Below are 116,915 nucleotides of genomic sequence, written 5' to 3' on the forward strand. Positions count from 1 at the left end.
AAAAGAAACCAATTTAAAAAATTTAAACTACTCAACAGTAAGTCCTTAAGAAATGTTACATATTCTTACACATCTTATATACGAGAGTGAGTTGGGCTTAAAGTGTAGATACAATACAAATCATCCTCATACTAGCATAAAATATTTCACTTTAAATTAACGGTGGGTGAGATTAAACTCGTAATCTTTTGTTAAGTTGACTCTGATACCATATCAAGAAACTAATTTAACCAAAAATTTAATTTTCAGGTTGAAGTCTATGGCGTCATAATATGGCGTCATAATATGTTATATTCTTTTAACATATATAACCCATACAATTTTATCCTAGTCTAACATAAGTCAAGCCTCAGCACGCGTAAATTAAAGTATAATACAAGTCCAATAACCGGTCTATTCTAAAATTTTATTTAACAAATATATTTATCATCATCATTCCAATAAGTACCATCTAAAGCAGAATATGAAAAGGATGGAAAAGAAAGTTCATAAATTCCCTCATCAAGAAAATTTGTGATTGAAAAGAGCCCCAACTCGAATACTTTAATAATTATATTAACTTAAAAAAAAGTAAAATAATGGGAAAACAAAAAGATGGGTATGAAGATGAAAAGAAAAAGAATGACAACAAAATAAAAATTAAAAAAAAAGAAGCAAAATTTTTTTTAAAAAAATAATAATATTAAATGAGTATAAACAAACTTAAAGCAAGGGAATGTGTTACTTAACAATTTAGTTTAGGGGGTTGTTGGACTTACTCTATAAAGTTTAAGTCACTCTCTTTTTTCACAATTATTTTCCCCCCACTTCATACCTTCTAACATTTCCTATATATATTTCTATATATTTCTCCCTTTTTTTCATCGTAAACAATAAGAATTAAGAAAAAGAAAAATAATATGGGTGGATCAAATAATTATATTTATTCCTATTTATTTGTATTTTCTATAATTTTTCTTTTTAGTTTAAAATCATTTGCAATACCAAATAATGAAGAAAATGAGTTTAAACTTTCCTCAACTACAACTTTTCCTAGATTACAAGCAGAAAGATTGATTAAGCAACTTAATTTATTCCCTAAACAATCATTTAATAAATATCATCATGACCCAGTTATGAATGTGGGTGGGTTAGAAAATGAGTCGGGTTTGGTTGAAAGGAAGTTTAAGATATCCGAACTTGGTGATTCGGGTAGTAGTGTTGAAGATTTGGGTCATCATGCTGGCTATTATCGTCTTCCTCATAGCAAAGATGCTAGGTATGTAATCTAATTAATTAATGTAGTTTTTTATTATTAAAAAGTCGGTTTTTTGATGTAGAAAGTAAATTTTCATGGGAAGTTATGATTAGGATGGATATGATTATTAAATTTTCGTATTAATTTAACAGTATTTTGAATTTAGTTATGAAATTTATGTACAAACAAACGAATTGTGAGATAACATGTTGTTGATTTGTGTTTCTAATCACAGATGATATGATAAGTGTGAATTTTCGTAGAGTGTAAAGAATTTATCATTTTTGATAATTTTAAATTTTAAATTTAAAATTCATATGAAATTTATGTAATTTTGTTCATATTTTTGTCTTTTTTGTAGGAAGTTACAATTATATGATTTTTAATTATTTTAGTAAATAAATAAAATTTTTAAAAACTTTAAAAAATTATAAAAAGTTTTTATAAAGATAGTGATTTCAAGTTTTTAACTTTTTTACGGAATGGTTGAATTTTTTTAAGTGCATAGTGACGGTTTGATTTTCTTTCAAGTTATAACTTTTTGTGACTACACTTACGTTTTGTTTGAGATATGAGTAGTGTTTTCCACGGTTGTTTTGATAATTCACCAATTTTTTGACTTTTTTTTATAGTTCTACTTTTGAGGCTAAAATCTCATTATTTTCATACTTTGACTTGATTGCAATTTGCAAGTTTGCAATCATCTAGATATAAAGCACAAGTTCATATTTTTTTTCGAAACATAAAAAACCATTCCATGATGAAAAAATCATTTTATGGCGAAATGACCTCTAAACAAGAATTTCATAAGCTAAAAGTTTCTATTATTAAATTATTTAACTCAAATATGAAGCTTCACGGTGAGATCATCCCGTACAAAAATTTGTGAAAGAAAATAATAGGTTCGTGTAATATGTGAATATGTGATATAACAAGTCTTAATGTTCTTATTTTATACTCCCTCCTATTCAGCCTAAATGTACCATTTGACTTTTCACACATGTCGAGGCAACATTTTAACCTTTAATATCTTAAATTATTCTTAATTAAAAATTATAAAAAGTTGATATTAATAATCCTTGTATTGAGACAAATCAAACAAGATCCCACATAACTATGTTTTAACTTATAGATTAAGAGTAAAATACAAATTAAGAGTGATAAGTGAATAGTGCTAAAAATTAAATGGGACATTTAAGCTGAATAGGAGGTAGTATTACTTTCTCTGTTATGTGACTTTTGTCACAAGTACAATTTCGATGAAAATAAAAAAAAAAGGGAGATAAGTGGAGGAAAAAGTATAAAAGATAACATAAAATAATAAGTCAAATACATAAATGAAAATTAAAAAAAAAATATGAGTCATAACTAAAATAAAAAATACAACAAACTCAATAAAATTGATCAAATGAAAAAAAAATAGCAAAAGCAATGAAACAAACAGATTATAAATTATTAATTGCCTAGTGATCATAATAAATGTGAAAGGGTTACTACATGATTTGTATCCTCTCATTTCTACATTTTTTTCTACACTTTTTAAGGTACAAAATAATACTCTTTTTGTCTTTATGAGATTGCTATAATTTTTTTTTTGGTCCATCATTTTTACTTTGCTAAATTTTTTTATGAAAATGTCCATATTTTTTCTTTTATTCACACATTTTAATGCTCCGTTAATATCATCCATATAATTTAAATAATTTCACTATTTCTTAATCTATGTACAATAGATAATTATTGTAATTTTCTGAATTCATTGTATTAGTTTTACTCTCAAGATTAATCTATATACACTATTTCTTAATCAATGTACAATATATAATCTATGTACAATATTGTGATGCCAATTGTATTGAAGTTTTATTTAGAAAGTAGGATTATTAGCTATAAATAGAATGTTATTTATCTTTTCTCTATTTTTTAATTAAAATTTACTAAATTGAAAGCAAAAACAGTTATAACTCTTAATCTGTAGCAAATTCAAATGAATATAAAAATATATTTGTTTTATCGGCTTAAGGCTTAAACAAAGGAGTAAATTAATGAAACACTTTAACCTTTAAGTATGGAAAAGATAATAAAGTAAAGAAAAACACTTTCTTTTTCAAGAATAGAAGTGGAGTAGAAGGTGTACACTCAATAAATTTATCATTGTAGGGTATTAAGGGAAGAAATGGTGATATCTAGACTTAAAGAGTGTAGTATACTCATCCTTAGTTGTGTTTATTCTTGTATCGTTGTAGGGCATAAAAAGAAGGAATGAGCTAGATTAGCATCATTACCATCAATAATGATGTCAATCTCCTTTTCTTTTTCTAACATTGCCAAAGCAAAAAGAAAAAAAAATCAATTTATGTATTTTTACTACATTGATTTAAGTTAAATCGAAAGTTATTTACCTAGAAAATCAATTCTAACCCAAAAATATTGACATGAAACTTAATAGTTTACTAACTGAAGTATTAGAAAGTAAAAGAGTCGGGTCAAGTATAATCTACATCGTAGTTACTAAAGTGTATTTGTAATTTACATTTGAATTGATTAGTGGATAGGAAATTGATGCGGTCAGGTAAACTTAATGAATAGGTCGAGCTGGGTTGGGCAAAATCTTATCGGGGTGTTCCTAATTGAGTTGTAACACTCCTAAAACACGATCTATTGGTTATGTGTGACCACTGGAACTGATCAATTGGTTCATATAATCAAGTCTAAATCTTTTCAGATTAAGGCTCTAACATTATTGTTGTTTCTGACACATGAGAATTTTGCAGGATGTTCTACTTTTTCTTTGAATCTCGGAGCAGCAAGAGCGACCCAGTGGTCATATGGTTGACAGGAGGACCAGGATGCAGTAGTGAGCTTGCTCTCTTTTATGAGAATGGCCCATTCCAAATTGCCAACAATATGTCTCTTCTTTGGAATGATTTCGGTTGGGATAAGGTCTAACTTCAACCATTCCTTCTCATAGGAATACATCTGTGTTGCTGAAAACTTTTCGGGTTTTCTAACTTTTGTCGGTTTTTTGCAGGCATCGAATCTCATCTATGTCGACCAGCCAGTAGGAACAGGTTTCAGTTACACTTCGGATAACAGTGATATCCGACACGATGAAAATGGTGTTAGCAATGACTTGTATGACTTCCTGCAGGTATGTATAATGCCTGTCTTCTGTTACTAAATTAACGGATTTCATGCCAGAACGAGAACTGTTGTAACTTCCCGATGTTTCTGAAAAATGGCAGGCTTTCTTCAAAGCACATCCTGATTATGCGAAAAATGACTTCTATGTCACCGGAGAATCCTACGCTGGGCACTACATCCCTGCCTTCGCTGCTCGAGTTCACAGCGGAAATAAAGCTCAAGAAGGATTGCACATAAACCTCAAGGTATCTCTCTCCACAATTCGCTCAAAATGACCTAAATATATCCCAAATCCGACCATATTTTGCTTTTTCCGATTCAGATTAGCGAATCATGTGACAGTAGAACTGATTCGTTGATTCAATCTTTATCCTTGCAATAGGGTTTCGCTATTGGTAATGGTCTCACTCACCCCGAAATTCAATACAAAGCATATCCAGACTATGCTTTGGATAACGGGATCATCAACAAGAAAGATCACAAACGCATCAGCAATATGATTCCTGCTTGCGAACAGGCAATCAAGCAATGTGGTAAACAACATCGATTCTTAGTTCCTGAATGCAATTACAACTTTTCAGTAATTCTTATATAATGTTTGCTTATCCTTGGGAATTCAGGTACTGGTGGTAAAGATGCCTGTTTGAGTGCATACTTTGCTTGTACCAACATCTTCAACAAGATTATGGATCTAGCAGGAGACATAAATGTAAGCAACACAACACTATCTTGCATTCTAGAAAAAGAAGTGAAATGAACAAAACAGATCAAAATCATGACATGAGAAAAGGGCTATTAATCCTTACCTTATTTTTAAAAGGCACGAGGTCCCAAAGACACTAAGGATCGACTCTCTATAGCCTAGGTTCTAGGCGTCAGGTGAAAGCACTAGCCTTTGGGTGCGAGACGTTTCAAAATAGAGGGAAAAACGTAAATTAAAACTCCAAAAAACCCTGAAGAGAAATAAAGAAAAAATGCATTTATATAATGTGCCAGTGAAATGGGCTCCGCCTGAGATTAAGAACAAAAGCGCTCGAGTTGCATTTTGAGGCGCCCTCCTTAAGGATTTACCTCGCCCAGCCCTATCGAGGCGCTAGGCCCGTTGCCTGCTGAAGGCACTAGCCTTAGGTGCGCCTAGGCGAGCTTTTTAGAACTAAGATCCTTACCCCAAAACGAAAAAAGAGGACACCAATTACTCTACGTACATCTGACTCTTTCATGTGCACTGTGCAGTACTATGACATCAGGAAGAAGTGCGAAACAAACTTGTGTTATGACTTCTCAGACATGGAAACATTGTTGAATCAAAAATCAGTAAGACAAGCCTTGGGTGTTGGGGACATAGACTTTGTATCTTGTAGCACAGAGGTGTACGATGCTATGCAAATGGACTGGATGAGGAACCTCGAAGTGGGTATCCCTGCACTTTTGGAGGATGGGGTCAAGTTGCTGGTTTATGCTGGGGAGAACGATTTGATATGCAACTGGCTCGGTAAGCACTGCCCACGCCCCACAACCAGAGCATTCAATCTATTCCAGATTTCTCCGTCCATTTTATCATGTAAAGTGAGTCTTTTTTATTGTCGACTGCAGGGAACTCTAGATGGGTGCACGCCATGGAATGGTCTGGACAGAAAGATTTTACAACAGCTCGTACTGTATCCTTCTCTGTTGACGGTAAAGAAGCAGGACAGCTGAAAAGTCACGGTCCCCTTGCTTTCCTCAAGGTCTAACACTCAAACTAGTACATCGTCTTATGAATTTTTTTTAAAGAAGCTTTGAACTAACTTAGGTGCTTCTATGAGACAGGTGCACGATGCTGGACACATGGTACCAATGGACCAGCCTAAGGCTGCTTTAGAGATGCTCAAGAGGTGGACACAAGGTACATTGACCTTGACAGATAAAACAGATGAAATTTCTCTTCTATGATATGTTGTCGGTCACAGACGGGTCAGAATTGCTTAGAGTAAAATCAAGACTGCAGCCTGTTCTCATGGCTGGGATCATTGAGAAAATTAGTTTGACCCAATTAGAAATCAGCGTACCGTACTAGTGATCTTTGTAACCATGAAGTTTCAATTATTTTGAAGAATACTAATAAAATATACAACCCTTTGTTTATTATTCAGTCTGTGCTGATGAATAGAAGTTTAAAAGGAATGGAATATGCAGGACTTTCACTTACTTTTATTATGACAAGAAAGCTGACGAGAATCACATGCATAGAGAGATTGTTCTACAAGCAGAAGACGAAATTATCATTATATTCCTAATCAACAAAACAAATGAAAGCAAACACATAACACATTATGCCCATATGTTAATGTTTAGGATCCACTCAATCATCTCTTTTTATGCAATATTACACTAACATTTGACTAAAATCTATTTAAGAAAAACAGTGCAAAACCAGCCAAGTTCAAACATCACCTTGTTCAGATATCTGACAGAAAAATTATATATTCACCAAATGTAATGCCAGTCTTAGCTTAACCAAAAAGAGCATTCATAATCAATTCAATGAAACCTATCATGGAAGTACAAGTTCATATTCAAAGGGGTCAAATAAAATCATTCATTCACTTAAGATTTTCAAAATCTCTTTGTTGTCGATTTGTAAGAACCAGAAGTTTTTATTAACAATTAAGCAGCATAGATACAGAGTTCAAATATAATTAAAAAAAAAACAACCATTTCAAAGCATGTTAATTCCTGACATTGAGGACTACTGAAACCTAGCTCCTTAATCTAGAAATAGATAATACTATGTACTAGGGCACGCACTATAGAGTTCCTTCAACGACTGAATAACCGGCTGAAACCCAGAGCTCAAAGGAACAACTGATGCTACTCGAAGATGTTGAGCATTACCATTCTTCGGCTTAGCCAATGTCATCCGACACATTTCACCTTCAAGAATTTTATTAGCATTTGCAGCTGCAAGAATCCAGCCACAGATTACTCGACGTTATTTGGAATAATACTTCTATTTAGTATCCATATCTTATCCATTAAGGTTTCTAACAAAATACAGTTAGGGCTCGACAATCCACATGTATGGAACTACTGCTATCATGGAGTTTTACAAAATCAAACAAGGACAAAATACAAAAAATTGTGCAATGAAATCAGATAATAACAGCAATGGTTTTTCATACGAAAGGCGGCAATAAAAGCTACTGTATTGAACCGAAAATTCAGATACTCAGAACATTTGCCATTAAAGAATACAGAAGAAATGTACCTGAAAAAGGGTGAAACTTAGCAAAATGGAAGAACTCATCAGCAGAACAACCAAAGAGAACTTTAGCAGCCCTATCAAAACATATCACCTTAAAAACCCTAGTGTCTGATGCAATTGACATCTGCAAAAAATTCACCAATAACCCCCAATCTAATCAATTAGCAATAAACTAACAACTCAAAAAAGCTATAGTAATGTACACATTAAACATTCGTAATCACTAACAAGGTAAACGGATATGAAATAAACAAAAAAAAGGAAAAGGACAAGTATGGAACTAACAAGAATGCGGAAGAGACGTTTAGAGCCAAAAGAAGAGGTGTTGAAGGCTTTGGCATTGCAGAAATTGCAGAGAAAAGTAGGGTTATGGAGAGGCTTTTCACAAACCGAACAAACCAAGTATGAGAAGTCATTGCTTGTGTCTATGGCTACAATGGCGTACGTCTCTGGCTTCTCGTCTGCCATGGTTGTCTGCTGCTTATGAACTGACGTGCAATGCGTATATTCGTGTTCCGACGGATTTATATAATTTGTCCAGTCATCTTCGATTTTAATTATATATTGACCGATTTTTGGGTTAAGGTTATGGTTTTGTTGTTGTTTATGTAAGTTCGGACATCTCCAACTAGAACGAAGTAAATTGGTCAAATATTCCGTTGAAATTAAAAATTAAACGGATTTAGTTTCAGAAAAATTGAACGAATTTAAAAAGGCGTAAAACTAAAAATAAAAATAAATCTCATATACAACTAGAAACATAAACTGAAATTCAACCTTTTACTTGATGATCAGTGAACACCCTCACTCTATCATTTTGATTTTGCTACACATTCTTGTATAACGTTTCATTTAATCTTTGTTATTTGAAATTTTTAATCATGGGTTCGCATTCTCTTTTCTTAATATCGCTTTGGACGATAGCGAAAGTGTTCGGGGAAATAAAATGCTCGATTTCTCTATATTAATACCTTGCTCTCTGATTGCTCATAGAACATACCGAAGTCTATAGTAATATTATTCATTAAACATGTACACTTTTAATTTACAAAAAGTTGCAAAAAAAGTTTGAATTAGGAACAAAGTTTGTTATTAGAACAATGCTTCTATGTATGACCACAAACTCGTGAAAATAATATTTTTACAAAATAAAAAAATATACTTGGTTACATTGTTTTTGAACTCGGGGCGAGTTTTAAGTTAAGTCGAACTTGAAATCATAAGCTCAAAAAAGGTCGAGTTGGTTCAAGCTTGAAGGCCAGTGTTGTGAACCGCATAAAACAAACCCCGAGTTAAATATAGCTTACCATTATATCTTGATACTTGAAATGAGCTCCTATACAAAAATTCTTCAGCACTCACGGCTCCAAGGAAATCCCAACTATAATGATGTTAAATCGAATCACCAGAAATGACGTCTCAGGCAAACGCACCCGAGAAACAATGGTTTAACTAAAAAAAAGCACAGCATACTTTTCCGATTTCAACTGACAGCAGCTAGTTTCGGAATGGGCTGAGCACCGACAACTTCATTGCAGCGAGGACAAAGAGTTGGATGCTCTGTGAAGGAACCAACTTGGGTCGAGTAATTCCAGCATCTCTCACATTTTGAGCCTTCTGCTCTTGATACACCGATCCAAACCTTAATATCACTTCCTTGAATAACATACTCTCCGGTGTGAGGTGTGCTAGGAAGATTCTCTAAATACGAAACTACCTCGGCCTGTATAACCCGAGCAATCAAAGTATAAATTACATTTAGCAAATTTTATACAAAAAGATGTTGTAACTACTTGAAAGTCGACAAAACGAGCTAAATTACCTGAGAAGTAATGAAGATGCGATGAAGTGAATCAGCATTGTTCTCGGCTTCACTCATCTGATGCAATCTGTTGGCGAGGCTTGCATCCGGGGTGTGAATATAAACCTTAGCTTCTAAACTGGACCCGATTAACTTTTCAGTTCGAGCGAATTCAAGTACCTTATTTACCTCGGTTCTCAACTGCAAAGTATTGGTGTTTAAGCTATGATATTAGATCTTCGAAGGATGGGATGAATAGTGAACATACACGCTGACAGACGCACAATTTATAAAGGAAGGGAAAAGCTGCTACATGCCATATGCATATATCCAATGTTACTTGGACTCGGATAGTGATGTCAGATACCGGTACGTGTCCAAGTGTCGGATACGTCTAGATATTCAATTTTACGCCTAAAATGAAGTGTTTTAGTGTCATACCAATGTCCAAGCATCAAGGATCGAACACAGGTACGTAAAGCAAAATAAAGAGTCCGAGTAGCATCATATATCAAAATAAAAAATAAAAAAAATTGATCATTAGATTTGAAAACAGAACTCGATCATCATAATATGTAAGCTTTAGGCTATGTTTGGTACAGAGGAAAATTTGTAAGACAGAAATGATTTCTAACAAAAAGCATATTAAAAAGGGAACGGGTTTGAAACCTCAAATTCCTTTCTATGGGTCAATAGAAAAGTTTGGTGATAAGCAACAAGGGAAATGGAGGAGGGGTGAAAGAAAACAATAGCTTATTTGAACTTACTAGAACTTATCTAGACTTAATAGCCCTTATCTGAACTTATTAGACCTTATGTTAGCCTATTGAGATTCCTTGGTTCTTGTAAACCAGTATACTTGCATTTGGTTCAATGAGGTATAATTATACATAATAGTATCATACAGTCATGTACAACACAGGGCATGTCCAAAGTTTACTGTGTACACCTAGGCATAAAAATACAGTATATATTAAAATGTTAACTAATGTGCTGTTAGGAAGCTTACCTCAAGAATTTTAGACCAGAAATGTACTTCATCATCGGGAAAAGCAAGCCATTGCTCATTTAGTACTGGCCAACCCGACCCAAAAACAAATTTAGCAGAGTCGTCTTCATTGCCAATCTGGAACGGAAGATTCTGCCATACGTCCTCAGCTAAATGTGGCAATATAGGAGCAATAACCTTTACAATTGAAAGAAGATGTGCAGCCAAAACGGTCTGGCAACTTTTTCTTGTAAAGCTTGTCGTTCCCCTGAGAAGTAGTTCAGATGGAGAAAAGAGAAAAAGTTACTACGGAACACAAATTAGCCTAGGCCAATGTAACATGATTTCCCAGTTAATTCGCTTTTTGAATTTGCGATTCGCTCAAAATGACCCTAAAATACCCTAAAACTAACCATAATTCGCTTTTTTTATTTGCGGTTCGCAAGGAGATTAGTGAATCATGTGACAGTGGCCTAGGCCAATTTCACAAAATAGATGAAAGTGAACAAGTAAGATATTCATATTTACGACAACGTCCAAAAACGCTGAAGCAAAAGAAGCAACCAAATGAAATCCCTTATTCAAACTAGATATCTGCATATAAGCTTTGTAGAGAAGTAATTACATTATGTTTCTTCAACTTCCATGCCAGGAAAATGAAACTAAGAAACTTAACCGCACAGTGAACTAAAATAGACAAACATTACAGGGGAAAAGCGAATATTTAGATAATTGTAAATTGCTTACCCAACATATAGACGATCTTTCGCGACGTCAAAATAGAAATTTGACAGATCGACAATCACAAACCGTTGGATAATCTGTAATTAAAGGAATAATAATATCATAAAGAAGCTTAACCACAAGATTTTTCCAAGAAAAGTAGCTGCTAGCACATTAAACACTCAGGAGCCAATGAGCCAAATGCCGCACGGAGGTCATAGACAAGAACAAAAAATTAAATGTGAAAGTTCAGGAGCCGAAGCCTCCTGGCAGTACGGTCAAAAAGAAGCAAGTGTGTAACGAAACAAAGTGAAATCTCGTAACCTCCAACTCAAACTTCCCGTTTGAAACAAGGTTACATAAGCATTTTGACGAGGTAGGGTCTGGAAAGGCTGCCAACTCATTGTTGGTGCTCAATTGGAATTGTAAAATCTCAAGTTCTAACAAGAAAGTAAAAAATGCAAGTTGTGGTGATTTGACTGGTCATTCACGAGACCGCACACTTAATTTCTCTTTTAAATTTCAATTTGAATTCACTAGTAACAACTTTTTGCTTTCTCAACAGAAATAAAAGATTATAATTTCAAGTTTTTCCATTTGATCACCTCCCTCTACGTCCACATGGGGAATGCAATTCCGTCATTATTTGGTTGTAAGGTTTAGTTTATCTATTCTAGTCCTGGAAAACCCACCTTATATACTTAAGTTTCATATATTTAATATGTTCATGTGTATACGCACACGCACACGCACACGCACACACACATGAACACGCGCTCACTTACGCACACACATGTTGACATACATAGTATGAGGGAGAGATAATTCATGTATACACAAAATTTATAGGAGAATTTTAGCCTTTGGAAGACAAAAAATGTGCCCATGTAATCATAGGAAAATTCAATCCTTTTTACATTTAGTTCATGTCTTGTTCAAATCATTGCTAGAAGCCTAGACTGTCAATAATTTTAACATTTTCATTGTCGTCTATATTTCAAAATACTCTTGTTCTCCAAGTCCATAATGAAATGTAGTGCTAGTGCAAAAACAAGGCGTATCACCATATCACGACAATATTCTAAAGGTTTTTGAGTTTTACCGCGACCGCAATGACCGAAAAATTTGTTTTGCAACTGTAACCGAAACCGAATTTTCGCACTATGGTGCTAACAAGTCCTGTCACACAAAGTAGCGGTCTATCCCTTTTCCCTATGAATAATTATCCCTGACAACAGATTATACTATCAAATGCTCCAATTTTCTAAGATGTACCAATCTACAAAAAAAGGTTTAAAAGGCCACAAACTAAGTGCTGGTGACAGTAAGAATTAAGGTACAATATATACCTGAAATATTTTGAAGAATTGGTAATTCTCATAACCATCGGTAATGTTCTTGACAACAGTTTCCAGCTGAAAGAGTGCATGTCGATCAATCATGGGTAGATCATTGTAAGAAATAGTGTCCTCTGCCTGAAAAGAGGATTTTATAAAAACATCAAAAGTATGTTAGGAAGATACAATAATTTAAGTTCAAAAAAAAGCTAATGTTAGCAAGAATCTGAAAGTAGGAAAACGAAACCAAAGATATTTCGACTTTTAAGTTGATTAATTAAAACAATGAATAGAATACAAGAGCGTAAAGATTGAGAGAGAGATAAAATGCCAAGTTTGGAACAGAAAAGGCCATATATCGAAATGTACATCCCTGGCATCAGTCTCTAATACACTATAAATCACACACAGTCACACAAAGATATCCCGCAAAAACCACACAAGGCCACCTCACCAATTCATATTTGAATTAGATAAGTATATTTTGAATTTTAAGTTGATTATTAGAAACAATGAATAGAATAAATATTACAACGATAACAACACAAAATCCTTAATCCCAACATATGGGGCTAAAAGATGGGGTGAGAGAGGCAATATATCTTAATTAGTATTAGTAAGGTCATTTCCGGTCAGGTCAAGCTCTAGTCTCATGTTATCCGGGTCGAATCTGTTTTGCCCCCTGAACCTATCTAGAATAACGCACATGAAGTGTACAATCAAAAGGACACTCCTTGGATGCTAAAATTATCTTCCTATATCCCTAGGGACCTATGAGTTACATTTCAATCCTTGAATGGATAATTAACCTCACCCGAGACCCAACCCCATGTGGCATGGACACAATGAAAATACAACATACACCCTCCCAAATACAACTGAACATATCAAAATGACACGTGTATGCAACATATTATGTGCACACGCACAGAGACCACGAGAGTAGATACTGAACTTGAAAGTTTGGAACCCCGGTATGTCATAGCCCAGATATACATACCACATCACCATCTGTCATCTGTCCAGCTGTATCACACAGACAGACATCTCATTCTGAAACCAACTCATAAGGCCCCTACACATGTTGACATGAATACATTGTCCCACATAAAATCCCACCTAATAGATTCAAATGAGTATATTTCTCATTGCTATCCACTGCCCTAATAAGAAGCTTTCCCTCCTCCACTATTCAATTTTATATGCAAGCCCAACCCTAACCAGGTGATACAATGAGGGTAGAGGCCTAGAAGGGGTTTAACTGAAAACAAACAACATATACAATGGCTCAAAGAGTACCAAGATTCAAGAGCCTACAATATACAAAGATATAGTTCAGAACAACCAAACTCCTAAGCCAAACAGATTGCTAAAGATACCTTCCAATCATACAGATTTCCCAAAAGATACCGTAGAGTTCCTCGAAGCTTTCGATAAATATCAGACATCTGACGAAGAATTTGTGATCCAATCATCACATCACCTGTATAGTCTACACTAGACACCCAAAGTCTGAGGACATCTGCTCCATAGCCTGGTAATTCCCCCTGGTTTTTACCACCTTCAATTACAGTACGAGGATCTACAACATTACCCATTGACTTGCTCATCTTTAAACCCTTCTCATCTAGTACAAATCCATGTGTTATAACACCAGAATATGGAGCAGTTCCCCTAGTAGCAACACTGGTCAACAAAGAACTCTGAAACCAACCTCGATGCTGATCTGATCCTTCAAGATACAAGTCTGCGGGAAGGCTGTGGCCTTCTCTTTTCTGCAAAACAGCAGCCCATGATGAGCCAGAATCAAACCAAACGTCCATGGTGTCAGTTCCCTTCTCATAATCCAAAGCTTTATCACGATATTTTTCAGGAAGTAAATCTTCAACAGTCATGTACCACCAAGCATCACTTCCTTTCTCCGATATAATAGACTTGATATGACTAATAGTCTCTTGATTCATTAAAGGTTCCTTTGATATTTTATGATAGAAAACAGGAATTGGGACACCCCACGTCCGCTGCCTAGATATACACCAATCAGAACGGCTTGCAGTCATTGTACATATCCTATTTTCTGCCTGAGATGGGATCCATGTCACCTTATTAATTGCATCCATGGCTGCTTGCCGGAACCCTTCAACTGATGCAAACCACTGCTCAGTTGCTCTAAAAATAGTAGGCTTTTTGGTTCTCCAATCATACGGATACTTATGCTTGTAAGGTTCTTCCATAATAAGTGATGAGCATTCATCCAAGTAATTAACAACTGCCACATTGCCATCCCCAAGTACATCTAACCCAGAGAATTGTCCAGCTTCTGCAGTGAATTTTCCATCATCATCCACAGGTGAAAAAATAGGAAATTTATATTTAAGACCAGTGATATAATCCTCCTGACCATGACCAGGTGCAGTGTGTACTAGTCCGGTTCCTGAGTCCGTTGTGATATAGTCACCTCCTATCACCACTGGGCATTCTCGCTTACCAATTGGATGAGTATATTTGCAATTTTCGAGATCCGAACCCAAAAAAGTTTTTTTCACCTGAAGCTTCAATCCCCATTTTGCTTGCAGAGTTTCTACCAGATCTGACGCTACTATAAGATAAGGTTTCTTCGATTCACTCAAAATACTTCCGAACTTCCGTTTTCCATTAGTAGTAGATGTTGGAGCAGGTTCTTCCGGTGAAAGTAATTCGACCACAGCATAATTTAGTTTTGCATTTACGGCAACAGCTGTGCATCAAAAAAATCAAGAGAAAACAGCCACAGATCAATGCATAAACTATACATTTCTATGATATAGCAAACATGACTTTACAAAACCAGCGTAACATGATTCGCCAGTTAATTCGCTTTTTGAACTCGCAATTTGCGTAAAATGACCCTAAAATAGCCCAAAACCGACCAAAATTTGCTTTTTTTGATTCACGATTCGGGAGCAGATTAGTGAATCATGTGACAATGTACAGAACACTAGAACGCGCAGTCATTTGAGCTTTAAAAAATTCACCTGCATTGGCTGGAATAGTCCATGGAGTAGTGGTCCATATAGCTAAGCGCAAATCTGGAAGGAACTCCTCCAATATGCCAAAGGAAGTTGAAGACAATTCAACCACTTTAAAACTGGCATACATGCTTTTTGAAACATGACCCTCGGGGTATTCCAATTCAGCTTCAGCCAGAGCTGTTCGTGACGAGGGACTCCAGTGAACTGGCTTTCTGCCTCTATAGATATGCTCCTTCAGGGCCATCTGACCAAAAACTTCAATCTGAGCAGCTTCATAAGCAGGATCCAGAGTCAAATACGGTTTATCCCAGGATGCCCAGACTCCATAGCGTTTGAAAGAAGCCATCTGAGTTTTAACAGTCTCTTTAGCGAATTTAGCTGCCTTAGCTCTCAGTTTTAATGGAGTGAGCCCTTTCCTGGATTCTTGATCCATAGACTGCAGCACTTTCAACTCAATCGGAAGACCATGACAATCCCAACCAGGGATATAATGAACCTTACAATTTTGAAGGAGCTGCAAAAAAGATTCAGATTATGAAATTTATCACTATGGATAAACATATAAGTTCAAAAAAAGAAGTGAGTTAAGAAATACTTTAGCAAGGCGACTTTTAGCTAACTATAAGCATCAACACTTACAAAAATTGGTACGAATCTCGCACATTCAACATATCTATACCGATGCTTCAGGTTAAGGTGTACAAATTATCATATCATTTTATTGAGAAGTACACTCTATAAAGCTGTAGAATTTCTTATACTAGTACAGAAACCCGTGCAATGCACGGATTTTTATATATGTTAATATTTTAATGAAATGTTAGACTAATAAAAATATTAGATGAAGTGGGTAATAAAGTATTTACATATGTATATTGTAATTGAAAAAGAATTAAATATAAAGAAACCCAAAATAGGTTGTTAATAAAGAGTTTATAGGTTTTCAAACACCTCTTTATAGACTATATTCTCAGTACGATGACATATTTCACCATCCTTGTCGCATATGAGAATTCTTAGTCCTTTCCTGCTAGTCAGTCTAAAAATGGTGACGTAAAATTATCCATGACTAAAAGCAGGCTTAGGTAGGAACAGATTAACACGGGATACTGTTTGTCCTTGACTTTTATTAATAGCTGTTAATTTTCCATGTTCCCTGTCACTCTGAATTTCTTGAATGTAATTAAAACTCATGATTATTCTAGAAATATTATCAAACAACACTAAAGGTTCAGAGAATAGAAATGGGGCTATTTATATTGTAAATTCTCCATGAAAGTGTCTATACATTTGTACTTTAATAAAGGAATAATTACATTACAGAAAATTAGATAATATTTTTAGTTGATTGATTTTTATTGCACTATATTTGGTAGCTAAGCGCCTAAGATAGTCTGATTGCCTACACACTAATTGAGGTTGAGTGATTTTTTTTTGCATTAATTTATTTGTTTCCATAATTGTCATCTGGTTCTGTAATAACAGTTTTTTTTAAAATAATAATAATAATATCAAATAAATTTCAGAAAAAAAAAAAAAAAAAAAAGAAAACATAACTCCCCATTAACAATAACTTCCCACTCCTCCCTCTAAACCTCATAACTAACCTCACTTACCTCTTATAAATCAAACCAATTACCCTTAATTTCATTCACATTATTACTCACACTTCCTTCTTCTCTTACAAATTACTTCCTCCATCTCCCATTTGCTTAAAATTCAGTCAAGTAAACGCAAGATTTTGATATTTAAGGTATGAAATTTCATCTCTTTATAATATTGTTCTACCAATTTCAATCCAAATTACACATTTTGCATTTGAAAAAAAAAATACTAATTCTGACCTTAGCTTTTCCGGCGATACGACAGTCACCGGGATACCACCGGCGTGCGACGACGGCCACCGGAGCCACCGCCGGCCGACACCTTCTCCTTCTTCCTTCTCCCTTTCTCCTTCTCTCTCCTCCTTCCCTTTCTTCTTTCTTTTCGTGGGTTCCTGGAAACTCACCCACTTCTTTTTTTTATATAATAATAATAATTATTATTATTATTATTATTATTATTATTATTATTATTATTAATTTTTTTTTTAACCCTTACAATTTTAAATCTTATAATAAATGAGTTAACTATGTTATTTTAACCTTGCTCTTTTATACTACTCTTACAATTTTAAATTACATGTTTAAATTTATTCTTTTTTTAAAATAAATTATATAAAATAAAAAGGAGTCTTTTAAATTATTTTTTTTTTGAATGGGTTGATTGGGGTATTAAATTGAGATATATTATTTTCTCGTGTAAACAGCGGATTCGTAGATAGAGATTATTAGGAGCGTACGTTGTCTAGGATCGCGTGACAAGGTAATTCTCAATGTCCATCTAATTAGGACTATCCCGTTAGTATTATGTGCTAAGTGATAATTAATGTTTTAATAGGATGCATGATTTTATATGACATTATTTTATATGATGTTATGTTTTATATATTCTCAAACTATATTTACTATTATTTTTTTTGTCAAAGTTGAATTTATAATTATTATTTCGATAAAATTTATATTACTATTTTGATAATGAAATTAGATACGATTTAAATTGGAAGAGAAATATTTATGATATTTATGATATTGGAAGAGAAATATTTATTGCCACCAATTGATGTTAGAATGGTGATTTGAAAATTGAGATTTCAGTTGGATATTCCTGATATATATATTTATTGGGAAAAATTTATGATCATAAAATAAAATGTATAATGTATGTTTGATTATAAGTTTGTATGCTCGCAACTAATTATTAAAATATATTAAATCACGTAAAGTGTAACACGAGGGAAATGAAGCTCTTATATTTGTTGTGATCCAAGTATAAGGGTGATGAACAGGTTGCCCTGTTTGGTTAGTACAGCTGCCGACAGGTATTATTATTTCTGATACTTGATACGATGTTTGGTCTTCCTTTTATTTGTTGTGATCCAAGTAGAAGGGGTGTGCACACTAGGGTTCCCTGAGACTACTCTGCTGGCCTTGAATTATTTGGGGTGACGACCTCTTGTTGAAGTAGGTATAGGGGTAAAGCCTCGGCCTATTGGCGTTCTCGTTCCCTCAAATTTAAAATTGATTATGTGTTTGTCATTATTAATTATCAAATTAATAAATTGGTTTATGTATATTATATATATTATTTTCTCAAATTGTTTTCTATTAAACTCAGCTATATGTTATTTTCTAAAATTATTTCCAATTTGATTATATTGTATTTTCTTAAATCATTTTCAAACTTAATCGTCTTACAGGATGGAGCTGGAATTACTCAATTTCCTGATTTTGGGAGTTTTTCCCTTGTTTTTCTTGCATTATTATGTTGCAGGTTATTAATTGCGTGGGAATCGTGGAGTGAGGATCACCTAGAAACATAGCTTTAGTTAGAGTCGTATTTCAGTTTAAATTTTACATTAAGTTGTTTAAATTTTATATGGACATAGATTACGTTTCAGTCTTTTCTTATGTTGTAAGACCCTTTGTTGGATTTAAAATTATTAAGTTATTTCTTAGTTGTTAAGCCTTACATTTATTTTATTAGAAATAGATGTGGCAGTAACACTCCCATGAGTAGGTTTTGGCTCATGTTTTTCATTAAAGGTGTTTTCAAAAGTTCGACCTATTCTGAGGGTGTTACAAGTTCAATATTTTTAAAATTTTTCCTAATAATTAAATTTTTAATTATGGTAGTCTGACAATGTAAATGACTAATTTTAATGGTCAATTAAATGAATTTTATGTCATTTTAGTTTTTAACAACTATTGTTAGAAAAAAAAAAGGAAGCAATTATGTACTTCTAGTAATTTAATAAATTGCAGTATAATTAGAATGAATGTAATTTATTTTGCAGTATAATTTTCTATCAGTGTAATTCCAGTATTTTATCTATTCCCCAGTATAATTTTCTAAGCTATACATTTATATATAACGTAATTGGAATACTTGTGATTATTGCATCCATTAATATATAAATTATTCCAAAAAGCAAATGTATAAATATGGTAAGTCAAATGCAAATCAATCAAATTCCATTAATATTGTCCAATGAAAAAAAGACAAATGGCATGCTCACAATCAATTTGTCTTTTGCTATTATACAATAAAATTAATAGAATGTATGATTGTTTCCTCTAAATTCTTCTTTACTGTCTTCCAAGTTTGTTTAGGTTTGACAACTATTACTTCAACATATACCACCAAGTAGTGATTGTCTTCTAAATTTTTAACCACAATCTAAAATTTCATTTCCTCGTATGTTCTAAAAATTAACCTCTTTCACCTATCCCTTTTCTCTTAATTTCTTCCTAAACTTCTTGCTTCCTTATTTTTCAAGCACGAAGATAACATGTCCCAACTCTATAATTTGCCTCTAAAATCTTTGCTCACCCCAAGCCTTTAATCCCTAACTATGCAAAGCTTAAAGAATTACCAAGTAAAAGCATTAATTTAAGAGCTTAAAGGGATGAAAGAAACATGAATGTTATTCCAAACCATTAATGACTATAAGTTACACTAAACATGAGCATACTACATCGGCATAATAAACGTTTAGAAAAATTCTTAAAACTTTCCAATAGAAAATAATGGTCATCATTTCTAAAAATACTAATCCCAAGTTATGTGTACATCTCATTACAAGATTGAGGGGCAGCTCAGCTGAGAGCTACATCCTCTTTGTGGAAAAATATGGAAACTAACCTTGTTAAAAGAGGGTCCTATGTTTGATTTCGGCTATACTAGAGCCATTTTGAGGGCATTAATGCTAGTTAACTAACAGATTTTTTAAAAAATAATGTGCGTATCTCATGTATGACAAAGTCAAAAAACGACAATACCTTGTATCTGTTGATGATATCCTTCAAGATTTTATTCAAAGCATGCCCAATGTGTAAATCACCATTTGCATATGGAGGACCATCATGAAGAATGAATGTATTCTGTCAATACTCACGCAAATTAGTCATATAGAGTCGGACAACAACATTAAAGCACAAGTATATAGCTTACCCCGTCATTTCTTTCAGAAACTTTCTTAAATACTTGATTATCTTCCCATAATTTCTGAAGCTCAGGCTCCCTAACTAAAGAATTGGCCCTCATTCCAAACTTTGTTTTAGGCAAATTTACAGTATCTTTGTACTTCCCATCTTGTTCTGTCCCTGAAAAAACACAAAAATGTTGCAAGTAGTTATGAGAAATTGATCGAGCAATTGAATTGACATAGAGAAATGTAGTTTTGGGTACAAAAATATATTCCATCACATCCTTCTAGGTTAAAACGCTTCTCCAAACATCCCTAGAAGTGAGCTACTATTTACTACGACAACTGGGCTCCAAATGGGGTAGGAGTTGTGCATAGAGAAGTAAAGTCAACCTTTTAAGTGTTTAGATGTCACAAAGTGAAGCATAAACAAGTCACTACTATCAAACATTCAAAATTAATAGAAGGATATCTACATTTTCTCTGAAGCTCCAAAAGTATGTAAGCAACTCATTAAAATTGCAAAAGAATTTTCACATAATTCATCTATTAAGGATATTAATATTTAACCCTGTCAAAGTAAGCACAAAAATATACTTCCCAACCACAATAGCAATCATAATTTATTACAACGGAAGAAAATTAATTTCACAGCTATGGGGTAATAAACTAAAGAAAAGTCTTCTACTTAGAAATGCCAATAACAATTCCAAAGCTTCACAAAACATACCACCAACACCTTTCTTTGCTGCCATGACGGGTCCACGAGACCTTCGCTTTGAAGATGGCAGATCCTGCACGCCACTTGTACGTGTACAATAGTGTAATCTATTTGCAACTTTAATAGAGGAACTACCACTGAAATTGAACAAACCCACACTAGCTGCCCCTCTAATATGCAAGCAGTTTCTCTGGGATAAGACCTGCACAACTATATCAAAATCAATAACCAAAGAAACCAAACACAAAATAAAAATTTTGCTTGTCCACCATCATAGGAATACACCCCTCCGTCCATCTTTGTTTGCTGCCAATTCTATTTTGGTCCCGTCCCATCCATTTTGCTACATTTACCCAACCCCTTTCCTCAATCCTCTTCACACATTTTTCTCTCTATAAATATGTTTTATACAATTCAATTTTTTTCGTATTTTCCCAACAACCAAACCACAAATAATTTTGTAGCCAAACCCTTTGGTAGCAAACTGGAGTATATAATAGAACATCCATCAAAGAGCATGAAAACAAATACCCAACTAAACAAAAGCACATGAACATCATCACCTTAATATCCCACTAAAACATATAAGCACAAGGGTACTAACTCACCAATCCATATGACATGAAAAATCATCAAAAAAATCAGTAATTAAAGGTAAATAAATTGTAAATCCAGAAATACAAATTACCCACAAATTTTCCTGTAATATAGTTCTAAATTCTAATACAATGGTGTATAAACTTGAAAGTTCTTGAAACTAATAATTTCAATCCAAAAAACGAAAATACAAATTAAAGAAAACTATAAGGAATAGAGAATACCTTACAAGAAGAGGCGGTGGCAGCCATTTGTGCAATAAACTTAAGACTTATAAAGGGGTTATTAAACTAAAATGAGGTTTGAAAATGGAAGAAATTCAAAGCACAAAAATTAATTTCCAAAGATAAAAAGAAAATCAATCACATCATCGACCCTTTCCTTCTCCATTCTGATTCATTTCTGCATTCGGACATTTCAGATTACAGAAGAGGAAGCTGAAAACAGGCAACAATGGTGGCAAATGTACAGTCCAAGACTACACTGAATGGAACAATGGATGGATAACTGAGGAAAATGAAAATGGTGGGATTGTATGGATGACCTTCAGTCTTCTATGCTTTCTCATACATTCGGGTTTCATGTTTGGACCCGATACAAAGCCCATTTTTGGCCCTATAATTACAAATTTATATCCCTAAATAACCCAATTAAATTAATAAAATATTTATCTTCTTACTTTAAATACTTTTTTTTATTTTTTAATATTTAATACATTTTTTGGATGTAAAATTGACACTTTTAATATTAAAATACTTTTTTTTGTTAATTAGACTCTATATATATATTTATTTCATCTTGAGACGGTCTGATTTATTGTTAAGTAAATTATGTGAATGAGGTTCTAGAAAACTATGTCAAAAATTTAGGAAAAAAATTATGTAATCCCTTCAATCCGGCTTGAATAATTCAAGCGAGGCCATACAGGCCTGCGAACCAAATAAATTTTAATAATTGTCAAGCTTATATCGTAAGATGCGAACTTACGAATTCAACTGCAGTAAATTCTTTTTGTTGTGGAAACCTCTCTTTCTAAGTACCTTTTATACAGTTGAGGTATTATTTGACCGCATCCTTCTTTATGTTGCCACCTTCATTCCCTTCTCAGTGATCATATTTTTCTAGATGGGACACTAGGTACAATAATAATGACAACGACTTGGAAATTTTATTTTCTTAATTGGTCATAAAATATTTCAAGTCTTTATTAAAATGTCGTCACCCTTAATAAATTGAATTTTTAATATTGCCCTTAAGTAAAACCTAATTGTGCACAACATGCGATTGAATCTAGGTTAAGTTGCACAAAACGTGCGGCTGGGCCTAGGCACAATCGCAGAAAACGTGCGACTTGATCTAGGTGCAATCACACGTTTTGTGTTTATTTTTCGAATATTTGTTTTGTTTTTATTTAATTAATATTTATTTTTTAATTTTATTATTATCAATAGTTTTCGTGTTTATATATGAGAGAAGGAAAGAGAGAAAAGGAACAATCATGTTTTCCTTGTCAATCTTTTTACTTTTGAACAATTTGCTGTTCTTTTTGGTTTTGTTTGATGTGTAATATGCCTCTCTATATATATATATATTTGGTCTTCTTGATTTTAGTGAAATAATATTTTCAATTTTCAAAAAAAAAAATACATTAACAATATTTAAGATTTAAATTCATTTAAATTCTTTCCTTTTAAATCTTTCTCCTCTAAAATTGTTATTCAAACAAACAAAAATACATCATTTCAAATCCCTCCTTTTTTTTCCCTCTAATTCTCTTAATTCAAAATATAATTAAGTTGCATTTGAAATTTTTAGTTAATTAACTTTAAGAATAATAATAATAAACAAACTTTGGATTTTTCAGGTACCTAAATTCACCCCAAATAATTGTTACAAGTATCATCTAACATCAAGTCTAAAATCCTCAAGGTATCAATTAATTTCAGAGCCAAAATTATCAAATCGGTTATCCTGATCAACTAATTTCAAACAATTATTTGATTAAAAACCCTCTTAACATTGAATTATAAAACACACAAAGGTGAGCGTTCGGCTCATCCTATACTAGTATCCAAAATTCACCAAAATGAGCGTAAGTAACGATATTAACTGCAAAAGACAGCAAGCAACGGAACACTTAGTTAATCCTAACATCACGAAGGAGTCGAGCAGCCATGGCACCACACCTTCGCACTTCCCAGTCAGTAAGCTCTCGACTCGACAGTCCTGTAGCAGTCGAGCAACCTTTTACGTCCTTCTCGCTCTTGATGTCGTCATCCATCGAGCAGCTTTTTCCTTCCTTCTTATTATAATCTCCATCCACGGGTTCAGATGCTTCGTTTTTGTCTAGATCAGCAGCCAACGTGCTACCAGCAGACGACTTTGATTCCATTATGAATAGCTGAATACTTGGATGCTGATATTTTCTGTCCATCTGCAACCACAAAAGAATTCGTGAATTGATCGATTATGAGCAGGAAAACTAAGTAAGCGTGAATATTAACAGATAGACGGAGTGGCACCTTGGTTCGTGGAACAGTTTTTACGTCGAAGTTGCTCTTCCACATTTGAAGCATTTGTTCATGGACACTCGTAGAGCGTATCTCATAACCCAACTGTTGCAAAATTACTGTTAACGGACACTGAACAGACGTCCATCATCATCTTACCCAGTATATCCCGCTCATAAAAAACTATGATCAGGGTTTGGGGAGGAAGGAAGGCGGCAACCCATACCCATAAGGAGGATGCGGCCAAAGAGTCCCTCGGCTCGAGAAAGATCAAAAAAACAACTTTACCACAATGGTTGTGCGTGGTCCTGATAAAGCACAAATCGTTTCCAGCAATGGATCAAGAAGATGTTCAGAATAAACCTAAATCGATAAGACGTATCAGGAACATTGCTTGCATAAAATCTAATCGACAAAATTGATCACCGACACTGATGCTGATAGTGCCTCTGGTATACGAGTTAGAACTAAGGGCCATGGCCTAGTAGTCCATAATTGAAGGCCAGTTTTTGCCAATTTAAGCCATTGACAGTGGAACTATGAAAACAAGAAGCCAACAAGATTTGTATCATGCCTAGAAGCATATAATCAGATTTGCATATGCTACAAGTCTATAACAGAGTACATGGTGCGAAAACAAGGCCGTACAGCATCACATCGGCTGCATTGTAAAGATTTTCTGAAAAGTTGTACCGACATTTCCCGCGTTATGCGTTTTAGGCCGTTTCGAGGGATATCTCATGATTTCGGAAATATTTGACATTATGATAACCTCATCACTCTCATTACCGCCCCACGACTCACTATTCTCTTACCACAATCACGACTGTTACCGCATTTTCGCACTATGCCCGAGTACCAACAAATTTTACCACATTTTCAATAAAGTTGATCCTGGTTATAACTATAAGATTACTGTCTGTCATTCCCAGTTAAGATAAATATGATACAATACGTACCACATCTGTGCCAATCACATAATCATATGGGGGATCAACCGCTTGTATATGATCCTTGTTGCCCCAATCTAGTTCCGCAACCTTGATAGAGCCAAATAAATCTACAGAAGAAAAAAAAAAAACTCATAAAATTAGGGATAATACTACATTTGATAAGTAAGAAAGTTAAACATTTAGATCATCATCATCATCAACCCAATATCCTGCTAGACCGCTAGAAAATAGGGTTTGAGTGAGAGAAGGTAACGGACAATCCATGCCCGTACCCCTCTGAAGAAAGGGCCAGATGAATGTGGTAAACGTTCAGATACATAACAAAATAGAAAAGCTGATTCGGAGTATATCCCGTACTATAAATTACCTGAATTAGCATTTGCTTGCATGATTCGTGAGGTATTACGTTCAATATTTCTCTGTAGCAAGGGCAGCACTTCTTTCTGGTCAGTTGTGACCACTTCACATCCCAGCATTGCCATCCCTGATTTCCGGACAAAACGAATACAACAGGGAAAAATATATGTGATAAGAAGACATTGCTTCTAATGTTAGTTGAGGACGGACATAAGTGAAGCAGATGAAACGTACCAAAGCTAGCCACTCCACAACCAGCTCCTAGTTCAAGGACTCGCTTCCCCTTGAGTTTAGATGGGCAGAATCTCCCTTTTCTGCTGTTTCTTTCCTGATGACGACAGATACAAATTATGAAAGGAACACATCCAAAATCATTTCGCTGTTCTTCATATAAATATAGAAGGAAACACAACAGAAATCATTAGAGCGAGAATCTACCAGATACTTGGCGAAAACCATTGATGCATCCCATACTGTTGTTCCCAGATGCTTGGAATTTGGATCCTGTCGCAGAAAAGGAAAAATAAAACAAGGTATTAAAAAGATAGGCACAGAAAAACAGAAATATATAATCTCGATTAATGGGGGATAACAATAGAAGTACAGAAAGAGCTAAATACTCCAAAGAGCTTTCCTTGGATGTAACTGAAAATCCATTTCTCCATTCTTCTTGCATTGGCATACTTTTAAACTAAGATCAAATCTCAAACTCAAACTCAATCCGCAGAAGCTAGACTTCAGTTGATAAGCGATGCAAAATACTTTTATCGCATCACCCAAATGATAGTTGACAATGGAACTTGAGGAATGCACTCACTAGTACGAAGTACAAACAACACGATATACACAACTCTAAACACGACGAACTTGAATGTGACTGTTTTACTCCCACCATTTTTAGTGATTTTCCTACTTCCATTTGGGTATATTTTGAATGGACTGACTGACAATGTCCTATCTTTCGCACTCATATGTTACTTGGACTCGGGTACTGATGTGGGATATTGGTACGTGTTCAAGTGTCAGATACGTCTAAATATTCAATTTTACGCCTAAAATGAAGTGTCTAAGTGCCATACCAATGTCCGAGCATCAAGGATCGGCCATGGATACGTGAAACAAAATAAAGAGTTCGAGTAACATAGTCGCACTCTATGCACTAGTCCACTACCAAGCTTGTTGTTTCCTTTCCGCCTTTCTTAATCTTTGTAAGCTTATGTAGAACAAGGAAATAAATAAAATTAAGGAATAAAGTGAGTATTAAAAAGAGACGAGACATAAAAGCACATGGAATATTGTAAGTGTTGAAATGAGCCAGATCCATATCATAAGAATTATCACTTCCAAACCTAAGTGATACTAAAATCATAAACCACTACTCATAATGAATGGAGAAAGTTGAAGCTTAGAAGACTTAAAAAAGAGGACGAGAAAGACCGAAGATGAATTAGAGGATAGAAGTGGAAAAGGATATGAAGAATGTAGCCTTACACATTGAGATGGTAGAAAATCTAAATGAATGAAAAAGAAGAATCCATAAGGACGACCATTCGAACTGATATATTGGTTTGTGTAGCCAAAGCCAATCTTTTGCAATTAAGGCTCTGACCTTGTTGTTGAAACCAACACTCAGCGCGAGTTCTAATGTACCCAAAGAAGGCTTTTTATTAAATAGTTATTCGCATGCACACTTGGATATCAATTTTTACACAAGAAGAAACTAGTCTAGGTACCATAAACTAAAGGGTGGAGGAAGAGTGCTTATGAAACTAGGCAATGAAGTAAAAGTTGTACCTGAGAAAATTGCAACTGATGGCCTAGTAAGTCTATTGTAACAACTGAAGTGTCCGGAAGATTTAACCTACAATAAAGCATGAAGGCCATGTAAGAAGAGAATCTATATGTTGGAAAACTCTATCACAGTAGCAATACCTAACTAGTTGGCCAACAATGTTTTTACATTTCAAGCTCTATGTATGTAGTTAGGGCAATGGTCAAAAGAATTTGGGCACAGCTCTATCAATAAGTTTAAAAAAACACCCTTTTGATGTTCATGTAGTTTTACTTCATCCATCTATGTTAGTATTAATGGAATGTATGGATTTTTCAATGGATATTTAAACACTCTCCTTCAACAAGATAAAGAAGTAGAAAAAACAACCAGCTTATTGATTAGTGATGACCTAAAGGACATTTTCAATGTACTATATCTCTAACACTCACTTTAGGATTCCTTCACAATGAATTCAAATGTGTACTCAGTAGGACAATGCATTCAAGTACCTGTCTGACTCCATGCTTGCATCAAAACCAAATCAAAAAACTTGTTATGAGTTTTGCTGCCATATGAAAACGGTATAATCAATAAGCAAAAAGATAAAGAGAATCCATTAAGATTAGACATGAGACAGATGAAGAAAGCCAATGAGATTAGGTTACCGAACTTTAAAGCATCTTGATATTTAAAACAAACATCAAACATAAGAATTACTTGCACTCTTACGGCCCATTCGGTTAGTGGTACTAAATGGTGGTAATGAAAATGATTTATTGTGTAAAATTTCATCAAAAGTTCCATGTCATTCTCATGGTGATGAAACTTTGATCACAAAAAAGTTTTTTGTTTACAAATTTCTATTACCACCTAATACCACCTCTCCCGATGGTGATGCATTGGAAAGAAATTTATGAAGAAAATGAGATGATTGAAGTTGGATAAGCTTGATCATCAATGTAGCTAGAGAATTTTTAACCAAAATTACATTAGTTTTCATTCCCATTACCACTATTTAATACCACCTACCAAACAGCGCGTTAGAGTACGCTTGATAGCTAATTAGAGAGCATTAGATGGTCAAAAAAATTGGTGTTTCCATCTAATATATCCATATGGATCATAGTACAAAACCAAGGTCACATCCCGATATCACAACCATTACACAAGTTACTATTTTTTTTCTAAAAAGAAAGCCACTCCTACAGCCTATGATGCATCAAGGATGCTTCTTCACTAGAGTTATGCAAGGAAACCTCGTAATAAGCATTAATATCCCCAACATACACTACCTCCATTCCATTATACTTGCTTATAGCAACATTTTTCCACAGTAACATATTACAATCGGGTGCAAGTATTTCGGAACCGAGGAAGTATATTATTTCAAAATGAATTCAAGAATCAAATATTACCCACCTTATATACCAATAATTTACATATTTGAAAGAAAATCCAAAGTTGGTCCCACCATAGCAATCAGCCACAACTATCTACAACAAAAGAAGCTTAACGAAGAAGATCCCCAATTCTTTTGGACAATTACCAAACCAGTAAACCACTGAGCAGACATAAGATGTGCAACAATTGTAAGAGTAAACTGTCTCCAAACAATCACATCAACAGAATCAGAAATACCCATTACAAATATACACAAAAGAAGGAAAGGGAGGATGATTTAATGATTAAACAACAGATAAAACCATGTAAAAAGGTCAATTCTTTCATCAAAACATGAGTAAATTGTACCATTGAATTGATAATGTTCAAGAGAAAATCAGATATTTATTGAAAATTAGAAGTATGAACTTGTAAAATTTTGTGTCAATTTCAAAGGGTATTACTTACTTGTTAGCAGAATCTTTACCTAGTTCCGACTATCTACGATTTGGCATGAACCCCAGAAAAATTGGTATATTCACTTTTTCATTTAATTCAATTATCCATTTTTTTCATAAAAACTTAAGCCTTTTCTTTTATTCAATTATAATGGGATCAAGGAGTAGCGTATTTCCGGTGCATCTCGATATGAGTAGTGTATGGGTATAATTTTGGTGACTAATATATGGATTTAATATGAAAAGTCTAACTCGATATGAGTAGTAGATAGGTCATGGACATATCGTCTTACCCGCTTGATATCTATCTGCCCCACCTCGCCTTATATCCACTCACCTTGTCTTATACCTATATTATATTAAAAAAAATTATATTTTTAATTAATGATAAATAATTTTTATAATAAAATTACATTTTCAAAATTAGTCATTTATTGCCCTTATACTTCCTCTGTTTATTATACCATTAATTCAATGCGTAACTTTGATTATTTATATCGTAATTTATACTTAACTAAAAAAATAGAAATTGATATTATGAAAGTATTTGATTGGGCAATTCAAACAAGATCTCATTTGACTATATTTATACTAATACATTAACAGTACGTAATATATAAAATACGCTTAAAAAATTAAAATAATTCTTTTGTACCGACTCTATCAAAAACATTATCTTACGTGGCTTCTGGATTTTACTTCACTGCCCCTAGCTTCGATTGGCGTTATTGCGTCATTGCATGTATCTCAAATCCCATTTCCCAACCCTAATTATATTTTCATTTCCCCTGATTATCTCTCTCTAGCGCCTTACCCTCAATTCTTCATCTTCAACAGGTATTTCCTTAATTACTTTGTTTGATTTGTTATTCTTCTTCTTCTCCCATTACTTGATGTTTAGATCTGTTACATACTTAATTTCTAGATATATTTTGTTCATTTTGCTGTTGTAAATTCTGTTTTTGTTGTTGTTGCACATTATAGGATGATTTTTGTTGATGGTATTGGTAGCGTTTCGTTTCTGTTGTAAATTACTGTTTTTTGTTGCACTACTGAATGGAATTTCACTTTACTTTGACTTTATGTCTTCTCTTGATTCCCGTGAGATTTGTGATGATCTGATTATTACCATATTAGTCATAAGTTCAGTAAAAGAAGTCGATTAGCAAACTGGAAGTCGATTAGCAAAGATCTAGTCATGTTGAACCCTTGAATCACATTTCCATGGACTTTTTACAAAATATACTTCCTACTATTTTATTTACTTGCAATTGCAAAACGTTGATCGAAGATTTTCAAGTAGTATCGAACGAAATGCAAATGTGATAGGACGAGATAGAAAAAAATACAAGGAAGGGGTCGTCCACTTAATCTTAACAGTGGAAGCTCGTTCTAAATTTAAGGATGAAGAATGACTCTTTTCAACTACCATTGAGCTACGGGAGACTCATTTGCATGTAGTTTGATTCGTTCAACTTGTTTTGACCTGATTTGGTGAATTATCTTCAACAAAAATTATAGTCATTTTGAATCATGTCAGATTCGTCTCAAGATATATTTTAAATAAATTAATTTGTTATAATCTTCTAATTATTTAATTCTGAAGTCAGTAGCAATTAAAATTGTGAATTGGTATGTGTGTTTCGTAAAGTATAGTGTGCGCATACAATACCGTCTTACAAATTTTATGGTGGATTTTGTCAAGTGCTAAAAGTTATGGATTATTATTTTTATTCCCCGTTACATAGGATTTTATTACATTTATTAAATTATATATCATATTTAGTATATTTTTGATTTATGTGGTGACGTATACACTTAGACTAAAAATAAAATTGGACAATATAAGAAATTTGGAGCCAACCAAAAGTAAACGTAATTCGCAAGTTACTTGATGTTCAGTGTTCTACAACTTTCATGTTTAGTGCCAAAGCTAAATTAGGTGGTTTTGAGTCTACAGAAATGTACTCGAAAAGTTCTACAACTTTCATGTTCAGTGCCAAAGGTAAATCTGCTTGTATCAATGAGAAAATGTGAGTCGAAGTCGGCAGAATACATTTATATCTACAGCTAGATTAGTTTGCAATAAATGTGAATAAGCAAATTTCAACTAATTCACGAAGTTTAGTTAAAATTTGCTTTTTTACATTTATTACAAATTAATCTTGATGAGCTGTAGAGATAAATGTAATCTGCCCACTTCGACTCGCATTTTCACATTTTGCACTGAACATGAAAGTTGTAAAACTTTTCGTCCATAGACTCAAAAACCGTCTAATTCGGAGTCTGTATGGGTGATATATGGCCATTTTTTAAGTAAGACGTCAAGTAACTCGCGAGTTACGTTTTTTTCTGTTTGCCTCCAAATTTCTTATATCGTCTAACATCATTTTTAGTCAACAGAATATTCTAAAAACCTTTTAAGTCTGTATATTAACTCATAAATTAAATATATATTATTTAATAAACATAATATACTTCTATGTAAAGGGAAATAAAAATAATATAACTTTTAACCCTTAACATATTGCAAAGTAAAAAGAAACAAAGGAAGTCTAAAGGAGTCTTGATTCATGAACTTGGTGTTCATTATGTGCAAATGAAGCAGATCTTTGAAAACCTTCAGAAAGAATGTCTGTTCCATTTTATTGCTCATTATGTGCAAATGAAGCTGAACTTTGACAAAGAATATGTGTTTTATTTGATTGCCATTATGTGCAAATGAAGTGGATCTTTGAAAAACCTTGAGAAAGAATGCCTGTTTTATTTGATTGCTCATCTATTTGTGTCAAACTATTCCATCTTGAATCCAACTCTTTAGCGTATCCCCCAAACGATCTATAAATTGCATGGTTTCAATTGTTAATGTGCTGAAGATTTACAATCATTTCAAGTATAATATATCCTTGGATGTCGGCTTCTGGTGGACTTGCGTTCTAAAGATGTTACTCTTTGCAGATATGGCAACTGGAACAGCTCCCCCAAGAGGTAGTGCGGCTGCTGCTGCTAGCCTTCGCCGAAGGAGGACAAGTGGTGGAGCAGCTGGAGGTGCTTCCGGAACTATGTTGCAGTTTTACACCGATGATGCTCCGGGTTTGAAGATCTCCCCCAATGTTGTACTAATGATGAGCATCGGTTTCATTGCTTTTGTTGCTATGCTTCACGTTGTGGGTAAGCTCTGGTTGGTGAGGAAAGACTAAAGCACTTCTTCGATTTCTTGACCGACGTGAGATGGCTTGATACTGAAATTTAGACTGAGCTTTATGTTTTTTTTTTTTGGTTTTTAAATCCTGCTATACTAGAACTCTATGGCTGAATTTTATGGATGATGTTTCGTTCCAAAGTGATTCCTGCTCTAATAACTGACGCTCCTTTTATACTTTCCCTTTTTCTTTATGAATGTTTCTGTTGCTGTTCTTGTTTGTGAATATTGCTCAAGATTGGCCCGACTAGTTTTCATTCGTCTGACACATATGGAGGATAAAAACTGTACAAGATCACAAAAAAAATACTTCCTCAGGCATCCGATTATGATATTTATGTGGGAAAATATTACTATTAATAGTAAGTATATAAATGGAAAAAGTCTTATCCTATCATCTCAAGTTGTGAAAACAAGATGAAGTATTTTTCTAATTTAGTTCATGCCTCTTTCCTCATCATCAAACTCGTAAATATGGCATAATAGATAAATTGACAAAACTCTAAAAATAGGTTGAAAAATGCTAAATTGGTTTAGCCCAAATTCATGTTATGTTTGACTAGTCTATTGTATAATCAAATAATCATATATCTTTAACTTCTCTAGAATAGTCATGTCTCAGATATTGCTTTTAGTTTTTAGTTCGATTCTCGTCTATCTTTCCCTTCCCATTCCCATCAGCCTACCCTGTAATTGTAAAAAACTTCCTTGAGAATGAACATCAACTCTATATGATGATATCATATCAAACACCATTTGCAATTTTAATACGGTTCATTATAACCCGAAACCTATAACAAGGAACACACTTGAGAGTTTCTCATGATACAAATATTATAGTACAAGTACAACCAATCCATACAAATATTATAGTACAAGATCATACCGAGGTCGAATGCATCCACCAAATTCCTAGAGCTCCCTCGTTCAAGACGTATCTATACTTGAGATCTGAGAGACATCAACCGAAAATAGTCTTCAATTTGCTCAAGTACTTGGCTCCCTTTGATGGCGTCTTTTCGGTTGTATGAGGTAGGCTTGTTAAAGTTATATAAGGATCCATATGAACCCCAACAAATGAAATAAGAGGATCGCCACGAGCTTTCTCGATGACCAACCTCATGTACTGAGATTCCACTCTCGGAAACTGTAACAGTCTCTTGTATCCGATAGTCGTCCCATTACAAATATTCTGCCATTCTAACGTGTCTTTCATAATGTCTAAATGAAAAACTATAACCCGTTGGCCCAGTTGTATCGGTTCTCGAAGCAGCACTACATTGAACGCCATTTTTTGCGTCAAGTGTATGTACAATACCCAACAAGCTTGATCTTTTTCCGGAGCCCAATATGTATAAATACTTTCTTCGGTAACTTGGGAGGCGTCAAACGGAGAGTTACGTCCTCCTCGTGTACTGCTGGCAGTCACGATGGCATGCTTAGCTAGGTTATTGGAAAATATGGAGTTCCGAAGCTCAGAAAATTCTTGAAGCACTTTTATATCTTCATCAGATATAAGACCGGAGGAATTAGGGGGAACATTCAGCAGCAAAAGACAGTTCCTGCCGACTGATTTGTAGTAGATGTCGAGAAGAGTAATGGCAGATTTCGGTGATTCTGATGCATGCCAAAACCAACCAGGTCTGACGGAGACGTCACATTCGGCAGGCACCCAATCATGCCCATGTTGGTCACCTCCACGCGAGTACCTTTTCGATTCAACAATTTTATTCAGTAGATTAGACCGAGCGCTAATGACTTTCACTCGTAAATTACTCGATTTCGGGTAAAGGAGTAAATGTATGCATCGAAAATTTTTGTGACAATAAATCGATAAGATTTAGGCAGGCTTTGAATTCTTATTTCACAAACGAGATTCTTGTGAAGATACAAATCCAGGCCAACCATTGGGAAAAAAACCCTTTGCCTAAGTATACAATGGCAAGGATAGTATAAGTTTTATGACCTAGCACCCGCATAAATGGTGAACAACCGACTTTCTCTCACTCTCATTGATCAGAATGGAGAAGAAGAATTCATGTAGCCGACCCAGTCTTTTGGAATCAAAGCTTTGGCATCATTTTTGTTAAGTGAATAATTTCTTGGAGGCGTAAAAGAACTATACATCGTTCAAAAACAAAGGGCATGTTCCTTTCACTTACGTAACGTGAACTTGAAACCGAACTTAGACTAAGGGCAAGGAGAACCGAACTTACCTAACTTGACACAGTTTAAACATATTGAAGTTTAGAGCTGATTTAGGGTTTATCTAAACTTGCAGTGTAACATAATTCGCTAACTAATTCACGATTCGCTCAAATTTGCCCAAAAATAGCCAAAAACTAGATATAATTCGTTTTTTTCGATTCGCGATTTACGAGGATATTAGCAAATTGTATGACACTGGGCGATCTTAAAAGCCCTAATATGATCTATTAGCTTTGGATGAACAAATAATAATGTACAAAACATTATTGAAGTAATATGAACTTATGAGACTTACTGAGCATCAGTGCCGCCAATCTTTGCAGCACTCCGATTAAAAGACGACCAGCAAGTGGATCCAGCAACACCAGCTTCATCTCCGACCCACCGGACATCCGGTCCAGCATCAGAAAAGATAACTGCTTTTGATTGTAATTGATGAATTAGATCAAACCAGATGTCAAAGAAATATTCCATATCCTTCTCCCCCTCCCCTTTGGCACCATCCAACCATACCTCATTGATCTCTCCATATCTGCTTCATCAAGCAATGGCTTCAATCAATTTCACTGAACCTAATTTTGTTAGAATTTAGGAAGGTCTCTTAATAATAATTCTCTAGGTTCGGATTAAAATGGACTATATATAAAGGCTCATTAAATCATGTGCGCTTTTTATTCAAGTGAAGTTGCACATGATGCTTGTTACCAAGGGCCAAACGGAAACAATCTCTTTGTTATCACAAATAAGGGTAAGGTTGTGTGCATGATACATCCAACCCCAGGTGGAAGCCACTTAATGACATAGGGGAAATTAAATGTTTTTGTAGGATGGTATAAAAACATGCTTTTATTTGCACTGGAGCATGTTAGAGTATCAACTGTCTCTTGTTACACTCCGTGTGTTAAAAGTACAAAACATGCTTTATCATGGTAAGACCATCTCTATTGGGCTGACCCACGTACACTTAGTGTGTTAAAGTGATCACTTACAATTTTAAAGTGATCAATTAAAGCAATGAGTAATTATATGGGGCCGTCTCATGGTGAGACAGTCTTATATAAGACGAGCTGACTACTAATAAGCAATTACAATAGACCCTTCAATATAGCCAAATGAAGACTTTACTAAGCAAAGATTAGTATGAGAAAGAAAAGGAAAAGAAAGGTAACCCAATAAGCAACACAGTAGCCATACTGTATTAGAAGACCTTTCCCTTGTCTTCAAAGACAATATTGCTTGAAAAGCATCACTCTGTATATATGATCTTGCTTGATTAGCAACTAGAAAACGACCAATAAACGTATCCAATAAAATACATGATAGATTAGTGAATCAACCATTGTTTTTTCTTTGAAGAGAAGATATATTATTTTAGTCTAACATGACCTTTGAGTTTAACCAAGCAAGACAACACAAAGAGCCTTACCTAGGTGCCTTTAAGCATTACACTACACACCCACATAAACATACACAACAACATTTCATCATATAAGCGCCTTTAAGCGGCTCCCACCTAGGCGCGGCCTTGGGAGTTTGTTATATGTAAGCCTTACACATGAGAGTAATATCAAAGATTTTATTTCCGAATAACCCTTGCTAGCCAACACAATCTACAACTTCACACAAATAACAAGTGCACATGGTAAGTCATTTTAATGAAGTCAATTATAATCCAATTGACGCCCACCCTCTATAGTAGCTTCAACTAAATCACCGGCAGGTAAATCAAGGCTCGGACATGCCTAAGCCATAGCTAGTCCGTATCATTTGGTTTAAAACTCTATTGATAGTAAACAGCCTAACATATAGCATATAAAAAATGGTAATCGAGTTGGTTCAACTTACATGTAAAAGCAAGTATTTGATAATACTATCTTGAATTCACCATTGACCATCACCCACATTAACATTGAAATACATAAAAATTAGAGAAGAAATAAGCCCAAAAAGAAGTAATTTACCTAGAAAGCAATTCAATCATTTGTGCCAAATAAAACTCATTATACTTCATAAGTGAATTTAGGCTCCGTGCTCGGACTTGCCTAGGCCATAGCTTCGGTCATTTGATTTAAAACTCCATTAATTAACTAACATGTATTAGTTGAATCAACAGCATACATGCAGAACTATCTGACCTACCCTATATTAATATACTGACTTCGCCTCTATTACCATGCAAATTAACACTAAAATACATAAAATTAGAAGAAAAAATAAGCCCAAAAGGAAGTAATTTTACCTAAAAAGCAATTTAGTCATTTGTGCCAAATAAAACTCATTATACCTCAAAAGTGAATTTAGGCTCGGTTGCTCGGACCTACCTAGGCCATTGCTCGTCATTTAATTCAAAAGCCTATTAAGTAACATATATTTGTTGAATCAACAACATACATGCAGAACAATCCGACCTATCCTATACTATTATCCTAAATTCGCCCCATGATTATCACACATATTAACATTAAAATACATAAAATTAGAGAAGAAATAACCCCAAAAAGAAATAATTATACCTAGTAAGCAATTCAGTCATCTGGGCCAAATAAAACTCATTATACTTCAAAGTATTTCCATAACATTTTTCATGGCGATCCCAAGGAGATAAATACAAACCCAATTGAATCCCAACTTCTTTAGCAGCTTCAGCTAATTCACCCACCACATCACCATAACCATTTCTCCAATTACTCGATTTCACCGAATAATCAGTAAACAATGATGGCCAAAGACAGAAACCATCATGATGTTTTGCAGTCAAAATAACCCTTTTAAACCCAGTAGATTTTGCTACATTAACCCATTGTTTGGGATCCAAATTGGATGGAAAGAAAACAGAAGGATCGGCCTTTCCATCACCCCATTCGGAATCAGTGAAAGTGTTGGGTCCAAAGTGAAGGAATAAGGACATTTCTGAGAGTTGCCATGAAAGTTGATTGGAAGTCGGAATGGGTAAGAGTGGAAGAGGAGGTGGAACTGGAAGAAGAGAGAAAGAGGGGAGAAAGTACGAGAGGAGTAGAAGGAATATTAATGGTGAAATGGGTTTTTGATGGGGTTGTTTAAGTGGGTTTTGATATGGAAAATTTGAGTTCTTGAATGGTTCAGCCATGGCTGAGCTTGAGAATGTGGATGATAGTCAAACCTACGACTAATATATGAGTGTAAATTGGCTTTTTTGTCTTTGATAGTTTGACTTCTTCAATTTGTTTTAAATAAAAGATATTTATTCAGGTCATAGTTAGTTTAATATCAAAGTTTATTTCACATAGATTTTTATATAATTTTAACTTTTAACATTATTCAGTGTCGGCTTAAAGTCAAGTTCGATTATAAAATCGATTGAATATCGTACCGTCAGCTTTGTTTTCAACTTTTTTAATCACAAATCTCATTGTATATCTTGTCTATTAATTCTTATAGCTGACCACATTAAATTTTTATTAATATTCACATTACATATGGATGATTAAACGACTACTAAGTCTTTAACATTTACTTAAGTTGTAGTTGGTGGATTGAATTTGCATACCTTCAAATTTTATATACTAAAATTTGTTTTTTCATTTGTTCTTTAATAAAAACATATAATTTGTCGACTTACCACTCACAGAGTAGCAGTCAACTAAAGATCAATGAGCCAACCTAAAGTTGCATATTCCAATGCCATATGGAAAGGAGCACCACTTATGACTCGCAGAGTCGCAGTCGACTAAAGATCAATGAGCTAACCTAAAGTTGCATAGTCCAATGCCATATGGAAAGGAGCACCACTTATGACTCGCAGAGCCACAGTCGACTGAAGATCAATGAACCAACCTAAAGTTTCCATAGTCCAATGCCATATAGAAAGGACGCCACACGACTTAAAAGGTGTTACAAACCAACCCATCTAAGCCCTCTCGTAGCTATGCTTTTATTTCACAAGAAAAATCATTAGAAGAGAAAGTTAAGTTACAATCTTGTATTACCTTGGATTAGTATCAATCAAGGGTATAAGATTCATTATTTCTAAGACAAGTGAACTAAATTGTAATTTGTATTCAAAGAAATTTCGGAACGAAGACTTAAAGTATCTGAACAAGGTTTAGGTTTCGTATAAAGGGTCGGAAACTGAAACCTAAACCGCAAAGAACGGGAGAAAATTGAAGAGGCACCATCACAACAATTATCTACTTGTATATTTCGGCAAAGCCACCGAGAGGAGAGCTTCAAGAAGCAGCACTAGTGACAGCTCCGATCCTTTTAAGATCAAAAATTTCAATCCAGTAGCCATCGGGATCCTTTATGAATGCAATACCCTTCATTTTACCTGCATAAGATTCGTAATATGACAAGTGCGGAACCTGCTCTCCGCTCAAACGGAAAACATAAAGCTTAAATACAGCATAAGTTCATTTTCAAAATTTTAACCGCGAAGCTTTATCCGTTCCAAAGATTTTGGGGTAGACCAGATTTTAAAACTCACCATCATCAGGCTTCTTCACAAACTCGACGCCTAACTGTTCAAATCTCTCGCATGCCTTGTAAATGTCGTCGACAGTGATCCCTATGTGTCCTGAGAGTAAAATCAGACATGTTTGCAGTTAACAGCTTAACACAAGGCAAAGCCGAATGCGCTAGAGCAGAGAGCACAATGAAAAGTGAAGACAAAACGGTAAAAAGACAAATTGCGTCAAAATGTCACATCCCGAAAATTTTTAAATGGTTAGCAAATATATATTAAGAGCATCAACAATCCAGAATTGGGTTAGATCACAAATCAGTATGTAATTCTGTTTTTACGTACAATCGATCAACCATACCAACTAGGCAACTACTACTCAACTAACACATAAACTAATTCTGAAAACAAGGGATGCAAAAAATAGGAGAATTTCCCTTCACCACATAAAGCACCGTTCTTAACGTAACCGTAAGTAGTGTTGCACTCATTCAGATTTCAAGGAGGCAATTCTTACACATCAATTTCACTCTAACATGAAATGAGAAACCCCCATTATTCTTGATGATTTGGACAAGAAAATATATGTGATTTAGAAGTAATGACCTTGCCTCTAAGAGAGAAAGTAAACGAACAATAGTGAAAAAGTCGATATGAACCGCTTTTCTGGCTGAAATCTATGATAAGTATCACTTGAGCTTGAGGTCCTCTTATCAAAATACATCCACAAAGAATGGGAAGGGAGAAGTAATTTCATCCTTGTGTTCAAATAATCGACAATCACATGAGAACTTAAATAATTGTCACGGAAAAGAAGTCGGTCAATGAATTAAATCGGAGAGAATGTTTGGTACATTAGCTAATTAGAAATATTGTGCATAGTACTTGACGACTGCCGACTATCACCCCACACCACAATAGGGCTTTACACAATTCCTCTTTTCCCGTTGCTTGTCATCACTACAAAGGTGACTTTTTTTGGGGAAAATGAACGTACTATGACATCCTAGTAAAGGCATAAAAGAATATCAAATTTCTGAGCTGTACAGCAGTAAATAAACCAAACCAGCACTCTTGTTTCCCTGGCTCTCAACAAAAGATAGCAAAAAGAAACAACAGAAGAATAATGAACAATGAAACAGGAAATGTCGCTCTAATTGTCGAATTCCAAACGTTAGCCTAAGAGTAAAATCTCTTACCGAAACCACGAGGGTCTGAGTTTCCATTGTGATAACCTTTGAACTCAGGATCACCTTCTGTACCCCAGTTGCTGAAAAGTATATCAACATGTTAGAATTAGGGATGGGCATTTAAGGGTATCGGTCGGGTCTAGACCCTACCCAGACCCGGACCCTGATATTAAGGGTCTAAAAAATTAGACCCGGACCCTAAGAGTCTGGACCCGAACCCTTAGGGTCTGGAACCATACCCTAAAAAATTTATTTTCTTGAGTGAGATTAAAGGGTCTAAAAAATAGACCCTAATATGGACCCTAATCTGACCCTTATTAGACTCTTAGGGTCTAAGTTCCTATAAAATCCATAGAGAATTACTTAAAACCTTCTAAATCAATAATAATTTCAAAACCAAACATAAAAACAAATTTGAGTAACATACTTCTCCTTCAAATTTGAACAACATACTTTTCCTATAAAATCTAAATTACACAATTAATCTTTGACCAAATACAAATCTAACTCCCATTTGTATTTGGTCAAATTTATCTTCTCAAATCACAATTCATCATTCCAGAATTGTCTATCTCGAACTTATCTCGAATTTATTTTATTAATCTATCAAATTTATCTTCTCAAATCACAAAAATGGCGACTCCTCAAAGAATCCTAGCTCTATCTCGAACTGTCTTCACCACCAAATCCATCAAACAATCTCTCCCATCAAACATAAACAAGAAATAAACAATTGTCGGTCAACTTAATTCAGAGCATAATCATGTTTGCAAAATCAACAATCTCACGGTAAAATAAACAGTTGTCGGTCAACAATCTCTCCCATCAAACAATCTCCGAAACTAATTTGAAACTAATTCGCGACTGACAGATTAGAGAAACACTAGTATGTTTGCAAAATCAACCAATTTCACGGCAGATTAAAAATCAATTTCATGACAGATTACAGTAAACAAAAATGTGAAGTTAAGACAAGAAGCCAAATACCTGAGGTTGATGAAATTTACTCAGGAGAAAATTGATGGAACCCTAGATTTCTTAGAAAGAGGGGAAAAATTTAGAGGAAGAGAGATGGGAAAAAGAGGAATAAGAGGCGTCAGTAGACAGTGTTTTTAAGAAAATTATCAAACCCTAATTATGCTCTCCAAACCAAAAAAAACTAAAAAATATAAAAAATAAAAAGGTCCAAGGGTTGGGTCTAGGTCTACCCGGACCCGGAACCTAATAATATTTTTTGGACCGGACCCTTAGGGTCCAATAGGGTCCGGGTAGGGTCTTAGACCCTTGCCCATCCCTAGTTAGAATACTATAGGAGAGCATCAGTAGCACATAAGAGATCATGAGGCAATATAATAATAGCACTCACTGGGTAAGTTCAATTGTGGCTTTCCTACCAAAGGTCCAAACCGTTCTATCCACTGGATCACTTGGGGCTGAAGAAGAATCCTACAGCAAGTAGCGAGTATCAATCAGAGGTTCATGTTGACTTGAGTAATCAGATGAGTCCCCAAAGCTAATCAAGAACCCACATTCAATAAAGAGATACATGACAAAAAAGTATACAATGGAATAGGAAGCATACTGTCATGATAACCAGTTTCCATTGTGTAACCAGAAGTACGCAACATATTAGTTGCAAGTAATTTCCCATCAGTTAAGTGATAATTGTTTTTTTTAAAACCGCAACACTTACACTTCCTTTGCATGAAACTAAAAAATAACTTGCAAAAACTTCGCTTTCTAGCTTTACTTCTTGCCATCAGTATCCTCATCACAAGGGCACTCTTTCACCCTCTCCTCTCCACTCCTTGTTACACGTACCTCCTCAAACGTTGCAAGTATCAAGAAAAATTTTAAAAAACAGAATTAACTTTAATGGTTTATTTTTCTAAAAGGATAGCAGAAATGAAATTTGGTATGAAGTCGCTTTTTATTTTGGCTATATTGGATGAGGGAACCACATAAAAGGAGGGTTCGGTTTACGAAAGAGGAAGTCGAGACGGAAAAAGGGATTTAAGGTGAGGAGAGAGAATTCGAACATTTATAAGTGTCGCAATCTAGTTAAGACAACCTAAAATAGCAAGTGTTGCAAAATTTAGAGAACAACGGGAGTCGCAAATCAGGATAATGAGTAATGGAAACCATACAAAATCCTAAGGGTTGTCTACATCCATTTGTATTAATTTCCTAATGAGCAAAATTCCAATGTTACCTAACTTTCACATAAAAAAATCCTTTCACAAGAGCAAATAATATACTTTCTCTATTCTTTTTTTCCACTCACAGCATTTCCCATTTATGGAAGTTGAAAATTACTTGCAACACTTTCCTTTTTGGTTTAACTCATTCCTATGCGGCTTTCAATATAAATCTTGAATGGAGGAAGATTGACCTTGAAAATATAACTTGATATTCGTACTATAATAATTTTTACGTGTAAAAAAAAGTCACCACTTAGTCTAACTTTTAGATGTCAGTCTAAGGCCTCTAAGCCCTAAGGCCTTTCTCGATGTTGTTTGCTTGGCCCATTAGTTCACCATAGCGTATAAAACTCGTGTTTCTGAATAGCATACTTGATAAATACAGTAAATTTATTCAAGATTATGCTCCCTCATTTATATTAGGATCCACATGGTTTTACATCCCCTAAGTAAGGCCTTCAAACACAAATACTATGGGCCTCAGAATTCCAAGTCGTATTGTCTAATTATGTAGGATTGATTTGTTCATTAATAATAAACTACGTAGAATCTTTCAAATGGCTGATGTTGTGTATATTTAATTACTCGAACTTTAAGCATCACTAGTTATTTTAGAATCCTATTTTTCTTGCTACCTATCCCTCACATGAGTGAAGAACTACTATTACTTTGGCTATAGATGAAGAGTAGGTGCTACACATAGAAGTGGACATTTTCTTTTTCGTTTCTAATGACAAAATATTTGTCTAGAAAAATGAATGTCAAACTATTGAAAACATCCCAAAAACGAAAACCAGTTTGGTTATAAGCATTGACAACAATGCAAGGATAACGAATAGAAGGAAGTGTACAATAATTCAGGTAAAGATAGGAATATCTGTTACCTCATAACCCAGGAAGTATAAGCTAAATTTCATCTCAGGAAAATCCAACCTCTTAAGAAGTCTGCAAATAAGCATACATCAGCAATGTTACAATCATTTTTTCCGATCAAAACTTGGATAAAACATGACATAAAGAGGTTTGAATTCCCATGAGACTATAATGACAAAAGATAACCAATTGATGAAATAATTACAAAACAAAATAAAAACTAATCAATCCACAAACAGCCAAAAAAATTCTACCACATATCAAAATCTATATAAACTACATATTGACGAAAAGGACAGAAATTCAAATCCAGATGCAATGCAATACAGCAAAACTAGAGAGCCTACAGATAAATATTGCACAATATTCAGAAATTTCAGAAATAAATTGTTTCCTGATTTATTCAACTTAATGGAAGCGATCACCATGCAACGTGATCCAAATGACCCACTTGATCAACTCCTTCTCTAATGTAACTGATGATAATACCAACCCTTCTATATTACTCCCTCCGTTCCTTAAAGAAGTTACCATTTGCCATTTTTGGTGTTCCATTTGTCGTTCTCACAAAGAATCTTTCTATTTATATCATAAATTTTGGATAAAAATAACCTTATTTATTCTCATTTTAATATTTGAATAATGCTTATCGACCCTTGTCATTCTTACACTCATCATCATCATACTCGGTGTATCCCGCTCATAGAAAACTATGGTTAAAGTCTGAAGGGTCAGGGTCTGGAGAGAGATGAAAGACGGCAACTCATACCCATAGAGGAGAGTGCAGTCAAAGAGTTTCTCGGCTCGAGAAAGGTCTTCAAAGAGAGTACTTACAAATAAAATAAATAGAATACGTACAAATAACTAAAATAAAGATAAAAGTAAAGAAGGAAGTAAAGAGTGATAATTAAAGGCAATGAACAATAACAAATGACAAACGACGGGTAAAAGAGACGTGTTTAGTAATCTAAGACGTGGATAAGGCGCCGCCATATGCCACAGGTCATTCTTACACTAACTTGCATTATTTGGTTCCTACACTAAGACACGTAATAAACTCTCATCTAAACTTCATTATCCTTGAGTGAGGTATACACCTCCCCTTTCAGAAAGGATAAAAAAAACTAAATTGAATAGTGCGGCAAGTGACAACCATGTAATCAAAAAAATCCAGAAGATGAACAAAATGATGATTGATGAAGAGAACTTACGACATGCCCAGAACACGAGAGTAGAAATCCAAACTGATTTTAGGGTCCTTAATTCGAAACATCTGAAACCCACACATAAAACAAGAAAATTTAACTTTATCAATCAAAAATCAAACAGCTTTTGAACAATAATTAATGGTTTAGAAATGTGAATCAAATCGAATAAAGAGAAAGAGAAAATGGGTACAGTTTGTTGCATGATATAACCCTTAGTAGCCTCATCAGGTATAGCTTGAAGACCTGGATTTTTGGAAGGAGATTCCTTGAAATCTGAAGAAGACGCCATCGATGATGTAATTGAGAAGTATCGGAATCGATTCTTTTGCTGCAAAAAAGAATCAAACAATGCAACTTTATTACGATTTGAAAGAAGAGATGAAGATGATGAAGATGATTTTGCAGCGAATCTAGTAATGTTACGAATTAAGGAATGGGAAATCAAAGTAGTGGAAGCCATTGATGGATCAAAAGAGTACTATTGAGTAGCGTCAAGTCACAAGTGTGTGGTGAATTTGGCTTACCTTTGGCCTTTGCCTTAATTGTCGGCTAAAATTTTGTCACCACATTTGCCCATCAATCTCATATTTGTAGACTTCAAATTATAGGTAAAGCAAAGGCAATTGAGCCAATGAGGTGTGCAACGGGTCGAAGCCGATTATAAGCTCGTAAACTTAGCTCGTTTAGAAAGGGTCAAATTTGGTGATTGGTTAAAAGAAATGGTTCATTGATTAATTGGTGTGAAGTAACTTAGTAAGATGTGATCAAATTTAAAGGGATTACGTATTAGACTACCTCTCTATTAGTATTATCGGTAATAAAAATAAGATATTGATTGCTTACATCCAACCTATAAACCATATCTTATATGAGTTCCTCTTAATGACATTGGAGTAATGCAATTATATTGTTGTATCAGACTATGATGGGGGTAATATTAGTCCAAAAATCAAATTCAATTTAAAGCCTTTAAATATTATATGGAATGCTTGATGAAATAGCTTATTGGTCAATTTTAACTGATTTTGGTACAAATAAATAGTTAAATGTTCAATTTATCTACTATTAGTATTTGGTAAATTAACTGATTGAAATAAAAATCATTTATTCTTCAACAAGGCATTCTTAACATCATATTCATAAGTCACTTGGTGAAATCAATTTGACAAAATCATGTAGTCAAACCAAATGATTTTTTATCAATCCAATTCATTGAATTTCACCTCACGCAATCCAAATACTGAAAAGATTTGCAATTTTATTTCAACATACAAGTGAACCTTGCAAGTTTTTTTTTTTTTTTTTTTTTTTTTTTTTGTGTGTTGGCAAATGATAATCCATCATGACAATCAAGTCTTTAACAACAAGAGTTTCCTATAGTACCATACATAGAGATTTTAGAATGCCCGTCTTACGGACATCACTAGCAAGGCAAATGTGACTTATACAAAGATTTTTAAAAAAAAATTAAAAACTCGACCAAAGCCTCAAGCGGCACCAGCACAAACATCTCGAATTGTCGTAAGATCAAATATTTCAATCCAGTAGCCATCAGGATCCATTATGAATGCAAGCCCTTTCATTTTACCTGCAAAAGATTCACCAAAAAGCAAGTGAAAACCCTATTCTCTATACAAAATATAATAGTACATCCAATAGTACCCTACATCATGTAAATTTCTGCATAATTTCTCAGGATCAAGCGGGATTCTTTTTTTTTGTTATAACAAGGATAAGATTCTGTAAAAATACGACTCTTCAAACACTGCCTAGATGAAAGTCTAGATGAAAACCACTTGATACCATTAGAGTAACGGATCTTCGGCTTCCTTTTATTTGAAATTTTCAGCTAAAAGATTGTCTTTGACAAACAAAAGTTCGGTTTTTTTTTTCTTTCATATATTTGCGCTTAACAATTTGTTAGTTTGTCTGGATAGAAGGAATTGGAAGAAAAGAAAAGGAAGAGATTTGGAAGAATAAAATTTCCTCCGTTTGGATGACAAATTAGGACGGGAGGGATTTGGAAGAAAGGGATTTGAAGGGATTAGTTCCAGTTATCATTCTCTCCCCTTCCTTTCCCTTCCCTCTCTTCCCTTTCCCTCCAAAATTCTTATCCAAACACGGTGTAAGTGAATCATCCAAGTTGTTTCTCACTACAAACACATAACAAGCAGAAATTTGATTAGATTAGAAATGCAAAGACACACACCTTCACCAGGTTTCATAACAAACTCCACACCTAATTTCTCAAACCTCTCGCATGCCTTGCACGTATCATCAACAGTAATCCCTATATGCCCTGCGAACCAATTAAGACCAAATTACCGTTAACAAAGTAACACACATAACAAAGTCGTTTGCACCATAACAAGGCAGGTTATTCCTTCATATATTGTTTGATTTCCGCACTCCAATGGAGTCACAGCAACAACGGTAGACTTGTGCTGTGCAAATATGGCTTCTTAGAGTGCAGAAATCACTGCCTCCATGACAGATAGCACAACAAGAGGTGAGGTGACAACAAAAACAGAAAAATAGTATACCAATATAGCACGACAACAGTAGAATCGTTTACACGTACTGCGCCAATATATTAATTTGGTTTAATTTAACATACACTTATCAATTAAAGTCATATCCAAGTTGGATTACTTTTGACTTAATTGCCTATCCCTAGCTACTACTAATCAACCTTACTAGTATACCAAATCTTATTTTGGTTTGAAAGTTCTATACGGGGCGATGACAAATATAACAATAACAACGATATCCCTTTTCAAAACAAAAGAATATGTACAGAGCAATAAAAAAAAATCCAGTATGTTATTAAAGAGATAAGCCAAAACCTAAAGTAAAAATTTCATACCAAAACCACGTGGGTCTGTGTTTCCGTTGTGATACCCTCTGAATTCAGGATCACTTTCTGTACCCCAGTAGCTGAGAAGTATATTAACATATTAGAGATAAACAAAAGGTAAGCAGCACCAACAAACAAGAAATTCAGAGGTATCATTAAACATGATAATAGCACTTACTGAGTAAGTTCAATTGTAGCTCTCTTACTGAGCGTCCAAACGGTTCGGTCCACAGGATCACTGGGTGCTGAAGTAGTGTCCTACAACAAGAAAAGCTAACATGAACTAGAGACGCTTGCATTGACAAAGCTCAAGTATCTCGTTCACATGAGTCTCAAACTAAACCCACAACATATAGTCCATTATAATTTGCTTTTGGCTATTTCACTATAGTCCATTATAATCCTCCACCATATATTGTTAGTGAATTAAATGAAGTAATATATAGAGAAAACAATAACTCAAATTCTACACCAACAAGAGTTTTGTAACTAAGCTCTCTTTTAATGTAAAACGTTTCTGATTATCAGCCAATGTTTGCTTTCCTAAAAGTGGAGCGGTTATGAACAGGTTTTATTGTTTTCTTTCTAGATATATAGAAAAAATTTTGGCTTGGGTAATTGCATAATAGGCCATGACGAGCCCGTAATTTCCCTAAGGGATGTAGATGGTATTTACAGAAAATTTGTTCAAGTAATCCACTCTCCTTCCCGGGCCAAAACAAAAAAGAAAAAAAGACGACAGCATTTGGGCTAAGGAAAGCCTAAAACATACACTAGGTTAGAAAGGTATGTATATTTTTAAGCTCATTTCCGGCAATTGTTGTGTGTAGGGATGGCAGACGGGCAACATTATACGGGTTTTGCACCGCATCCGCCCCAATTGGGGTAAGGTATAGATATGAATTTAGTAGATAGTGGGTGGATATGGGTATGAAAAGTCTTACCCGCCATAGGTAGTAGGTAGATGATGGGTATGGGGTCTTACTCGTCTAATATCTACCCGCCTCGTCCCATACCCACTCGAAACTGCTCATTATTGGCAACAAAATAGAAATATATTAACAAATCATGCCGCATAGTAAACTAGTCAAAGATAAACATCGTCTTACCTCATAACCCATAAAGTAGACGCTAAATTTCATCTGAGGAGAATCCAACCTTTTTAAAAGTCTGTGATTGAGCATACATTAAAACAATACAATCAAATTCTTGACAAAAATAGGGGAAAAGAGGGCAGATGTTCTATGAGTTGATTATGACTAAAAGTACAATACACAATAGCTTTTGCTAAAAAAAAAAAGGACACAATCATTCCACAATCATGCAAGATTTCATCCCTTGTTTTCATGTTTGATAACTAAGATTGAAAGAATACATGCTTACATAACAATATATTCATCCACAAAATAGAGTTTTCATTCACGAAAATATGCGTGTGTGCTCGAACGAGCAAATGCAAAACATAAGTTACAAAAAGTTCTTGCCTCATGAAAACTAAGATGCTCGAACGAACACAAAAGTGCTCGAACTAGCACAACTTGTTTTGAGCTTACGGGTTCAGCCCATTGAAACCAATTACATTAGCCCAATTCGCTCAAAATAACAACAAAGTCAAAGCAATTACAAAAGATTGGAGTCGGCCTTATAAACCACTAAATCATTTTCAGTGGTCGTATACATTAAATTAACCCAATTTTGCTAATAAAGAAAAACCATGATCCAATAAGACTCAGTCACCCGCCCTATTTTGATCCTATTGAATTAGGTAACATAACACAGGAGAATGCTAGCCAAGTGTCCAAGTATTCGTTCAACATACAAGCAGAGGTGAGTGTTCGGCCTAACCACGCCTTTATATGTAACCATGCGTGGCGATTGTGTCAAATTATTCAAGAAACAGCAGGGTTTAACCCAGAACACCAAACAATATAACCCAAATTCCAATTAACAGCACTTAAGTCCATGATATAAACAATAAACAAGCCAAAAACGAATTTCCATTAATTAACCTATTAAAAGAACTTACGACATTCCCAATATACGAGAATAGAAGTCCAAACTTGCTTTAGGGTCCTTAATTCGAAGCATCTGAGAAAAAACCCCAAATAAAAGCAAAATCAATGATATAATTATCCAAACTGAAGTGAATAGAAAGGGGAAAAAATGGATTACAGTTTGTTGCATGAAGTAATCTTTAGTAGCCTCATCAGGAGTAGCTTGAAGACCCGGATTGTTTGATGGAGACTCTTTGGGTTCCGCCATTGATGATGATGATGATTTGAATTTGTGAAGCTCGCAAGCAAAAAAGGGTAGATAAAGTAACAGCCATTGAAGCACCTCGCGGGGCTCGTGCTCCAGAATTTCTGGCCTTCATTAATTTGTTCCAACGTTTAAATTCGATTCAAACATACAGGAGATCTGGTGGACAATTGGGTTAAAATTAACTGAATTCTACACTTTTGTTCGTCTACTTTAGAATTTTCTATTTTACCATAGAAATGTGAATTTTTTTGTTCATCCAATTCATAAATTAATCATTTTAATTTGGTTTTTGAGATATATATTAAAAATAAAATATATATTAGAATCTTGTTAAAAAAATACATGGTTTTTTTATTAAGTAATTTTATATACGTATTTAATAATTGAAAAACAGCTGGCTTTAAACGAGACCATCTCAATATGTGAGACATATAGTCTAATCAGTTCAATTATTTTCTCAATATGCGTTTAATACTTGATCTATTTAAGATCATAATTTATATATTTAAGGTCAAAATATAATATTTTTTTAATAAGTTATAATTGATCCTAATTAATTACTTTAAGGTTTGAATTGATCATTCTTATATCAAAATTGAAATTTTTTATAACAAAGAAGCCTTGAACTCTTGATTATTTCTAAAAGCATTCATTGAATCAATTGACAAATATAATTCGAAATCAAAACTTCCTCCAGCTTTATATCCATGGTAAGAAAACATTACATATACAACTTTATTTCCAAGTCTACTGTGAACCAAATTTGTTGAAAAAAGAACAATATCATTATTATTGATTGATGATTAAAGAGTACAAGTACTTTTATGTTTCATTAAAACCATCATGTACGCATTGAATAAGAGTACTCGTATTGTGCAATGTTTTAACACTATTATTGATAGTTTATTGATTATTCATTTGTTATTTGAAATTCATCCATAGAATGATAGAATAATAGAAGTACCATTTTATTAGATTTCGTTCTGAAATTATGAAAACGAATTCATATTTAGAAGAAATTGATCAATTTAACGTCAAAATTAATCACTTATAGGTCCAAATTAATTTTTTTTTAATTGATCTGTTTAATTTTTACTTTACGTTGAAATTGATATCTTTAAAGTCAAACTTTTAAGGTTAAAATTGATAAATGCCCAGAAAATGAAAAAACGAGGGAAAACGTGTAATGCTGTTACACGCGCAAATTGGACCGGCCCAAATTGATGGTCTCGTCTAAGTTTTTGTGTAGAAAAAATTATCCTGAATAATTTCACTTATTGTCTATCTGTTGTGAATAATTCTTACAATTGATTATTTCTAAATTATCCAATTTGTATATAATTTTTGCTAATAGCATTTCATCCTACATTTTAACTGACTATTGTAGGTACCTACCACCAAAGAAGAGTAGGGATAGACCAATGAATAAGTATAAGGAGGAAGAAAAAGTGAGTGTATAATTATTAAGGATCTATAGTAGCTGGTTAAAATATAAAATGAGATGTTGCCAACAAAAAATATGTAAATGTTGGATTATTTAGAATCAATCAATAGTATAGATTATCACAGCACATGGGCAATATATGGGATTATTTGAAGGCCGTCTCGTTCATTTTTGAGCCCCATAGCAATAACGAATGATAAAAGAAAGTCTAAAAATTATAAGCATAATAAATAATATAATACTCATTTTATTTTGTATGGTTGATATATTAACTATTTTATTAAAAAAACTCTAATAACTTATATATAAAATATACCTAAAAAAATTATTCAAAAAAAATGTATACCCAAATTTAATTTAAGTTGATATCAAACTTACATATGAAAAAAAATTAGCCCTCAAAAATTTAGGGCCATAAAAATTATTCGTTTTACTCATGGTAATTGACGACCATGAATTATTCATAATATTAAAACTTAAATTTACGTTGAAATTCGTGTTAAAATAAATTCCACAAATTTAAATGAATCAAGTCTTGCCAATTGGAGTACTTTTCTAATATCTTCCCTTATGCTTACCAAAACCATCCCAACCTTTATGACAAAAAAAGTTTATCACCCATTAATTATAAACTTTTTATAATTCTCATTTTCAAATCATCAGACTAACCCTAAACAAGAAGCGTTTTTAACAGGGCAACCTTTAATAGTGATGGCATCTATCTTTTTTTTTTCCTCTTGCCACCAAATTTTAAAATGAAATTATGCAATCATTTTTAGAAATAAAATAACTTTAACCATATTAAAATGTCACTCCGTATTTTTAGAAATAAAATAACTTTAACCATATTAAATTACTAACAACGCTTTAAACTATTACATTGATAAATAGTCAAATGTACGAGTTTATTAGGAACGAAGCCATGATTTTAAATTAGGAGGGGCTAAATAGTCAATATACTAGAAATTATTTATCAGCGTTGGTTATTAGGCTATTCGAAGTAGCCGACCGCCTAGGGCGCCGAGAAATAAGAGGCATCAAATATTGAATGATGTTATTCAGATCCGAATTCGAGAACACTTTTTAAGTAATTTGTTTTTAAACTTTTTTTTATATTTGAAATAATATAGTGTTACAATATAAATTTTCTTGAATTATTTTTCTTGAAGTGAAATTTTTTTATCTTTTAATATAATAAAGGGTAGCACTTTAAAAGACATCGTAAAAATAAATAGAGCATCTATAATCTTTGCTCCATCCTTATTATTTACTTTATAAAAACTAGTTAAATCATGAAAATTTTAAAATTATATAGACTTAAAAGAATTTAGATCATAGTAAAAATTATATTCAACAAATAGAGTTGAAGTTTCTATCCCATTTGAAAAACCAAGAGTTTTTGACTCCATTATTCGCTTATTAAGTTTCCAAAAATATACTATTAAAATTAAAATAGTAAAAATATAAACACGCACGAAAAACGATGAATGTAATATTACGAAAGATATAGTGTAATGACATTACAATATAACTTTGTTAGTTTGTTAAAAAAATTGATTGAATTAGGATTTGTTCATTTAACCTTATGTTACAAATGTTTTACTTCAACCATTGAGCTATAATGATTTTTTTTATATTTTTACACTCTTTAAATTATAAATTACATATTAATAAGGGGGTCAAAACTAAAAATACAAAGAATCGGATTTTCGGCAAGGGGGAGGGGGCCTCCCCCGGCCCCCATGTAGCTTCGCCCCTTTTACTCGTTAGATATCGTTATCAAAAGTTTGACACATGTTGAGACGAGTTTAATATTCCCCCTATTCATCTTAAGTGTCTCGTTTACTTTATGTAGCATGTCCAATGCAGTTATTTAATACATAATATATCTAATAAACTTTACAAAGGAATCTAATAAATCCCACACCACTATATTTTAAGTTATAGATTAATAATAAAATACAATTTAAGAGTGATAGATGAATAGTCTCCCAAAAGTAAATGGGACACATAAGGAGAATATGAGGAGGTATCAAAATTTAAAATTGTTTAAATTAGGGAGTATTTGCAAAAGAAATTGTTTTATAAGTGAAAAAAGATTTAAATTAACTAAAAACCGTTAGAGAATATAATATATCTTCGATCCTCAACCATCAGCTTAAGATTTTGGTTGAATTGATTTTTGACATGGTATCAGAAGACAGCGTGACAAGAGATTATGAGTTCGAATTTCAATCAACCCTCATTTATTGTGGAATATTCGGCGCATGTGCGTATTCACACTTCTAGCCAATCGACTCCAGTGTAAAAGAACGTTTTTTTTTCTCTGATAAACAGCAAACAACCGACTCTCGTGTAAAAAAACGTTTTTATTCTCCGATAAACAGCAAACAACAAGCAAATAATTTTTACAAAATATCTCCTAAACAATAATTGACTTAAACATGTAGTTTATTATCAATATCAATAGATTAAAATGATGAAACTAACAAATAATTTCACCCAAAAGCTTCGGCCTCGAGCTAACCAACATTTGCCGATCACACCTTTAATTAATACTCCACTTCATAGCAAATCATTTGTTAGCAGACAAATCAGAATTAATACGCCAAAATTGCACTGCACAGTGCATATAAACCCCCAATCAGAGAATTGCACTCTGTACGACTTTCTCTCTCTAACTTCTTCCCTCCATTAATGGCATCGGCATTTGCCAGTGCATACACAATTCCTCCAAACACTACTACTGCTCTACAAAATCCTCTCCCTATAAAAACCCCCGCAATACCCCCATGTTCAAAAATCATCACCAATACCAATTTTAAATTTGTTAACCATGGCGAAGGTTTCTCTCTCTATTCCTCACTCGTCGTAGCTTCAAATATCTCTAAGTACTGTGTTATTGATTCGTAGTTTTTCTTTTCTTTAGGGAAAAAACAAAGGAGCAGAAACGGATAACAGTGAATGCTCTGTTTTCAGCATTGTTTTTACGGTTCATTTGCATTGTAAGGGATGTACTGGAAGAATCCGAAAGCATATCCTCAAATATCCTGGTATTTTCTCTTTTTTCTTCAATATTCTTATGTGTTTCAATTTCTAATAATTTTTCTTTGTTTTTCAATTCCCCCCAAAATCATTTTCATCCTCTGTTCTTATTGTTTTTAATACTTATGGATTTTGTTTTTCGAATCTCCCCCGAATTTCTGAAGATTATCATCATCATCATCATCAGTTCTTATGAATTTTATTATGGGTTTTTTTTACCTTCAATGTTCTTGTGGGTTTTAATTTTTTTTTTTATGGTTTTTCTTATTTTCTCTTCAAAATCCATAGATTATTCTCATCCTCTGTTCTTCTTATTTTTTAATATGCGTTTATGTTTTTCGAACTCTTCCCCTAGTTCCGAAGATTTTTACGATCGAATATTCTTATGGATTTTTTATGAGATTTTTCCCTCAATGTTCTTATGGTTTTAGTGGTTTTTTTATTATTTTTTTCATTTTCTCCTCAAAATTCCATAGATATATCATCGTCCTCTGTTCTTAATATGGTTTTATTCTTTTACCTTTTCTTCTTCTTATGGGTTTTAATGGTTTTTTTTTCAATGGTAAAAATGTTTGCAGGTGTTGTTAGAGTTGAGTTTGAAGGTGAAAACAAGGTTAAAGTGATTTGCCTAAAAAATGTTGATCCAGAGAAATTACGAGACAAATTGCAAGAAAAAACATCCAAAAAATTCGAACTAATCCTTCCGCAACAACCCAAAAAAGATGCCAAACAGAATGTAAAACAAACAGAAAACAAACCCAAAGAGGTATTCCATATTTTCATGATGGGTTTTATACTGTTATTATATTTTCGCTAAAAATGGAATAATTATACATTAATAAATAGTATTTGATGGTGATTTAATGATAAAGATTTTAACTACTCTAATGCTATATTTGGGATGAATCATGATGAAATTTATGTTATTATTTGGGTTTTGTAAAATGTAAAAGTTTTCTCATGGAAAATTGACATTAATACTAGTATCTGGGATTGAAATATGCCAGTCTGAATAAGTGATTATTATCTGGGTATTGTGATAAATGTAAATTATTAACTGGGTTTTGTAAAATGAAAAGTTTTTCTCATGGAAAATTGTTAGTATTAAAATTTAATGAATTTATCACTAAATACTACTTACTCTGTTCTTTTTTATCTTTCACTTTGGGTTTTTCACACATATTAAGGAAGATAGAATCTTTGGGTTGTGGTGGGTGTTATTTTAATTAAATAGTAGTGTGAAGTAATGATTGTATTAAAAGTATGAGGTTGTAGTGGGTATTATTTTAATTAAATAGTAGTGTGAAGTAATGATTGTATTGAAAGTATGAGAGAGAAAATAATTATAAATAAAAGAAAAGGGGTATATTAAAAGAAAATTGGGATTTTAAGGGGTAAAAGTAGGTTAAAAATTTCTAAAATTAGAAAGTATTCTAAAATGGAAGAACTTTTAAAACTCGTTATAGTAATATAAAAGATTAAAAAAGAACGGAGGGAGTATCTAGGATTAAAAAATGTTAGTCTAGTAAATAATACATTCGATATACCATATTCTTCATTGCATTGGAAATATGTTATATAGCAATTAACAATTTGTTGATTTATAAAATCTTAACATATGGAGTATATATTTTATAAATGTATAAAATATATTTATATTTATAGATATATTAAAAATCGAATTATATAATTAACAAATGTGGAAGATATAAGTGTTTATTTCTCCTTAACGTTTATTTTATATGGGATATGAAAGTTTTAAATGTTAATTAATGACAAATGATTTTTATTATCTTGGATATACTTGGAGGCATATTAAATAATGTAAAAACGCGTCATTTCCATTTAAACTTTTATTCATTATTTAAATTAAAATATTATTTGATATTTAAAATAAGAAGACGTTAATTAAGTTAAAATATTATTTGATATTTAATGTTCTAACATCTGTCATCAAATATACAAACTTTTTATTGATCATGTTTATTATCGACTAAGATACATTACTAATTTTTATTAGTAATGTATATATATCATTATGAATACGTCTTAGTAAATAACGGTTATCTGTGGAGTTAATAAATCACCCTTATATAGTAGAATATGAAAAGTTAAGAACTTTGTAATTTAATTTATTTTTTTTAATTTAATTTATTTTATTATTATTTTTTTTTCTTTTTGTTGTGATTATAAATTACGTGATTGATTAGAAGTTTTTATATATTATCTATATATTAATTATGAAGGTCTAATTAATTATGTTGATTTGTGAAAAGTTGGCAGTAACATCAGTACTATTGAAGGTAGAGTACCACTGTGATGGCTGTTATCAGAAACTCTGCAAAACATTGCATTCCTACACAGGTACTCCCTCCCTTCTAAAATAGGTACCGGTTGATCGATTATCTATACTATTTATCATTTAAGATTATTTTATATATTATATTTATAATCAATATTATATAATAAAATTTATGATCAATTGATAGCTTTGTTTGAATTATTTAATCACATATTTATTTTCGAATTAAAATTTTTAATACTCCATAATTCAAAATAAGTGAGTAAAGTTTGTCGCATATGGGTCTAAATATTATATATAAGTCCACCACACATTACTATTTTAGAAATGTATAATCTTTGTTATATATTAAGTATTTTCAGCAATACCTTATGAAAATCCGGAAAAAAAAAGTGTGATTTTATATATTTCTTTTATTTTTTACAGCCATTTAAATTAGAAATGAATTTTCCTTAACATAAATTTCATTTTCCCTATGTAAAATGTAGGTGTGCATGAAGTGAAAGAAGATAAAGAGAAATCCACAATGAAAGTGAGTGGAAGGTTTGAAGTGAAGAAAATGGTGGAAGAGCTGTCCAAGAAATTGCACAAACCACTTGAAATCATTCCTGAGAAGGAGAAAGAACAGAAGAAACCACCTGATAACAGCACCAACAAACTACCAACTCAGGAGAAGAACAAGGAAGTTAAGGTGGAATATCTAGTTAATGGATCTGGGTATGTGGGTGTGTGTGATGGGTCGGGTCGGATCCTGAAAATATTTGACACTCCTGAGCTATTCAGTGATGACAACCCAAATGGCTGCTTCATTATGTGATCATTCTCCTTCTATGGCATGCACTTCAGAAACAGGGTTTTTTGGGTTACTAATTACTATTTACTATTTACTAACTGTAAATAAATGAATGAACAGAATCAGTAACAGTATCTACTGCTTGTTTTTGGTTTAATGATGCACAGGTGAAGTTTGTATACACTAAGTACTGGTCTATTAGATGTCTTCTTGAGTTGAATATATTAGTTCTAATGGTTACTCCTCTCTCTCTCTCTCTCTCTCATTTAATTAGTTACATTTAGACTCAAAAGCTCTGACTAAGACGTATACGATAACTGACTCTATTATAAAAATTGCTCTCCTAGACAATTCTAATTACATATTTACAATTAATGGTTTGACAATTCATAAGCACAGATTGTGTTTGCTATTGATAGTTAACTAAAAATAATACTATCTTATTAACATTAATACTGTTACAATTATGTTCATTCGACCTTTAAACCCGGGCAATTGATTACTGTTGCAAAAAGACCTAAAAAAGAACTATTGATTACTATGATTCATTCTTGTGTGAGGTTTGTTGTGGGAACCATAAGAAAAATTTGCAAAACTAATAACCATTAAAAAGACCTAAAAATGAACTATTTGTTCCGCATAAAAGTCAAAAGATGTAGTCCGATTATACATTAAAGACGCATTTTTTGACCACATTTTTGTTTATGGTATAAGTTGTCTTTTTTCTTCTCTTCTCAGACAATGATTATAGTTTTTCAATGAGCTAAATACACTGAGTATAATAAGAATGATTATATAGTACAGTACCTTAAAAAAGAAATTAGCATGGAGTGAGAGCACGTAGGTCATTTTTTTAAAACTTTTAAATACTACTAAAAAAGTTAGTCAAATTATATAATACTTAGAGAAAATTAGTAAAAAAAATCGCCTTAACAATTAAAGGTTTTATTATAAAAATAATTTCCTTAATGAACATTATGGAGAATTCATTAACGAAAGATATAATTGATTTATATAGTAATTAGCAAATTTTTTAAAATTTAAATTATACAAAGTAGTTATATCTAATATAATACTAAATTTATAATTTATCAATTATCACTAAATTATACATAGAATTATCAAAATATATTATATCCATTATTTTTATTTTATTCTATAAATAATTTGAATTTTTTTTATTATCATTAATGAACACTAGCTCTTACTTTCTAAAAATTTTGAACAAGCAAAACTCGGTTAGCAAATGACTACATTGATCTACATGAGAGTATGAGACAAGTCGGTATATATAACTATGTATATATACCTCCTCAAAACCTAATCAAATCCTCACACCTGGGAGTTTTATTTCTCCCCCCGCCATCAGATTCTATTTTTTCCTCCAATTCGTCGGAAACCCTAAATCTGCCATCTTCCTCCGTTTTCCCTATTCCATCACAGATCTTCTTCTACTCAATTTTCCGCATCCTTAAAGGTTATACAATCTCTTCCTCTTTTTCTTTTTTTCTCTTAATTTTTGGTTTTATTTAATAGTTGTAGAGTTCTCAATTTGATCCTTTGATTTAGTTTTTCAGATTGATAATGGTTTCGGACGCTAGCAAGAAGAAGGCTGCTCAGAAGAAGGCTGCCGCAGCAGCAAAAAGAGGAGGAAAGGCTGCCGCTTCATCTAAGGCGGCGGCAACAACTGCTCAAAGTGTTGATAAGATCTCCAATGGTGTTGCCGATTTTCAGATATCTGATCGCACTTGTGCTTCTGTTCTCTGTTCTCATCCTTTATCAAGAGATGTTAGGGTAAGCTTTTATTGATGCCAAATTCAATTTTACTCAGTTTAGTTTATTATATGGTAATCAGTTCATGTTTTTTTGTTGTTGGATCATGGATGAAATGGGGTATAATTACTCCATACATGTGATTGATTTATAAATTGGCTTCCAAATAATATTATTTGGAAGCTGTTTGTTTTTGGAAAGTTTGCAGAGTTGCACAATCTCTGTGTACGATGGTTCCATGATCCAGGATATTAGGACGGGCTGAGCACTCATTCTTCAGTGTTATTGTTCCTCAATTTAATATTATTAGGGTTTATCATCACATGACTTGAACCATGTCTTCGGCGTAGAATTTCCCCCCTGTTTAAACTGGTTATATTTGGAAAATTAATTGCACAAAAAATGTGTTTTTCTCTATGTATGTTCATGATGATGCGTGTCAAAGATATTTTGCACATGCCATATAGTGATATGTTAGTTAGGGTAAGGTTGTATGGACACTGATTTTAATGGTTTATTCAGCTAAGTTTAATATGATTGAATGAAAAGGGATGTAAATGAATAAGAGGATTTGTTTTTGTTATTTTTATGTAGTTTCTTGGATGATTATACTGATCAATATCAGGAAATTGATCACATAAAAGATGTGTTTTTTTCTCTTCATGTTCCTTCTGAATTGTGATGCTTGTCAAAGTTAGCCTGTTAATGCCATATAGGTATTTAGCTAAACATGGTAGGCTAATTGCAGTTTATTGTACATCATCATTTGGTTGAATATTTCTCTAGCATTGTGACTTTATAGTTTACAATCATACTCCTATAGTTCTATTTCATGCCAATGTCTTCTTTTTCTAAGTTCCAATTTTTGAAAAAATTCCATGTACATAGGATCTGTATACGGTACATGGTTCTAAGGTTAATGCAATTCTTGTTGCATCCAAACTAAAATGTACCATATATGGATTATATGAACATCCAAATATGATCCCGTGGAGTTTATTGTCAACATAGTTATCTGTGTGAAGGTTATCAAGAAAGGATTATGATTAAATCTTTCTCCTGGGTTTCATTTCCTGAATATGTTGCTATTTACGTGGTCTTTAGTTGTCCTCAATCTTTTGGGATTAAGGTTTTGGCATTGTTTTTGTGGTTGTGATGTTTTTATGCACTTGTGCACTATATATTTGAGGTTAGCTAGTCTTACGTCTGATTATGTACTCATGTTACCTTTGGGTCACTTTAGATCAGTGCCTAGATGAGCAATTGTTTGTAAGCTGGGAGCTGTGCCACTGATGATGTTCGATTCTTTGAAAGTATTTGTATTTTGTAGTTGTGTATATTTCTAATTATCACCTTTTGTGATCATTTCTCATCTCGGAGTTGATCTATAGATGGTATACTTTTGTGAATTGGGCATGTGACAGCTTCCGGTTTATATACCTGTCTTTCTTGTGTTACGACCTGTGACAGAATTCTTTTTCCTTGCAGATAGAGTCTTTATCAGTTACTTTCCATGGACATGATCTGATAGTTGACTCAGTACTGGAGCTGAACTATGGAAGGTTAATTTCTATCCAATGCTGTTTCCATTATATTTTTTAACTATCTTATAAGAGCTTATTTTTAAATAGCTTCCCATTTACTTTACTTCTGTAGGCGTTATGGTTTAATGGGTTTAAATGGTTGTGGAAAATCTACCCTTCTTACCGCAATAGGATTACGAGAGCTTCCGATTCCTGAGCACATGGATATCTATCATTTGTCTAGAGAGATTGAGGCTTCTGACATGTCTGCCCTTGAGGCTGTAATAAGCTGTGATGAGGAAAGGGTGAAGCTAGAAGAAGAGGCTGAAATTTTATCAGCTCAGGTGTGTATTCTTCATGTATCTCCCCTTATAATTTTAATTTTTAAACTGGTGTGATGATTGTGTGTATGTTACAGGAAGATGGAGGTGGGGACAGACTTGAACGTATATATGAACGTCTGGAAGCTCTCGATGCATCTACAGCTGAGAAGCGCGCAGCTGAAATTCTGCATGGTCTTGGTTTTAGCAAGATGATGCAACAAAAGAAGACAAAAGATTTTTCTGGAGGTTGGAGAATGAGGATTGCATTGGCACGGTCGTTGTTTATGAATCCCACTATTTTACTGCTGGATGAACCCACAAATCACCTTGGTATGTTTTACCCTTCATTGTCATGTCACTTTCTGGTTGCTACTTGTGTTACATTATGTTTGATCTTGTCCGACAATTGCATATTCTGAGGATCTCATCTGCCCTTAGATAATAATAAATGTTTCTAAAATCTTGTCTCAATGCGTTGTGAATTGGTTGTGAAGGGGGCATCTTTCTGGTGATAATTGCTCTTCTGATTATTCAACTTGAGTAAATATTGATTAGGGTGGATTATTTTTTTTCTCATTAGTGTACTTGCACATGGACCATTGCTTCATTAATAACTTTCCAGGTTGTGTACGAGGTTTGGTGGCCTGAGCTGTGCACTTATTTTGAATTTTATTTATGATAATTATACTTTGTTTATCAGCTGAAGTACTCTAAAATATAATATTACGAAGTTTTTGATTAAGAGTCTTGATTTTTGGACGGTTCAATGTAAAATATAATTTGATTGAAAACGATATTATGAACTCATAATTCTACTTGATTATTCCAGTACTTACTATTTGAACATTTGATTCTAAAGTTTCTATTATGTGTATGTTGCACTCAGATTTCTTACGAGATGGCAAGTTTTATTTCTAGGTGGAAAATTTTTGGTCTTCACCTGTGGTTAAAATTGTGCCTTGTTTTCTGTTGGCGTTTAGTTTTTATGTTGAGCCCTTGTTGATTCTAATTAGTTTGTTGACAAGGGGTGATAAGAATTATACTAGTAGAATCACATGGAGTGTGCAAGTTCTTTTTATAAATGCTTGGCCAGAAGCTTTTGAAATCTTGAGGTACAGATTACTTGCTCTCTTACCGATCTTTCTTGACGACAGACCTTGAAGCTTGTGTTTGGCTTGAGGAGAATCTGAAGAACTTTAGTCGCATTCTGGTCGTCGTTTCACACTCCCAAGATTTCTTGAATGGTGTGTGCACAAATATTATACACATGCAAAGCAAGAAGTTGAAGTTCTACACTGGTAACTATGATCAGTATGTTCAAACCCGTTCTGAACATGAGGAAAATCAAATGAAACAATACAAATGGGAGCAGGACCAAATAGCTAACATGAAGGAGTACATTGCTCGGTTTGGTCACGGGTCAGCTAAGTTGGCTCGTCAAGCACAAAGCAAGGAAAAAACACTAGCGAAGATGGAGAGGGGAGGGCTGACAGAAAAGGTTGCTAGAGATCATGTTTTAACTTTCCGTTTCACAGATGTCGGGAAGCTTCCCCCTCCAGTTTTGCAGTTTGTGGAAGTGTCATTTGGCTATACTCCAGAGAATATTCTTTACAAAAACCTTGATTTTGGCGTGGACCTTGACTCTAGGATTGCTTTGGTGGGGCCCAATGGTGCTGGGAAAAGTACGCTTCTAAAGCTGATGACAGGCGATTTAGTTCCTCTTGAAGGCATGGTGAAGCGTCACAATCACTTAAAAATTGCCCAGTACCATCAGCATCTTGCAGAGAAGCTTGACCTGAATATGTCGGCTCTCCTATACATGATGCGAGAATATCCCGGAAATGAAGAAGAGAGAATGAGGGCAGCAATAGGGAAGTTCGGGCTATCTGGAAAAGCGCAGGTAATGCCCATGAAAAATTTGTCTGATGGGCAGCGTAGCAGAGTTATTTTTGCCTGGCTGGCTTACCGTCAGCCTCATATGTTGTTGCTCGATGAACCGACTAATCACTTAGATATTGAGACTATTGATTCATTGGCCGAGGCTTTGAATGAGTGGGATGGAGGCATGGTTCTTGTAAGTCACGATTTCAGGCTTATAAACCAGGTGGCTCATGAGATATGGGTATGCGAGAATCAGACAGTCAGCCGTTGGGAAGGCGATATTATTGCCTTCAAAGAGCATCTTAAGAGGAAAGCTGGATTATCTGACTGAAGCCGATGATTAGCGATGCAGCTTAAAAGATTTGATGAAACATTTATGATTATAACTTATGTGCCTCGACACTCAGTTGTGCTTCAATGTGTTTAGCTCTGTTCCGACATCACAGTCATGGCTTTTTTTATCATTCTCGAGCCATGAAATTTTGAGCATAACTGTTTTTGAGTCTAGGTAATTTTTGGCTTTGTTTTTTTACCTTTGCGAATACCTTATAAAACATTTTTAGTAGTTAGTTGATGAGATTTTGTCTTATAAACGAGATCATTTGTCAACTCTTATGTTTAAGATTCGTTATTAAGATTATTTTTTCTCTACGTGACTTTGTTTCAGTTCTACTTATTTACAAGCAGAGTGATAATTAAGAATTCAAGCCAAGAATGATAATTAGTTCTACTTGTTTATGGTCTATTTATAAACGAGATCATTCTTAGTGATAATTAGTTGTAAGTGATTTGATTCAATATTCACAAGTGGAGAAAACATCTTATGCTGTGATTTTTAGGGTAGATCGTTTATTTCCTGCTTTGGTTTGAAACCGGATCATTAAAGGAATTATATGCTAAAAACCAATATTATATTAGTGTTAGACTTTGACCAATTGTAACGTTTTCTAACCTTATTATCCTGTTGAATGCAAAGGCATGAAAAAAACATTGTTTTAACTTTTTTTTTTTTTAAGGAAACATCATTTCAACTTAAAAACTCAAAACACCAAAGAAAAAGATATATGAATAAAAAAATAAACGATTGAATAATTACTTTTGATTATGAAAACACAACTTTTTTAAAAAAAAAACTATTTCACGTGAAATTCCATACCTTTGGAATTTTAAAGTGCTTTCAAAATAGTTATTATATATGTATTTAATTTTTAGAATTACAATACGGAGATTGTATTTGAAATATCAAATCAAACTATGTACAACACCAACAATTATATATAATAGTTGAGTTGAGATTATGAAAATAGATGAAACTCAGAACCCGTTTTCAATTGTCCATTTGAGATTTCATAGATGTGTCATTACTGCTAATATGCTAATTACACAAGAAAAAAAAATCAAATGTAATAAAAATATTCTTATTCAACTGTCAGAATCAAAATATAAAATCGTATTCATGTAAAAATAAATAATTAAATTTTCATTACTGCTAATATACATTTATAATTAAGTCTTGTTTTATTCTAATTATATCATTTTTATCATGTTTCTCTAAAGTTAGTTGGTAACGGATTATATATGTAACAAAAATTCTTAAAAAAGGTCTTATACCTCATGAACATATCAATCGGTAGTCTAGTTTTGTGTTTGGATCATATATACTTACATATATACATACATACGCACATAAATACATACACATATACATATATGTATATATAAACAAAGGTATAAAACCTTTTATTTTTAACACAAATTTTCAAAGACGGTCTTAAGGCGAAACCATTTTTATTAAACTGAGTCAATATACAATTATAGTCTTAAACTAATAACTTATAATTTAAAGTGATCACTTACAGTTTAAAATGATCGCTTATAATTTTAAAGTGATCTCTTAAATGTTAAATACTCACTCACAATTTTACGTGACTAATTATAATCTTAGAGTGTAACTTATAAGATTTGTTATGTGTTTTTATTTATAGGAAAACTTGAGTACGAGATTACAAATCTTAACAACCTATTATAAAATTTTAGAATTTGAAATAAATAAATGACTTGAAATAAATCTAACAATAAACAGAAATTTGCAATTAATTATAAGCACTTTATAATTGATCAATGGAACCACTTAATAAATAAGGTGATAAGAGTTTGCAAGATTCTTTCACTTTAAGAACTTGTAGAGAATGAAAATTGGGAGCAAGGAAGAAGAATGACAACAGAATTCGATGCCTCAAATATGTGCAAATGACCTCCTTATATAGGAGTAGGAGTAAGCGCTCTATTAACCCATGATCTCCATTTCCCCAAGTTATTTAATGACTGATTAGTGAGAGTTACTTAGGGTTAAAGTAACCCTAACTGCCAAAAAACTAAAGGAGAACCCACGATCTGAAGTCCAGCGTTAAACAACTCAACTTTCCTTTAGGCCAACTTAGAATCAAGTCAAATTCTAGAACAAACGTAATTTCCAGAGGAAAAAGCCGACTTGACTTTTTCTTTAAAACCTCTCAAGCTGAGTCTACTTTACTTGCTGCCTCAAAATTTTGATTCCAACAACAAAAGCTGAATTGACTTTTACTTTTATAGACCAAAAGTCGACTCAACTTTTGGTCTTATTTTCTTGCGTTTATTTATCTGCTTTGCACAACTTTGAACGTATGAAACACCATTTTGTCCTTACTTTGCTAGTGTGACCTTTTATTTAAGATTTTAGTATAATCAGTATACTTAAACTTTTAACTTTTATACTCTAAATTGTCCAATAAATTTAAAGTGATTAATTTTTAAGTCTTATTGATGACTTATAATTCTATATATCAGTTGCAATTTTAAAATGCTCAAATACAAAAGTTTTAATTAAAATCTCGTTTTTTAAGTAATATAATTTTATGTCGGTCGGAGTATTTATCACTTTTGGGAGACTGGAGTAATGCTTTTGGTTCGATTTTCATTGCGTGCTCCTTGGTTGTTTTTTTTAAAGATGGAATATCGTTTATAAATTTAGATCAAGTGAACATAAATTAATTCGCAAAATCAAAACCAATTGTACATAAGTTTCACAAGAATCCTCCAACATTATCTTTTCCCCATTTTTGGCCGAACCTTTTCTGCTCGGTAATCTTGAGGAAATCGGAAAAGCCCTGATTTTTTAAAAATCAAATTCTGTTTATAAGATAGACTACTATTTATATAGACCTTATCATGTAATTTCACAAAATGGAGTTCATAAACAAGAATACGGCATCATCATTGTTGTTATTGTTATTGTCGTTGTTTAAGAATTCCATTTTTGTGGAATTACATGATTAGGGTCTATACAAAGAGTGGTCTATCTATAAAGGGTAGTATTTAAATCGTAATTTGATGAACTTTTGTTTTTTCATATGATAATTATACTTACCCATTTGTTATTAAGTCCTGGTCATTCTTCTATTGTGAAATTTGGTCATATTATCCACTCTGTGATTGTGATTTGTGGGTTTGAGTCAAATATTTTACGTGGGGTAATTGTCTTTTGTTCATGTATTTGAAATTGCAAGTTTAGTGTTTGATAGAATGTCTCAGAGAGATTTAAACTTTTGGAATAGATTGATCACTGGCTATGCTAAAAATGGTTACTCTAGAGAGGTTTTTTTTGAGGTGTTTATGATCACTGGCTTTGCTAAGATTTACATGACTATAATTTGAGGACTAGGATATTTGATTTCAAGAGATTTTTGATTAATTCTCTTGTTGAGTTGTACTGTAAGCGCAAGGCAATTCTATTGCGATTACGAGGCGGTTATTTACGATTTCATTAGTGGGTTCTGTCGGACTTGGCAACAATCATTGTTGTGCTTGGGGCTTATATAAGGTCACTGCCATTGATTTTGGCTTGTCTGTCCACTCTGATTTTGTTGGAAAAGGGTTCGGTTCTTGCGCTATGGTGCAACTTATCTGTTCATTTCACTATGTGTTTTTGGTGAAATAGCAGATAATACTTTGGTTTCTTGGATTACTATGCTTTCAGCATATGGGTTTCATAGGAAAGGAAAGAAGCTATTTCAATTTCGACCAAATTGTGGCTGAAGGCATCATTCCAGTGGAGGGTGTTATGCAGAACAAGTGTAATATGCAGCCTGTGCAGGCTCATTATGCTTGCTTGGTTGATCTTCTTAGCTGACCAGGACATTTGGAAGAAGCACATAAAGTAACTGATAATATATGACAGTGGAACCAGCAGTTGACTTGGGTTTCCCCGCTGTTTGTCTGTAGGATTCATGGTAATGTTAGTTTAGGTAAGGTGTGTGCTCAGGCCTGGAAATATAGAGAGTAAGTGCCTACATTATGTGGGTTGATGCAGACAGGCTATTTGTTAAGCCTAAAGGTTTCAACTACTATTATATAGTGTAGTTGTGTAGATAACAATGGGAATTCAAACTATAGTGCAATTGAACATAATTTTGATAGTTGCATATCTGTTCGTATATATTACTGAACTCTTGAAGCATCCTTCAAAGTTAGGACACCAGAGCTTTCCTTATTGAATGAAAAGTACAGCTGCAATAGCAGCAACAACAACAACGAAAACAACAAAAACAAGAACAACCGGTGAGGATACGCCACAGTAAGCTTCAGAATATCCTTATAGCTTATTTGCTGAAAATTGAAAACTGAAAACTGAAAATTGAAAACACCATTTTATTGCTTGACAGTTGCATGTCAACTTCCTTGAGCTTCACTTGATTATAGAAGCTTCTTATACAATTACTTTCATATCTGTTTCATTGTTAAAGGGTAGTGGTTCCATTGGTTTGGTTGCTTCTAGAAGAACGTCGAGTGGAATCTTTGGCTTTGACTGCTCTAATGGAATGACTTGCCTTCCATAATTTTCAGGATTTGGACAATACTCCTGCATATTAATAAATTGTTAAATAATGAATTGCCATTTGCACATGTCCCATGGAAGTTTAATTTTATAATTTAATATGATGTTTTGATGCTTTAGCTGCTTGCTTACTTGATCAGCATGCATTTTCTTCACAAATGTCTTGAATACATTAAAGTTCCACCCATCTAGCAGCTGATTGCACAAACGAAGATATGTCAAGCCGTACATCTTAAGTTTTGGTGGACCATCTCTATTAACTCCGTTTGGCCTAGCATTCAGCAGCATCTGATTGTAAGCGTTGGGATCATATCTGGGTAGTGCATTTTCACCTGCAACCTCAATATTTTCTCTCCAGCTTCCACTTAAGACCTGGAAATATTTTCAGTGATTAAACATGCAACATGCCAATCTCAGGTGAAATAAACTGCATTTTTAATGAGCAGTAGTGCAGCACATTTTAGCTTAGTTTACAGGTTTCTCTTTACGATTTGCTATTGTTATTCTCCTAGACATTTGAGTAACAACAAAAAGGAATTGACATGGTTTTGAAGCTTTAATCTTGTATAGTTTTCTTCACATGCTTTTTTGTGTCAGCAACTTGTTTGCAAGTTTTTACGGCCAGAATATCTGTCAAAAACAGTTTGTATGTTGATTTGATATTGTAGAGCTCACCTGTTGCACAAGCTCTTGTGGAGCACTATCAGCATAACCAGGCTGCTCATAGTCTCTCATCTCAAGACATGTAAAATCTAAAACCCCATAGTGTCGAGAAAGCATCCTTGCTATTGGTCGATACCCATCTCTGTCTCTCAAGTTGTAGTATCCAGCAGTCAGCTCAGCAGCATGACTGCTATCCTTGTACCACCAATGTAATCCTGAAACCTGCTCATTATTGAGGGGAAGGAAAACGTTAGTCATCTGCACAATAAAACTTCCACAATCACTGATGCTCCCATAGATCACTATACTTACTTTAGCTGCTATTTTAACTTTGCAGCCACAGAACGCTTTTGTTGCTTCTTCCAGGATCTGGTCACCATGGATCAGTAATTTGTTCGAATACCAGGTTAAGAAGAATTTTCCATGATCACTGAGGTATGCTCCATTGTTTCTAAAAAATTCTGTTGATTCTGGTCTGTCATTATATTGTCCTGCATTATCTGGCAAATTCCACTCGGGATGGCCAGCATCAACTGCTGCCTTTTTGAAATCTTCCGTCAGATATTTGTCATAGCACTGCAAAATAAACATATCGAAAAATAGTTAACTGTCAAGTGTCTAATAAAATTTGCTTGATATGTGTTCTTATTTGTATTGTAATATCCATAGATGAATGTTTAGAGATCTTTTTTAACACAGTATGCTGCAATTTATCACCTGAAACTCCCCTATTCCTGGGTAGCTCCATCCTTGATTTTGTGGATAAGAAGGATATCGCATTTCTCCTGCTGGCCCAAGGCCTACTTCAATGTCAACAATGACACCAGCGTTTAGGAAATCTGACATATTCTCTCTGAAACTCTTCATGTAATCACTATAGATCTGTCAAGTTTAACAACAAATACATGTCATCCTCCCTTCTTTTGGCAATGTATACTTAAGTGTGATGTGAAATCACAGAGAAAGAACCGTAAAACCTTGTTTGTATATGGTAATGTAAAGCAGTCATTAGATTTTTGAATGACAATTACCTGAATGGGAGTTCGGCCTCCAATGATGGGTTCATTATCAATACCAAGCGTAAGGTACTCTTTGTTTCGGGTACCCCTTCTATTAGTATAGAAGATATCAGGGTTTGAATCTCCGACTTGAAGTACCCATTGAGGGAGTGGGATGTAAACACCATCACCTACATTCCCTCCACATTGGTGGAACGACATTATTGCTTGTATTTTCAGGCCACAATCCTTAACAACTTGAAACAAGCTTTTGTAAGCATTCCAATCATATTGCTTAGGTCCTTTTGATTCTATTATTCCCCACCAGACATCGACCATGACTCCATCAACTTCGGCTTCCCTAAGCTTGTATAATTGTCTCTTGATGTCATCCTGGTTCTCAAAGTTGTTGTCAGCTGTAACAACTCCCAACTATTTCCAGCAAAAAAAAAAAATTAGTTAGCGTGTTATTGTTGTGTGTCTAAGTAAATGTTGTTTACACAAATTGGTCAATGCATACTGGTAACATTGTGTAGACGGGCACATAGTTCAGGATCATTTTTGCCATGTTGATGTCTTAAGCTGGAACCTGCATTATCATTGAGGACTGTTAGATACAGATGGCGATAGCAAGCTGTCTGTGAATGGGTTTGGAAAATTTTGCCTCTCAAAACTTTTACCTGCTCACTAAAGCATCATGCCTAAGCTAATTACTTGGTTCCAAATTATTTTGTAGCTAGGTAAACTTTAGAAGGTGATGAGTAAATAATCAACTGTTTGAACATGTAAAATGTCGACTTACTATAACACAACTAAGTATCTTTGTGAGCATTTATGTGCAGAAAAGAAAGAAAGCTATCAGATTTAGTAAACACAAAGCTATTATAAGTGTTAAATCTTATGATGTACTCCTAGATAACATAATACCCACATTGATATAGCTTCGAAAACAAATTTAACACATAAATTTTAAAGAGTAGGGAAAATATAATATCTTACAGAACAATGTGATTTATCTCTCAAAAGTTGTTTGCTTCTTGTGTTTCTTGCTTGCTTTCCCGTGATCCTATTTATACTTAATGTTTCTAATTCTGTTACAGAAAGAGCCGCCTGCTGTTACTTCTCCACTGGATTCAAGCATCAGCTGTATGGCCTCCAGTACCTTTATGTAGTCATCAACTGCTTTTATGATCTCTAAATCAACCGCATTAAAGCTTATCAATTATCAATCCTAGGTAAAACTAATGTCAATCTTTTATGGAAATAATTATGTGGCTTTGTCATGAAGCAATTTTTTATTTTATATGATATATGATATGATTTGTTTTAATTCCAACTTCCAAGTGATGATTTTCAATGTTACGTTGGACTCGAGTTTTGGTTTTCTGTCAGAGCCATAAATGTCAATCTCATTGTAAATGTTCCCAGAACTAATGAAATGTTACTTAATCATGTAATGAAATCAACTATCCTTCATGTGGTGAATGGAATTTATATTCAATGAAAATCGGAAATTTGTAGCTCTTTGAATGATCTTTATCAATCCATATAGTAATATCAAATAAAGTTTTAATATAAGCTTTGGTGAGCAATAGCTAAGTGTAACTATTGGCAGAAACCATGACTGTTATCAAGGTAAATTAATATCACAAATTCTTGTGAGAGACGGTCTCTCTCTAATTGGACCGGCCCACTATATATTTTTTGAAATATTGTAAGTAGGCATTAAGAATGATATAAGTAGACATTTAAGATATTAAAAGTAGGCATTAAGGATATGGTAAGTAAGCATTAGGATAGTGTAAGTAGGCATTAAGAATATGGTAAGTAGACATTAATCTTTAATGAATTGGGCTTGGGATACATCTCTCAAAGAAACGGTCTCTCAAGAGACTAGCTGAATTAATATATAACTGATGTATTGAACCTCTGCTGTGAAAGGAAAACGACTCATATCAAAGTCGCAACTGCTTGAGAAATGTTGAAGCATTTATTTATTTGAGAGGCGATCAATATCAGGGCCTAGATTTTTTGTTGGTTCCAAATGCTCAAGGTTGATGATTACGATGCATCATTTTTTACGGTTTGCTACAATACTGATGAATGTATATGATGACTTGATCACAGTTCTTTAATTTAAATTACAAGGTTAACAATAATATCCTAGTTTAAATGATCAAAAATGCTATATTACTAATTACTGTGTGCAGAAAGCTTCTACTGTAGTGTATACTGTTAATGTGTGATGCATTAGCCTTGCAGATAGTTGAGTCCTGCCGCAAATTGATGTCAGCTGCAGACGAAGTGTATATGCCTCTGCCGCCTTTTTTCCGTTGAAGTAACAGAAACTGCTGCTATCAGAACTTAGAAACTGTTATTGGATGCCTTCCCATACACAAACAGTTATTATATAAAATATTCCATAGGGTTGGGTTTTATACTATCTCCGTTTCATAATGCTTGCACCATTTCGACACACGTGTATTAAAATAATTAGTTGGTAGTAAAATGTCATTGTTGTCCTTAAATAATGACAAAAATGTAAGAGTTAATGAGGTACAAAGTAGGCAAAAATAAGATAACATTTAAGTTACTTTATGACATATTTAGTAATAATGTGATAAGTATTGTAAAACAGATGAAAAAAAATTATAGCAAGTATTATGAAACAGAGGAAGTATTCTTCATCTTTGATTAAAATAATAGACTTATGAATAAAAAGGTAGGGAAGAAGGTAGTCGATAAATAAGCAGACTACGATCTTGAAGATAGTCATCAAATTTAATGTGTGTCGAGTGTGTATCGTTGTTGTTGTATATTGATTTTAAGTGTAATTTTAAGTAGAATATTGAGTTTTTCTTATAAGCTATCAGATTGCTGCATTTTCATTTTACATGTAAGTTTTTGTAAGACAAATATGACAATTTCATTAGAACCGATGAGTATTTTACAACAAAGGTTGCATTCAGAAGTAAGACCAATTACTCATTTGATGGAAAATAAAATGGATTTTAAAGAGCAAATGTCTCATCAATTAGTAACAAATGAGGTTGTTAATATGAGAAAAAAGATAGCTTCAATTAGGGCCGAACAAACTTTGGTCTAAACCGTAAATCAACCCAGACCAAATCGGAAGGTTTTTTTTCAAATTAAATTATGGTTTACGGTCTGGTCGATTTTTTTATTTTTCAGACCAGACCGGATTACAAATCGTACTATGGTCAAAAATCATAATTTTGTATTTAAAAAATTAAGTTGTTACCTAGATATTTTAAGAAGTAGTTATTTTTATACAGCAATATATACTTGAATGATGTTGATGTTATCAACTAATTACAAATTATTATATTTATTAATTGTAGGTGTAAAATATTTGCATAAACACATGTATTAATTTGGATGAAAATATAAAAATAAAAAACTGTAGACCAGATCAGATCGGACTGTTGTAAAACAGTTTGATCTGGTCCGGTCTGGTGATTTAAACGGTCCGGTCTAATCTGATTTGATACTACAATAACTATAACAACTATTAAAGACTACAAGTAGTATTCATTTATAATACCAAAATCTTAATCTCCAAAAATATCCATCACATGAATCAATAAATGAAAATGTGAAACAAATAAGTAATTTTTATTAAAAAAAATAAAAAATTAAGCTTCGGATAAACTTAATTACAAAAATTAAGCGTTTTCGTGTCCGAACCTAAGGTCAGATATGTTCGCAGTTACTAACAACAACGAACAATAAAATTGATCAAAAAAAGTCAAAATTGTTTGTTCGCAGTTACTAACAACAACGAACAATAAAATTGATCAAAAAAAGTCAAAATTGTTTGTTCGCAGTTACTAACAGCGAAAAAAAGAGACAATATCATAACGTTAAATGGGACAAAAAAAGGAAGTGATGTTTGTTCGCACTTAGTAACTGTGGACAAACACAAACATGAGTTCTTTTTTTTGTCCCATTTAACGTTATGATATTGTCTGTCTTTTGTTCGCAGTTAATAACTGCGAACAAATAATTTTGACCAATTTTTTTTTAGTTGTTAATAACTAGCTAACTGCGAACATGCCTGTCCTAAGGCTCGGACATGAAGACACTTATTTTTCGAATTAAGTTTATCGAAGTTTATTTTTTATTTCTTTTGTTAAAAATACTTATTTCACATTTTTTCAATACATTAGGTCCAATAGTCATCTATCGTCCACTCATCATCACTGAACAAACGTATTATATAAAATTGAGATTTATCGATTTTGGAAAGACATTAGATGATACATGAATTTTACAACTAATGGATTAACTTTTAAGTTGTTACTTTATATACATACATGATACATGATACATTAAAGGCTCATCTTGTACCAACAGAATTGCCTAGAGCAGAGTATTTCCAGCATATCTGGAGGTTTGATGGCGAATGCATATCCCAAAACATCAAAATGGTAACTGCCTTTTAACTTCACAAGTAATCAAAACTTAGCTTACATTTTAGTTTCTATACAAGAAGGAAGCTGCGGGGCGTGTTGTCGAAGGTCTAAAAGAATTCTAAGAAGTTGTTCCTGTTGACGAATTTACTGTAAATTACAGACACAGGAGAGAATAGAATACCAATGGAATGAAAGCATTGTCAAGTTGAGCTGTATAAGCCTCGAGCATGCCACTTGCTACCACCGCCAAGAGAAGTGAGCTCCAATTCTGCAACAATTTGATTGTTATTAAATCTCTATATGTGATCATTGCTAACTTTTAACAAGTGAAACTGGCTATCATCAACCAATTAATTTGCATAGTGACCAGATGACGGCTTATTCTTGCAGAGTGAGAGCTTTTTGGATGTAGTGTAGCAAATTAAAAGGGATGGAGGGAGTATGTTCTAGGCAAGTAAGCATTATAAACCTGTATGTATCCAGTAGATGCAAGAAGTGGGAGGAGAAACGAGCATGCTGCCAAGACAGATGTTATACCAGCAGCAGTCCCTTCAATAGTTTTCTCTATAAAAATAAAATAAGCAGAGTAGGTGGGAGATCAAACACTTAATTTTCTATTAATAAAGAAGCCAAACTGATATATGCCAGTGCACAGAAACTTACTTCCGGTCTTGCTCCACCTCAAAACACCATATTTGTGCCCAACCATTGATGCCTATGGAGAAAAATAAATACCATGTAAAGATAATTCTTATATAGAGATACAGTTCTGGACCTCTGGTAGAGCAAGAATTTGTGGAAAATCCACCCCCACAATCACCAGCGTGAATGGAATAATCGGGATAATTGCACTTCCACATTAATCAGCTTAATTGAATATAGAACATGAAATATACTATTGACAGCTCATGAAGTTATTTGTGAAGAAATCAGAAGTTCAAAACATCTGTGAAGACTGAAATGAAAGCACAAAATTTTTTAGTGCGAATGTGATTAATTTGGTATGAATGTAGAAAGTGACACACATAATGGTTTCCACATCAGATTATACTGGCTGATGCAAGGATATTAAGGTCCACGAACAGCCAGTAGTGTAATTTTACAGGCGTGCATAGGAATAGCATCTTCAGCAAGTTAAAATATTTCCGATGAAGAGCCTTTGTATAAAATCTTTAATTCAACTCCATGATAAATATTAGAATTGTAAAAAAAAAATGTTTGATACCTCAAAGAAAGGAAATACAGTAGCAGTCATGGTAAATAGTAAAACAATGTTCACAAATGTCTCATTTTATCAAACAAGGTCAAGGACTTATGTACATCCTATTTTTTCAACATAAGCTAACAAACATCAGGACCCTGTAACAAATCCATGCAATAGTCCTAGTCTTTATCTGGCCACTTCTCCCCAACCCCAAAGTCCCCACGCCCTTGTACTTGGTGAATCCTACTAACTTTAAGACCTTGCAAAACCTTAACGAGTTCTAATCTTTACAAAAATGACTTTCTAAGTTCCAACTTCGAACTCTGCTTCTTAAATATTATGTCTTCACCAAGAAGTAAATCAGCTTTTTAAATTTTCACTCTTCTTTCTCTATGCACATTCTCAACTTTTGATTCAAGATGGCTATTCATAAACTAAGTTGATATAACGATTTATTTTTTGAAAACCAAAGATATCGATTTACAAAAAATTCATTTAGTAGACTGTTGATTTCTGGAGATCATTGATCAACAATTTAGCACTCAAAAGTGAAACCAGTTCTGGCATAATCTCCATCACTCACCATTGTATCTCCAATTCCAAGGCTCAAAATACCAGCAAATGGAGCAAGTGGACGATCGTTAAATCCAGAAGATATCCATATAGGCAAGGCACATCCCAATAAGAGAGAAAAATGGCTGAAGCAAGCAAGAAGACGGAAAAAATTAACAGCCAATCCATTCACAGGCATTTGCTTCAATGATTATGCACAAATGGCAATATATACCTCACAATAAGAAGATCAGAGTCACGATGGTCTGTGAAAGCATTCATGAAAAGATGAATCATCTTCCCCATAGGCCAAATTCTCCATACCTGCCTACACAAAGTCGAATTAGAAAAGCAAATTGATCACAAGTGCACATAATATCACAAAGCTAGTACTCAGAACAAATGCAAGTTGCAAGGGGAAATTTTATTATTGCTAAATGAATAACGAGGGAAACAGAATATGAGAAGGAGAATGCTAACACAAAAAACATCATTTATTTAAAAAATAAAAAATAAAAAATAAAACTACTAATTTAGCATGCAAGTATTCAAAACACTCGGGACACCAAAAAACTGAACAAAAGCTATGCTATCAATCACAGGATGCATCCAACATGACTACTAAGTGGATCAAATATTTTTTGCTAGATATGGAAAAAAAATGCTACTTCCCATCAAGAGAAAACTAGAAAAATAAGTAAATTAAAGATTCACAATGAACTTACTCGAATAATTTCCAGGACTAAAAAAGCTGCTAAAGCCGCACCAAAAGAAAGATTGAGAAAATTTGGCTGTAGAGATATATAACATAAACAGAGCATTAGGCATTGCAAGGAGAAATAGATAAATTAAAATAACTATTGTAGAAGGGAATTAACCTGAAGAACAAGAGCAGGAACAAACATACAAACAGCCATTAGATGATAATACTTCCGCAGGAGGATACGCTCCACCTTACTACTCTTAGAAATGTTATAAAACCGATGCACTGAGACACAAATTACACCCACCCAGTAGATGCACAATGATAACCTCTTGAGCGGCTCAGAGAAGACAAATTCAAGTACCCTGTACAAGGATATTTAAAGTTACAATTTGCCCAACTAAAGATCCAATCTTAGCACTATAAATTTATGCAGCCCAAAGCCATTGCAACAAAGCACCAATTCTAGAATTGTATGCAAATCCAAACTTTATTAGGTCAGTATTTTTATATAAACAAAAAGTAATATTTCTTGTATATGTACAGCTGATGAAAGCGTGATTATCTCAATAATCATTTTGATGATGGTAAGAAGAAACGAAGTTTAAATGATTAACACGTGAATACTCAAGATTGAATCAGACTTGTCATTCTCACCCCCTCTTTGGACTCCATGAAAGATAGAGGCTCATTGCCCATCATAATTAAACTTCAAATGACTGTTGAATGTAACTGAGAACATTTCAAGCAAGATGGGATCATGGGAGTTGTTATAAGCCTTTTGAGTATTCTGGTAGCTTAGGTTAGGACCCAAGAATAATATTATAAGCTGCTCAATATATGGGGGGTAGAAGGGGCAAGAAAAAGTTGGCCTCTAGAAAGGGTGGTGATGGTGAGAGCCACAATATAAGGGGGAGCAAAGAAATAAAATGGGAACCAGAAAGAACGGGGGATGCAAAAGGAAACTTCAAACATCTGGTAAAAAATGTGAACACGTGAATTAAATTTTTTTTGGCCAAAAATTGGAAATAATTTTTTACGCCTCAAAAATGTTACTTGAAGAGTATTAGTGGGGACAAAATAGAAAAGTCAACTCCTTAAAAAATTAAAAAAGGTTATGGGAAAAGAACTTGCAAAAATGTGGAACACCAGGAATGCACATGCAAAAGATGAAAAGCATCAATACCACCATAAAGGATGCAAATTGAAATCCTGAACAAACTGCAGCCAGAGTGGAATGATTGTAGCCGAAATAACAGTTAGTAACGAGAAGAATAAAAGTGAGTGCCCAATCTCATTCCAGGTCCTCGCATTATAAGAGCTTGAGTTGCTGAAGAGACTGGTAATTCGAACACAAAACTTAAAAAATAAAGGAAATAAGAGGAGTCCTAGCAGATAGCCCTGCAACAAATGGAATATTTTATATTGTTAAGAGGAAGCTAATTCTAAAAAAAAGAATAACTAAACAAAATAAAATGAAATGAATAAGAGAAGGCCAAGGAGATAGCCCGGCAACAAATGAAATTTATGTATCTCATCCACCTCAACCAAACGCCAAGACATGAAAATGATCTTAAGACAATGTACCTGAATAATGGCGCTAATCTCACTTCTTTTAATTCTATATCGCTCATCAACCTCTGATACAAAGCGTTGTATAGCCTGATCAAAAGGGTAATTCTCTTTAACACAAATAAATTAGCAGAATGGTTCATCATCATCATAATTAAAAAGTTGGTACAGAAACCTTGAAAAGAGTAGACCTAAGCATGTCTCCGAAATAAGTAGTTAGACCAGCCGTCACCAAAAGTGCTTCTCCTTTAACATGGAATGAATTATAATTAATATAAAAGCATCTTTGTAGTAAAATTACCCTACAAAAAAGTTCAATATTTATTTGAGCTCAAATAGAAATTCTACTTGTAATTGCTTAAACAGCTAGCACCACAAACATCTTGGTAGTGGACAGATTGGCAAAAATTTATCATAATAGTGATTTTGAAAAAGCAATGCAGGACACAATTGTCTTTTGTGCATAATTTACCCCAGACAAACTGAAACAAACTGGATCCAAACTGCTGGAACAACACCTTATTTGTGCCCAGAAACTTAAATTTATATTACTTGATAGTGATTAGGGCAAATTGTCTAATGCTAATCTAGATTATAGGATAATGCAATTACAACAGCAATGCGTAAGCCTTAATTCCAACATACTTGATCAATTATATGATTCAAAACAAATCAACATAAGAGATCATTGGTAACAAAGATATACTACATTCAGACCTATCTAATACAGAATCTATAACCAAGAAAATCAATTTTGATCAATCATCAACATATATTCTCCAACTCCATTCATTCATACCTAAAGTCATATGCTCCTACTATTCTCAATGATTTAAGTCATCTTCACTAATGTTATTCATTAGTGTCATCTTTAGAGGTTGTTTGGTTGCAACTTATTTCCCTTTTGAATTACAAATTCCCAGGAAATAGCATAATGAGCTTGTGTTTGGTTGATAACAAATTTAAAGAACATTAGAAACTAAAATTCCAAGTGATAGTTCCTATAAAGTAAAGGAATTTAATAAACACGTTACCCCCTAGGTAATTACAAATTTAATGTCTACGGTTCAAAGCTCCTATTTACCGCAAAATTTATTCTAACTTATGATAAGGCTTAAGTGAATTAAAATTTCAAATGACTTAAGCTTAGATTGGAGGTAAGGAAATGCTTTGGAAGGTTACACAAGCTTTAATGGAATCCAGGGAAAAAAAATGAGTGGCAATGCCTGCCTGCTGTAGGTGGGTTAAAATTGGATAAATGTATCTCCTTACATACACATCATTGCCAGGTGGATCCTGCGGGGATAAAGCAAAGGTTCCAACAACAGGTTAAGGTGCAAAACGAACCTCCACAAGTGACATAGGTCATTTTGGGTTAAACTGACACCAACTGGAGCTGTCCAATCTGCATGATTTCATTCTCCAAGACCTATTGTGAATCTCCCTTAGTATCACATAAGCAAGGCACACTAAGACGCTATGGGTGCTCCATAGTTTGAAAATGCCTTATGAAATAGACGCAAATGAAAAAAAATGGAAACTGCTAAGGTGCTCCATTTTTGCCTTTCAAAAATAGCTCAAATTGAAGGCACCCAGGAGCATTTGAGACTAAATATTTAAACTATGGCAAGATTGGCTACTCTGGCATGATCACTTTGTTATCCAAACATGGAAAATAGCAGAACTCATCATGCAAAACAAAATAGTCTATTTGACAATGCAGATAAAAACTTTTCATCAATTTTATGGGAGTCTAACATAAATTTAAGCAGAGACTAGATCAAAAATTCCTTATTATATGTCATGCTTCATAGCCTCCTTATAAATAAGAGAATGGGATTTTGAATAGAAGAATATGTTGCACAAAAGAGCTTTGAGCTTGAGTTACCCTTTACCCCTCAATCAAGAACTTTGTGAACCATTATTCAAATAACACTAGATATTTTCTTAGCTTCATATGTTCTAATTATCATGCTTGGTTGAGTTCTTCATTGAGAACTTTTGTGATTCTAAGTGGCAAATCATAGCCTAAAATCGTAGTTTTTTAAAATTTTTTATTATTTAAAAAAATCACATTTGTGAAAGGTATATTTTATTTGCTTCTTCCTGGTCAGAAACCAACAAATCAACCAATCACTAGGTCCAAAGTAGAAACACAAGTTCACAAGATGTCTACAAGCTACCATTATATTTAAAAAGTTTAAACTCAACCTAGAGTCCCAGACAAAAAGCTAGCTTCCATAAATGTCATACGAAACACAAAAGAAAAAATAAGATCAGACAAACACAAACCTATGGAGGCACAAGATGGGAAAGTATAGAGAATGTGCTGAATCAACTTCACTGCAGCTACTCCATGGCCCAGCATCCACATAAGTATCAACACCAAATGCATCCCTTGTATATTTAGATCAAGTCATACAGTCATTAAGCAATACTCAACACATCTATATTATATAACAAAGTAGTATAAGAAAGATAGCACAACTTAATAATCCATCAATGATTAATGCCTATCATTTTGCAGGAAACATCAAATGTTGGACATTACCAAGACTTACCATGGTCAAAACCATCAAGTGGGAGAATCAAGTACAGCTGTGCACTCAGCATCAAACAAGCAAAGCCACACTTCAGTTCCAATCTATTCCTACTTGGATATCTGGTGACCAGGCCAAGGAATAGAAGTATACTGAAACAGCTGATAGATGTAGTCCAAAAAAGTAATTTCTGATACTGAAATTCTGCACAACATGAGAATGCTAAATATACAGAATAATTAAAGTAAAAAAATCACATTGCAAACAGATGTTGCATATTAAATAACAACAAAAACATTTAAAATAACAATTCACTACTACACAAAAAAGGAAATAAGAAATAAAAAGGTGGTCAGTTCATCATGGAGACTTATGATCCATCATCCAACAAGAATAGAGCTACTAAATTTCTCTATCATCATTTACACATTCTTAAATGTGACGGTCTCATGGTGAGCCTATCTTTATTGGGATGGTCCAATGTACATATATCATCTTAAAGTGATCACTTCTAACCTTAAAGTGATCTCTTTGATCACTTATAATCTTAAATTGATCACTTGAAATCTTAAAATGATTAATTTTGAGAAATAAACTAATTATATGGACTCGTCTCATAATGAGACGGTCTTATACAAGACAAGCTGCATAATTTAGCATAATTTAAATTTCATTGCTGACCCAAAATATGAAAAATTATAACAAAAAACTTAAAATCATCTTACCTCATCCCAATGAATTGACGGGCATAAAAAAATCAATCTTAAAAGATTGGAAAAATATAGGAGTAATCATTTATCTATCTCATTTTCTATATCTATTTATATCTATATCTATACTATTAAAAACTAGCTAGGAGTGTATACAATCAAATGTCTATTACTAGCCCTTTCCTGGTTCAAACCTCACACAGCAAGCGAAAAACATAACCAACCCATCATAATACTCAAAAGCAAATCCTAATTATATGCATCAAACCTTCAACTACCTTAATGGGAGAAAACATTAGAAAAAGAGGACAAAAGCATACCAGTAATTGCAACTTCAGCCAATCGCAATCCTCTTGATAGCTGTATCAGCTTAGAAAACACCACTGTGGGCAAGGTAACTGTTCCCAGCAGTATACCTGATGACGCACCTGGTCTGCACAATCAATATCTTATAATTATTATCACTCGGATCTATACTTCTTTGGTTTAAGATTATAATGAACTATATAAAATGACTCAAGATTACTGTACACTTTTTATAACTTCACATAGTGTTCGTTACCAAGAGACAATAGGAAACAACTTCCTTATCACTAACCACTAACAAGGATAAGACACCCTAATTCCGATCCCCAGAGCATGCCAGGTGGAATGGAATACGGGTAATAGAATGTTGTTAATTTTTCAATGTCAATTGAAATCAAAACTCAAAATCCTAGGAATTAATGCAAAACCTATTAATAAAATTCAAATATTTCACCTTCAAAATTACATAGTCCCTAATAAAGCTTACTCCGAAAACCCCCAAATCTGCAACAATTGAAACACAACTACAATCAAAAACAGCAATAATATTCAATTACCTGACATTGAAGTTAACTGTAGTGGAATTTTCAACAGAAATCTCGACAAATAAAGCAGCACAGGCGAGAAGAGAGAGAGAGAGACTTTCGAATGGGAAAATTGAAATAGAAGTGGAGAAAACGATGCGTGCAAGGACGAATAAAACGACGACTCTCTCGCCAGTAAATAGCGAAGAAGCCATGGATGCCATTCCAGAAGAGCTCCACTAATTGATCACCGCCATTGAAAGGATCCTCTCATTAAATCAAATTGATGGATTTTCCTCGTGTGAATGAAAGAAAATTTCTGACCGTAAAAAACCGCGTCATTTCTTTTCATTTGCGGCGACTTGCGCTTTAAGAGATGGACGACGTCAACAACTCACCCAATCCTAACTAACATATGATAGGCGGCCAAAATTTTACACCGTATTCATTTCAGGTCAACTACTTTTAGTGAATTAGTAAGATTTATTATCATAACATTGATTACTTTTTTTTTTTTTTTTTTTAAGTTAGCATCAACAAATTTGTTTCTTTTAAGTTTGCATCACATGATTTATAAATTTTCTCATATTTAAATTATCATTTAGTCTCTCAAGAGGATGTCTCTTTGAGAGACGTATCTCAAATTCAGCCCATTAAAAATTAATACCTACTTATTGTATTCTTAATTGTCTACATACATTATCGTTAATGTATACTTATCATATCCTTAATGCCTACTTTTAATATTTTAGTGTCTACTTACATCATTCTTAATGTCTACTTACAATATTTTAAAAAATATATAATGGACCGGCTCAATTAAAGATGATCTCTCAAAAAGACCGTCTCTCACAAAAATTTGTGTTAAATTATATTGTGCAAACTTAAATAAACAAAGATAATATTGTCAATGTGCTTTGCTATTTGACTATTCATGCAATAATAAATACGTGATTTTTATCCTAATCACCTTATATTTGAGAATGACAAGGTTTGGATAGTCATTTTTAATTTTTCAATTTTAACTATTTTGAAAACAAAATTTGATTTAAATCTAAATTTGAAAATTTTTGATTTGAAACAATAAATTTAAGCAAATTTCAGATTTTCAAATAAAATAATTGTTCCTAAACATGGCATAAAATATAATTTATTAAAAAAATAGCCAATGAAATGAGGAAGCTATATTATTAATTTATTTTTATATTTATTATATCATTACTTTCCCACTAATTTTGTATTAGAAAAAAATATTTCAAATCTTCACTCAGACGGTTCTTTTTATGTTAAGTCAGAATAATATTTTTTGGTATGTTCATAACGTTTAGGAAAATTTTTTAGCGCGTTTTACAATTCATGTAACTAATACCTTTTGTGGATTTGATTTATTTAAAAAGTACCTAGATCTTAATAACTAATTACCCATTTTTTTCTTGCACTTATTGATCCAAATTAAGTGTTTTTCCGAAAGTTAAGTCTAATCTCAATTGAAGCGTATTTTCTAGTCTAAAGGAGGTCGTTTAACTTTAAGCTTAATTTGATGACTCTTCATCCTAAGGCTAAGGCGACCTTCAATTTTGTCATTTAAAATCATGAATTACTATTACTATAGAATAATAAAACTCATGGATTCTACAAACAGTAACTCTTGTGAGAAACGATCCCTCAAGTTTAGACCCATCAGATTATTGGAATTAATATAAAGCAAAAATAATAATAAAAAAAAGACGGCATGCTCCAGTAGCAAACGTTCCCCAAGGTAACCTTACATATTTCAAGGTCACGATTGCAAAACTTATTGGAAACTGAGGTAATGTAATCATCATCAAAACTATTCTGATTTCTCATACATTAAAACTAAAATTATCAGATTCAAATGAGTATTCTCCCTCCATTTCGTTTTTCTTCATCTTCAACAACATGGATGAATTCATGCAAAAATTCGAAGATTACGTGACTCAAACTCAACGGGATTCGTTTTTAAGAGACATATAAATAAGTTTGGTTTTATTTTCCTTCAAGAATTCAATAAATTATAATCAAATAAAAAAAAACTGATGTTTCTCAATGCTGTTTTTGGTAGTTCCATTAAATGATGAGCATACTCAGCTTGAGCACGGCGATGGAAGTAAAACTAGTGAACATGAAGGTTAGTTTTGCATTTGATAACATATTATTTAAGTTGGTTACTATAAATTGGATGTAAATAAATTTCAAGGTGATATTTAATACTTACAAGTTGGTATTAGATATTATTCATTATAGTTTATGTAAGAATTCGAATTTTTTTTATAAGTTGACATTAAATAGTTTACAGTTTGGCATTAAATAGTTTTAAATAGGCAGATGCTATCCTAAATTGGCACTAGATAATTTTTAAATTGGCATTAAAAAGTTTTTAAATTGCATTAGATAGTTTTAAAGTGGCATTACATAGTTTTAAATTGGTATTAGATACTATCCTATATTGGCGTTAGGTAGTTTCAAATTGGCATTATATAATTTTCAAATTGGCGTTAGATTGTTTCAAATTGGCATTAGATGGGTTCAAATTGGTATTAGATAGTATTCAAATTGGCATTAAATAGTTTTCAAATTAGATAGTTTTAAATTGGTAGTAAGGATAGTTTGAAATTGGCATTATATAGTTTTAAATTGTCATTATATTACTAGTTAAATTGGCATTATATAGTATTCAAACTGGCATTAAATAGTTTCAAATTTGTATTATATGGTATATAAATTGGCATTAGATATTCCCAAATTGGCATTAGATTTTTATAAGTTGACATTTGGTGATTATATATATTTGTGACAGGATGTAATTATGACAAGCAACTACAAATCATCAACCATGACAGAGATGACGATATTACAACGAACATTGATTATGCTAATTTCCACTTCTCTTCTTGTTCACCAATTTCCACTGCCCTGTTAGGCAGTGGTATCTCTTCAACTGACGGGTTCACACCCTCTGCATCATCAACCCCCTACGCAATCCCCTTGCACCAGTCGCTGTATTGGTGCATGAGTGGTAGTCTCTCGAGCGCGATTATCGCTTTCCCAAAACCAGCAGCCCTTTCAGCCTCAATTCTAGTTTTGAGGAGCTTCTCGTTCAGATGCTGAACTAGGGGCAAAGACCTAGGATACGGTCTTCCCTGAAAAGGAAATTTATAACAATAGCAGACAAGTAATACAAGCACACATCCAATAACAAAATTAATGCGATTGTCTCCGTTCACACGATATACAGTGTCACACAAACTATCTAAGGTGAAAGAACACCAATCAAAGGAATTAATCAAAGCGGGATTAGAAATAGCAGAATACACTGTCTTCCTGATCTTGAAATCAGGAAGAGGGGCTAATAAAATAGAGATGACATACAACACAAATAGTTTTTTAAATTCATCCCCTTCATCAGGGAACCTCGTAAACAAGTGAGGAAGATGTTTCGCCCTCATCGCGTCTGGATTAGGAAACCCTAGAGTTTTAACCCATGCATCATACCCGTTTTCATGGGTGCAGGCTTTTATTTTGATTTGATTTGTTGGATTTAGCGGCAAACCAAATATATCAAATACATCATCAGCGTTTATGACGTATCCTCTGTTGTTGGGTATATTCTAAATCCGGTTAACATGGTCAAAGTGAGCAATAAGGAATGGTATAATGCCAGAAGGCATTTTACCGCACTTGACCTTCAGCAAACCAAAAAATCCGATGGCATTCACATCACGAATTTGAGCCGGAGTGAGAGTAAATTCTTCTTTACCATTACTAAGGAAAAGATGTGGTTTGCAGTTTATGTAAATAGCTCTGTCAACACTGCATACAAAATGGCAAACAATAAAAACTTGTATCATACTAAATCTCAATTTACATTAAATGAAATAACTAGTGCCAATTTATAAGTTATATATTGGCAATTTACACTGATCTAATACCAACTTATATCACGCTAAACATGCATTTACAATATATTTGTAACAATATATATCTTACAATTTATAATATAATAAATATTAATTCACATAAACTAATGCCAAATAATACATATTAAATGCCAACTTACACAGATTAAAACATTACTTAGAATAACATGATCTACTGCCAACTTACAATAACCTAATCCCAACTTATAATAACTTAATCCCAACTTACGATACCCTAATCCCAACTTATAATAACCTAATTCCAATTTAAAATAACCTAATCCCAACTTACAATAATACAACAAAAACCTAATTCCAATAATCTAATGCCATTTACACTGATAACCTAATCCCAACTTATAATAACCAAATCCCAAATTACAATAACCTAATCCCAACTTACAATAATTTAATGCCATTTACACTAACAACGTAATCCCAACTTACAATAAGCTCATCCCAAATTACAATAAGCTCATCCCAATTTACACAGATTAAAACGTCAATTAGAGTAACATGATCTAATGCCAACTTATATTGTATTAAATGCCAACTTATATTAATGAAAACTTATATAAATATTAAGAGAAAACTTTTATCATATTATAACGAATTAAATGCCAACTTACAAAACACTAAAGCCAATTTGTCACATATTAAGTTTCGATTTACATAAAAAAACCCCAATTTACAAAAAAAAAAAAAAACCCTCATTTACAGTAGATCTAATGCCAATTTTGTCAGATCTAAAGTCGATTTAAATATATATAAAAAAAGTTTACTTACGATCCTTCATTTGTTTCCATTTTGACGTAAAATAGTTTAGCCTTCTTCTTTTTTGGTTTTGGGCTGGAACCTTGTACATCACCACTCGTTTCCGGATTTTGGTCTGGTCATCTCAAATTTTCGATTGCAGATGCTAGAGTTTGTTCATCATCCATGTCTAATATCAAAAATAATTTCGATTTTAGTTCATTAAAGAATAAAATTTGGTTAGTAATGGAATAAAACACTCGAAAATGGCGAAAATGAAGAAAAAAATAACCACGAAAAAGTAACCAAAATTGCATGTGAAAAAAAAGAAGAAAAAACTGTAATTTAATCATACCTGGCTGTAGTTGAAGGAACTAGGAGAATGTCTGCTTGAAAAAAATGGCGAGTGATAAGGAAGATATTTGATTGAGAATTAAAAGGAAACGAGAAGAAGAAAGAAAAGGGAAAATGGTGAGTCAAGTGCTTAATTGAAACTAAAATGGGAGGTTTTGAATATAGAAGGTCTTTTTTTAAAAAATAATGATTACAGTTTTGAGTGAGGGAAATGACGCGTATTACAGGGAGACAAAATCAATAATGAGTTGCAGTTTCCAATTGCATCCTAACTTGACATGATTACACCTAAACTGCCTTAATTACTGAAATTCATTTTATTTCTTTTTTATTTTAAATTGGGCCGGCTAATAGAGACTACAAATTCATTTCGTAGTGTGTATTATATGCTGCCTTAATTATTAAAAATATAATAATAAACAAACTGGAGATAAATTATATATGTAAATATAACAAAAAAAAAAAGTTAAATTAATTTATATATAAAAATCAAACAAACTCAAAAAAATCTAAAAATATTATATACCAAAATTGGAGAAAGAAAATCAAATCTCTTAAAAAATAAATACTATTTTTTCAGAAAAAAAATCTCAAATTTAATTTGTCTTTCTTTCCCTCGTGTATTTACAAAAATGGATGTGTAGATGAACAAATAAGAGGGGAGAATAAAGGGAGGGGGAGAGGATAAGGCTAATAAGCTTCTGTATTTGTGGGCAAAAATGGAGCTTGCCATCCATAACCACTCATTTTCGATTGTTCCTCTGTACAAAGGTTACCCTCATTTTCCTTCTTTTCTCTTTTGTACTATACTAATTCTCTTATATTATTATGTTGTTCTGCTACATGATTAAATGGTAATCTCTAGATGGGTTGAATGAAATATTTGTGTTGATGGGTGAACTCATTTACCCTAATTCTGGTTTAGTTTCTGCTCTTGTTCTTACACAGATGGCTTTGTGTCTATAAAGGCTAATGTTAATGCTTTTTCATAGTCTAATCATCATGTTACTCGTATTGGAGGTTTTAAGTATGTTTAATATCAATATGTTCGATGGAATATGAGATGTCGGCCGTTGAGAGTTGAGACCTTCAGTTATCGACTGACATGCAAATGAAAATTGTTTATTTTAATAGTCTAACAGGGGAAATCTAGGTCTGGTCTATCTAGCTCATTGTTCGGATCATTTGATAAAAAACCTATTAAAATATAATATATAATTGTGTAACGTAAAGCACATTAACAATGACAGTCGAGATGGTTTAACGCACGAGTGTTCCACCCACCTTATACCAGTACGATGGATTCGCCCTTAGTCTCTAAGTACCAAACCACCAATTCATTAGTTATTACTAACCATTAAAAGTGACGATTCTAGAATACTTACATAGGATGGGCCAAATGCCCATCTGAACGAACTTGCCTGTTATTCTTCTTTGTTATATACTGCATAATTTAATATTAATATGATTTTTAATCAAATGAATTGGGTTATGGCTCGGACAGGGTTAGACCTAGATTCCCCTACTCACCAATGTGTTCGAAATTTAAGTACACAAGGATGAGCTTAAAGATCTTCAAGGAAAAAACACTTATGGGTACTTGGGTTGATTCCAATCATGTAAGTTGCAAGGAAAATGAGGTAATGAGTGATAATGAGAAATTGCAAGAAAAACTCTCAAGGACATTGGTGGCAATGTTTCTCTAGCCTTCATGTATTAGTGTTTACCTCTTTTTTTGAGCTGCATATATTGAGTTTTTCACTATTCTCATACTCTATTCTTGATTATGTGAAGTGGGTTATGTGTTTTTATAGCTATCAAATATGTCATGGGAACCAGGGTTGGCCTAGACAGGGGTTCAATTCTCACCACTATAGGAATGATTAATTCCCCCTCCCCTCCTTGCCCGTATGTAATTCTCCAGCCTTACCCCGTACCATAAAAAAGCAGTCCGATATGTCATATGTTGGAAAAATACATGTAAATAGTCCATTAGGTAACTGGTTCTACGTCAAACATACATAATACACTACAAAAGAATGCTTATACATCGACATGGCTTTTCCTTGCAAAAAATGTCGCTAAGAGCATATAGCGACAGAAACCGTCCGTTGCTAGATGCTTCATTGCAAAGGCCTCTTTTGTCGTTATATTGGACAAGGAAAAGTTTTTCGCCAACTATAGTGAGTCCTCCAATGGTCCTTGGAGTTTAAATTCTATTTATCTACCCACTAGGACATTACATAGTTTATGTGATCTCTCTAGTTTTTGTTACATAAATAACATAACTGTCTTGTGATTTACATTGTTTTAATATGATAAAGTGACTAGGACCCAAGGGCTTGAAGTTGCATGGTCTCAGAAGGAACACCTTGAGAATATCTTCTGCACTTCCAGAAACAGTGTTGTCTATAACTATAGCAACTGCTGTTGTTGGTGCAGCAGCTACTGTTCTTGTTAAAAGAACCCAACAGTCTGAAAAAAGGTGTGTTCACTTTCACTTTTATTTTCCTCCATATACTGGGAAGTCTGCTCAATATAGCAATTTGTTAAGTAACCGGCTCAACCAAAAGCTTAATTTGATGGTTGATGCCCCATGATACGTTATATACTCTAACACACCCCCTTACACGAGAGCGTTTTGGGCCAGAAGTGTGGATGCAGCACAAGCCCTTAGTGGTTGAGATTTGAGCCCGTGACCTCTTGTCACTCTGGCTCTAATACCATATCAAGAAACCAACTCAACCAAAAGCTAAAGTTGATGATTGAGGCCCATGATATGTTATATACACTAAGCTAGGTGGGGTCTTGAGGGTCAAATTTACGCAATTTTACCCTTGTAAAAACAAACAACTTATTTTCGATTGACTGATGATTGCAAATATCATCTACAACTTCACTTAGATATAAAGTGTTCCTGTTATAATGCACCAATTTACTAGTTCATTATCATCCAAAACGGAGAACTATAATTCTTTGGCTTCATCAAGAATCAGTATATGTGATTGCTATGTTTCATAGTTTCCAAAGACGATTCTTCAACCTACTATGTTAAGCTGAATAATTTGCTTGTAAATGTGACTGTTGTAGTGTTGTTAATGCAAAATGAGGAGACAATCACGATTGTGATAACATCACGGTGATACAGTATTAAGAGTAATGCAGTTCTCGTAACGCCAAATATCATCCATAAGCATGAGATCGTGTTTCTTTAAACGGCTCAAAACACATTTTTTACACACATTAAATTATATAGGTTCGTTCTGTTTTCGAAAACCTTTACAACGCAGTTGATGCGATGTAGTTTTGTTTTTGCACTATGCTTCCACCTTCCGATGAATCTAGTTTGAATCTTTTAATCGAGTTTCCACATATAATTGCGAAGCAACTGAAGCATATGTTTTTGATTGAATGAAGTCAGACTCTGGTAAAAACTTGCGAAGATTGTGGCGGTTCTGGTATATGCTCAGAGTGCAAAGGAGAAGGATTTGTGCTTCAGAAACTGTCTGAAGCAAACGCTGAAAGGGCTCGGATGATATCTAAAACTGCAGCAACACGCTATACAGCTGGGTAATACATTCTCTTATACCATCTAATATCTACAACTAGATTTGGTCGCGTTTTCATCTAGCTTGTTCGTTGTGCCCTTGCACTGAAGGCGTAAAGTCTTCATCTGATTGTTCTGATTGGAACAGGCTTCCTCGGAAATGGAGCTACTGTACGAAGTGTTCATCAGGTCGTTCCTGTAGTACCTGCAGCGGCAGTGGAAAACTGAGTTTGTAATTGTTCGCAACATCTTGGCTTTGATTACTTAAGTCGATGTTTGGTTCCTATCCATCTAGTGTGTCTTTTGTTCCCGCGTCTTCTTGGTTCTATCATGCCTAGATCGTTGTAACTACATCTTTTTTGTTAGTTGGTTTCAGTCGAAAAAATGATCGAGTTTGAAAGATTTCGAGGTTGTTGGCTGTATGCCCGTATCTTTTGAGTTCGTCCTTGTGAATGTGCAAAAAAATTTGTCAAAATTGCTAATTTGAGTGCACTATTGGTTAAAAATTTGATGTAGAAATATTGATTTACATGTTTATAAAAGGTGAGTTGTAGATTTACAACATACCATTTGAAATGTCAAAAACTACTATATAACGCTATTCGTTAAACAATAATGTTGATGCGTTTGAATTTAAATTTTTTAACTCAAATCAAATCATGAAAATCTATATAAAATGGCACTAGTACCTTGTAACTTGCATGAAACAAAGAATGATGCAAGTATGCAAGGATGAAGTATTTACTCGTCCCTCTCATTCAACATTATTTTTATATTTGAAAATAAATTTACTTATTTCTTTTAATTTTTTATCTATACATTTTAATTTTTTTTTAATATCATTCACATAATTTAATTTCTATTTTTATTTATTATAAAATATATATTTTTAAATAACTCCTTTTTTATGCTAAATCAAGGGATGAATGAGTAAAGGAGAAGCCGTACATAACTTCTGTACCAATCTCTTTCAATTTGTTATGTTTATTAAACTCATACGAAATGATTTCATCATCAATATTCAATGCTCAAGAATCAATCAAAATATTATTATTATTTTCAAAGTATCAAAATTTTTAATATCGAATAGGCCGAAAAAAGAAAATTATTAGAGAGAGGTACTCGGAAATTTAACTAGTACGGGTGGTATAAATTTTCAACTGAGATAATTTTTATTTTCAAATCATTAATTCTTAATTATATATATTTAATCCTAATTAATTAGGAGTAATACACTTAGGGTAGATTTTCTAGAAAATGGTGAACAAATCAACTTTGATGAAAATGTAAAATGGAGAACTTTGTTATGTTAAAATTAAGTCATGGTTTGTTTAACAATTAATTGTTGGTTTATTAAAGGATTTACTCGATAAATGAAATTTTTTTATTTTTTTCAAAATAAATAAAAATAAATATGTTAGAAAGTAATTCTCAAAATAACTATACGGAAAAAGAATAAGTTGCAATTACGATCTTAATTGCGTCGATTCGACTTAGTAATTGCAACCCAATCTATGACCAACACAACCTCCCCAAATTAAAGTGAAGCAATCCCTTCTTGATTGCATCTTATTTTGTGTCACCAAGGAGATTATCATTCTATTTAATCCTACATAATAAATTAATCACATATAACATTTATATATATATATATATATATAAACTATAAATACTAACAATAGAATACTCACATATTATTTTTTATAGCTCAAAAGGTTTAAAAACCATGTACACCCGTATATAAATTCAAAAAATATTTTCCTGTCCTTTTAATTCTATTTCATTTAACCCAAAAATTTTTTCACAATAAATTATTAAAAGGGACAAAATTAAAAAACCGAATTGTACCCTATATAATCAATTTACATAACAATCATTATCAAAAGCTAGCTAGCAAAGAAAGCATCCATAGAGCCGTAGGGCATCGCCTTAACAATGGTCATTATCATTATCAACCTGACCGTATAGTATTAGGTGTGTCCAAGATCTTCTCCTTGGCAAACCGTCACATACGAACGCTCGATCTCCTTTGCCGCTCTGGATGTAGGGGTTAGCCAAGAAGAACATCTTGGCCACCATGGCCGATGCCAATAAATCTAATGACCACACTCCATAACCCAGGGTGCACATCATATATAGAATGCACCCGAGGGTAATTTTTTGAAACAAAGAAAACCCTAAATGCAAAATCAATCTTTTTCTTTAATTTCTTCAACCTCACTCAATCTTAACCTAATAAAAATAATCCTACTCCATAATATCCACCTCAATCTTAACCTCACACAGAGTGCACATTATACATGGAGTGCATATGAGGAAAACTTTTCTGCTTATCTAAGCGACAACCTAATTAATGATACAATCGATTTTTCTCTATTCTTCAGCCTCACTCGATCTTAACCTAATAAAAACAATCCTACTTCATAATATTCACCTTATTCTATAAAAACGACATTCACCCAGAGTGCACACCATACAGGAGCACATCCAAGGAAAACTTTTTGCTTTCTAACCGACATGCAAAAAACCCTAATGACATGATTGATCTTTCTCGTTTCTTTGAACTCACTCAACCTTAACCTTAAAAGCAATCCTAGTACAATCAACTATAATCTTTTTCATACTAAGTTTCCAAAGGTTTGTACTAGTGAAGGTACATACATTTTGTAGGGATTATATAGAACTTTCAATAGTTGACATTGTCATTAGTGTAATGAATGATTAATCTTTAGTTAATCCTACTAGTTTTATTATAATAATTAAGAAATGAATCCTGTTGGCCGCATATTTGGTTTTGGCTTATGAAGTAGTTTTTGAAGAATCCTAAGAGAGATTCTTGGGTTGTAACTTGTCATATAGGAAGGGATATTCCAACTAATCTTACAAGTCAACTAAGTATATTCACTGTCTATCTTCCTTACAAAACTTGCATCATTCATGTACTTGCAATAATTTTCTACACATATGAATTAGACGTGTGATGATGGGCTGATGACTATAACAATAATATATAGAGTAGATAATATTTTTGTGTAGTACTCGACTTTGATAATTTTGTCTGACATATATAAAAATAAGAAAACAAATTTTTTGGAATAAATAGTTAGTCTATAACAAAATTGTAGTTTTCAAAAATGTGTTAATTGTACTATTACTTTTAGTTTTTTTTAGATAATTTTCTTATAGTATTTTTAAAGAATGAAATTATTAATTTTGTACTATAAAAGTCAATAATGACATCATTATATCGAACTGGGGGGATATTTTCTTGATGATTATAATATCTATGTATTTTTCAATATATAAGCTGTTTTATTTTAATAATAGTTGTTTCGGTAATGAAACGAGGAAGTGCGAGACACTTGGAATACCACAGATGGAGGCGTTATCGGAAGTAGCAACTCGTGGGAGGAAGCGACCTGAATTCCTGCAACACAACACGTTAGCCTTGTCCGGGGGTGATCTCCCGGAAAACCCCTCCGACGCTCAAGTCAGAACGTAGATCGAAAATTAATGAATGACAGATTGTAGAATGAATGCAAGAAGGAAGGTCGGGATTGGGATTGCTAGTGCTAGTGCTAGTGTTTGGGAAGGCTAAGGAAGTAATGTAAGCAAGGATACTAGGAAAGCTATTTCAGATGATCCTCCCTCCTTGATGGTAGCCCCTATTTATAATGGTGAGGAAGGGAAGTTGCAGAAGAAGTGAACTATCATGGGAGTAGTGGGAGTAATGGGAGGTGGACTGATCATGGGAAGAGTGGGCAGTTATTCATCTTGAAACAAGGAGAGCCATGCATTGTGGGAGAGTGGGGAGTTAGGGTTTTTTAAAGGTAACTGGCCCATGGGCCATTCAAGGAAGATGGGACTTCCAGAAAAAGCCCATTGACCGAAAGTCAAGGTCAACGGAAAAGGTCAAAGGGTATTTCGGTAATATGATGCTAATTATTAAATAAATAAATTAATTAAAAAACAGTACCATGACAATAGTTATTACTATCTTATTGTTATAGATAGATATTAATTTTATATATACTTATCTAAGTTGGAGAATATTCAATTTAATTCTTAATGTTCTCCACTAATTACAACATCTTTGATACTAAGTAAATGTATGAACGATTCGTTTCTATTGAAAGAGTAGATAGATTTTATATTAGTTGTTTTTGGTTTAGTCAAGATCCAATCACAAACTTTGGATCTTGAGGCGTGGAATATCTTAATGTCAACTTTCATGAGGTTTGAGTTTGTTTGGTATTAAGGATGATCATGAATTTAAGATTTTATTAGACTTTAGTGGAGGGAAGTTTTAGAAGATAAATGATTGCGCATTAGTCATATGAAGATCGAGTATTTGCATTGTGTTTTTAGTGGGACATCACCGGTAGATGAATCAGAAGTGTCTATTGAAAAAGCAGTTGTTAAAAATACGACCAAGTATAAGTATTTAAGATCAATCATTCAAAAGGATTGGGAGATTGACGGAGATGTAAATCATCGTATACATGCGGGTTGGCTCAAGTGGTGAGCAACCACCGCAGTGCTATGTAATAGGAAATTCCCAAGCAAGTTAAAAGGAAAATTCTACCGGGCAAAAATCAGACCTGCTTTGCTATATGGGACCGAATGTTGGCCTGTAAAGAAGATTTTTGAACATAAGATGAAAGTTACAGAAATGCGTATGCTGAGGTGGATGTGTGGGCGCACATTGATGGATCGAATTAGGAACCAAGAGTTCAGGGACAAACTAGGGATAGCCCCTATTTCTGGAAAAATGTGCAAAAATAGGTTGAGGTGGTTTGGACATGTGCAGAGAAAGACTTTCGACGGCCCTGTGAGGAGGGTAGAAAGCATTATAGTAGAGGGTAAGAGGAGTCGAGGAAGACCCAAGAGAACTTAGGATGAGCAAATAAGAGATAACTTGCATGAGTTAAACGTGAGGGCCTGACTAGAGATATGGGTAGTTGGAGGCGTCATATTCATGTTTTAGACTACTAATGTCCTCTTAGATTACCTTTTGGTGTTCTTTTCCTCCTGCTTCTTTTATTTCTTTTTTATTAGTTTTTTTGTTTTCTTTTTGTAGTTGGTTCTACTTATTTAATTTATTTATAGGCTTTAGTTTATCTTTCCTGTATAGTTACGTCTCTTTATTTTCTTTTGGCTGCGTTCTCTTTTATGGGTATGAGTTGCCGCCGTTCTTTTCTCCTCAGACCCTGTTTAGTTTTTCTATGAACGGAATACACTGAGTAGGATGATGATGATGATTAGACTTGCATCACATGTAATTCGATAGAGTTTAACTTTTGAGTCACGTCTTTTGAAACCTAATGGATTTGTATTAGTATTTAGTCTTAGGTCCAACAAAAATAAATGGGTATGTGTCTAACGTTTTCAAGTGTAGACCCACTTTCGCCCCAGACTTGACCGATGACACCTCGCAAGACCAACTTAGACTTATTTCAATTATTGAAATAGATAAGATAAGTTATTAAAAAAAGCACAGAATAAGACGAAAATCAACTTATTTCTAAAAGTAAACATCTAATTTTCAAACTTGAGGTTTGGATAACTGCGAATAGGTGCTTAATTTTTTTAAAAGGCAAAGAAGCTGTTCGCAGTTAGTAACTGCGAACAGGACTGTTGATTTTTTTGACCCTGTTCGCAGTCACTAACAGGTCATTATGCTCAATGGTGTTCGCAGGGTCAAAAAAATCAACAGCTTTGTTCCCAGTTACTAACTGGGAACAACTTCTTTGTCTTTTTAAAAAATTAAGCACATGTTCGCAGTTACTAACTGCGAACAGAACCAAACCTCAGGTTAGAAAATTAGACGCTTATTTTTAGAAATAAGTTGATTTTCGTCTTATTTCATGCGTTTTTTAATAATTTATCTTATCTATTTCATTTTTTCGACTTATTTTATATCAATTTAAACCCGTTTATCTTGATTCAATCTGTAAATTTATTTTAGACCTAATTAAACTTTTTTAAATTAGAAACAAGTAACTCAAAAATTATCTTAGACCGACACGAGTAAGGATCTAAAATTCCATCTAAATCTAGCTAGACCCATCACATATTGTATGAGACCATCTCACGGTGAGATAATCTCAAAACCAGAAGCCCATAACTTAAAAATTTCTATTATTAAGCTATTTAATGTAAGTATGAGGTATGTTTCATGGTAAAACCGTCTCATACAAGAATTTGTATATTATTTTATATTTTTAAATATATTCACTTAAAGAACAAGTACAACAAAGGCTATCATAAAATTCTTTCTTTTACAATATTTTATGAAGAATAGTAAACTGTTTGTATATGATGCTAATAGCTAATCCTGAAGTCCTACAGTGTAACCATCATACATATGGAAAATTTGATTACCAGGGAAACATCCTAATAATCATATTGCCCTAAGAGATGAAGTACAGAAAATCCCGATAAAAATCGAGAAAAAATGGTAATTCCTAATTAGCATTGCTCCCCCTTCTCTGGACAGGCTTGTAAAGAACAACGGTCACAAACTTGGACCGGAAGCGATGAGTAAAACCGAGTGCAACGACAGATCTTGGAGCTACTCTGTTCTCGATGTATAGATGATTTAGAATCACATTTTGAGGCAGGGGAAATGTTCCAGAGGTTTCTGTACTTGTCGGGCAGCTCAACAACGTATGGTGCAAGTGTGGCGGGAGAAGAGTTGGTTCGTGTGCCTCATCTTCATTTCCTGGGAATACATTGGCATAACTTGAGCTTGGTGATTCGGGAGTTTCAAACCCTACTATGGTACTGTGTTCCTGCACAATGTTGTCGATTTGTCAAAACCTAGTAGACTAAGTTTCTAAAATGAAACTCCAACGATCGAGCTTACTTGCTCCTCGCTGTATGCGGTGCTCATGTTGAGGACTTAAAATCCGAAAGATGAAGTCTCATAAACAGAAGGCTGTTTTGAGGGAAGAACCTACAAAAAGTACTTGCTTTTCAGTACAATTTGAAGACGTAAGAACATCCAAAAGGTTGTACATGTCTACGCTATGTTACTTGGATTCACAAGGAAATTGATTTTGGGCTATTTTAGGGTCATTTGAGCGAATCGCAAATAAACTGGCGAATTATTTTACACTGCTCATTACATGTCGGATCTTCAACCCTTTGTTTTGGATCGGAATACTGATTTTTTTTAACAAATAGGCAAATCTAACACTTGAGAGCCACACTAGTTTCATGTTGAGTAAAATAGTATTCAAGCAAGAATGAATAATTTACAGGAAAACAGAAGCAATTCAATCACAACGATCAGACCAACACAAGCTAAGTTGCATTCGATAATAATAATAATTATGACATATAACCAACAGTTAGGTGCACAACATAACCAGCAAGATTTGTCAAGGAGTGACAAGATACCAGTATAAATATATGAACCATTTTTGGCATTGTTTTGTGCTATACCGGTGTTACTCTTAATCTTCTATCAAGTTAGTATTTGTGAGCAGCGGAAGAAACTTGACACTCAAAAGAGGGTATGAAGCTCTTGCACAAAACGTATTTTCACCCCCCCACGTCATTTATTTTGATCCACGTGTCATTAACTATAATTAAAAGGTCATGCAGTATCAAACGTATGTATGAGTATTTGCAAAGTGAAAAGGAATGCTAATCTCCTCAAAAATCAGAAATGAAGATTGTTTTATAAACATCCTAAGCCTATTCTGCAACGGGATCATCAGTCAACTTCTGGAGTATGTACAAAGAGGACGTATATCATCTCAACCTTATCACATCAGTCATCAAAGAAAATGTGACACATCTGAATGGCAGGGGCACTCATGCAATAATGCTCATACTCAGTGGTAAATAAAGGAGTGGAGCCGAGCGAAACAGAGGTACTTTTTGGGCGGTAACAATAGAAGGGACTGGCGATGGTTAAAACGATAAGGTAGAGGGAACTTCATAACTGTTCGACTTGATGGGTAAGAGATTCACAAGGAGAAGATGATTTTAAAATACCAAACAAGTTTAAAAGAAATGAGTGACATAAATATAATGAGTCCATCCCCATCAACTGCAAAAACAAGGCCGCATTTGTATCGTATAGGCCAAGTTCTAAAGGTTTTTAACTGTAGCAAACAAATGTTACGACCTACAAGCATTGCATAGGTGTAACCACATCTTAGACCGCTTCTAGGTATTATTCATGGTCTTGGCGATAATTGGCAGGATAAAACCATATATATGCAGCACTAAGACAGTATGAGTGTGTGACCATTATTGTAATCGTGATTCGTGACCAAAACCACATTTTTGCACGAATGTCTCCATCAAAAAAAATTAAATTTCATCGTAAATAAATACATAGAAATGTAACTGAACAACTCAAAACATAGTACACAATCTCTACAAAAAGATGCAAGTTTTAAAGCCAACAAAGGCTAGGTAAAGAAGTACAATCAGAAGTTAGCAAGGGGCACAGTAAAAGGGTAGCATAGAGCAACAATGAGTCATTCCAAATTTAGTCCATTGAAATACAAATTTGAGTGAACATGAAATTTGCAATGCAGCTTTATACACATCAAATATGACAGATTTAGAAAGTCTTTTCACAAATCAAACAATCTCTACAAGGTTTTTCTTAGATCCAAAAATGGACAAAACAATTCACAGAGAGAGAAAGAACAATTGGAGTGAACGCACGAAAGCTAGCTTAAGGGGAGGTGACACCTCATCCTATATGAATTCCACACTGATGTCCCGATCCACCAATGTGAGACTCAAGCACTAACCCCAGTATGACCACTGTCACATGATTCGCTAATCTCCTCACGAATAGCGAATCGAAAAGGCGAATTATGGTATGTTTTGGGTTATTCTTGGGCAAATTTGAGCGAATCGCGAATTCAAAAAGCGAATTACGTTACACTGAGTATGACTAATGAGAGACTTTGAGTCCTATACCTTAAGTCTCATATCTTAAGCACATCAATGGACCAGGACATCAAGAGAACCTAACATATACACATTTGTTAACCTAAATTTTATATTCCTGACTAAAAAGGATCAAAATTTCTATGCTACTCCTCTCCAGAAGTCACATCTCTGCAACGCTCTACAATTTATTTGCCATGCTAATGCAGAACTCAATGTTTACAAACTTATATGCCCAAAAATCATTGCATGATCATGATAATAAACCAAAATAAACTGTTAGAAACCCAATAAAATAAAGGGAAATGACACAAAAAGCCACCCATTACCAAAAATAACACAAAAAGCCAACCCTAATATCCAAATTCCCCTAATTCTAATACCCCAACAAAAGCAACAACAATATTCCATTACCTTACACAATAAATTCAAGAAAAAACTAAAAAAAAAATTCAAATAAACTGTAATCAAACGGAATGAAAGCAAATGATGGAAGTAACCAGAAAATAAAGAATGGTAAGGGATACCGTGATGTGAGAATGGTGGGTGATGAATATCTAAGCTTTGTCAGTGATGCTTCGATGGTGGGGTGAAGAACATCATCTGAGAAGTTGGGAAACGATTTAAACGGTTCGTTGCACAATTCCAAGAATCCCAGTTCTCAATTAGTATTCTGCTCAACTTCGTCTCTTACTCTTGCCCCCTTTTTGATTATGATATTGATATGCCGATGAATTGATTATGATGATTCGTGTCTGATAGGTAAGTTAAGATGTGGAATGAATTGCCATCTGATGTTGCCAAAAAAAATTGGAATGTCAATTTTGAATTGTGATGGACAAGCAAAGTAATACTCAATTCCCAATAAATTGTACATATGCTGAATTGCCCAAAAAAAAAAAACTAGTTTCGCTAATTCGCTATTACTATTAGTATCTAATTGAAAATTTGAGAAAAAAATTAGAATCGAACCAAAATAAAAAATATAGCATTTACTTGTGTACAAAAAGAGAGTAATTAGAGATGAACGAAAGTAAAAGTGTGCCATTTATATGTGTGCAAAAAAGGAATATTGGCTTATCTTATTGACTTTTAGCTTCTGTATACACTTATAAAGCATTCTTAGAGAGCGGCAGAAGGCAAATTTCATACTCATTACGTTCTTTTATATGTTTATTTATCTTTTTTACAATGTTTAAAATAATTTTGAGCTTTAATATCTTTATATTCGTATCATAAAATTATAATAAATATCTCGTATTAATATATTCTAACTTCTAATATTATCTTTCGAAAATTATATTTAATTATTTCTCTTCTTAGGTTGAATATTCTAAATAGAGAAAAAGAAATAGAAAGGAGTAAAATTTTTGGCAAGAGGCTATTTTACAATGTTAGCAAAGCTCTTTGCTTTCAAGAGAAGAGAACTAAGTTTGGCAAAAGTTAGAATTTCTAAATTATACGTCCTTTTAGAAAATTTTATGTGGTAATTTTAAATTTTTGGCCTATTTATGTGGTACATAATCTTTTTTTAATCTATAGAGTGACCATGACCTTTCAATTTTTTCACGTGATAGACAAAAGGGAAGATTTTTTTTTTGTTAATTTTACGTTATTCTTACCCAACGTAATGACATTTTTTTTCAAAAAACAAACATCGTGATCACCCTAATTGACCAAGAGATTTTGAAATTCAGTCGAAAAATACTTAAATTAACCAAAAATTTAATTTTTTTCAAAACTTGCATACGATCCTACTTAATGAAATAGTTCAAATTATAGTTACCTTAATTTAAAATTTAATTGATTTGAGAATTTTTTTTTTACAATTACTTTTAGATAATAATCTGTGTTTTTTTTTTCTCCGAGAAAGTCGCCCAAACATCTAAACGTAAAACACAACTTTAATTCATTATGAAAACATCATGAGCAGGTTGATTTCGATTATGATTTTAAGTTCGATTTAAGTCTTTTTCTTCGCTCCGCCTATCCTTGTACTTGAAAAAACGTCGTGTGTTCTTCCATTTCTCCACCATCACTCAGAATCTCAATTTCTGAACATCCAAATGACTGCCCAGGATTTCTTGAAAACCCTAAAAACAGCTAAAAGATCAATTCCTTCTGCCATTTATTCTTCCTTTGAATATGAACAAACCCCCATTAAAACCCTAATTAACTCAGCTACACTCTCATCTCCAACCTTATATGATTCTACCCACAATACCATTTCTTCTTTCCTTTCTTCCCTTTCCTCTCATCAATTCAACTCCTTTATCTCTGACCCAAAGGTTAAAACTTTTGATTGTTTGAGAATCTTCAATATTGTCCTTCACAATCAGTCAAAATTATCATTCAAGCCTGATATTCATGCCCATTTTACTGTACTTTGCAGGCTGATAAAATCCAAGATGTTCTCTGATGCTGAAATTCTGTTGGAAAAACTCATTCTTGGTCCAAATTACAGGTACCCCTTTGCTGATTTCATATCTTGGGTTGAAAATTATTGCAAGGAATCCAAAATTATTACAAAGTTGTTGAATATGTTGTTGAAGATGTATTCTGATCATGAAATGTTTGATATGGCTATTTCTAGTTTTGAATATATGGTTCAAAATGAAATTGAGAGGGATGAGAGGACTTGTTCTGTTCATTTATATGCTTTAATTAAGAATGATAAGGTCGATTTAGCTTTCGAGTTTTTTCGTCGAATGGTGGATACTGCCATGGATGTTTCTGTGTTTTCATTGACAATTGTTGTACGTGGGTTCTGTCAAATTGGGGAATTGAAGATAGCAAGAGAATTGGTGGAGGAGATGATCAAGAAAGGGGTTAGTCCTAATGTTATTACTTTCAATACTTTAGTGGATGCTTGTTTAAGAAGGTGGGAATTTGTGGAATTGGATTTAGTGTTGTGTTTGATGGAGAAAGAAGGAATTGAATTTAATGATGCTACTTATAAGCTTTTAATTGAGGGTTATTCAAGTTGTGATAAGATTGATGCAGCAAAGAGATTGCTTTTGGAGATGCAAGGTAGAGGTTTTGAGGTAGATACACATGTGTATTATATAGTCATTCGAGGGTGTTGTCGGTTGGGCTTTACGAGCATTGGGTTGTCATTGCTTAGGAAAATGCAAGAAAATGACATTGATCCTTGTGATGGTATATATCAGTGTTTGATCCATGGTATGTGCAAGGATGGAGAGATGGGTATGTTAAAGGAGTTGGTTGTTGAATTGCTAAACAAGGGAAGTGAGGTGAATAAAATTGTGCTTGATGCTTTAGTAGATGGATGTGAAAAGGCCGGGATGATGGAAGAGTTTGAGGATTTGAAGTGTATATTGAGAATGAATTGCTATCCCTACCTAGACTTTTGTCCGAACTCTTTTGACACCGAGCTCCTATCAATAACAACGAAGAGAAAAATCGTATGATTGTAAGGAGCTCGGCTTGACATGGAAAACGAGAATAGGATGGATGTGCATAATGATAGGATAAGCTCCTGGGTACGATCCTCGTTGACCCCTTCCGCTAGCCTTCCCCTTCCCTCAGTCTACCTGTATTTTAGGTAAAAAGAGTATCAAAAGTAGTTGAATGTGTTTTGAGCTCTTTTAGAAGCACCTTTTGAGGGGTTGTATGAGTATATCCCATGATATGATAGATGTTGAGCTGAGAGTTCCTGGATAATCGCGGGCTATACATACAAAGTAAGTTAACACTTACAATTTGACCCATCTTCAACAAATTGATGTAGATAGATGGGAACCGGAAGTAAATTGGCTGTTCAGCAAAAACAAATGTGCATCGGAGCTATTTTTCCATTTCTATCCTGTAAATTTGATCTGCTTGAGGTGTGTTTCGTGTTCAAAAACCGTGGGAATGGATTAATCATATGCCCGTCAATGCTTTTGTGACCATTCCTTGCCGTCTAATAGACGATCGATGACTAATTTCTGAAGTGATAGTACAATTGAGTGTTCCTAACATAGTGATGTTGTGAACATTGCTAAATTGCATACCAAAGATTCAATGTTTTGATGAACTCTAAATTCAAAATGTGACGGTTCGTTTCATTTTGTGTGCTAGCTTTGTGTGGTCATGGGTTGCTTATACAAGATAATTTAAAGTGCGATGTGTGGACTATAGCAAAATAGCTCATTAAATTATTTACGCTTCTTATTCATGAGAAGTTACAGATGATGTTTGCAATCAAAGGTTGATCGGAAACAACGTGATTGTCATTACCATGATAAGCTTATGAATATCCTACTCTCACAAACTTGGCCAAACTTGGCCTTGGAAAGAGCCCTTGGGATTTTGGCAATGGCAAGTTGTTGGTGTGTGTCACGAAAAACGTTTTTTGCTTCACTAATGAAATCTTGAACTGCAAAATCTCGAACAAACACGAAGTCCCCACGTTTCCCCTACATTATGCTAATGTGAATTGTATTGATTTGTTGTAACAACTCAACTTACCGTTGACTGAGTAAACAGGTCATCACGGGGTTTACTTCCCAAGAAACTCAAATCTCAATTCTAAAACTTGTGGAAATGAATCTTTAGTTCTAAAATATAGCTAAATCAGCTAATTTTCAACCCAAACATCTATCTAAATCATAAAGTAATCATAAAAGTCTCTATGAAAGTCCAACATAACCAATACAGTCTAAACTAATATACAATTACCAAAGCCAAATACAAAACTACAAAATTCGTGCTCAGCTCAATATAACATCCTTGGAACTCTAATCAACTCTGCTATCCCATCGTTCCCGACCGAATTCGATCTGTAACACACTGAAAGATGGAAACAACAAGGGATTAGATTAAACTGAATGAGAAGTAATAATACAAAACTATAAAACACAGTAATTCAAAACAAATGTTTAAAAACAACATCAGTTTCCTAGATCTATGGGAGTCTAGTTTGTGTCTCAACAAAGTTTATTTGTCTCAACATAAGTATTCACAACAATATTTGTCTCAACAATGTTCAATTTCAAAAGAACTTTAGTAAAAAGTTTATTTTCAAGAATGTAGTCTGGCCAGACCCCTTTTTAGGGACTATTACTACTCACCAAGGACGCTTCAAGGAGCTAAGTGTGTTTCTCCGCGATCACCAGAAGGGCTCCTCGATGATGTCGCCTCCTGAAGCATAAGAAACATATCATCACAACAAGGCGTTCGATACTACAAACTAGGTTCATATAACACATTGCATCTCCTCCTATGACCGCATCTTAGTTCCAACTTCTATTTTAATATTTCTCATTTCAAAGATTGCGCAAGTTCTAACTCCAACCCCCAATAACATTAAAATATATAACCTTGCTTTAGATTAGCTTATATTCTTGTAAAGATCATACGTCTTCACAATTTCCTTTGTACTTCCAACAAACACTTCTAGGTTCATCTAAACTCAAAACCAAGAAACCAAACAAGAATAACAAAATATCCAGATAGAAGAATACAGCTAATTTATCCATTCAACTAATGATTTCCACACGAACCCTAGATACTTTCAAGAACATCCAATGATATAAACTCAAGGGTTATATCTAACACTTACAATTACCCAACTATTTTGATTAATAACAGCAAATATTTATCCACCAATAGTAATTTCGCAAGAATCTCCTAATATTCAAGAACATCAAATTTCCATAATCTTTCTACATCCAACATCCTATTGATATTCTAATCTTCGTAAATTTCATACTAATTAATAATTCCAACAAATTGTTTCATCATTCAACAGTTTACCATTTATACATCATAAAATCCAAATTACATTTAATTTTAGAATTCTTCCCCAAAATTCCTTAATCACAATCTCTTACTAGATCCATTTAATTAAAAGTAAACACACACATATAATAATTCTTGAGGTTTCTCATTATTTTCATGGTAAAAGGAAATCTTGATAGGTATTAACACAAATGCTGGTTCCCAAAGAAAGAACAATATAAGAATTGCTCAATAGTATATTATATAATAGAAAGAGAAAGGATTACATAAACAATAACTTGCTGCGGTTTGTAGCCTTAATTAACCTAAAAAAAACACAAATTCAAAAGGAAAAGCGTGATATACCTAAACCGAATTTGTGGAGAAGAGATGGATTGATTTGCTGCGGTTTTTCTCTGGAAAAAGGCACCAAAATCAGCTGGAAAATGGGGCTGTTGCTAGTTGTTTATGAAGAGTAACAACCGAAAAATAGTGGTGGTTCTTGGGCGCACGATCTCAGGGACCAAGAGAGGAGATGATCGACTTGTTTGAAGAATTTCACCAAAAGTCTGCCATTTTCAGAGGGAAATGGCCAGAGAAGGAGGAAGGTGTTCTTGGAGTTTTGGTTTGTTCATACGAATGGAAGGAAGAAGAAAATGGTTGCCTGATTTCCTTTGAGTTCATTCGAGTGTGAGAGAGAAAGAGGCGGGTTTGGTTTTGTTTTGTTTTGTTTTTTCATTAAAAGAAAAGGAAAAGAAGAGAGAAATTTAATTGAGAATATTTTATGTCATGTGTATTTAAGATCATTCTCGCACTAATAATTCCCTTAAACTCACTCGTCTTAAATTATTAATTTCTCAAATGTTACATTTGTACTTATAAGATTTGAATTGAGCTTGTCCCCCTTTCCTTTTTACTTTTGTCCCCACGCTTCAAAATATGCCTATTACGTTCGTATTCTTCAAACAGATTTTGGTGTAAGAGACTAGCAAGGTCAGTGGATTGGTTGTTTCAGTCATCCTTCTCGGAACCCTCTGCTTGAAATCTAAGATGTTTCTCTAATCTCCAATTGACTGAAGCACATAACAATCGAAGCACATAACAAGGTCAAAGGACGTCTACATCGATCTCTTAATAGATGCGTCATTTGCAATGGAATGGGTTCCAAGAACCGGAAATGTTGTATCGACCACTTGTAAAGAGAGGCAAGACTGGCCGAAATTGAGAAGAACATGGCCATTACTCATTAGCTATGTCGGTTTTTATCAAAACGTTATGAACTTTTTTGATGGATTACCCGGTAAAACTTAAATTTCCTATTCTACTACTACTGTGCTCGTTCTTAACAATTAATGAAGCAAGTAAACTAGAAGTACCGAACATGAAGTTTTGAGAATTATGTAGATAAATTTGAGACCTAATGTCATTGTTCATTATAATGCTGAATCATCTCAGTTTAAGTATTATTTTGTCAAAATATCAGATGATACCTTAGCAATTAGCATCTGTCGTCGATCGAAAACAATCTTCAAAGAAATGAACAAGCGTTCACTTGTAGAAACCTATTTTATCTATAAACAAAATGTGACATAATGGCATACATGCAAAACCTTATTATTAACAGCCGAGATGGCACAAAGTTTTGAAGATACAAGCAGATATCAGCTGTACATTTAAGACAGGCTATATCACTAGTCTGCATGTGACATGCCCCCTAGGCCCTAACAGAAAAAAGCTATCTAGGCAATCAACAAGACGTCACCAAAAGAGTGACAACACTTGGAAACTGTTGGGTTAGACTTTCGTAAATGAAAATGTTGCGATTAAGGCTCCGGCACTGCAGGTGTTACAGCCTCAGCCGGATTTCCATGTTTCCCAAAGGTCGGAATGCTGAGAGAACGTTTTCTCAGCCTACTATTTCCCTGCTGGATCTTCTTATCACTCTTGGCAAACACAGGAGTATATGAATCCAATGTCTCGGACAGAGGTTCACTTTTAGTCCTCAAAAACATGTCGAGAGTTAGCCGATATTTATCCCCTTTTTTACTATTATTCACAAGAGCTGACAAATTGCTCCAATTCGAGTTATCTTCATCATCGTCGGACAAGTAGCCACATTCTTGGCTATCCTGCATTGCTAAGTCATCATACTCTTCATCTGACTTTGTCGATTCCTCATCAACAGACCCTTCAATCTGGAAAGAGAACATTTTAAGGTAAGTAGGACATTTCTTCAACAAAAGGGTGAAAAGCAATATTGTGTAAATAAGCACCCTTATAGCCAGAACCAGTGTCACATGATTCGCTAATCTCCTCGAGAATCACGAATCGATATAAGCGAATTATGGTCAGTTTTGGGCTATTCTTGGGCGAATTTAAGCGAATCGCAAATTCAAAAGGCGAATTATTTTACATTGGCCAGAACATGGTGGTTAAAGCAGTTTTGCCTGAATGAAATCACCATTTGCAAATCGCAGGTAGACAAATCAAGACCATTTCAAACAGTAAGAGCATTTAGTCTAAATGGCTGCAATTCTGCGGTAGAAAATCATTAATGAAACTACAGGATCATTTTCACAGCTGCGAAAACTATTTGAATAAGTACATACCTCTTCAGGAGTGTGGTCGCCACCATCACTCAAGTCCTCATCACTATCCATCTCGGGTGGATCATCAACCTCTTCATCACTGCCGGAAACTGAGCTCTCTTCCTTGAGCTGTAAAGATTAGATAACTCGATCTCAACTAAGGTTGATATGGATTTCTTTTTTTCTTTTTTTTGAAATATTGAAGGTGCAATCATACTAATGAAACCAAAATGAATATGAAAAACAAAATTAATTTCAACATTAATTGAAACTCCAATCAGTTACAAGAATCACCTCTTTGGCAGGTCCATCGGACATATGGGGAGAACTGCAGCAGGAAGAGTAATATTTGCTGCCAGTATCTATTTCAGTCCACTCAGCCCTAGACTCATCAACACTGCTAGCATGGCTTGTGCCCCCAGTATCACTAGGCCATGCACTTAAACCAAAGTGACCAAACTGCAGATTGACCAGTTCAGCCTTACCAATGTGCAATGGTCCATACATAGGAGTTCCTATCTCGGTATCAGCACCACGACCCAGGACATGGTTCCCTTTACAGTCAATAGAATTAACTGGCCAAACCTTTGCAACAGAGCCGTCATTGTTAAGAAGAGCCATCAAATGTCTAGATGAACCCTGCCTTTGAATGAGTTGAAACATCCCTTTGGAACTCAGAGAATCTGCTGCACACTGATTTCTAAATTCCTCACAGACAGCACTTACAGTGTTAGTGGTAGGGTCATACAGCTGCTCTCCAGCTTCACGCCTCCTTAAACAACTGAAAACTGTGGCATGGATTGCTGCCACGCTTTTGTCCACGTTAGTGTTGTTAATCTTTGGGACAAGATGTTTGTCAGCTCTATTGCACAAATATTCCTGTATTGTTCTAATGTTTCTAATGTACTTTACATATTTATTTTTTGTAGGATCTAAGGTCATGTACTTTGCACGAACCGCAAACCTTTCCAAGTGTTTATCCTCATTAGTTATGTATATCATGAACGGTATAATAGAAGGATGTTTCTTCATAAGCCCCATCTGCCAAGAAAGCACAAGACAATATCAGTACCTAAAAAACTTGAGCACCACAAATTCATTCATTGAGAACTGAAATACCCTCTACTCACCACAAAATTAAGACTCAAGTGTACCCCTTCAACGATAACTGACTCTTTCCGATCTTCCCATGCAGTAAGAAGCCGATCAAGACTCTCTATGACCATTTCACTCTGGGCCTTAAAACCCTCAATGGCCATTTGTTTTGAACTGATCAACTCAGAACTATTTAAAGCCACATCTAGCTTCTGATGATCAGTTTTCCCATTTTGAAAATTATCGGACAATCCTTTTGAAAACAAATTAGTATTTCCAGCCTTCTTTGCCTTCCTTTTAGCCTTTGCTTCTGCAACAGCAACGGGATCCAGGTATTCCCCTGCATGATAGGTTGATGCCCACAGTAACGGATTTTGTTTTTCATCAACAAAACTTCTCATCATGTGTCTTATAGAGTCTGTCGATATAACAGTAGTAATACCCAATCTGCTGCCCTATGAACCATGAAAAATGCAATTTAGCACTTGCAGCAATGTTGGCAGCACTCAGTGTAAATATTTGGTGGGTACAAATATCATTGAAAGCTAGCATAAGATACCCTTCAAATAATGTAATCATGTTCAAACAACAACAAATAATAATATAGCACAAGAAAGCTTCTCATGCATCATAATCATCTATTCCAATCATGTATTGTGCTGTACATTCAGTATTCACGTAGACAATATAAGGAGAGAAATGCTAAAAATGGTGCCACAGCACTCAAATGCACAAATACCAAACAAACATCACATTGCATGAAAATTGGCCAACTACAAAAGTAAGTTACAATCAAGTTTAAAGACACCAACCAAATTAATTAAACACATCATACTACAAGAGGGCAGATTGTTTCAAGATAAATGACAAGAAATTATATCACACCAGGACTTGCAAGAAAATATGTTAATACAGAAGTCATTTTACATTTAAAGTTAGAGTACATACCAGCAACGAAGACAAGGTAGACTTCCCGCAGCCACTAGTGCCACACAACAAGATTGCCATGGATTCCTTCCTTTCACGAATTCTGATATCAACAAAAACCTCAAGCTAAGTAATTATAGGAAATGGAAAGGAAAATCAGTTTGAATTAAAAACATTTATCAACAACAATGCAAAAACCTTAATCCCAATCCCAACATATCAAGGTGGCTACATGAACCACATCAAATCAACGAGAGATCCTCCGTAAGATTATACTTTATTTGTCCCTAACTGGGACTGATTTACAACTAAGGAAATCAATTCCTATGATTATCCACATATATTCATCTCCTCCATTCATTTCTAACTATAGTCAATTACTAATTTCATTCTTCAAAAAAAGTTTTATAGGTCCTTTTGGCCAATCTTTTTATCCTAAGCTCCTCAAAGTTCCAACCAACCTTCCATATAATGACTAATGAATGTTTCAATCGTCTTTACACAATAGCCAAATTCAAATTTTATTTAAAAACATGAACTTGCTAAATTGAGATGATTGGCATATGATTATAGTTTAAAAGTCAAAAATGATACACCATAGAAAACCGAATGTCTATTTTGTGAATCAATTTATCGCAAACATGTGAAATGAATGCTCGCATATAAAAAGCCTAAGAAAACCTTTGATGTTAACCAAAACGGAAAAGTGTTCTTTACAATTCTCCTTAATGTGGGTATAAAAATATGGAATTAACCTTCAAACATTTAAATATAACTAGAACATGGTTTATAAGCAGTATTAGAGTAGCACATATATGTGTTGCTATTTTCATAAACTCCATTACTAAATGATGGAAGACTTTTCACAAGATAAAAATAAGAAAAATGATGCTCACTACACCAGAAAAAGACAATTGATATCGGATATAATCCCTAGGGATGTCATTATAATCAATTGACGAAAAGGAGAATGGCCAAATAGTAAGTTAAAGTCAAGACATAGAAACAAAAACACAACATCTCCATCTAATAGAAAATAATTAGTCGAAGGAAACAATAGAACACAGAAGTCCTCGAAATACTACCACAATGATAAAAAAGGATTCTCCAAACTAAAAGACTCTTTAGTACTAAGGTATGAGATTGGAGTACACTATTATATAAAGATTTAACTCTATAGAAGTTCATCATAGCATTCCCAAATTAATCTCAAAACCACTACATCATCAACTAAAGGGAAGCAAACCACTGTTACATGAATGTATAAGGCAATGCATACCATAGTGTAAAAACAAGGTTGCAAAGCATTGCATCAGTCGCGTTCTAAAGATTTCCAAAAAGGCCGAACCTATATTTCCCATGTAAAAATGTAAAAAAAAAAAACCGTATCTTTGGTCGTTTCATGTAATATCTCCTGCTTTTAGCGGATATTTGGTAATAATTACATCATTATGTTAATGCATCACTGTATTGTTACCATTTTTCCCTATTATGCATACTCCCTCCATCCCATATTCCCATTGATAATTTAGTATTCTCTATCAAATACACATTTGATCCTTAGGCTGTTCTGAGGTAAATGAGGTGTACTGGTTGTCTGGTTCTAAAATGGAGCCCTCCTCCCAAATCAAATAACAATATAATCTTCTTCAAATCATGTAGCAATTAGCAAATAAACTTTTGCAGTTTTGAGTTAAGAGGTAATTGAATGACCTGTTCAAATATGATGAACCACTTGTGAAAGGTCTCACTCCCAAACAACATAAAAAGTCTCTCTCCTAGGCCTATCTTATAATTGAAAAGTATAGATTTAAATCAGATAGAGAGCTATAGACCAACAACAGAAAGTTGAGGAAATACACACATAGTATCGACCGTATCGTAAATGTTCAAATTTACCAAACCGCTATTACCCACATAGTAAAGGTGCAAAAATACCGTGTTTTGCACTGTTCCAAACGATGTTTCATGGTTGAATTCCCGTTGTCGTATCACCATGTCCGTAACCACACCCATAACCATTACCGCATTTTTCACAATGAGTACACAGATGAAAACCAAACAAGACATCAAACTAAATCACAGAAATTGAACAAGACAAAAGATAAAGCAAATGTCTATTATCCCTTCCAAAAGAAAAGCAAGCACCACAAAACAAAACTTCAAATCAGTTAAGTATGCTACAAAAGAATTTGTGAGAAATGCATCTAGTTGCAATTGCTGGATAACTTATCAAATGTCCTCACAAATCGATGATAATATGCCACAACTCAAAAGTACACAATTTGCATTGACCCAACCAGAACAAAGGCAACTGCAACTCTGAGAAAAGACAGCTTGAGAAACAATGCAGCTTGGTACAAAAAACAAAAATGTAAACATACCTGCAAGCCAAAATCAAATCTTCCCTTTGATTTGGGCCCACATATTTATACTCTGATAGGGCTTCACATACAATATCCAAGAATTTCCCTCTCCTGATGAATACTGTTGTGCGCCTTTTGTATGACTCTGACGATAAACTTTTATTTCCACCGCCCTCTATATCTAAATTATTGCCCACCTGAGCTTTGCCAAGACGACCACAAGTAGACATTTCATCTCCAAACAAATCCACACTAGCTGCTGCGTCACTTGAGCTTCGACATTTCACAATCTCAAAAACCCGTTTGCTAATCTAAATGATCGGAGACAAATTAAGCATTTTTAAATGATTCTGATCAAATATTTAAGTGAAGGAAACAGAGAATTAATACACACTAAAACAGATTGAAATATTTCACTCATAACAATTTTAAAAGTTCCTCCCACAAAAATGATAAGCATCCTAATGATAGTGATACTAAAACCATTGTTTTAGTTGGTTGCACAAAAAAGTCCCTTTAATCTGAAAGAAAAATCATAAAGATGATGGAATAGCTTGTTTTATTGATGCATAAAGAAACAGCAAATTTGTGAACACACTTTAAAACTGAATAATTGATATTTATGTAACTGTAAGAGATGACTTTATAAACACTAGTTACAGTGAGAATAATGAATTAAGACACTTCAGTCTCCGAACATGATTCTGTATTAACTTATTTATAGTTTATACACCATCATCATTGCAAAGAAACTAAGTCAGCTGAGTATTATCTCTTAGAAAATTAATTACCAGCCTTATTCCAAGACAAAATAAATAAACAGATCACAAAAGTCCTTTTCATCACGGGAATATTAAGCAAGAACTTTTACAGATTCCTGTTCAGCTTCCATAACCATTTAAGTACATTTATTCAAATTAATCCTCAAATATTTGTAATACAACTAAAAAAAAAGTCACAGGCGGCTAAAAATGCAAGAGAAAAAAAATAGAACATTGGCTATCATCCAATCATACAAAAAGAACAAAATGAGTTTAGAGTGCAAAAGAAAAATAAAGAATCTTTTCCGTCTCTTTCTTAATCCTTAAATACTTGAAACAGCACAAAATAGACAGCCATAAGTGCAAGTTGCAACCCCTAACACGCCTGGCCCTTGAAAGGTGAGTGCCCTTTTCATCCAAATATAAGTTGAATAGTAAGAGAAGTAAAAATAACTTGGCATCCGGCCAAGAAAATTAAAGGGCAACATCAGCTTAGAGTATAAAGCCAAAAGTTCAATTAATATCCATTACTTCAAAACCATCCCATTTTGATTTCCTAGATGCAGTACAGCCCTACATAAAACACACAGAATCTGATACTACGAATCTCAAACCTTCAATTACTTTCCCTATACAAATGTTATTTTGAAGCTAAATTAATGGAGTTTTAGCACACCCAATCAAATTAACCACATCCAAAAGCTAGCAATTGGCAAGAACAATCCAAAGCAGTGTACCAATAATTCGCAGGCTAATCCGCTTTTCAAATTTATGATTGGCTCAAAATGGCCAAAAACAGTACAAAGCCAACTATAAATCATTTATTTGTGACATGATTAGCAAAATACGTCACATTGATCCAACGTAGAATTTGTTTTCAAAGATAATTCTAAAAAAATTAAGTTCACTTGTCACTTAACACCAAAACTACGCAAAAACTAGATCATCATGAATCAAATAAATGATAGAACAATTAACCTTAAAAGCATGGCGAGCTTTGCATCCCATGAGTTGAAGAGTACTCTGTAACACAGAACGAGTATATCGAAACGTCTCCTTCCCAATTTTATCACCTTTCTTCTCCATTTTATTGTTGTGATCTCCATCAACAATCACAATATACAAAACCTTATGCACTTCTGCCATTTCCTACACTTCCAGAAAACAAATAACAATCAAAACAACCACTGAACTCCAAAAGTTTAACCAAATCCTATCATTGAATCAAAAAAATCGACAATGTGGATATAAAAAGCAATATATCAAATAAAAAAACCAAAGAAATGAAAGATCATAAAGCATTGTACCTCCAAAAAGCTGTGTTTGATGAATCTATGATAGTTTTTAGGGTTTTAACAGAGCTGTGAAAGAATCGATAAAGGATTCAAAATCAATGCATGTAGTATCATATTGAAAGTTTTTTGGATGTAATTGTCGGCCATTGACTCGTGTAGCGAATTCTCTGATCCCCATTATCAGATGTCAGTTGAAGCCACGCATCGTAGGGTAGAAGTCAACACGAGTCGAATCGAGTCTGAGTCTAGTGTTCTTCTCCGTTTCTCTTTCTATCTCTAGTTTGGCGCCCGCCCGCCCACACTGGCAAATCAGAATTCCAAAACCCCTTCCTTTATGCTGCTGTTGCTTGGCTTTGTAAGTCCATGGGTTTGGAAAAGACTAGATCATCCTTAACTGCTTTGACAATCTGGAACCCTTATGTAGGGCCCATCTGGGGTTGGATGAGAGAGGCTTTGTACGTGGTAAAAGATAAATGTAAAGGACAATTTCAATATCCCACATAAGGCAAATTTGGGTGGGGTTTTTTTTTTAAAGATACGGACTAATCATACTTGTTTTCCTCAAGAAGGGAGTAAAGAGGATGCGTGCGGTCAATAAACCTCCCAACTGATACCTGAACCTAGTAGGGGTCAAATTTCAAATGCTTAACATACAGAAGCTCTATCCATTGAACCACAAGCGTTTTTGGTAGGCTTTGTAAGTTGGGTTATAAAATAATATGCGAGTGGATTTATTTTCAGCAATTTTACAAAATAAGTAAATTTATTAAAACTTAATTTTAGTGCATTTTTCTTGAGTCTTTGGCCGTACTCTCCTTTTTAGTATGTATTGCCGCTTTTTTTCCCTCCTCATATTCTAATTATAATTTTTTATGAGCGACATATTAGATATACTAAAAATGATGATGATAAGTTTACCATCAAACAAATATAAATTTATTTATCAATAATTTCTACAATCTTTATTAGCTCTTAGTTTAGCAATATACTAATCTCTCTATCTCATGGGATTAGCTACAAGTTTACAAGTGTTTGCCTATTAATATTTTGGTTACTTTTTTATTGATTTTTAAGTTTTTGCTTTTTGATTGATGAAATAAACAAAAAAATGTTGGTTAAATGGCTTTTAAATTAAAAACAAATTTATTAGATTTTGACTTTTAAGCAACTTTCCTCTAATAAACAAGTAAACAAATAATTTTTACTAAAACATCTTCATAGCTTAAACAACTAATTTTTCAGTTAATATTTTCAGTTAGTCAAATCAATCAATAGCTTTGACCATCAGCTCCAACTAAAAGCATTTTGGCAAATAAGCTTTTAATATTTTCTTAAGAAATATAATAAAGAACGAGTATAGATCATGCTAAAAATTAAAAATATAACAATTTACTATAAGTTGGAGTTAAATGAAAATAAGAAAAGTTAATTTTAAAACTTCCAACAATAAGTATTATTAAAAAATTCAACTTTGCATTTTTCTTTGAAACTCTTTCCATTTTAGCCATCTTTAAAAGCCACTAAATCGTAGAATAATTGCATATCGACCAAGTCTTTTGTCAAAGGTGGTGGACATTGGTTATTTTATGAAGTTGTTTCATTTTTGCTTCTTTGCTTCCTTCTTTTGCTTTCCTACTTCATTTATATTCTTTTTGTTTAGCTAAAAACTTTGAATAGAATGACATTGTCTCAACATATTTTGCAATCAATTCTATTTTTATATTTTATAGATTCTAAACAAAATAGATTAGATGGGCTCTTTCTATAAAGGGTCGATTATAGTCTTAAAAGGTATTTGACAAAATAATAGTGACAGATCTCTATGTATACTGTAATCATCATTATACATTTAGACTTGTCATATACTTTTTAATTGATAAAAAAATTAATCATAAATTGAAAATTTTATTAGGTATCAATTTCATTATAGTCAATGATTCATACTTATGCACATGATTATTAGGCTAAAGCAATGTTACAATCTTACAAACAATATTCTACGTCATGACAACATTGCTAAGTTGAAGAAATATTGGCCTCCTTTCTAGGTATAGTGCCTTAGATAAATTTTTGCTTTGTCCAGGGTCAGAAACAACCCTATATACAATGAATCTAAATTTAAAATAAATGTTTAAAATTCCAAATTGATATTTTAATTTATTAAGTGGGCTATTTTATCGAATTTTAAACTTTCTCATTATGAAAAAAATCCATTTCTTCAAAGTAAATAATTTAAATTCAACCATCCACTTAAAACACAGCTCATCTTGTATGAGACCATCTTACCATGAGACGGATCCATATAATGGCCTATTGCTTCAATTAATTAGTTTAAGATTATAAGTAATCGTTTTAAGGTTATAAGTAATCACTCTAAGATTATAAAAAACAATTATATTAAAATTGTAAGTGATCATTTTAATGTTATAAGTAATCATTCTAAGACAAAAAATATATTTGGGTCATCCCAACAGAGATGGTCTCATCGTAAGGCCGTCTTATTTAAGAATTAGCGCTTAAACATTTGTGTAGTGTGTTTTAGGGCTTTAACCCTAAAGCCCAAGAAAAGTTGCCTTTATTCCATCCACAGATCCATCGAACCCATGTTAAGCCCAATTACTACCTATCAACTTATATGTCCTCTGAATTTGTTACTAGATAAGTACAAATATTTATAAATAATTTAATCAATGGGAGAGAAAAAATCAAATTATGTAGATGATATTAATAAAAGAAAAAAAAAATATGACTGGACTAATTTATAAATTGATAGTTTAATT

General features: G+C 33.6%; 16 protein-coding genes and 1 long non-coding RNA gene across 31 annotated transcripts; 7 read left to right on the plus strand and 10 right to left on the minus strand.

The window, feature by feature from the left end:
- Window positions 1-755: 755 nt before the first annotated feature.
- On the plus strand, window positions 756-6,508 carry LOC130806903 (serine carboxypeptidase-like). Its single transcript, XM_057672129.1, has 9 exons — window positions 756-1,258; window positions 4,012-4,180; window positions 4,269-4,388; window positions 4,483-4,626; window positions 4,764-4,914; window positions 5,002-5,090; window positions 5,615-5,873; window positions 5,975-6,108; window positions 6,191-6,508. The coding sequence occupies exons 1-9, from the start codon at window positions 900-902 to the stop codon at window positions 6,311-6,313; spliced, it is 1,548 nt and encodes a 515-aa protein (XP_057528112.1). The 5' UTR covers window positions 756-899; the 3' UTR covers window positions 6,314-6,508.
- On the minus strand, window positions 5,084-8,491 carry LOC130806904 (uncharacterized). Of its 3 annotated transcripts, none has more exons than XM_057672133.1 (4): window positions 7,911-8,491; window positions 7,629-7,749; window positions 6,570-6,620; window positions 5,084-5,274 (listed from the first exon to the last, which is right to left on the minus strand). In XM_057672133.1, the coding sequence occupies exons 1-4, from the start codon at window positions 8,091-8,093 to the stop codon at window positions 5,270-5,272; spliced, it is 360 nt and encodes a 119-aa protein (XP_057528116.1). In that variant the 5' UTR covers window positions 8,094-8,491; the 3' UTR covers window positions 5,084-5,269. The 3 variants fall into 3 exon arrangements, with proteins under 3 accessions (XP_057528116.1, XP_057528115.1, XP_057528113.1); XM_057672132.1 differs by having other exon boundaries at window positions 5,084-5,334; XM_057672130.1 differs by lacking the exons at window positions 5,084-5,274; window positions 6,570-6,620 and adding an exon at window positions 6,634-7,321.
- Window positions 8,492-8,612: 121 nt separating this feature from the next.
- On the minus strand, window positions 8,613-22,415 carry LOC130806902 (isoleucine--tRNA ligase, chloroplastic/mitochondrial). The gene is made up of 11 exons (XM_057672128.1): window positions 22,054-22,415; window positions 21,242-21,434; window positions 20,538-20,689; window positions 20,366-20,467; window positions 15,489-15,999; window positions 13,854-15,211; window positions 12,487-12,612; window positions 11,162-11,235; window positions 10,436-10,682; window positions 9,448-9,627; window positions 8,613-9,348 (listed from the first exon to the last, which is right to left on the minus strand). The coding sequence occupies exons 1-11, from the start codon at window positions 22,078-22,080 to the stop codon at window positions 9,109-9,111; spliced, it is 3,210 nt and encodes a 1,069-aa protein (XP_057528111.1). The 5' UTR covers window positions 22,081-22,415; the 3' UTR covers window positions 8,613-9,108.
- Window positions 22,416-23,602: 1,187 nt separating this feature from the next.
- On the minus strand, window positions 23,603-29,559 carry LOC130806190 (uncharacterized). Of its 8 annotated transcripts, none has more exons than XM_057671171.1 (11): window positions 29,272-29,559; window positions 28,843-28,916; window positions 27,933-27,988; window positions 27,444-27,510; window positions 26,088-26,153; window positions 25,884-25,977; window positions 25,660-25,776; window positions 25,299-25,399; window positions 24,628-24,702; window positions 24,352-24,444; window positions 23,603-24,263 (listed from the first exon to the last, which is right to left on the minus strand). In XM_057671171.1, the coding sequence occupies exons 3-11, from the start codon at window positions 27,944-27,946 to the stop codon at window positions 23,967-23,969; spliced, it is 924 nt and encodes a 307-aa protein (XP_057527154.1). In that variant the 5' UTR covers window positions 27,947-27,988; window positions 28,843-28,916; window positions 29,272-29,559; the 3' UTR covers window positions 23,603-23,966. The 8 variants fall into 8 exon arrangements, with proteins under 8 accessions (XP_057527154.1, XP_057527158.1, XP_057527156.1 ...); XM_057671175.1 differs by having other exon boundaries at window positions 28,843-29,023; window positions 29,291-29,501; XM_057671173.1 differs by having other exon boundaries at window positions 28,843-29,023; window positions 29,272-29,501.
- A 415-nt stretch (window positions 29,560-29,974) lies between these two features.
- On the plus strand, window positions 29,975-32,644 carry LOC130806836 (protein transport protein Sec61 subunit beta-like). The gene is made up of 2 exons (XM_057672055.1): window positions 29,975-30,098; window positions 32,220-32,644. Exon 2 carries the CDS (start codon window positions 32,222-32,224, stop codon window positions 32,459-32,461), a length of 240 nt encoding a protein of 79 aa, XP_057528038.1. The 5' UTR covers window positions 29,975-30,098; window positions 32,220-32,221; the 3' UTR covers window positions 32,462-32,644.
- LOC130806833 (alpha-L-fucosidase 1) lies at window positions 32,498-38,419 on the minus strand. 2 transcript variants are annotated; one of them, XR_009040379.1, is made up of 4 exons: window positions 37,185-38,419; window positions 34,967-35,203; window positions 33,350-34,172; window positions 32,498-32,748 (listed from the first exon to the last, which is right to left on the minus strand). XR_009040379.1 is itself a non-coding variant. In XM_057672051.1 (3 exons), the coding sequence occupies exons 1-3, from the start codon at window positions 37,775-37,777 to the stop codon at window positions 33,425-33,427; spliced, it is 1,578 nt and encodes a 525-aa protein (XP_057528034.1). In that variant the 5' UTR covers window positions 37,778-38,419; the 3' UTR covers window positions 32,960-33,424. The 2 variants fall into 2 exon arrangements, 1 of the variants encoding a protein (XP_057528034.1); XM_057672051.1 differs by lacking the exon at window positions 32,498-32,748 and having other exon boundaries at window positions 32,960-34,172.
- A 134-nt stretch (window positions 38,420-38,553) lies between these two features.
- LOC130806834 (lactoylglutathione lyase-like) lies at window positions 38,554-45,231 on the minus strand. 2 transcript variants are annotated; one of them, XM_057672053.1, is made up of 8 exons: window positions 45,106-45,231; window positions 44,772-44,909; window positions 44,585-44,646; window positions 43,385-43,445; window positions 41,666-41,745; window positions 40,309-40,379; window positions 39,134-39,223; window positions 38,554-38,977 (listed from the first exon to the last, which is right to left on the minus strand). In XM_057672053.1, the coding sequence occupies exons 2-8, from the start codon at window positions 44,868-44,870 to the stop codon at window positions 38,877-38,879; spliced, it is 564 nt and encodes a 187-aa protein (XP_057528036.1). In that variant the 5' UTR covers window positions 44,871-44,909; window positions 45,106-45,231; the 3' UTR covers window positions 38,554-38,876. The 2 variants fall into 2 exon arrangements, with proteins under 2 accessions (XP_057528036.1, XP_057528035.1); XM_057672052.1 differs by having other exon boundaries at window positions 44,772-45,112.
- Window positions 45,232-45,786: 555 nt separating this feature from the next.
- On the minus strand, window positions 45,787-49,895 carry LOC130806835 (lactoylglutathione lyase-like). Its single transcript, XM_057672054.1, has 7 exons — window positions 49,611-49,895; window positions 49,465-49,526; window positions 48,548-48,608; window positions 47,617-47,696; window positions 47,448-47,518; window positions 46,791-46,880; window positions 45,787-46,169 (listed from the first exon to the last, which is right to left on the minus strand). The coding sequence occupies exons 1-7, from the start codon at window positions 49,698-49,700 to the stop codon at window positions 46,069-46,071; spliced, it is 555 nt and encodes a 184-aa protein (XP_057528037.1). The 5' UTR covers window positions 49,701-49,895; the 3' UTR covers window positions 45,787-46,068.
- A 3,926-nt stretch (window positions 49,896-53,821) lies between these two features.
- LOC130806619 (heavy metal-associated isoprenylated plant protein 3-like) lies at window positions 53,822-57,462 on the plus strand. The gene is made up of 5 exons (XM_057671768.1): window positions 53,822-53,989; window positions 54,074-54,197; window positions 54,768-54,955; window positions 56,466-56,553; window positions 56,980-57,462. The coding sequence occupies exons 1-5, from the start codon at window positions 53,981-53,983 to the stop codon at window positions 57,306-57,308; spliced, it is 738 nt and encodes a 245-aa protein (XP_057527751.1). The 5' UTR covers window positions 53,822-53,980; the 3' UTR covers window positions 57,309-57,462.
- A 1,118-nt stretch (window positions 57,463-58,580) lies between these two features.
- On the plus strand, window positions 58,581-63,435 carry LOC130806310 (ABC transporter F family member 1). Of its 2 annotated transcripts, none has more exons than XM_057671330.1 (6): window positions 58,581-58,761; window positions 58,862-59,078; window positions 60,546-60,619; window positions 60,714-60,924; window positions 60,999-61,233; window positions 62,058-63,435. In XM_057671330.1, exons 2-6 carry the CDS (start codon window positions 58,869-58,871, stop codon window positions 63,113-63,115), a joined length of 1,788 nt encoding a protein of 595 aa, XP_057527313.1. In that variant the 5' UTR covers window positions 58,581-58,761; window positions 58,862-58,868; the 3' UTR covers window positions 63,116-63,435. The 2 variants fall into 2 exon arrangements, with proteins under 2 accessions (XP_057527313.1, XP_057527314.1); XM_057671331.1 differs by having other exon boundaries at window positions 58,603-58,761; window positions 58,854-59,078.
- A 4,093-nt stretch (window positions 63,436-67,528) lies between these two features.
- LOC130807034 (beta-amylase-like) lies at window positions 67,529-70,452 on the minus strand. The gene is made up of 7 exons (XM_057672316.1): window positions 70,318-70,452; window positions 69,839-69,907; window positions 69,352-69,750; window positions 69,038-69,202; window positions 68,333-68,896; window positions 67,790-68,029; window positions 67,529-67,681 (listed from the first exon to the last, which is right to left on the minus strand). Exons 2-7 carry the CDS (start codon window positions 69,884-69,886, stop codon window positions 67,529-67,531), a joined length of 1,569 nt encoding a protein of 522 aa, XP_057528299.1. The 5' UTR covers window positions 69,887-69,907; window positions 70,318-70,452.
- LOC130807035 (uncharacterized) lies at window positions 67,946-72,180 on the plus strand. Its single transcript, XR_009040437.1, has 5 exons — window positions 67,946-68,074; window positions 68,326-68,569; window positions 68,658-68,755; window positions 70,419-70,553; window positions 71,581-72,180. It is a non-coding gene; the product is annotated as an uncharacterized LOC130807035 (long non-coding RNA).
- A 1,416-nt stretch (window positions 72,181-73,596) lies between these two features.
- LOC130807033 (dolichol kinase EVAN) lies at window positions 73,597-82,306 on the minus strand. The gene is made up of 14 exons (XM_057672314.1): window positions 81,899-82,306; window positions 81,356-81,468; window positions 80,347-80,529; window positions 80,078-80,182; window positions 77,961-78,031; window positions 77,801-77,875; window positions 77,400-77,614; window positions 76,389-76,578; window positions 76,236-76,301; window positions 75,746-75,834; window positions 75,542-75,656; window positions 74,418-74,469; window positions 74,224-74,318; window positions 73,597-74,022 (listed from the first exon to the last, which is right to left on the minus strand). The coding sequence occupies exons 1-14, from the start codon at window positions 82,087-82,089 to the stop codon at window positions 73,909-73,911; spliced, it is 1,674 nt and encodes a 557-aa protein (XP_057528297.1). The 5' UTR covers window positions 82,090-82,306; the 3' UTR covers window positions 73,597-73,908.
- Window positions 82,307-87,473: 5,167 nt separating this feature from the next.
- On the plus strand, window positions 87,474-91,042 carry LOC130806620 (uncharacterized). The gene is made up of 4 exons (XM_057671769.1): window positions 87,474-87,681; window positions 89,242-89,395; window positions 90,328-90,480; window positions 90,606-91,042. The coding sequence occupies exons 1-4, from the start codon at window positions 87,630-87,632 to the stop codon at window positions 90,691-90,693; spliced, it is 447 nt and encodes a 148-aa protein (XP_057527752.1). The 5' UTR covers window positions 87,474-87,629; the 3' UTR covers window positions 90,694-91,042.
- A 5,501-nt stretch (window positions 91,043-96,543) lies between these two features.
- Window positions 96,544-100,282, minus strand: LOC130805969 (SNF1-related protein kinase regulatory subunit beta-3-like). The gene is made up of 3 exons (XM_057670832.1): window positions 99,907-100,282; window positions 97,326-97,415; window positions 96,544-97,251 (listed from the first exon to the last, which is right to left on the minus strand). Exons 2-3 carry the CDS (start codon window positions 97,350-97,352, stop codon window positions 96,925-96,927), a joined length of 354 nt encoding a protein of 117 aa, XP_057526815.1. The 5' UTR covers window positions 97,353-97,415; window positions 99,907-100,282; the 3' UTR covers window positions 96,544-96,924.
- Window positions 100,283-101,297: 1,015 nt separating this feature from the next.
- LOC130805971 (pentatricopeptide repeat-containing protein At2g28050) lies at window positions 101,298-103,451 on the plus strand. 2 transcript variants are annotated; one of them, XM_057670835.1, is made up of 2 exons: window positions 101,298-101,667; window positions 101,772-103,451. In XM_057670835.1, the coding sequence occupies exons 1-2, from the start codon at window positions 101,585-101,587 to the stop codon at window positions 102,808-102,810; spliced, it is 1,122 nt and encodes a 373-aa protein (XP_057526818.1). In that variant the 5' UTR covers window positions 101,298-101,584; the 3' UTR covers window positions 102,811-103,451. The 2 variants fall into 2 exon arrangements, with proteins under 2 accessions (XP_057526818.1, XP_057526817.1); XM_057670834.1 differs by having other exon boundaries at window positions 101,304-103,451.
- A 3,204-nt stretch (window positions 103,452-106,655) lies between these two features.
- LOC130805970 (P-loop NTPase domain-containing protein LPA1 homolog 2-like) lies at window positions 106,656-114,517 on the minus strand. 2 transcript variants are annotated; one of them, XR_009040247.1, is made up of 9 exons: window positions 114,148-114,517; window positions 113,819-113,989; window positions 112,098-112,390; window positions 109,735-109,816; window positions 108,822-109,241; window positions 107,986-108,732; window positions 107,713-107,820; window positions 107,517-107,638; window positions 107,211-107,298 (listed from the first exon to the last, which is right to left on the minus strand). XR_009040247.1 is itself a non-coding variant. In XM_057670833.1 (8 exons), the coding sequence occupies exons 2-8, from the start codon at window positions 113,984-113,986 to the stop codon at window positions 106,927-106,929; spliced, it is 2,190 nt and encodes a 729-aa protein (XP_057526816.1). In that variant the 5' UTR covers window positions 113,987-113,989; window positions 114,148-114,516; the 3' UTR covers window positions 106,656-106,926. The 2 variants fall into 2 exon arrangements, 1 of the variants encoding a protein (XP_057526816.1); XM_057670833.1 differs by lacking the exon at window positions 107,517-107,638 and having other exon boundaries at window positions 106,656-107,298; window positions 114,148-114,516.
- Between the last annotated feature and the right edge of the window lie 2,398 nt (window positions 114,518-116,915).

Source organism: Amaranthus tricolor, chromosome 2, assembly GCF_026212465.1.
Source record: "Amaranthus tricolor cultivar Red isolate AtriRed21 chromosome 2, ASM2621246v1, whole genome shotgun sequence".
NCBI lineage: Eukaryota > Viridiplantae > Streptophyta > Magnoliopsida > Caryophyllales > Amaranthaceae > Amaranthus > Amaranthus tricolor.

Bases quoted from the DNA above. Each gene is read 5' to 3' on its own strand.
- LOC130806833 (XM_057672051.1), bottom strand. From the start codon at position 37,777: ATGGCTGAACCATTCAAGAACTCAAATTTTCCATATCAAAACCCACTT. The intron at 35,204-37,184 runs GTATAATTATTT...TTGATGAAGCAG, and splicing joins ATGACTGAATTGCTTACTAG to ATATGGAGAGATCAATGAGG. The intron at 34,173-34,966 runs GTAAGTCTCATA...TGAATCGAAAAG, and splicing joins ATTGGCGGCACTGATGCTCA to GTACTCGCGTGGAGGTGACC.
- LOC130805971 (XM_057670834.1), top strand. From the start codon at position 101,446: ATGACTGCCCAGGATTTCTTGAAAACCCTAAAAACAGCTAAAAGATCA.
- LOC130806834 (XM_057672052.1), bottom strand. From the start codon at position 45,041: ATGGCTTCCACTACTTTGATTTCCCATTCCTTAATTCGTAACATTACT. The intron at 41,746-43,384 runs GTAACAGATATT...TACTTGCTGTAG, and splicing joins TATACTTCCTGGGTTATGAG to GATTCTTCTTCAGCCCCAAG. The intron at 39,224-40,308 runs GTAAGAGATTTT...TTTTACTCTCAG, and splicing joins CTCAGACCCTCGTGGTTTCG to GACACATAGGGATCACTGTC.
- LOC130806903 (XM_057672129.1), top strand. From the start codon at position 900: ATGGGTGGATCAAATAATTATATTTATTCCTATTTATTTGTATTTTCT. The intron at 4,181-4,268 runs GTCTAACTTCAA...GGTTTTTTGCAG, and splicing joins ATGATTTCGGTTGGGATAAG to GCATCGAATCTCATCTATGT. The intron at 5,091-5,614 runs GTAAGCAACACA...TGCACTGTGCAG, and splicing joins ATCTAGCAGGAGACATAAAT to TACTATGACATCAGGAAGAA.
- LOC130806902 (XM_057672128.1), bottom strand. From the start codon at position 22,080: ATGGCTGCCACCGCCTCTTCTTGTAAG. The intron at 20,690-21,241 runs GTATGTTTTGTG...GTGTTTTTTCAG, and splicing joins AGCAAAGAAAGGTGTTGGTG to GGACAGAACAAGATGGGAAG. The intron at 12,613-13,853 runs GTATCTTTAGCA...TCCTCTTTTCAG, and splicing joins GAAATCTGTATGATTGGAAG to GCAGAGGACACTATTTCTTA.
- LOC130805969 (XM_057670832.1), bottom strand. From the start codon at position 97,352: ATGAGCACCGCATACAGCGAGGAGCAA. The intron at 97,252-97,325 runs GTAAGCTCGATC...AACATTGTGCAG, and splicing joins CCGCATACAGCGAGGAGCAA to GAACACAGTACCATAGTAGG.
- LOC130805970 (XM_057670833.1), bottom strand. From the start codon at position 113,986: ATGGCAGAAGTGCATAAGGTTTTGTATATTGTGATTGTTGATGGAGAT. The intron at 112,391-113,818 runs GTTAATTGTTCT...CCGATCATTTAG, and splicing joins AAGCTCGCCATGCTTTTAAG to ATTAGCAAACGGGTTTTTGA. The intron at 108,733-108,821 runs GTGAGTAGAGGG...CTTTCTTGGCAG, and splicing joins ACTTGAGTCTTAATTTTGTG to ATGGGGCTTATGAAGAAACA.
- LOC130806619 (XM_057671768.1), top strand. The intron at 54,198-54,767 runs GTATTTTCTCTT...AAATGTTTGCAG, and splicing joins GCATATCCTCAAATATCCTG to GTGTTGTTAGAGTTGAGTTT. The intron at 56,554-56,979 runs GTACTCCCTCCC...TGTAAAATGTAG, and splicing joins AACATTGCATTCCTACACAG to GTGTGCATGAAGTGAAAGAA.
- LOC130806904 (XM_057672130.1), bottom strand. From the start codon at position 8,093: ATGGCAGACGAGAAGCCAGAGACGTACGCCATTGTAGCCATAGACACA. The intron at 7,750-7,910 runs GTTAGTTCCATA...AATTTTTTGCAG, and splicing joins AACGTCTCTTCCGCATTCTT to ATGTCAATTGCATCAGACAC. The intron at 7,322-7,628 runs GTACATTTCTTC...GGATTCTTGCAG, and splicing joins TAAGTTTCACCCTTTTTCAG to CTGCAAATGCTAATAAAATT.
- LOC130806620 (XM_057671769.1), top strand. From the start codon at position 87,630: ATGGAGCTTGCCATCCATAACCACTCATTTTCGATTGTTCCTCTGTAC. The intron at 87,682-89,241 runs GTTACCCTCATT...TAAAGTGACTAG, and splicing joins GATTGTTCCTCTGTACAAAG to GACCCAAGGGCTTGAAGTTG. The intron at 90,481-90,605 runs GTAATACATTCT...TGATTGGAACAG, and splicing joins GCAACACGCTATACAGCTGG to GCTTCCTCGGAAATGGAGCT.
- LOC130806836 (XM_057672055.1), top strand. From the start codon at position 32,222: ATGGCAACTGGAACAGCTCCCCCAAGAGGTAGTGCGGCTGCTGCTGCT.
- LOC130806835 (XM_057672054.1), bottom strand. From the start codon at position 49,700: ATGGCGGAACCCAAAGAGTCTCCATCAAACAATCCGGGTCTTCAAGCT. The intron at 49,527-49,610 runs GTAATCCATTTT...GTTTTTTCTCAG, and splicing joins ATTACTTCATGCAACAAACT to ATGCTTCGAATTAAGGACCC. The intron at 46,170-46,790 runs GTGTGTGTCTTT...AATCTTTTGCAG, and splicing joins TGTTATGAAACCTGGTGAAG to GTAAAATGAAAGGGCTTGCA.
- LOC130807033 (XM_057672314.1), bottom strand. From the start codon at position 82,089: ATGGCATCCATGGCTTCTTCGCTATTTACTGGCGAGAGAGTCGTCGTT. The intron at 76,579-77,399 runs GTATTGATGCTT...ATCCTTGTACAG, and splicing joins AATTTGCATCCTTTATGGTG to GGTACTTGAATTTGTCTTCT. The intron at 76,302-76,388 runs GTTAATTCCCTT...ATATCTCTACAG, and splicing joins TTCCTGCTCTTGTTCTTCAG to CCAAATTTTCTCAATCTTTC.
- LOC130807034 (XM_057672316.1), bottom strand. From the start codon at position 69,886: ATGGCAAAAATGATCCTGAACTATGTGCCCGTCTACACAATGTTACCA. The intron at 68,030-68,332 runs GTGAGCTCTACA...AAATATTTCCAG, and splicing joins CACAAGAGCTTGTGCAACAG to GTCTTAAGTGGAAGCTGGAG. The intron at 67,682-67,789 runs GTAAGCAAGCAG...ATTAATATGCAG, and splicing joins AGAAAATGCATGCTGATCAA to GAGTATTGTCCAAATCCTGA.
- LOC130806190 (XM_057671172.1), bottom strand. The intron at 26,154-27,443 runs GTACAACTTTTA...TTTCTGCGACAG, and splicing joins ATCAGTTGCAATTTTCTCAG to GATCCAAATTCCAAGCATCT. The intron at 24,445-24,627 runs GTAAAGTTGTTT...ATTTTGCAACAG, and splicing joins GACCACGCACAACCATTGTG to TTGGGTTATGAGATACGCTC.
- LOC130806310 (XM_057671330.1), top strand. From the start codon at position 58,869: ATGGTTTCGGACGCTAGCAAGAAGAAGGCTGCTCAGAAGAAGGCTGCC. The intron at 60,620-60,713 runs GTTAATTTCTAT...TTACTTCTGTAG, and splicing joins CTGGAGCTGAACTATGGAAG to GCGTTATGGTTTAATGGGTT. The intron at 60,925-60,998 runs GTGTGTATTCTT...TGTATGTTACAG, and splicing joins CTGAAATTTTATCAGCTCAG to GAAGATGGAGGTGGGGACAG.